Source organism: Phyllobates terribilis, unplaced genomic scaffold (assembly GCF_046119375.1).
Source record: "Phyllobates terribilis strain yellow unplaced genomic scaffold, ASM4611937v1 Scaffold_2__4_contigs__length_985480577, whole genome shotgun sequence".
NCBI lineage: Eukaryota > Metazoa > Chordata > Amphibia > Anura > Dendrobatidae > Phyllobates > Phyllobates terribilis.
In genome coordinates this window covers 793,704,058-793,848,236 of record NW_027362762.1, presented here as the reverse complement: position 1 = coordinate 793,848,236, position 144,179 = coordinate 793,704,058, and the positions used below count along the sequence as shown (strand labels likewise).

Here is a 144,179-nt window from a genome sequence, read left to right as displayed (position 1 = left end):
CCCTGAGACAACACAGCCCCAACCCCCACCTCTGACGCATCAACTTCCACAATAAAGGATTGGTAAATATCGGGTTAGCTGAGTATAGGTGCAGTGGCAAAACAGCTGTTTAGGGAGGAAAAAGACTGAATGGTGACATCCGACCATTTAGAAAGATCAGACCCCTTCCTTGTCATGTCAGTGAGTGGTTTCACAATTAGCGAATAATTTTGGATACATTTCCGGTAAAAAATAGTAAAGTCCAGAAAACGCTGTAGAGCCTTCAGTTTCTCGAGACGGTCCCAATCAAGGACAGCACGGATCTTCTCCAGATCCATCTGAAAACCCGAATATGACAACATGTACCCCAAAAACTGCACCTCCTGGATGGCGAAGACACACTTTTCTAGTTTGGCATATAGTTTGTTATCCCTGAATATCTGAAGCACCCGTTTAACATGCCCACGAGTAAACCAAAATATCATCCAGATAGACCACCACAAACCTGCTCACCAAATGATGGAAAATATCACTAATGAAATGTTGGAACACAACAGGTGCATTGGTCAAACAAAAAGGCATAACCAGACTCTCAAAATGCCCTTCAGGGGTATTGAACGCTGTTTTCCATTCATCTCCCTCTCTGATTCTCAACAGATTGTAGGCTCCCCTTAAATCCAACTTAGCTCCCACAACCTGGCTGAACAAATCTGGAATCAGAGGAAGAGGGTATGGATCTCGGATGGTAATTTAATTCCTGGAAATCTAAACAGGGATGTAGACCGCCATCTTTTTTCTTCACAAAAAAGAAGCCAGCCACCACGGGCGAAGATGATGGTCTGATATTTCCCTTCTCCAGACTTTCCGGAATGAAATCCTTCATGGCTTGTCTCTCAGGGCCAGAAAGATTATACAGTCTGGACTTTGATAGTTTAGTTCCAGGGGTCAGGTTAATAGGAGAGTCATATGCACGATGAGGAGGCAAATCCTGACACCCCCGCTCAAAAAAAATGTCCTCAAAACCAGACAAACACAGGTAAGGTCTCTGTAGAGACTATAGGAAAAGGGAAATGTTTAAGCAGTTCTCATGGCAGTAATCTCCCCACTCAATGATCTCTCTGGATTGCCAATCCACCAACGGATTATGTTTCACCAACCAGAGTAGACCCAGTACAATTGGAGTGGGAAGACCATCCAGGACATAGCAAGGAATAATCTCACAATGAACCAACCCCACCCTCAGTCTTACACTATGCACAATCTGAGTTAGAGCTTTCTGTGCAAGTGGCGCTGAGTCGATGGCGAAGATGCTGACTCCACCTCCACTGTCAACAAACACAGAAATTTTCTCAGTCTTGCTCTCTAACTCCACCTCTGCTGTCAGGACAAACCGAGAACTGTAGGTTGATGATAAACGCACCCCTTGATTATCCAACTCCAGACTACCAAGGGTTAATCGAGTCTCCTTTTGCTTAGGAATTGAGGACCCCAATAAAATGTCCCTTTTTTCCACAAAAAAAAACACACGCCCTTTTTTTTGCGGATCTCAGGGGAAACGTACGATGCAGAGGCACCCCCTAACTGCATGGGATTTTCCACCTCCCCCAGTACTGGTTCACCCCCAGACCGCTCCCCTGGCAAAGGGGCATTACCCCGAAAAGAGGGCTTCAGAGAAGGTGGTCTCACCCACCTATCCCGAAGGCATCTATCAACATGTATGGCCAAAGACATGGCAGCCTCCATGGACTCTGGGGTTTCATACACTGCCAAAGCATTTTTCAACCTTTCAGTAAGGCCCTGACAAAATTGTTTTCTGAGAGCCAGGTCATTCCATTTTGTATCAGTTGCCCATCTACGGAATTCGGAGCTATACGTCTCTACTGACTGATTTCTCTGCTAAAGGCGACGCAGCCTGCACTCAGCCAAGGAGATTCAGTCAGGGTCATCATAGATGAGGGCTAGAGCACCGAAAAACCCCTCCACAGACTGGAGACAAACCGAACCTTGCGGCAAAGAGAAAGTCCAGGATTGAGGATCTGACTCGCCCCCTGGGCCGTGGGGCACTCGGACCCGGGCAATCGGGAAACGATGGGGGTAGTAGTGGCAACCCGGTTCCGTGGCTCAGGGTGGTCAGACCATTGGTAGTCTGCGACGCTCTGTTGATGTGTCCGACTACGCCACCCGTGGATTGCGGTCAGTGCGGACCGCCGCTGCCAGGTAGACCGCTGGGGCTGATGATGTATGCAGCTGAGATAGTGTGACTCCCCACGGGAAGAGTGCGGCCCCAGGGCAGTATAATGGAAGATGGGGGTGATGGTGCAGGACGTCCCAGTACCATTAGTGCTGGAGGAGCAAGAAGCACACAGACAACAGGTTGCAGTCCAGGGTCTTTACTAGAACAGGTGAACTGACCCACAAACAGGCCCGGCTAGGAGGGGGCCTGGACATCTGAGAGCAAACGGGAAATTGGCCCTGGTCAAGGTGAGGGTGTAGGCCTACCATGCTCTCTGCGCTCCTTCTGGCTATCTCCTCCTGGTAGGGTAACAGCCCACAGTCCCGAGCTCACCGTGTCCTCTCGCCCGTATGGTTTGCAACGTGGGTTCCTTTCTACTCCCGGCCTGGTAAGGCTCTGCTGGTCCCTTCTGCTGTGGCGGAGCCTCCGGGCTTCTTAGGCCAAGGAACGTACAGTCCCCTGCGGACTGGTTATCTGCTGTAGGACGTGGAATCCTCACAGCCTCAGACACCAAAGTCTGGTAGAGTAGTCTCTTTGTCTGCCAGGACAGGTGTACTTCACCTCTTGTCCCTGGCTTGTGGCTCTCCTACTGCCACACGTCCTCTTAGGGTGCAATACAACTGTCCCTCACTGCTCTGGGACACTTCTCTATCCAGAGACAGGTTGTCCAGTTCTCCCTAACCCTGCCCCCAGTTCCAGCTTTTATAGGGGCAGCCTGCTCCCCCTACTGGCCTGAGACAGGAGGTACTGCATGCTAATGTTCCCCTGACCAGAGAACCTCCCCCTTGCTCTCAGACACAGCTTTAGTATATTTGTGGCATCCAGGCCAGGGTGACACATTTCCCCCTAGTAAAATTTAGTACTCCGGGACTAAACAGTAAACAAAGATAATATACATGACTATAAAACATTAGTAGACAAATGACGCACAGATTGAGTTCTTAAGGTCACAGTGTGGTCTGTGACCGGGTGTCCATATCACCAATACAACGAGGAGCCTTAACCAGATGGGGGTCTGTCCTACCCCAAGTCCTTCACAGTCTTAGTTCATTCCTTGGTTAGGCTCCGAACGCAGTCCATACAAAGTCCCGGTTATTAAAAGTCCATAACCTTTGAGTCCGTACGGTGACTGCAAGAAACTGAAATACACTATTAATAATAATGCAGGTAATTTGGCAAACATTTCAACATTTGGCAACATGGTTATTTACAATTTTAGTGCACCCTATATGCTCCAGCGAGCGGGTATCTGCCCCTTTGTGCTCCTGGTTGACCTCCTTAACCCACTGTCTGGTGGTGGACCGACCTGGCTTTCCCCACTAGCGTTAGGGGTACAGCTACCAGCTGGGTGTACAGGTAGGGCAGGCAGCTGTCTGCGGGTCCTTTGGCTCACCGCAGGCATGGCAGGCTCACTGAAAGCAGAGGGTTGACTCTCCTGGGCTGCTGGTACAGGCTCTTCTGCCTCTGGAGCTGCTTGCTCTTCTTCACCTTCTGGCTCTGGTGTAGGTTGTTGCTGAGCCGGTTGCAGGAAATGCAGGACGGGTACCACTATGGCATCGTTTATTCGAGTCCAGGACTGAGGGAACTCTCCGAGAACGGTGCTAATCATTTCTTCCTTGTCCTCTGCGGGTTCAAGGTCACTTTGATTCTCTTCTGCACTACGGAGTTGCTCGGGGCACCTTTTTAGGTGGTCTCTGGAGACGGTACTAGTGGTTTCTCCTCCATCCTTGGTGATCACGCACACCTTCGGGTTGTCGTGATCAGACTGCAGTACGGTGTAGGGTTCCCTTTCCCACTGGTCATACAACTTGTGAAGCCTTCTCTTTCGCTTCAGGACCTGCTCACCAGGTTCTAGGGGACCAGCAGGCGCGTGTTGGTTGAAGAGTTTTTCTTGCCTCTCTCTCACCTGGGACAGGCTCTTCTCCACACTCTCCTGTACCTTCTTGTACTGCAGTTGCCTTTCCGTATCCCAGTCCGCATCCGGGGAGGTGTCCTCAGGTGTTAGGACTCCCATCTCCAGGTCTACGGGGAGCTTACCTGGTCTAGCTCGCATCAGGTAAGCCGGGGTGCAGTTTGTAGCATTCACCGGGATATGGTTGTATAAGTCGATTAGATCCGGCAGTTTTTCTGGCCACAGGCTGCGTTCCTCCAGGGGCAACGTCTTCAGGAGATCAATGACTATATTGTTCATTTTCTCACACATCCCGTTGGTTTGTGGGTGGTAAGGCGTTGTCCGAATCTTCTTACAGCCATAGAGGTTGCAGAACTCTTGGAAGATTTCAGCCTATTGCTGGAAGGCTCTGGCCGCCGTTTGGGCTGTCAAGTCTTTTACCGGGACCACCACTAGAAAATGGGAATAGTGGTCCACGATTGTCAGGGCATAGATGTATCCTGACCGGCTTTGAGCCAGTTTGACGTGGTCCAGAGCTACCAGCTCAAGAGGCTGCTGGGTGACGATGGGCTTCAAGGGCGCCTTCTGGCTGTTGCGGTCTTTTCTCCTTAAGTTACAAGGGCCACAGTCCCGGCACCACTTCTCTACAGCCCCTCTCATGCCGACCCAAAAGAACCGTCCTCTTAGCAGGAACTCCAGTTTCTTCCAACCGAAATGCCCCGCTCTGTCATGGTAAGCCCCCAGGACCATAGCTGCATCCCGCCTTGGGACCACGACTTGCCAGACCAGCTCGTGCGTCCGGTGGTTGACAAGCCTTCTGCACAGCTTGCCTTCATAGAGGAACAGCTTGCTCTTCTCTTTCCATAGCTGCTTGGCTTCCTCTGGGGCATCCGGATCTAAGCGGGCGTCAGCAGATCTTTCACCAGGCGGATGGCAGGGTCACTATCTTGGGTCTCGGCCCAGCTGTGGTGAGGTAGGGGATTGATCATAACGGTTGTTAGATCTTCCTCCTTCACGCGGTGGGAGTATTGAGCGGCTCCATACCGGTGAAACGCGGGGAGTTCTACCTCCTCCAGCTCTTCTGGGTCTTCGTCACCTTCAAGTAAGTGAGGCATTCTCGATAGGGCGTCAGCGTTGGCATTGGTTTTGCCTGCCCGGTACTTGGTCAAGAAGTGATAATTGGAGAGACGGGCCATCCACCGCTGTTCCAGGGCACCAAGTCTTGCACTGTCTAGGTGTGTTAAAGGGTTGTTATCCGTGTACACAGTGAACTTTGCGGAGGCCAGGTAATGCTTGAAGCGTTCTGTTACGGCCCACACCACCGCCAAGAATTCTAGCTTGAAGGAGCTGTAATTCTCCGGGTTCCTCTCGGTGGGCCTCAGCTTCCGGCTGGCGTACGCGATCACCCTTTCTCTGCCCTGTTGGTTTTGTGACAGTACGGCTCCCAGTCCCACATTACTGGCGTCTGTGTGGAGAATAAAAGGCTGGCCATAATCAGGGTAGGCCAGGATCTCATCCCCTGTGAGGGCCATCTTCAACTGGCGGAAGGACTCCTCTTCCGGTTTATCCCACTTGAAGGGTGGCTTTTGGCTTCTGGACTTAGACTGTCCTATCAGGAGGTCCTGCATAGCAGCTGCCATCTTAGATGAACCTTCGGTAGTTGCCTACCAACCCAAGGAATTGCCTCACTTCCTTGATGTTCGAAGGGCTTGGCCAGCTCTTGATTGCCGTGACCTTGTCAGGGTCGGGGGCTACTCCTTCCGCACTTACCACGTGCCCTAGGTACTGGACCTTCGGTTTCAATAGGTGACACTTTGATGGTTTCACCTTCAGGCCATAGCCTGCCAGGGCTTCAAACACCTCGGCCAGGTGCTTTAGATGGTCCTCGTAGGTCTTCGAATAGACGATCACGTCGTCCAGGTAAAGGAGGACCGTCTCAAAGATTCGGTGCCCTAGACAGCATTCCATCAGCCTCTGGAAGGTCCCTGGTGCGTTGCAGAGCCTGAAGGGCATACAGTTGAACTCGCTCAGTCCCATCGGGGTGGTGAAGGCGGTCTTCTCCTTGTCAGCCTCTGCCACAGGAACCTGCCAGTACCCGCTAGTAAGGTCCAAAGTAGAAAAGAAGTTAGCTGATTTTAGTGCGGCTAAAGACTCTTCTATTCTAGGCAGCGGATATGCGTCTTTGTGGGTGATACGGTTGATTTGTCTATAGTCCACGCACATTCTCATGGTGCCGTCTTTCTTTTTTACCAGAACCAGGGGGGCTGCCCAGGGGCTACAGCTATCTCTAATGACCCCAGCGTCTTTCATTTCTCTTAGCATCCCCTTTGCGTTCTGATAATGTGCAGGGGATACAGGTCTGTGTCTCTCTTTTATTGGTGGGTGGCTCCCTGTGGGGATGTGGTGTTCTATCCCTTTTACTCTGCCGAAGTCTAGCGGGTGCTTACTAAAGACTCTCTCGTACTCCTGTACCACCCGGTAGACTCCTTGTTTTTGGTGCAGGGGAGTGGAGTCAGCACTCACATGGAGTTTCTGGCACCAGTACTCCTTTTGTTTCTGGGAGCCATTACCCTCCGCCTGTGGAGATGGAGGCAAAGGCTCCACGGCCCTGATAGCTTTGTGTTCGACAACAAACAGTTTGGCAAGTGTAGTGTACCTGGGTAAGTGTACCTCTCTCTCCCCAATGTTGAGAATGCGAGCGGGCACCCTCCCATGATGGACATCAACCACCCCCCGAGCTGTCAAAATGGTGGGCCTGCTGTCCGAGTTCACGGGTTCTACCATGGTTGGTAGTCTCTACCTCTCAACCCGATTGCAGTCTGACACCAGATCATCATTTCACTTTTGGGAGGCATGGAAATGGGGATTGGGTCACTCAGTCTTACGCTACCGATCTCACCACCAGACAGTTCTCATCAGGGCTTTTATCTCCTTGTTGAGGACTCTCTGCTGGCTGGAACTAGCATTCACCGCCACCTGTTGTAGAATTACAATTACCTCTGAAAGACAATTTTCCATCACGTTAGTACCCACAGTTATTTTAGGGTGACTCTCACGACGGTCAATGTCCACAATAATTACTCCCTGTGCCGGTAGTTCAACTTTACCAATTTTAATGGTCATCTCCTTGAACCCCATCTGTGGCACGGGTAAGCCATTACTGGCGATGATGCTCAAGTTACTGCCTGGATACCGTGTGATATCAGCATCAGTCCAATACTGCTTAAAAAGTACATAAGGGAAAGTGGTCACTTGCGACCCAGTATCCAGCAAGGCGCTCATGGGGATACCGTCCAGCACCACGGGTAAAACCGGGCCTCCCTCGGAACGACGGGATCCTCCTCTGTCGACGCCACGGGACATCCTCCGGACTTGAAGCCAGCTCGATGGGTCTTGACGGGTCCACTTGTAACGCCTGGACGGTCCTGGTCAACGCCGCGACACTCCTGGTCAGCTCCTGGACTTGGTGATGCAGATCTTTCGACGGGGCTTGGTTCAGGGCCTGTGCATCCGCCCCCACAGAGTCCATAGAGGAGGGCGCCGCCTCCTGATGGTAGGTGAGAGCAGGGCGCCGGGGGTTTATAGCGCCACTTGTTGCGGGTTTACGGAGCACCCTTATGGCCCTGTCTTTAAATTGGGCAAAGGTCAGATCAGAGTTCTGAAAGAACATGAGGCGCAGTTGGGCCCTGTGGGCGCTAGACAGCAGACCGTCTATGAATTGTTCTGTTAGCAGCTTATCCGTTTCCTGCACGCTGCCAGGGTCAGTTTGTTTGATGGCCCTCAAGGCTTCCTGCAAATTTAGGGCATAGTGTCTGATGCTGTCCTGTGCCCGCTGCTTACATCCATAGAACCGCATTTTAATTTCAGCGGAGGTACGTGTGTCAAAGGTACCCCGCAGCCAGGCCAGAATACCCTTCACAGTTCTTTTTTCCTCAGCAGGCCATGACTTTACCTCCCGCTGTGCTGCGCCAGTTAACTGCCTTGTCAGTATGCTAACCTTCTGTTCCTCTGTCAAGGGGTAAACTTGGAACAAACTGTACAGCCTTTCCTTAAAGTCAGTTAGGGCATGGGGCTCCCCCGAATACTTAGGCAGCCAGGCCGCTCCAGGGATGTAGGGCAGGGAAAATGGCATCACCGCTGCTGCAGCTGCGCTGGTGGTAGTGGGCGCCTCCGTGTCCGACATCTTCCTCCCCCCTAGTTAAGCGTGGCCTACCTTCCGACGATCCTCTTCTGTAGGCCGCGGCTCCGCTGGTGCTGCTCTGGACGAGGACCTTGCGTCGCGTCCTGGTGACTTCAGCGTCGCTCTCTCTCCCTTCCAGGACCTTGCGCAGCGTCGGTGCGTGGGACGGAGCTTCGGGTCTCGCACGGTTTGGGCGTCCACGCCCCTCTTCTTCCCGCGCGGCGTCCTGAAGATGGCGTCCGATGGCGGGAAAACGGCTGAAGATGGCGGGAACCGACAGAAGATGGCGGGAGATGGCTGAAAATGGCGGAAACGGCTCCGGATGGCGGGAAACCTCTTCTTCAGGTACGTGCACAGTCTTTTTCAGGCACGCAATACCCGTTTGTGGCGGGTTGGTTACAATCCTGCCGACTACGCCAAAGCTGACTCGCCCCCTGGGCCGTGGGGCACACGGAGCCGGGCAATCGGGAAACGATGGGGGGAGTAGTGGCAACCCGGTTCCGTGGCTCAGGGTGGTCAGACCATTGGTAGTCTGCGACGCTCTGTTGATGTGTCCGACTACGCCACCCGTGGATTGCGGTCAGTGCGGACTGCCGCTGCCAGGTAGACCGCTGGGGCTGATGATGTATGCAGCTGGGATAGTGTTACTCCCCACGGGAAGAGTGCGGCCCCAGGGCAGTATAATGAAAGATGGGGGTGATGGTGCAGGACGTCCCAGTACCGTTAGTGCTGGAGGAGCAAGAAGCACACAGACAACAGGTTGCAGTCCAGGGTCTTTACTAGAACAGGTGAACTGACCCACAAACAGGCCCGGCTAGGAGGGGGCCTGGACGTCTGAGAGCAAACGGGAAATTGGCCCTGGTCATGGTGAGGGTGTAGGCCTACCGTGCTCTTTGCGCTCCTTCTGGCTATCTCCTCCTGGTAGGGTAACAGCCCACAGTCCCGAGCTCACCGTGTCCTCTCGCCCGTAAGGTTTGCAACGTGGGTTCCTTTCTACTCCCGGCCTGGTACGGCTCTGCTGGTCCCTTCTGCTGTGGCAGAGCCTCCGGGCTTCTTAGCCCTGCGGAGCGGACTGGTTATCTGCTGTAGGACGTGGAATCCTCACAGCCTCAGACACCAAAGTCTGGTAGAGTAGTCTCTTTGTCTGCCAGGACAGGTGTACTTCACCTCTTGTCCCTGGCTTGTGGCTCTCCTACTGCCACACGTCCTCTTAGGGTGCAATACAACTGTCCCTCACTGCTCTGGGACACTTCTCTATCCAGAGACAGGTTGTTCAGTTCTCCCTAACCCTGCCCCCAGTTCCAGCTTTTATAGGGGCAGCCTGCTCCCCCTACTGGCCTGAGACAGGAGGTATTGCATGCTAATGTTCCCCTGACCAGAGAACCTCCCCCTTGCTCTCAGACACAGCTTTATTATATTTGTGGCATCCAGGCCAGCGTGACACGGATCTCCTTGCAGTAAAGAGATCACAATCCCCACTCGCTGCTCCTCATCTCCAGAGGAGTAAGGACGGAGTTTAAAATACAGTTTGCATGCTTCCTTGAACACAAAAAACTTGTCCCTACCTCCTGAAAACCTATCCGGGAGGGCAACCTTTGGTTCAAGCTGGACCTGCCTACCCGCAGAGACCCCAACATTAGGGACCTGCAGCCGCTGTTGAACCTCATAGTGGAAGTCAGTCACCTCCAGAGACAGCCTGCGCTGCTCTGCCAGCTCTGCAACAGGATCCATGAACCAAGGGAGAAAAAAAAAAAAACACACCCGAAAAAAAAAAACACACACAAATAAAACCACGTTGTCAGTTTTTTTTTTTCTATTTATGCACAGCCGGTGATAATGTCACGCAAGGTGTGGGAAAGACTAAGTGCAACTGGAAGGGAAGAGAGGGAGGAAGCTCAAACACTTGGGAAAGTGGAGACCCCTAGGCAGATCTAATATCACACTGCCTACCTTACCGTCCCTATATAGGTTCCACACCTATCACCGAGCAGGAACCTAAGACCTGGATGTCCCTAGAGCTTGGCCCTGGAGCTTTGGAGAGGGGTGAACACTGCTCAGGCCCCATTTAAAACTAAAGACAACAAGGTAGACAAACAAAGGGGATAAACTTAGCTTGAGCAGACACCAGAGGAGTAATGCCAACTGTCCTTCAAGGGCACCAGAGAAGAAGCTAGTCGACTGCTAGTGCTCCAAGCCCGCACAAAGGTACATATAAGTATCACCAGCGATTCCCTGAAGCAAACTGAGTGTTTTTAACTCCCAGGCAAGGGTTTGTCAATTAGCAGCAGGAGGAAGGTCACTGCTGGGTCCAAAAGGAAGGATTAAAAAGGCGTCTGTAATGCCAAGCGAAGTGACCTTCTACAGCCAGATCCAGTGCGACTGTCTATTACACCTGACACCCCCCTGACAGATGGTTAATCAAATTTAATTGGAAAAAGTTAATAAAGTGACAGTGCAAGGTGGACTTGAACAATATTGCCACTTAAAGTGACCATCACTTTAAGTAATTGGCGCAGCACTTGTCACTTTCTTGGCAATACCATTCACATTCACTTTGCACTACTAATAAAAACTTGGGTGGGTTGTACCTTAACCCCTAGATGGCAGTAATATGTATATTATTTTTATGCACTGTCACTATAAGTATATTTGCTCAGCACTTGTCACTTTCATGGCAATATTGTACTCGTACTCATGGGGGGGCAGCAAGATTCAGCAGGCACCTTAATGCGATCAGGTGTCACATTAAAGATATAACATATCCATATGTCCAGAGTCGGTAAGTAGCTATCAACCTGGACGTGTGGAGACATCCAAGGTCGGGAAGGGGTTAATTAGACTGTGGTAGAGGCTCACAAAGCAGGAGAAGGCTATAAGAAGGTAGTAAAGTGTTTTCAATTTGCCCTTTCTTCAATTCGAAATGTAATTAAGAAATGGCAGTTAACAGGAACAGTGGAGGTCAAGAGAAGGTCTGGAAGACCAAGCAAAATTTCAGTGACAGCTTCTCGCAGGATTGCTAGAGAGGCAAATCAGAACCACCGCTTGACTGCAAAAGACCTAGAGAAAGATTTAGCAGACTCTGAAGTTGTGGTACATTGTTCTACTATTCAGAGTTGCCTGCACAAATGTGGCCTTAATGGAAGAGTCATCAGAAAAAAATATCTCCTGCGTCCTTACCATACAATTTAGCGTCAGAAGTATGCAAAATAATATCTAAACAAGCCTGATGCATTTTAGAAACAAGTCCTGTGGACCAGAGAGGTTAAAATAGAACTCTTTGGTCACAATGACCAAAGGTATGTGTGGAAAAAAAAGGGCACAGAATTTCAAGAAAAGAATACCTCGACAATCTTCAAGTATGGGGGTGGATCAATCATGCTTTGGGGTTGTGTTGCAGCCAATGACACGGGGATCATTTCACGGGTAGAGGGAAGAATGGATTCAATGAAATTTCAACAAATTCTTGATGCAAACATAACACCATCTGTAAAAAAGCTGAATTTGAAAAGAGGATGGCTTCTACAAATGGATAATGATCCTAAACACACGTCAAAATCCACAATAATCTACCTCAAAAGGCGCAAGCTGAAGGTTTTACAATGGCCCTCACAGTCCCTTGATCTGAACATCATTGAAAATCTGTGGCTATACCTCAAAATAGCAGTGTATACAAGACGACCCAGGAATCTCATAGAACTGGAAGAATTTTCCGAGGAAGAATGGATGAAAATCCCTCAAACAAGAATTGAAAGACTCTTGGCTGGTGTGACAGTGTCACTGGTTTTATATGTGAGGGGAGGTATGTGTCACTCAGGATGCTCTCCTGTGTGAACTAAGACCTACTTTATTTCTGCCAGCATGTTATATGCTGGTGGGTTTACTCTGTTAAAGGGTGTGCGGTTTTATGGGAATGGCAAAGAGGGCGGGACGCCATTCCCCCTACCTCCCCTCAGGGTGTGGCTGAGCAATGTGTAAAAGCTCAGTCCCTTTTGTTCTCTTTGGAGTGTGGTCTGGAGAGTGAAGTCTCCAGATAGTGTGGTGGAAGCTGCAGAGCTTTTCACAAGGACTTTGCCTGTGCAGTTTGTGCTACCGAGAGCGGGCGGAACCCGCTCACCTATGGACTGAAGCTATATTTTGTTTTGTTTTCCCGTTTAACCCAAAGGGGGTCTTGTTTATTTTTCCTGTGGAACCCTGCATGAGTTTATGCCATAAAAAAACAGCAGAAAGGTAACCTGAGAACGTGTGTCCAGAGTCTGCCTCCGGGAGAGCCGAGCGGGTCGTCTTGCCACACTGGCTACAAAAAGCATTTATAAGCTGTGATACATTCAAAGGGGGGTGCTACTAGGTACTAACCATGCAGGGTGCCCAAACTTTTGCATCGGCTCAGCTTCCCTTTTGTAATTTTTAAAAGCTGAAAAATTTATATATATATATATATATATATATATATATATATATATATATATATATATATATATATATTTTGTAATGCAGTGGCTTGCTTGACATTACTGTAATAGTCCAGGGTGTGTTCTGGGCCGACCATGTACCTCCCCCTCAGGTGACTGGTCACATGACTGTGACATAGCAAAGGTCCTGTGGGTGTGTAATACAGGATATAAACCCTGGTAGTCTTGACACAGGGTGTGTGTGTAAGGTGTGAGGCCTGTTCCCATGTGGGACACCGCTGGAGTGTGAGGCCTATTGAAGCCTGGAGAGTCCTGGAGGGCAAAAGGCTGGATCCTTGTGGGTGAGGGATGCCAGCAGCCTTGGACGACAAAAGGGCTGGAGACCACGCTTGGTAAGCCTTAGAGCCACAGTGGTGGCAGAACAAAGCGGACTGATGCAGCTACGACCCGGCAAAGGTAAAAACACTGCATTGAAGTGACTTTGCTGAGGGATGTAACTGGAGCCAAGAGGGCCTGTCTGCCATTTGAAAGGCTCCCGAATGTTATGTGTGTAATATGCCGGTGAGCCACTAAAATGGACTGTGTGATCAGCAGTTTATGAAGTATAATAAACTGCTGGAGTGTGAAAACTAGAAAAACGTGGCTGGTGTGCTTTAATTGACCCGGTGCAGCGAGTATCCCCCAGTATGATGACTAGTGCTGCCTTACAATATATAGCCTACAATATAAAGGAAATGTGTGATCTTTAACTTTAGGCCTTTCAGCCAGGGGTGCCCAAACTTTTGCATGCCACTGTATATGCAGCAGAGCCCCAATGTGTTCAAACATTTACTATCTTCCCTTATCAGCACAGATCAAGTGGGAATCGTTCAAGGTCGAGAGGCAAGAGATAATACCGTTAACACAATACTTATTATTTCTAAGCCTAATTCCAAATCTCTGCCCCCTGGCCTTTGAACTATTGATGCTGAGAAGGCTTTTGATAGGGTTCATTGGGGGTTCATGAAGGAGGCTTTATGTCAAATTGGTATTGGCCCACGATTTTAACAGATAATTTTTTCACTATGCACTGGCCCCACAGCTCGTGTTAGAGTCAATGGAACATTGTCCTCTCCCTTCGCGATCTGAAATGGAACTAGACAGGGATGCCCACTCTCTCCCCTATTATTTGTCATAGTGATGGAACATCTGGCAGATGCCATCAGGAACAAGATTAACATACATGGTATTAAAATATATTCTGTTAATTACAAAACAGCATTATATGCAGACGTTCTGCTGTGATATATCTCCCAACCTCAAATTTCTAGAACTTCCTTAATGAAGGAGTTCGATAGATTCAGTTTCATGAGTATTTTTAAAGTGAATTACCGTATTTTTCGGACTATAAGACGCACTTTTTTCCTCCAAAATTTTGGAGGAAAATGGGGGGGGTGACTTATAGTCCGAATTTTAGGGGGGGTGTATATATGTGTGGGGTGTGGGGGGAGCGGTAGAGGTGGAGGAGCGGGGCACAGGAGGCAGCAGCCGTCCACGGCAGCCTACGCTATCCCCGCTGCTAAAGAAAATGAATATTCACTGCTCCCCACGCCCACGCCAGAGGATTTGGGAATGTTTAGCTTGCAAAAGAGAAAACTGAAAGGATACTTAATCGCTGTCTACAAATATTTCAAGGGCTGACACACTGTAGAGGGATCATCTTTATTCTCATTTGCACAAAGAAAGACTAGAAGCAATGGAATGAAACTGAATGGGAGAAGATACAGATTAGATAGTAAAAAAAAGTTTTTGACAGTGAAGCAGATTAACGAGTGGAACACGCTGCCACGAGAGGTGGTGAGGTCTCCTTCAATGAAAGTCTTCAAACATTGAGCAGGGGGTTGGACCAGATGACCCTGGAGGTCCTTTCCAACTCTATCTTTCTATGTTTCTTTTCAAACCGGATACCTTTGTGAGACTTTTGTCAGCTGGAGAGCTATGGTGGACACCTGTTTTTCAATGGCAGTAAGTTACCCTCCTTTAATTCTCTTCAGGCTCAGTTCCCTTCCAAGAAATTCTTATGGATTGAATATTTAGAATTGCATTCCTTTGTTTTCTCTTAGAGAGTGGATTGCTCATTTCAGTCCACTCCCACCTTTTTTGAAAACTTGTTCTTGCAGGAATCTCTGCCTAGTCATGCAATCTCTCTACAACTGTTTGATCAGAGATGGCAATTTTAAAAAGCCTGGTTATGAACAGGCATGGGAACTGGGTGTGTTAATTTATTCTTCAGATTGGGAAAACAAGATTCTTATTCACTCATAAACTCTTGCTTACAGTGCTCAGGAAAAAAATTACAAAATTCTCACAAGATGGTATCATTACCTGTCAAAGTTACATGCCATTTTCCCTCAGTCCCTGACACATGCTGGCGCTGTGAACAAGGAAAAGGCACTATGCTCCACATCTGGTGGGGTTGCCGTAAAATTAAACCTTTTTGGGAAAAAGTTTTTTCAGCCTATCATTGGGTTACTGGGAGTAGAGGTGTAAACAGTCCTCAGATAGCTCGTTTCAATTTTACCCTCTTCAATAAGCTCCCAAAGGAAAAAATATACTTAGCTTTTGTTTAACAGCAGCCCGCTCAGTGATTCCAAGACTTTGGAGGTTGACCCAAATACCTACCATAACCGAATGGTACACAGAAATGGTTAATATTTGTAATTTGAAAGAGCTTACTGTCGGTAGCTCTGGGCACTCAGATAAATTTCAGAGAGTCTGGACTATTTGGATTTTGTTCCATGACTCTTCAGATTTTCAAAATATATCCCTCAAACAAGAATTGAAAGACTCTTGGCTGGCTACAAAAAAACGGTTACAAGCTGTGATATTTTCAAAAAGGGGTGCTACTAGGGACTAACCATGCAGAGAGCCAAACTTTTGCATTGGCTCATTTTCCAAATGACACACACATATATATATATGGCCCTTTTGCCTTCACTCTGCGGTCCAGCTCACCCCAAACTATCTCGATTGGGTTCAGGTCTTGTGACTGTGGAAGCCAGGTCATCTGGCGTAGCACCCCATCACTCTCCTTCTTGGTCAAATAGCCCTTACACAGCCTGGAGGTGTGTTTGGGGTCATTGTTCTGTTGAAAAATAAATGATGGTCCAACTAAACGCAAACCGGATGGAATAACATGCCGCTGCAAGACTCTTGGTCTTCCTTTCCTGGGTCGGTCCTCATGTGAGCCAGTTTCTTTGTAGCGCTTGATGGTTTTTGCAACTGCACTTGGGGACACTTTCAAAGTTTGCCCAATTTTTCGCTCTGACTGACCTTCATTTCTTAAAGTAATGATGGCCACTCGTTTTTCTTTACTTAGCAGCTTTTTTCTTGCCATAATGCAAATTCTAACAGTCTATTCAGTAGGACTATAAGCTGTGTATCCACCAGACTTCTGCACACCACAACTGATGGTCCCAACCCCATTTATAAGGCAAGAAATCACACTTACTAAACCTGACAGGGCACACCTGTGAAGTGAAAACCATTTCCGGTGACTACCTCTTGAAGCTCATCAAGAGAATGCCAAGAGTGTGGAAAGCAATCATCAAAGCAAAAGGTGGCTACTTTGAAGAACCTAGAATATAGGACATATTTTCAGTTGTCTCACACTTTTTGTTAAGTATATAATTCCACATGTGTTAAATTCATAGTTTTGATGCCTTCAGTGTGAATGTACAATTTTCATAGTCATGAAAATTCGGAAAAATCATTAAATGAGGTGTGTCCATACTTTTGGTCTGTACTGTGTGTGTATATATATACATATATATATATATATATATATATATATTGTATATATTTTTTTTATTTTTTTCATCTTTTAAAAATTACAAAAAGGAAGCTGAGCCGACGCTTGACTGAATCCATGAAAATAATTAACGCAAACTTTCTTTTTATTACATGGTTCATAAATTTCAGAAACCTTCACCTAGTACGATGGGAACCTTTCCAGAGAGTTACATGAGGGGTGACACATTAGATTCAGGACCCAACAAGAAATGAGGTCTTCATCTTCATCGGTTATACACTGCTCAAAAAAATAAAGGGAACACTGAAATAACACATCCTAGATCTGAATGAATGAAATATTCTCATTGAATACTTTATTCTGTACAAAGTTGAATGTGCTGACAACAAAATCACACAAAAATCATCAATGGAAATCAAATTTATTAACCAATGGAGGCCTGGATTTGGAGTCACCCCCAAAATTAAAATGGAAAAACACACTACAGGCTGATCCAACTTTGATGTAATGTCCTTAAAACAAGTCAAAATGAGACTCAGTATTGTGTGTGGCCTCCACGTGCCTGTATGACCTCCCTACAACGACTGGGCATGCTCCTGATGAGGTTGCGGATGGTCTCCTGTGGGATATCCTCCCAGACCAGGACTAAAGCATCTGCCAACTCCTGGACAGTCTGTGGTACAACGTGACGTTGGTGGATGGAGCGAGACATGATGTCCCAGATGTACTCAATTGGACTCAGGTCTGGAGAACGGGCGGGCCAGTCCATAGCTTCAATGCCTTCATCTTGCAGGAACTGCTGACACACTCCAGCCACATGAGGTCTGGCATTGTCCTGCATTAGGAGGAACCCAGGGCCAACCGCACCAGCATATGGTCTCACAAGGGGTCTGAGGATCTAATTTTGGTACCTAATGGCAGTCAGGCTACCTCTGGCGAGCACATGGAGGGCTGTGGGGCCCTCCAAAGAAATGCCACCTCACACCATTACTGACCCACTGCCAAACCGACGACTTTGCCAATCCTGGAGTTCTGTGGCAAATGCCAAGCGTCCTGCACAGTGTTGGGCTGTGAGCACAACCCCCATCTGTGGACGTCGGGCCCTCATACCACCCTCATGGAGTCGGTTTCTAACCGTTTGTGCAGAACCATGCACATTTGTGGCCTGCTGGAGGTCATTTTGCAGGGCTCTGGCAGTGCGGAGGTGTCGGTCCTGCTGCTGGGTTGTTGCACTCCTACGGCCCGCTCTACATCTCCTGGTGTACTGGCCTGTCTCCTGGTAGCGCCTCCAGCCTCTGGACACTATGCTGACAGACACAGCAAACCTTCTTGCCACAGCTCGCATTGATGTGCCATCCTGGATGAGCTGCACTACCTGAGCAACTTCTGTGGGTTGTAGAGTCCGTTTCATGCTACCACGAGTGTGAAAGCACAACCAACATTCAAAAGTGACCAAAACATCAGTCAGAAAGCATTGGTACTGAGATGTGGTCTGTGGTCCTCACCTGCAGAACAACTCCTCCTTTATTGAGTGTGTCTTGATAATTGCCAATAATTTCTGTCTATTGTCTATTCCATTTGCACAACAGCATGTGAAATTGATTGTCAATCAGTGTTGCTTCCTAAGTGGACAGTTTGATTTCACAGAAGTTTGATTTACTTGGAGTTATATTCTGTTGTTTAAGTGTTCCCTTTATTTTTTTGAGCAGTGTCTATCCTATCTATCTATCTATCTATCTATCTATCTATCTATCTATCTATCTATCTATCTATCTATCTATCTATCTATCTATCTGTCTATATACAGTATTACCTAAAATACAAATGAAATGTGTCATCTTTAACTTTAGGCCTTTTAGAGATCATTTAATCTTCAACTTGCTTAACTGTTCACAATAGCAGTAATTTTGACCAGGGGTGCCCAAACTTTTACATGCCACTGTATATGGTAAAATGAATGGTGTTATTCAAAACAACTCATATAGCAAGCCTCATATGACTGTGTACTTAAAAAAAAAAAATTATAGATCCTAGAAAAAGGGTAGGAAAAAGTGGCAGCACAAAATGTAAAGGGTTAATTATCAGCTGCTGGAGGAAAGATGTAGAATTAACAAGACAGCCGTTCAAATGAATAACAGTATACATGGAAACATAGGGTCCACCAGAGCGGGAACCCCCTTCTAGCATACCAATATGCCCAAATCAGACATACTTACAGGGATAGTCATAGAGAGACTGACCCTTTCAAACAGAGGGGGGGATTTTAAAAAATAACTATGGAAATAAAACCCTTGCTGTTTCTGATATCGGCCAATCACACTACAGCTTTTTGTAATAGGTGGGGGGGGGGGTGAAACAGCAACATGGTTTCTATGTGCAATCTCCATTGTCCTTAATTATAGTTCTTATGTATGAACATAAGCAATGTACAATATCTTATCACTTATTTTTTCTCATTTTCTGCTTTTACACTCAGATGTGATTATGATAATCATTTTGGAGACACTTTAGAATAAGGTCTTACCTTCTATGCAGTGTCCCAGTTTTAACCTTCGCTCCACAGTTTATCTTCTGTCTTCCTCATTTTTCACACATTCACCTTTCCCAGATTTACCAGCTGCTTGTGCTGAGCACGTCACTTTAAAATTAAAGTACGGTAAGTGCTGACGTTCACTGATAATTCAGCAGAATCACTATGTTCAACACACATTGATTAGAAATAATTATAGGGGTATTCTTATTTTATGAAATTGGTATAATTAGTTAGACACTATAAAAATAAGCAAGTTTGCAATTGACTTGCTTCTTGTAACTGCTGCCATCCTCTTGCTGTGAGAACTTTTATCTTACATAGTCTACAGCCTGTTTTCAAGGAGCCAGACAGTAAAAGCCTGGCCTGGTCTATACGTTATTTAAGGGTCCTTTAATGTGAGACAACATGGTGCAGAGGCGGAACAAACGCTACTTTTTAGGGTGGTAACATCTGCTGTGTTTGGAAGGATTACTAGAGAATTCTGTCTGCTGCTTATATTATGTAGCACACCGCATTCACTCCGCAGTGGAATGCATAGATCCTATGGTGGAACTGCATTAGCCGCGTCACTTCCTGTCATGTGACCCACCAGTACGCCGCAGGACCTGGCGAAGTCACCGTGATGTCATTTCCGGTCACGCAGATCCTGTGCGACGCCACCTCTTGGCACACACTTTCCACTGCCACCAATCACCGGTCTCCCCTATACTTCTGGGTCCCGCCCACATTCTAAAAATCTTTTCCTATACTCATTCTCCTGGCGCTCCCTGGAACAAGCGGTGGACACCGCGTTCCCACTGCCAGGAAACCTATTTCTCTAACTCCTTTACTTAGGTACGTACTTCAACACCCTCTGTCCTTTTGATGGTCCACTGGCACTTCAACCACGTTCTCACACTTTGTTATTGCCAACAGCTACCGCACCAATCGGGCACCTGCCTCATATGCCCTCAGGCAACCATACTGGTATGTTGCATTTTTCCTTTCCTCTTCTTTCCTCTCCTCTTACCCCCTTATCCTCCCTCATTTTTCCTTGTTGTTGTTGTTACGGATCCGGGTGGTGGAACCTCTGTGCTGCGGTGCAAGGAGGGACCAGAGGGGCGTAACTAGGTATCAACTCGAACTGACCAAGGTCGCACGGCGGCTCAATCGACTCAGTGAACTAGGGACGGACCAAGCAGAGGGACCAGGTGCTACTCTGGGCCTGTCCTTGTATGAGAGCAGGTGACTCCCACGGGTAACTGGCAGGAGCCTCCGGGTAGGCACGGCAGGTAACTGACAGGAGCCTCCAGGTAGGCTGACTGATAGGCACTGACTGGACTGGTAGTCAGGCTGGTGGACTGGACTGGTAGTCAGGCTGGTGGACTGGACTGGTAGTCAGGCTGGCGGACTGGACTGGTAGTCAGGCTGACAGCGGGACCTGAGGGCTGAAGCAGAATTTAGGACACAAAGCTACAACCTTGCACGGGCACCTACATCTTGGAGGAGGTGCCTTCTATATGAGAGGTCCTCCGGCCTTTAAGAGGGAGGGAGTGCGCGCGCGCCCTAAGCACAGTGCCAGGGAAGCTGTGCGAGCCAGCAGCAGAAAAAGCAGGAGAGCCGGAAGACGCCGGGCCGGGAGCACGGCGTACGAGGGTCGGCGTCTCTGCCTGTCAGGGGGCAGAGACGCTGATACTACAGTTGTTTTTGTTGTTTACCCAACCTTATATACAATACATGATTATTCTGTATAACTTGCACTATTGTGTATAATTACACGTACAGTGAAGGAAATAATTATTTGATCCCTTGCTGTTTTTGTAAGTTTGCCCACTGACAAAGACATGAACAGTCTATAATTTTAAGGGTAGGTTAATTTTAACATTGAGAGATAGAATATCCCAAAAAAATCAAGAAAATCACATTGTATAAATTAGATAATTTTTTTTTCATTTTGCAGTGAGAAATAAGTATTTGATCCCCTACAAACCATTATGAGTTCTGGCTCCTACAGACCAGTTAGACGCTCCTAATCAACTCGTTACCTGCATTAAAGACAGCTGTCTTACATAGTCACCTGAATAAAAGACTCCTGTCCACAGACTCAATTAATCAGTCAGACTCTAACCTCTACAACATGGGCAAGACCAAAGAGCTTTCTAAGGATGTTAGGGACAAGATCATAGACCTGCACAAAGCTGGAATGGGCTACAAAACCATAAGTAAGACACTGGGTGAGAAGGAGACAACTGCTGGTGCAATAGTAAGAAAATGGAAGAAATACAAAATGCCTGCAATCGACATCGATCTGGGGCACCATGCAAAATCTCACCTCGTGGGGTATCCTTGATCATGAGGAAGGTGAGAGATCAGCCTAAAACTACACAGGGTGAACTTGTTAATGATCTCAAGGCAGCTGGGACCACAGTCACCAACAAAACCATTGGTAACAAATTATGCCTTAAAGGTTTAAAATCCTGCAGTGCCCGCAAGGTCACCCTGCTCAAGAAGGCACATGAGCAGGCCTGTCTGAAGTTTGCCAATGAACACCTGGATGATTCTGTGAGTTATTGGGAGAAGGTGCTGTGGTCAGATGAGACAAAAATTGAGCTCTTTGGCATTAACTCAACTCACCGTGTTTGGAGGAAGAAGGATGAGTACAACCCTAAGAACATTGTCCCAACCTTGAAGCATGGTGGGGAAAACATTATACTTTGGGGGTGCTTTTCTGAAAAGGGGACATGACGACTGCACCGTACTGAAGAGAAGATGGGGTCATGTATCGCGAGATTTTGGCCAACAACCTCCTTCCCTCAGTAAGAGCATTGAAGATGGGTCGTGGCTGGGTATTACAGCAAGAAAATGACCCAAAACATACAGCCAAGGCAACAAAGGAGTGTCTCAAAAATAAGCACAGTAAGGTCATGAAGTGGCCTAGCCAGTCTCCAGACCATAATTCCATATCAAACTTATGGAGGGAGTTGAAGCTCCGAGTTGCCAAGTGACAGCCTCAAAATCTTAATGAGTTAGAGATATTCTGCAAAGAGGAGTGGACCAAAATTCCTCCTTACATGTGCGCAAACTTCGTCATCAACTACAAACAACGTTTGACAGCTGTGCTTGTCAACAAGGGTTTTGCCACCAAGTATCAAGTGTTGCCAGAGGTGTTACATGCACGCCGCTAGGTTCAGATAAGGCGAGACGGGTTTCATGAATTCTTTGGAATCCTGGGGAACAGTTACTCAGGGCGACCATAGGCTGCAGCTTCTCTCAGGCACAAGATAGGTTCAGTTGCTGACCAGACACATCTGACAAGAGTCTTTTTCAACAGTTTAACAGTGGAATTTAATCTGAAGCACGGCCAGTGCAATTCAGGGATATTACACCAACAATCTTCATTACAGTACAGTCTGAGTTTCTTGAGCAACCGACTCCAGTAACAATACAGTCGTTTCTTCACAAAGCACAGTATTGCAGTCTCTTCAGTAGCATAATTCAGCATAGATTAAATCTCTTAGCAGCACACTCCTATGCATACACAACCACAAGGACACAATAGTACACAGCATTCTTTATCCTACATGGAGATGGAGGGGGGGAGGGTTTGATGAGGGAGAAGATCCCTGTGACACAATTCCTTCCAGTCCTTATCTTCCTGCCCGATAATACTCTGCACTGTTAGTTCGGGGAGTTTATCTGACCTGTGTTTAGTTTCTCTCCTGATCTGAATCCTGTTCAGTTGCCTTATGTCAGATCCAGATAACACAGGCTTCAGTCAGACTACAAAAACAAGTTCCCTACACTTCCCTACATTCCCCCTGGGGCTCCGGTAAAACACTCCCTGTCTCCTGTGACTGTGTTAACCCCTCTAGTTGCTGGATGCTTCTGAAGCACAACACTTCCGGTCTCCTGTGCTTCTGTTATTTGTAACAGTTGCTGGATGCTTTTGAAGCAACAGCACTACTTCTGCATGTCACAGAGGGATCAAATACTTTCTTATCTTATCTCCTTACTTATCTAATTTATACTATGTGATTTTCTTGATTTTTTTTGGATATTCTATCTCTCAATGTTAAAATTAACAAACCCTTAAAATTATAGACTGTTCATGTCTTTGTCAGTGGGCAAACTTACAAAAACAGCAAGGGATCAAATACTTATTTCCCCCACTGTATGATATTTAATTTTGTTATTATCTTTGTAGTACACCGATGAAGGTCCGCAGTGACGGAAACGTCTGTTTTTGTACTTCATTATTTTTCCCATTAAATATATAAAAATATATATCTTCTGAGTCACTTGAGGGCCAAGTTTTTATATCTATAGCTACAGCTTTGAACCTTGCTTGAGCACCTATACACCCCAGGAGTGCGGTAGTTTTTTTCATACTAACTGGAAATTAATTAGGCTGTCTGAGGTAGTGCATTCCAGAGAACTGATGCAGCATAAGGCTGGTTTCACACGTTCAGATATTTCCGGTACCGGAAAAAACAGTAACGGAGATATATGTGTCCGTGTGCACCTGTGTGGCACACGTGTGCCGCATCAGGAGCACATGTACCGGCATTTCGGAATCAGCAGTACAGTTAGCGCTGTTCCCAAGCGCCGAGTGCTGAACGCTGCCCTCATCATAGTCCCCTGCCAGCGCTGCGATCAGCATCAGCAGGGGATAATGATGAGAGTCGTAGTCTGCTCCCCGTATATCCACCTGTAAAAGTAATAAAATACAAAAATCCATATACTCACCTGTCCTAAGTGTCCCCTGCTGTAATCCATGCGACCGCTCAGCAGAGGAGCCGGGGAGAATGACTCCTGCAGCAAGCGGCTCTGGAGCTGTGCTCAGCGAGCGGTGTCCTGGCACTCACTGAGCGCAGCGGAGCTCCGGGGCACGACTACAGGTTTTTGTTTTTTTTTCAGCACTGGAGAGGCACTTTAAATACAGTATAAACCGCCTGCCCCCGGTCATATACTCACCCTCTGGCATCTTCACTGTTTTTTGGTACCGCTCTGGTCCCGCGGCGCCATTTTGTGAGAATAGCTTCTGACTGGCCTGAAATCAGAAGCTCATCAGAAGCTCTCAATGTAAGTCTATGAGAGCCAGAACGAGGCCAGAACATGGCTCTCATAGACTTACATTGATTAGTGACGCTCCATGAAACACTTGAGCTGCCGAAAGGTCACTTTTTGCCAGAGACCGCCGGGAGCCGTGGCGAAAACATATGAAAATGCCAGTAAGTGAATATCAGACAGGGGGCAGAAGAATTACATTTAAAGCACCACTCCAGTGGTGCAATAAAAAAACAAAACTCTGGAGTGGTGCTTTAACCGCTTCCCGACCGCCCACTGTACATAAACGTCCGCGCTGCCTGGGCTCTGTGCAGCGCGGACGTTTAAAAACGGTGGGTGGTCTCGCAGCGCTCAGGACCCCCAGGGTCCTGCAAGTGCTGCGAGAGCGGTGCCGAGCGATAGCTCTGACAGGGAACATCATCGGGACCTGATTGGATCAGGTCTCAGTGATGTTAACCCTTTGCTGTCTTCTATATGCCGCGATCTATAGTGATCGCGGCATATAGAAGACAGCAGGAGGAGAGGGGGTGGTATACTTACCTCTCCGAAGACCCCTGATACCTTCAAGGACCTTGGATTGCTATGGCAGTTGGAGGTCACATGACCACCTCCAGCTCTGCCATATATGGTGTCCTGCCAGCGTCAGCCTGCAGCTGAAGCCTGGCGGGACACACTGACTGTGTGAAGATCTCATGTAATGTAATATATGTCTATTACATTACATGAGATCAGCGATCAGAAAAATAAAAATTATTGTCCCATACAGGGACTAAGTAAAAATGTAAAAAAAAGTAAAAAAAAATGTTTTCAAACTGTTAAAAAAAACAAAAAACAAAATAAATTAAAATAAATAAATAAAATATTAAACCAATAAATCCGTATATATTTATGCAAAAATAAAAAAGGAACACATATTTGGTATCGCTGCGTCCGAAACAACCTGAGCTATAAAACTGTCACACTAATTAACTCCTTCTGTGCACACCGTAATAAAAATAAATAAAAAACGGAGCAAAAAACTGCTTTTTCCTCATATCGCCAAACAAAAAGTGGAAAAAAATGCGATCAAAACGCAAAATGGAAATAAAAATGTTACCGCTGAAAACGTCATCTTGTTCCGCAAAAAAAAAAGCTGCCATACAGCTCCATCAGCCGAAAAATAAAAAAGTTATAGCGCTCAGAATAAAGCAATGCAAAAAAAATATTTTTTTCTATAAAATTGTTTTATTGTGTAAAAGCACCAAAACATAAAAAAATACCGTAAGTGTAGTATCGCTGTAAACGTACTGACCCGAAGAATAACGCTGCCTGATCACTTTTACCACACGCAGAACAGCATTAAAAAAAACCCTCAAAAAACAATTCCTGAATTGTTTGTTTTTGTTAATTTTACCTCCCAAAAAACGGAATAGAAAGCGATCAAAAAGTGTAACGTACCCAAAAATGGTACCAATAAAAAGGTCAACTCGTCCCGCAAAAAACAAGCCATCACATGACTCTGTCGACCGAAATATGGAAAAATTATAGCTCTCAAAATATGGCGATGCAAAAACTAGATTTTGCAAAAAAAGAGTCTTTTAGTGTGTGACAGCTGTCAGTCATAAAAACCCGATATAAATCTGGTATCTCTGTAATCGCACCGACCCGAAGAATAAAGTAATCTAATCAGTTATATCACACTAGGAACGGCGTAAAAAAATAAATAAAACCAATTCTTCACCTGCTACTGATTTGTTTATTATGTCTCCCAAAGATCGCAGTATGGCTCGGCACACATTTATCCTGCGCTCTGCGCTGAGCACTTACGCCAGAGTTTCCGTGTAAATCTCTGAAATACGTGATTCAGACGGAACCCATGACGGAAGAATCCCTGTAATGAGGCAGATATAGGCCACTGTGAATGCCGTCTGGCCTGGGATCCCACGGTGTCAGTTTTTTTAGGCGTGCATAAAAGTGCGGTTGGCCACAGTTTTGTGCACTTCTGAAAAAAAGGACACCACTAAACAGAGGCCAGACGGAGTCCAGAGTAACTCTGCTGCCTCATTACAGTGAATGGATCCCGCAGGGGTTTCATCTGAATTACATCACTTGGAAATTTAGATGGAAACCCCGATGTAAGTGCTCAGCCTAGAGCGCCGGATAAATGTTACGTAAAATGTTCCCAATAAAAGCTTCAACTCAGTCCTCAAAAAAAGCTAGTCCCCACTCAGGTCCGTCATCTGTTAAAAATATAAGGGACTTCCAAGTTACTGGTAGCAGAAAGGCTCTGGAAAAGCGAAATGGCCCTTGCCCACCAAAAGAAATTCAGAAAATTTTGTGCTCCCAAATCCAAATGCCTATTCTACAATAATTTGTTCTCCAATTGTCAAATAGCGCTCTGTCCCCCCCAGATCTCGCCGTATGGCTAAGCAGTACGATACAGCCACATATGGGGTATTGACACTTTTAGAAGAAATTGTGTGACACATTTCGGCACCATTTTTACCCATTGCCCTGTGTGAAAATGTAAAATCTGAGGGTAAAACATTTTTTTGTGGTAAAAATATAATTATGCTTTTTTCACTGCCCAATGGTATAAATTTAAAAATTAAAAAATACTCACTACTTCCCTAGATGAATTCCTTGAGAGGTGTAGTTTACAAAATGGGGTCACTTGTGGGGGTTTCTGCTGTTTCGGCATGTCAGCGACTCTTCAAATGTGACATGGTGTCTGCAACCTATCCCAGCCAACATAGCGCTCCTTTCTCTTCTGAACCCTGCCGTACACCAAAGCAGTGGTTTTCCCCCACATATGGGGTATCGGCGTACTCAGGAGAAATTGCACAACAAATTTCATGGTGCAATTTATCCTGTTATCCTTATGATAATGCAAAATTAGGAAATGAAAAACATTTTTTGTGGGAAAAATGTGAAAATTGTATTTTTATGGCTCAATATTATAAACTTCTGTGAAGCACCTGGGGGTGCAAGGTGCTCACCACACATCTAGATAAGTTCCCAAAGGGGTCTAGTTTCCAAAATGGTGTCACTTGTGGGGGGTTTCCACTGTTTAGGCACATTAGGGGCCCCCCAAATGCAACATGGCGTCCGCTAATTATTCAAACAAATTTTACATTCAAAAAGTCAAATGGCGCTCCTTCCCTTCCGGACCCTGCCGTGCGCCCAAACAGTGGTTTGCCTCCACATATGGGGTATCAGCGTGTTCAGGAGAAATTGCACAACAAACTTCATGGTGCAATTTATCCTATTACCCTTATGATAATGCAAAATTAAGGGATGAAAAACGTTTTTGTGGGAAAAATGTGAAAATTTTATTTTTACAGCTCAATATTATAAACTTCTGTGAAGCACCTTGGGGTTCAAGGTGCTCACCACACATCTAGATAAGTTCCCTAAGGGGTCTAGTTTCCAAAATGGTGTCACTTGTGGGGGGTTTCCACTGTTTAGGCACATTAGGGGCCCCCCAAATGCAACATGGCGTCCGCTAATTATTCAAACATTTTACATTCAAAAAGTCAAATGGCGCTCCTTCCCTTCCGAACCCTGCCGTGCGCCCAAACAGTGGTTTTCCCTCACGTATGGGGTATCAGCGCGCTCAAGAGAAATTGCATAAAAAATTTTGGGGTCTATTTTTTCCTGTTACCCCTGTGAAAATAAAAAAAATTGGGTCTAAAGTAACATTTTTGTGAAAAAAGTTAAATGTTAATTTTTTTCTTCCACATTCGAAAAATTCCTGTGAAGCACCTGAAGGGTTAATAAAGTTCTTGAATGTGTTTTTGAGCACCTTGAGGGGTGCAGTTTTTAGAATGGTGTCACTTTTGGGTAATTTCTGTCATAAAGACCCGTCAAAGTGACTTCAAATATGATGTGGTCCCTAAAAAAATGTTTTTGTAAATTTTGTTGGAAAAATGGGAAATCGCTGGTCAACTTTTAACCCTTATAGCTCCCTAACAAAAAAAAATTTGGGTTCCAAAATTGTGCTGATGTAAAGTAGACATGTGGGAAATGTTATTTATTAACTATTTTGTGTGACATATCTCTCTGATTTAAGGGCATGAAAATTCAAAATTTGAAAATTGCAAAATTTTCAAAATTTTCACCAAATTTCCGATTTTTTCACAAATAAACGCAAGTGATATCGAAGAAATTTTACCACTATCATGAAGTACAATATGTCACGAAAAAACAGTCTCAGAATCAGGGGAATCCGTTGAAGCGTTCCAGAGTAATTACTTCATAAAGTGACAGTGGTCAGAATTGAAAAAATTGGCCCGGTCACGAAGGCAAAGACAGGCTCTGGTGCGAAGTGGTTAATTAATGAATTCAACTCATCTTACTCCCTCATTAAGACGGATGTACAAAGCACCAGTCTTAAAAGGGTGTTCCCAAGTTTTTAAATTGCTTTAATTAGTTAGACAGCATGAAAATAAGCAAGCTTACAATTGACTTGCTTTTTCTATTTGCTGTCATTCTCGGGCAATGAGAGCTATTATATACATAGTATACATAGTTAGTAAAGCCGAATAAAGACTTGCGTCTATCAAGTTCGACCTGTTAGTTCTGTAATTGCTAAAGTTGATCCAGAGGAGGGCAAAAACCCCAAATGATTTAGCCAATCTTCACCTGAGGAAAAATTGAAACCAGCAGTCAGAATAAATCCCTGTATCAACCTACTATTTTATTTTATTTTTAAGTATATGCAGAAATCTGCCTGGTATCTAGAAATGCATCCAGTCCCCGCGTGAACTGGTTTAGTGAATCCGACATTACCGTCTCCTCACTCAGTGAATTCCATATTCTCACTGCTCTTACCGTAAAGAACCCCTTCCTATGCTGGTGCTGAAACCTTTTCTCTTCCAGTCTTAGTGAGTGCCCTCTTGTTACCGTAATATCCCTCCTTTTGAACAAATCCCGGCCAAGGTCTCTATACTGTCCCCTAACATATTTGTACACATTTATTATGTCCCCCCTCAACCTTCTCTTTTCCAGGCTGAATAGTCCTAGTTTTGCCAACCTCTCTGGGTATTGCAGTCCCTCCATTCCCTTTATTAATTTTGTTGCCCTCCTTTGTACCTTTTCAAGCTCATTTATATCCTTTCTATATAGTGGGGCCCATAACTGAGCACAGTATTCCAAGTGTGGTCTGACCAGTGCTTTGTACAGTGGAAGAACAATGTTCTCATCCTTTGCAGCTATACCTCTTCTGATACATCCCATTACCCTGTTTGCCTTTACAGCAGCCGCCTGACTTTGGGCACTCCAATTTAGTTTGCTATCAATCAAGATGCCCAAGTCCTTCTCCATCTCTGAATTCCCCAATGATTTCCCATTCAGTGAGTACTGGTGACTTCCATTTTTCCTTCCCATATGTATGACCTTACATTTCTCCTCGTTAAACCTCATTTGCCATTTAATGCTCCACCTACCCAGCTTATCCAAATCCCTCTGTAGGTCTGCACTGTCCTCTTTTGTATTAATTGTTTTACATAACTTTGTGTCATCTGCAAATATTGATATTTTACTATTTATCCCGTTGACTATGTCGTTAATAAAGATATTAAATAACATTGGGCCTAGTACAGACCCCTGTGGTACCCCACTAGTGACGCTTACCCAATCTGAGTATATTCCATTTATAACCACCCTCTGCCTTCTATCCTTTAGCCAGTTAGCTACCCACTTGCAGACATTTTCCCCCAGCCCCATCATTCTCATTTTGTATACCAACCTATTATGTGGCACGCTATCGAACGCTTTTGAGAAGTCGAGATACACGACATCCACTGGTTCCCCCTGATCTACTCAAGAGCTAACCTCCTCGTAGAAGTCAATCAGGTTTGTTTGGCAGGAGCGATTCCTCATGAATCCATGTTGGTTCGGGATTAAAAGATTATTAGCATCAAGATGCTCCGTAATTGCCTCTTTAATGAAGCTTTCAAAAATTTTGCCCACAACGGACGTCAGACTCACCGGCCGATAGTTTCCGGCGTCACTTTTCGCTCCCTTTTTGAATATTGGCACTACATTCGCCTGTCGCCAATCAAGAGGCACAGACCCAGTCTCAACAGAGTCCTTAAATATAAGATATAACGGTCTGTCTATCACATTACTTAGTTCCCTTAGTACCCGTGGGTGTATGCCATCAGGTCCTGGTGATTTGTTTATTTTAATGTTACTGAGGCGTTTCTGTACCCCAGCTTGGGTTAGATTTGTCATACTTAGCGGAGGATTAAGTTTGTCACTTCTCATTTCTCCTGTTAGTTCTTTTTCCTTTGTGAAAGTTGACGAAAAAAATTTATTTAATAGATTAGCTTTATCCTCATCTTTCTCTATGATTTTGCCTTCATCACTTTTTATCGGTCCAATATTATTCGATTTAATCCTTTTACTATTTATATACGTAAAGAACAGTTTGGGATTTGATCTACTTTCCCTAGCAATACGTCTCTCTGTTTCCTCCTTTGCTATATTTATTTGTTTTTTGCAGGTTCTCGTTTTTTCCTTGTAACACATTAGTGCCTCCTTGCTGTTTCCCTGTTTTAATCTCTTGAATGCCTCTTTTTTGCTATTTAACGGCCCTTTTACGTTCTTGTTCAACCATATTGGTTTCCTCTTATTTCTGGCCCTTTTATTCCCATACGGTATATACCTCTCGCACTGAGTATTCAGAATTCTTTTGAAGGTTTCCCATTTACTATTCGTATTTCCTTGATTAAGAACTTTGTCCCAGTCTATAAGTTGAAGGTTTTCTTTCAGCTGATCAAACTTCGCCCTCCTAAAGTTTAATGTTTTAGTTGTTCCCTTATTGATAACCCTACTGAAGGGCATTTTGAAATTGATAATATTATGATCGCTATTACCTAGGTGCCCCCCTATCTGTACCTCAGTTATTCTATCAGGCCTATTAGTCAATATTAAGTCCAACACGGCCTTCCCTCTCGTTGGTTCCTGCACTAGTTGGGAGAGATAATTATCCTTGATATTTGTCAAGAACCTTTTTCCTTTCTGCGATCTACAGGTTTCTGTTTCCCAGTCAATATCCGGGTAGTTGAAGTCCCCCATTACAATCACCTCATTATGTTTTGCTACTTTGTCTATTTGTCCTAATAGCAGTTTCTCATTCTCCTCTGTTATATTGGGTGGCTTATAGCAGACCCCCAGTAATATTTTATTATTTTTTGCCCCCTCTATCTCTACCCACATGGACTCGACCCCCTCTTCTCCCTCTCCTATATCTTCCCTTAGTCTGGGCTTTAGACGTGACTTTACATATAAGCAGACTCCTCCGCCCTTCCCCTGTTTCCGGTCCCTTCTAAATAAACTATAATCTGTTAAATTTACCGCCCAGTCGTAGCTATCGTCTAGCCAAGTCTCTGTTATACCTACGATGTCATACCTCTCCTCCGATATAAGCGCCTGCAGCTCATCCACCTTATTGGTCAGGCTTCTTGCGTTGGTCAGCATGCAAGATAAAACTTTGGGGTTATTTAGCATCCTATTCTTCTCTAACGATCTAACTGTACTATCCCCACCCCCCTCTCCACCCTCATTATATTCACTTCTCCCCTTCCCCCTTGCTTGCCTCACATCCCACCTATTTCCTTGGTTTCCCCCCCCCCGTCTCTAGTTTAAAAACTCCTCCAACCTATTAGCCATCTTCTTCCCCAGCATCGCTGCACCCTCCCCATTGAGGTGCAGCCCGTCCCTACGGTAGAGCCTGTAGCCGACAGCGAAGTCGGCCCAGTTCTCCATGAATCCAAACCCTTCTGCCTTGCACCAACTCTTTAGCCACTTATTCACCTCCCTAACCTCCCGTTGGCGCTCCTGTGTGGCTCGCGGGATTGGTAGTATTTCTGAGAAAACTACCTTGGAGGTCCTTGCCCTAAGCTTCCTACCTAGATCCCTGAAATCATTTTTAAGGACCCTCCATCTACCACTCACTTTGTCATTGGTGCCAATGTGGACCATGACCGCTGGGTCTTCGCCAGCCCCACCCAGTAACCTGTCAACCCGATCCGCGATGTGCCGGACTCGAGCGCCAGGGAGGCAGCACACCGTTCGGCGATCCCGGTCTTTGTGACAGATTGCCCTGTCTGTCCCCCTAATAATAGAGTCACCCACTACCAGGACCTGTCTAGCCTGCCCTACACTTCCCCCCTCCCCCTCATTACTGGAGAATACACTCCCCCGGCGGTCAGAGGATCTGTCGTGCTCCAATAATGCCGGTTCTGAACCAGCCTTCCTATACTTCTTCCCTCTATCCCTTCTAACTGTTACCCAGCTCCCTGCCTGTTCAGCCTGCGCTTCCCCACTAAGCTCCACCCCCAGTGTTTACCCATTGAGTGTCTGCTCGGTGAGCAGCAAACTCCGTTCCATGTTGTCGATGCTCCTCAGTACCGCTATCTGGGCACTTAGATCCAGGATTTGGGCTTCCAAGTGCACGATATGCTCACATCTCTCGCAGCAGTATGGATCCCTGAGCGGTAGCTCAGGGAATGCATACATTGCGCAAGATGTACACTGCACGGCTCCGGCCAACATGGACGTCATTCTAAATATGGGGATACAGTCAGTATATATGTACAAGTACAAAACACAATTATTTATATATAGGTGTATGGACGGGGATCAATTAGGGATGTGCAAGTGTATCGATTAGATATCGGCGCGGGATCAGTTAAGTATGGACGGAGGATCAATTAAGTATCAATTAAGTATGGACGGGGGATCAGCTGAGTGGGTCAGGTGGATTAATTAAGTATGGACGGTGTGTCAATTAACTATGGACTGGGATCAATAAGTATGAACTGGGGAAATAATTAATTGTGGACTAGGGAATCAATCAATTAATTATGGACAGGGGGTTTAATTAAATAGGATGGGGGGTAAAGCAAATAAATAGGTATGGACGGTGGGTCAATTAACTAAGGACTGGGGATCAATAAGTATCAATAATATCAATAAATATGGACTGGGGAAATAATTAATTGTGGTCTGGGGAATCAATCAATTAATTATGGACAGGGGTTAATTAAATATGGTGGGGGATAAGGCAAATAGATAGGGACTGGGGATGAGTAAAAGTGGACAAGGGGAATCTATTAAATAGGACAAGGGGGATCACTCAATTATGGGCTGGGGGGGTCAATCATTTAAATGTGGTCAGGGGGATCACTTTAATATGGACGGGGGGTGGTCGGGGATCAATTAAATGAGGACGGGGGGTCAATTTAATGTGGTCAGAGGGATCAGTTAAATATGGACGGGGGTGTTCAGGGGAATCAATTTAAATATGGACGGGGTGATCAATTAAATATGGACGGGGGGGTAATCAATTAAATATGGACTAGGGAATACAATACAATTACAATACAGATACAAATACAATACAGTACAGTACACACTTGGGTTCAGTAGGGCCGCTTATCGCGGCCTCCTGCCCCTCACTCACCTCCTCTAGGGACGCTGCACGCTATCACAGCGCGCTTGTCCCTCTGGTCGCCTCTTACCGGTCCTCCTGATCACCTCCTGGTCACCACCACCTGGCACCCTCCGCTGGCCGGCACTGCACACTGCCACAGCGCTCTCTTGCGCTCGTCCCTCCGGTCGCCTCCTACTGGTCCTCCCGGTCCGCTCGGTCACCTCCGCCTGGCTCTCCTCCCTTCGTGCTTCTATGTGTTTTTGTTTGCCTGACAGCCGCGGTAAGGCGTTTCTTGATGTCAGGACCTATCAATGTGATAGGTCCTGTATCTTTTGTACAGCTCATTTCCATGGAGCCCAACCTCTACAGTAGTGTCTGTCCAAGAGTGCACAGTAGTTATATTCCAGGAGAGGGGTTAACTCCTAACATCCCAGCCTCCTATCTCCCGCCCATTGGTTTCTATACAGCAGTTACCTGCTCATCTCCCTCCCCACACTTCCTTTCATCTTCTGAAGAGATACAGTTATAAATCACCAGTCTGCAAATTTCACAGCAGGTCTCCTAATCTTGTCTCTTTGTACTTGCTGACCAGACTTGTGTGCCCTGGTATCTCTATGTGTAGATACAATGATAATGGTGTAGACCCCAGAACAAACCACTGATGGCTGAATGTGTTATAACAGAACTTGTGCTGAGCTTTATAGTTCCACTATAGCCACGTTTACACGTTCAGTATATGGTCAGTATTTTACCTCAGTATCCTGGTTTTGGCTTACAAATACTGATGTAAAATACTGAATGTGTGAACGTGGCCTAAGGCTAAGTGCCCATGATGCAGAAATGCTGCTGATTTTTTCTGCATCTCCCTGGAAGGAAAAACGCATGCGGATTTTACATGCGTTCTTCCTGCCAATGTAGAAGCGTTTTTGCATGCATTTTCACGTGCGGGTTATCAAGCTCTTTTCCAAGCGATTTTAGCATCACTTGGAAAAGTGCTTGACAACTTGGTCACACTACACTGTGTTCCAAATTATTATGCAAATAATATTTTCTCAGATTTTCCCAAATTACCTATATGAATTGCATTCATTGTAATTTTCCAGTCAAATAACTATTAGAGTACAATTGAAAGGTTTTTGTACAAACTGCCTATGATAACAGTATATTTTTAAAAAAATAAAAAACTCAAACTGCACTCAAAATGCATGTTCCAAATTATTATGCACAGCAGAGTTTTCAACCTTTTCATTTTAATAAAGAACAAAAAATGGTCATTTTTGAAATTATAAGCATTAGCAGGTTATTACAAACTGAAATCCAACAGTTTTCAACTCAAAACTTTATTCTAGGTGATGTTACATTTGCACATAGGACCCCTTGTTCGAAAGGAGCTTCTGAACTCTCTCGTCCATTGAATTTGTCAGGTTTTGGATGGTTTCTTATTTTTTATTTTAAATTCTGCTGCGGATTTTTCTGCAATGATAATCTGCACCGGAAATCTCTGCAGCATGTGCACAGCACATGCGGATTATCATTGGGGACCATGGGGCACGTATTACCAAGCGTTTTCGCTGCGGAAATTCTGCGGAAAAAACGCTTGAAAAATGCATAGTGGGCACGCAGCCTAATACTACAGCTCTACTATTTATCAGAACTGTCTCTCAAAGGACACCACTAAACAGAGGCCAGACGGAGTCCAGAGTAACTCTGCTGCCTCATTACAGTGAATGGATCCCGCAGGGGTTTCATCTGAATTACATCACTTGGAAATTTAGATGGAAACCCCGATGTAAGTGCTCAGCCTAGAGCGCCGGATAAATGTTACGTAAAATGTTCCCAATAAAAGCTTCAACTCAGTCCTCAAAAAAAGCTAGTCCCCACTCAGGTCCGTCATCTGTTAAAAATATAAGGGACTTCCAAGTTACTGGTAGCAGAAAGGCTCTGGAAAAGCGAAATGGCCCTTGCCCCCCAAAAGAAATTCAGAAAATTTTGTGCTCCCAAATCCAAATGCCTATTCTACAATAATTTGTTCTCCAATTGTCAAATAGCGCTCTGTCCCCCCCAGATCTCGCCGTATGGCTAAGTGGTACGATACAGCCACATATGGGGTATTGACACTTTTAGAAGAAATTGTGTGACACATTTCGGCACCATTTTTACCCATTGCCCTGTGTGAAAATGTAAAATCTGAGGGTAAAACATTTTTTTGTGGTAAAAATATAATTATGCTTTTTTCACTGCCCAATGGTATAAATTTAAAAATTAAAAAATACTCACTACTTCCCTAGATGAATTCCTTGAGAGGTGTAGTTTACAAAATGGGGTCACTTGTGGGGGTTTCTGCTGTTTCGGCATGTCAGCAACTCTTCAAATGTGACATGGTGTCTGCTGCCTATCCCAGCCAACATAGCGCTCCTTTCTCTTCTGAACCCTGCCGTACACCAAAGCAGTGGTTTTCCCCCACATATGGGGTATCGGCGTACTCAGGAGAAATTGCACAACAAATTTCATGGTGCAATTTATCCTGTTATCCTTATGATAATGCAAAATTAGGAAATGAAAAACATTTTTTGTGGGAAAAATGTGAAAATTGTATTTTTATGGCTCAATATTATAAACTTCTGTGAAGCACCTGGGGGTGCAAGGTGCTCACCACACATCTAGATAAGTTCCCTAAGGGGTCTAGTTTCCAAAATGGTGTCACTTGTGGGGGGTTTCCACTGTTTAGGCACATTAGGGGCCCCCCAAATGCAACATGGCGTCCGCTAATTATTCAAACAAATTTTACATTCAAAAAGTCAAATGGCGCTCCTTCCCTTCCGGACCCTGCCGTGTGCCCAAACAGTGGTTTGCCTCCACATATGGGGTATCAGCGTGTTCAGGAGAAATTGCACAACAAACTTCATGGTGCAATTTATCCTATTACCCTTATGATAATGCAAAATTAAGGGATGAAAAACGTTTTTGTGGGAAAAATGTGAAAATTTGTGACCTGTCACATGACTAAATGACGTCATGGAAGGTCCTTTTACAGCACTGCGAGCCACCGGGGAGCCAGGACGCACCGGAGAGAAGACCGCGGGCCATCAGAAGGTGAGTATAATGTATATTTTTTATTTTAAATTCTGCTGCGGATTTTTCTGCAATGATAATCTGCACCGGAAATCTCTGCAGCATGTGCACAGCACATGCGGATTATCATTGGGGACCATGGGGCACGTATTACCAAGCGTTTTCGCTGCGGAAATTCTGCGGAAAAAACGCTTGAAAAATGCATAGTGGGCACGCAGCCTTATACTACAGCTCTACTATTTATCAGAACTGTCTCTCAAGGAGGAGAGCCCACCCAGCCAGAGACCAGGAAGTAAGGAGACTTTAACCCCTTAATAACATCTGACGTACTAATACGCGTCTGTGCCCTGGGACTTAAGAGCCAGACCTGTATTAGTACGTCATATCTTTAATGCGGCACCGCGACTTAAGTCGCGGTGACAGCATTAAAGTTACGGTGCCATCTTACCTCCTGGTAGATGGCGTCATCATCCCGGGGGCTGTCGCCGCCCCCCCGCACCAGCGATCGCTGTGATTGGCTGTTCAAATCTGAACAGCCAATCACAGCATTTCTCACTGCTTCCGGCAATGTGATTGCCGGAAACAGTGATCTGCAGCCTAGGATCGGTGCTCCTATGAGCACCGATCCTAGACTGTTGCTAGGACACCCCAGCCCTGGCCCCGGACTGCTATGATCGGTGCGATCGCCGATCACATCGATCGCACCGATCGTAGCGCGACCGCGCGGTGACAGGGCGGTCATGGGGCGGTGACCGGCTTGTGACCTGCCTGTCACCGCCCCATGACCCCCTGTAATGTGATTCAAGCCCCCAGATTGCTCTGATTGGAGTGATCGATGATGACATCGATCGCTCCAATCAGAGTACCTGAATACAGGTGACCAGGCGGTCACAGGGAGGTGTCACCCCTCTGTGACCCCCTGTGGTGCGTGCTCTGCTCCAGCCATGTCTGATTGGTGCAATCAGTGTCACCAATCAGATGGCAACATGCACCACAGGGGGTCACAGAGGGGTGACACCTCCCTGTGACCGCCTGGTCACCTGTATTCAGGTACTCTGATTGGAGCGATCAATGTCATCAATGATTGCTCCAATCAGATTACCTCCACTTGTCACCACCCCATCATCACCCTGTGACCGCCCTGCAGACCCTCACATTTGGTGAGGATTTCTACAGAGCGATCACATCTGATGTGTCTGTGCTGGGCCTTGTAGTGCCACAGAATATTCTGTGACACCACAAGACCATCTTCTCACTGTTCCAGTCGCTGCTGCTGCCGCTGCTCCTGGATCTTCTGTTCCAGCGTCCTGGATCTTCTGCTCCAGCTCCTGGATCTTCTGCTCCTGACCTGCTGTGGTTCCTGCTCCAGAGCCTGCTGCTGATCCTGCAGAGAAGACTTTGGTAAGTCTGTTCTCCCCTCATCCACCCCAATCCCCCCTCCCCCCTCTTTTTACCCCCCCTTACCTTTTTTTTCTGCGTCCTGCAGCGGTCTCCAGCTCTGGTCCGAGTCTCCAGCTCCACTCCCGGTCACCAGCGCCGGGCTCCTGGTCACCAGCGCCGGGCTCCCGGTCTCCTGCTCTGGGTCTTCTGTTCCAGTCCTGCTGACCCTTTGGTAAGTCCATCTCTGATCTCCCCTCATTCACCCCAATCCCCCTCTTCCCACTCCCCTGTCTTTTTACCCCTCTTCCCACTCCCCTGTCTTTTAACCCCCCTTCCCACCCCAGTGTCCCTGTTAATTCTTTTGCTTCTGATCTCCAGCTCCAGTACCGGTCTCCTGCTCCGGGCTCCTGGTCTCCTGCACCGGGCTCCTGGTCTCCTGCACCGGGCTCCTGGTCTCCGGCACCGGGCTCCTGGTCTCCTGCACCGGGCTCCTGGTCTCCTGCACCGGGCTCCTGGTCTCCTGCTCCGGGCTCCTGGTCTCCTGCTCCGGGTTCCTGGTCTCCTGCTCTGGGTCTTCTGTTCCAGTCCTGCTGACCCTTTGGTAAGTCCATCTCTGATCTCCCCTCATCCACCCCAATCCCCCTCTTCCCCCTCTTCCCACTCCCCTGTCTTTTTACCCCTCTTCCCACTCCCCTGTCTTTTAACCCCCCTTCCCACCCCAGTGTCCCTGTTAATTCTTTTGCTTCTGATCTCCAGCTCCAGTACCGGTCTCCTGCTCCGGGCTCCTGGTCTCCTGCTCCGGGCTCCTGGTCTACTGCTCCCGGGCTCCTGCGCCGGGCTCCCGGTCACCAGCTTCGAGCTCCCGGTCAACAGCGCCGGGCTCCTGGTCTCCTGCACCGGGCTCCTGGTCTCCTGCAACGGGCTCCTGGTCTCCTGCTCCGGGTTCCTGGTCTCCTGCTCCGGGCTCCCGGTCTCCTGCTCTGGGTCTTCTGTTCCAGTCCTGCTGACCCTTTGGTAAGTCCATCTCTGATCTCCCCTCATCCACCCCAATCCCCCTCTTCCCACTCTCCTGTCTTTTTACCCCTCTTCCCACTCCCCTGTCTTTTTACCCCCCTTCCCATCCCAATCCGCCTCACCCCAGTGTCCCTGTTAATTCTTTTGCTTCTGATCTCCAGCTCCAGTACCAGTCTCCTGCTCCGTGCTCCTGGTCTCCTGCTCCGGGCTCCCGTCTTCCTGCTCCGAGCTCCCGGTCTCCTGCTCCGGGCTCCCGTCTTCCTGCTCCGGGCTCCCGGTCTCCTGCTCCGGGCTCCCGGTCTCCTGCTCCGGGCTCCCGGTCTCCTGCTCCGGGCTCCCGTCTTCCTGCTCCGGGCTCCCGGTCTCCTGCTCCGGGCTCCCGTCTTCCTGCTCCGGGCTCCCGGTCTCCTGCTCCGGGCTCCCGGTCTCCTGCTCCAGGCTCTCGTCTTCCTGCTCCGGGCTCCCGGTCTCCTGCTCCGGGCTCCCGGTCTCCTGCTCCGGGCCCCCGGTCTCCTGCTCCGGGCCCCCGGTCTCCTGCTCCAGGCTCCCGGTCTCCTGCTCCGGGCTCCCGGTCTCCTGCTCCGGGCCCCCGGTCTCCTGCTCCGGGCTCCCGGTCTCCTGCTCCGGGCTCCCGGTCACCAGCGCCGGGCTCCCGGTCACCAGCGCCGGGCTCCTGCTACGGGCTCCCGGTCCTGAAAGAACAGAGAGGACTTTGGTAAGTAATCTGATCTCCCCTCATCCAACCCAATTCCCCTCTTCCCACTCCCCACACATTTGTGCGCACATCCAGCAGCCGCCGAGTATTGATCGGTGGCATAGTTCACCAATCCACACTCGTGCTCGCTGTTTGCACCACATACAGTATTTCCTTTTTCCACACACTCTAAATAAAGTACTGACACACACACACTCTCAAAGAATTGACACACACGCACCACATACATAACAAACAATGTCCTGCTCATCCCAAACTCATTATTCAGCGGAGGAGGCTTGCGCTATTCTTGCCTCCGACACTGACAGTGAGGGTGAGGATCCCACATTTCTTTGTTTTTCCGACTCCTCGTCGTTTTCCTCCTTCTCTTCTTCCTCCTCTTCCTCAGGTTCTGCTGGCCCGCCCCGCCGTCGTCGCAGGAGAGATGTTCCAGCGCCCCCCACTACTGAGCCTATATGGACTTCGCCCCCCGAAAATTATGAGCCGCTGATTCCTGATTTCGTAGCGGAATCAGGAATCAAGTTTGACACCACCGGCCTCACAGAAATAGACTTTTTCAAAGTCTTTTTCTCTGAGGATTTTATAAACCTCATGGTGGGCCAAACTAATTTATACGCTCATCAATTTTTAGAACAAAACCCCTCTTCATCATTTTCTAACTGGTCTCCTGTAGACGCAGTAGAAATGATGAAGTTTTGGGGCCTGGTCCTTCTTATGGGGATCTTGAAGAAGCCCGAGCTTCGGCAATACTGGAGTGTTGACGTTTTGTATAACACTCCAGTGTTCCGAATGGTCATGCCCCGGACACGTTTTCAGGCCATCTACAAGTTCTTGCATTACCAAGATAATGCAAGGTGTCCTGCACGCGATGACCCGAACTTTGATCGTCTTTTCAAAGTTCGGCCGGTCATCGAACACTTCAACAACAAATTTGGTGAAGTGTACGTGCCCCAAAGGGACATTTGTGTGGATGAGTCCTTAATTTCTTTTAAGGGGCGGCTTGGATTCCGGCAGTACCTGCCCAGTAAGAGGGCAAGGTATGGGATCAAGCTGTATAAACTTTGTGAGAGTACCTCAGGATACACTCACAAGTTTAGCGTTTATGAAGGGAAGGACTCCCGGATTGAACCCCCTGAATGCCCCCCTGTTCTGGGAGTGAGTGGGAAAATTGTGTGGGACTTGGTGCACCCACTGCTTGATAAAGGTTATCACCTCTACGTGGATAACTTTTATACAAGTATCCCGCTCTTCCAGTCCCTCTCTGCGCGACGTACCGCAGCCTGCGGTACTGTCCGCAAAATTCAGAAAGGCCTCCCAAAGACGCTAATTGGGCAGCTGCTCAAAAGGGGTGAGAGCAGAGCCCAATGTAGCGACCACCTGTTGATGGTCAAGTACAAGGACAAAAGGGATGTCCTTTTCTTGAAAACCATACATGGTGATGGCAGCACACTCAGCACTGTACGAGGTTCCACTACACAGGTCGTCAAACCAGACTGTGTAGTGGGGTACAACAAGTACATGGGGGGAGTTGATCTCTCTGATCAAGTCCTCCAGCCATACAGTGCTTTGAGAAAGTCCAGAGTGTGGTACAAGAAGCTGGCCATGCACATTGTACAGATGGCAATGCACAATGCTTTTCTTCTGTCACAATGTGCAGGCCAGACTTCTGCGTCGTACCTTCAGTTTCAGGAAACAGTTATCAAGGCCCTGATATTTGGCAGCGGTGACAGAGAGGGCCCCAGTACTTCTGGAATTGAAGGACCAAGAATTGTACCAGGCCAGCATTTCCCAGGGCAGATCCCTCACAGCGGAAAAAAAGGAAAGTCACAAAAGAGGTGCCGAGTGTGTTATAAAAGTGGAATACGCAAGGACACCATTTATCAATGTGACACCTGCCCTGACAAACCTGGCCTGTGTATGAAAGACTGCTTCAAAAGGTACCATACTTCGATGGACTATTGAATTAATTTCTGAAGTATGACAACCTGACGAACACTGCACAGCTGACGTAGTGTTCGTCAGGTTGTCATACATCAGTTGTGTAGTGTTCGTCAGATTGTCCTACACAACTGATGTATAACACTACATTACAAAATTCAAAAATCAACTAACAGTACCAAAAAGGGGGCACTTGTTAGGCATTTCACTGTTTAGGCACATCAAGGGCTCTGAGAACATGACATGACGCCCGCAGACCATTCCATCAAAGTCTGCGTTCAAAAGCGTCACTCCTTCCCTTCTGAGCCCTTACATGCGCCCAAACAGTAGTTTTTTTCCAACACATGGGGTATATGAGTACTCAGGAGAAATTGCACAACAACTTATGGGGTGCAATTTCTCCTAGTACCCTTGTGAAAATATTTTTTTTTGCACTTTTGTGGAAAAAATTTTGTTTTTTTTATTTTCACAAGTCAACATTATTATTTTCTGAGAGGCACCTGGGGGTTCAATGGGCTCACCACACATCTATATAAGTTCCCTGGGGGTCTAGTTTCCAAAATGGGGTCACTTGTGGGGGAGCTCCAATGTTTAGACACACAGGGGCTCTCGAAACGCAACATGGTGTCCGCTAAATTGGAACCATGTCGCGTTTGGAGAGATCCTGTGTGTCTAAACATTGGAGCTCCCCCACAAGTGACCCCATTTTGGAAACTAGACCCCCCAATGCACCTATCTAGATGCATAGTGAGCACTTGGAACCCCCAGGTGCTTCACAAATTGATCCATAAAAATGAAAAAGTGTTTTTTTTTCACTTATTCAATTTTACGAATCAATTTGTGAAGCACCTGGGGGTTCCAAGTGCTCATTATGCATCTAGATAGGTGCCTTGGGGGGTCTAGTTTCCAAAAGGGGGTCACTTGTGGGGGAGCTCCAATGTTTGGGCACACAGGGACTCTTCAAATGCAACATGGTATCCGCTAACAAATTGTCGGCTCAAATTGTTAGCGGATACCATGTTGCATTTGAAGAGTCCCTGTGTGCCCAAACATTGGAGCTCCCCCACAAGTGACCCCATTTTGGAAACTAGACCCCCCAAGGCACCTATCTAGATGCATAATGAGCACTTGGAACCCCCAGGTGCTTCACAAATTGATTCGTAAAATAGAATAAGTGAAAACAAACCACTTTTTCATTTTTATGGATCAATTTGTGAAGCACCTGGGGGTTCCAAGTGCTCACTATGCATCTCAATAGGTGCCTTGGGGGGTCTAGTTTCCAAAATGGGGTCACTTGTGGGGGAGCTCCAATATTTGGGCACACAGCGGCTCTCCAAATGCAACATGGTGTCCGCTAACAAATTTAACGGAAAATCGGCTCAAATTGTTAGCGACACCATGTTGCGTTTGGAGAGCCGCTGTGTGCCCAAACATTGGAGCTCCCCCACAAGTGACCCCATTTTGGAAACTAGACCCCACAAGGCACCTATCTAGATGCATAGAGAGCACTTGGAACCCCCAGGTACTTCACAAATTGATTCGTAACAATGAAAAAGTGAAAAAAAAAACACTTTTTCATTTTTATGAATCAATTTGTGAAGCACCTGAGGGTTCCAAGTGCTCACATTGCATCTAGATAGGTGCCTTGGGTGGTCTATTTTCTAAAATGGGGTCACTTGTGGGGGAGCTCCAATATTTGGGCACACAGCGTCTCTCCAAATGCAACATGGTGTCCGCTAACAAATTTAACGGAAAATCGGCTCAAATTGTTAGCGACACCATGTTGCGTTTGGAGAGCCGCTGTGTGCCCAAACATTGGAGCTCCCCCACAAGTGACCCCATTTTGGAAACTAGACCCCCCAAGGCACCTATCGAGATGCATAGTGAGCACTTGGAACCCCCAGGTGCTTCACAAATTGATTCGTAACAATGAAAAAGTGAAAAAAAAAACACTTTTTCATTTTTATGAATCAATTTGTGAAGCACCTGAGGGTTCCAAGTGCTCACTATGCATCTAGATAGGTGCCTTGGATGGTCTAGTTTCCAAAATGGGGTCACTTGTTGGGGAGCTCCAATGTTTGGGCACACAGCGGCTCTCCAAACGCAACATGGTGTCGCTAACAATTTGAGCCGATTTTGCGTTAAATTTGTTAGCGGACACCATGTTGCATTTAGAGAGCCGCTGTGTGCCCAAATATTGGAGCTCCCCCACAAGTGACCCCATTTTGGAAACTAGACCACCCAAGGCACCTATCTAGATGCATAGTGAGCACTTGGAACCCTCAGGTGCTTCACAAATTGATTCATAAAAATGAAAAAGTTTTTTTTTTTCACTTTTTCATTGTTACGAATCAATTTGTGAAGCACCTGGGGGTTCCAAGTGCTCACTATGCATCTAGATAGGTGCCTTGTGGGGTCTAGTTTCCAAAATGGGGTCACTTGTGGGGGAGCTCCAATATTTGGGCACACAGCGGCTCTCCAAATGCAACATGGTGTCCTCTAACAAATTTAACGGAAAATCGGCTCAAATTGTTAGCGACACCATGTTGCGTTTGGAGAGCCGCTGTGTGCCCAAACATTGGAGCTCCCCCACAAGTGACCCCATTTTGGAAACTAGACCCCACAAGGCACCTATCTAGATGCATAGTGAGCACTTGGAACCCTCAGGTGCTTCACAAATTGATTCGTAACAATGAAAAAGTGAAAAAAAAAACACTTTTTCATTTTTATGAATCAATTGTGAGCACTTGGAACCCTCAGGTGCTTCACAAATTGATTCATAAAAATGAAAAAGTGTTTTTTTTTTCACTTTTTCATTGTTACGAATCAATTTGTGAAGCACCTGGGGGTTCCAAGTGCTCACTATGCATCTAGATAGGTGCCTTGGGGGGTCTAGTTTCCAAGATGGGTCACTTGTGGGGGAGCTCCAATGTTTGGGCACACAGCGGCTCTCCAAACGCAACATGGTGTCGCTAACAATTTGAGCCAATTTTGCGTTAAATTTGTTAGCGGACACCATGTTGCATTTAGAGAGCCGCTGTGTGCCCAAATATTGGAGCTCCCCCACAAGTGACCCCATTTTGGAAACTAGACCACCCAAGGCACCTATCTAGATGCATAGTGAGCACTTGGAACCCTCAGGTGCTTCACAAATTGATTCATAAAAATGAAAAAGTGTTTTTTTTTTCACTTTTTCATTGTTACGAATCAATTTGTGAAGCACCTGGGGGTTCCAAGTGCTCACTATGCATCTAGATAGGTGCCTTGGGGGGTCTAGTTTCCAAAATGGGGTCACTTGTGGGGGAGCTCCAATGTTTGGGCACACAGGGACTCTCTAAATGCAACATGGTGTCCTCTAACAAATTTAACGGAAAATCGGCTCAAATTGTTAGCGACACCATGTTGCGTTTGGAGAGCCGCTGTGTGCCCAAACATTGGAGCTCCCCCACAAGTGACCCCATTTTGGAAACTAGACCCCCCAAGGCACCTATCTAGATGCATAGTGAGCACTTGGAACCCCCAGGTGCTTCACAAATTGATTCATAAAAATGAAAAAGTGTTTTTTTTTTCACTTTTTCATTGTTACGAATCAATTTGTGAAGCACCTGGGGGTTCCAAGTGCTCACTATGCATCTAGAAAGGTGCCTTGGGGGGTCTAGTTTCCAAAATGGGGTCACTTGTGGGGGAGCTCCAAAGTTTGGGCACACAGGGGCTCTCCAAACACAACATGGCGTCCGCTAATTATTCAAGCAAATTTTACAATCAAAATGTCAAATGGCGCTCCTTCCCTTCCGAGCCCTGCCGTGCGCCCAAACAGTGTTTTTTCCCCAAATATTGGGTATCTGCGTGCCCAGGGTAAATTGCACAACAAATTTTGGGGTCCATTTTTTCTTGTTACCCCTGTGAAAATAAAAAAAATTGGGTCTAAAGTAACATTTTTGTGAAAAAAGTTAAATGTTCATTTTTTTCTTCCACATTCAAAAAATTCCTGTGAAGCACCTGAAGGGTTAATAAAGTTCTTGAATATGGTTTTGAGCACCTTGAGGGGTGCAGTTTTTAGAATGGTGTCACTTTTGGGTATTTTCTGTCATAAAGACCTCTCAAAGTGACTTCAAATGTGATGTGGTCCCTAAAAAAATGGTTTTGTAAATTTTGCTGGAAAAATGAGAAATCGCTGGTCAACTTTTAACCCTTATAGCTCCCTAACAAAAAAAAATTTTGGTTCCAAAATTGTGCTGATGTAAAGTAGACATGTGGGAAATGTTATTTATTAACTCTTTTGTGTGACATATCGCTCTGATTTCAGGGCTTAAAAATTCAAATTTTGAAAATTGCAAAATTTTCAAAATTTTCGCCAAATTTCCGTTTTTTTCACAAATAAACGCAAGTGATATCGAAGAAATTTTTCCACAATCATGAAGTACAATATGTCACGAAAAAACAATCTCAGAATCAGGGGGATCCGTTGAAGCGTTCCAGAGTAATTACCTCATAAAATGACAGTGGTCAGAATTGTAAAAATTGGCCCGGTCATTAACGTGCAAACCACCCGCGGGGCTTAAGGGGTTAAGGAGACTGCATTGCTCTGAACTGCTCAAGAAGCGACATTTAATGAATTGTTCAATTTTATTCCAATTCATCGATCCAACTTTGCAACGCAATTCAGTGAGTCAATGAAAAAAGGATAATACATGTGTGTTGTCCGTCTTTTACTGTGTAAGGCTATGTTCACACAAATGTATTTTTGGTCTGTGTGCTGTGAATATGGAGAACAGACAGCACATGGACCCGATGTTAGCCTATGGGCTCAGCCTTATCTAGCGGGGTCACATTTATGGACCACACAAGACATGTGAGTCGCCATCTTTTTGATCAGTAAACAATCCGTCAGCCTTAAAAAAAAAAAATCCTGATTTTGCTGTGGATCCGCCAGTTTTGTGCTGGTGCTGTGGGATCAGTGGACCAAAGTCATTTAACCCTCTAAAACTAGCAGTTACTTATTCAACTCTGGGAAAAGTTGCTATTTGCCCACTTTCATGCCCGTTCTGATGGTCCAGGCTGGCGTGACCTGAAGTTGATGTGTGGCATCACTGTGTAATGGTGGTGAGATCAGTGGCCCAAAGTCATTTAACCCTATCAATAACGCCCTCCGTTGCCCACTTTGATGCCCATTTTTGTGCCACTTTTATAATTTTTGTAGCAGCTTTTAAGTATATTCTCATCAGGGCAGCTCGCTGCATTGTATTTTATTAATGTGATTTCTTATTTTTGTTGGTAAACCTGTAAAAACAGAAAAAAGAAATTGCTGAAGAAGAAACCAACTTTAGCCCCAAATAAGAAGCCCCCTGCAGCATCATGACGTCAGCAGCTCCCTTCCCAGAGCCTTCCTCACTCGCACGTCCGAAGGTGACGTCAGAGCTCCCCGCCCACTGTTTACCTGCACAACCTTCCTGAATGAGAAAGGTGGCTTTCACACCTGTTCACCACCAATCAGAAACCAGGCAGCATTGGAGAGGCGGGGCCAGACTTGGTGACACGCCCCCTTCCTGCCGGCCGTGGCCGCGCTTTGTCTCCTGATGCAGGGATGCCGCTGAGAGCGTGCTGTGTGCGGGCACGCGCGGTCACGGGGGCGTGTCCGAGGCCTCTGCCGCTGGGGTGGGCGGGCTCCAGAGATCCCCGGCCTCGGGCTTCTTCTTAGTGGCCGGCATTGTGCACCGGAGCGCAGTCAGCGCAGTCAGTCCTGCGCTGGTGACTATGTGACAGCTGGCGGCGCCCTCATCACTGCCTGCGGTCCGCACCTCCGGAGCAGCATCATGCGGCTGTGTGTGAACCTGCTGAAGAGCACCATCCCCAACCAGATCGAGTACTACTCCAAGTTCTCCCCCTCCCCGCTCTCCATCAAGCAGTTCCTGGATTTCGGTGAGTGGGTGTATGTATGATGTCATGGGGCTCGGAGATGGCATGGGTGATGACGTCATAACGAGCAGCTCCCAAATCCTCCAGTGCAGGGAAGGTGGAGCTGCCCATAGCGACCAGAAGGATAACCCCCATTATCCACCCCACAAGATGTAGTGAATGTGCCTGTATTTGCTGGCAGTGGTGTTGTACATGGGGTACTGAATATTGGGGTCAGATGCCGCCATGTTACCGTGTGCAGCGGCCACAGATCCCATCCTGTCGGTGGTCCGTGCTCATCAGTCCGTCCAGTCCTGGAGAACACAGACGACTATACTTTTATGATAAAGGTCGGACCATGAAAAACTGCATAAAGTCCCCCCCAAACAAATCTATTGTAAGGCCCTGTCCCCCCCCCCCCCCCCCCCAATGAACGTCTGCCTCTATTACGTATATTAGGTCACCTGCGGGGTTTTTACTGTGTTTTAATCCCATTTTTGACTCTGATTTTTTAATGTTTTTTGGTTAATTAGAATGTCATGTTCTGAGTAAAGCGGCTTTGTGCTTTGTTTTTGAACCTTCCTGGTACTTGGCTTTATAATCCAGTCATCTGTGGATTTTCCATATATCATTCAAGTGTAAAATATGTGAATAAAACATATATACTGACCGCAAGAAATTCAGTGGATTTCAAACGCACCGCGGGTCAGTGTACAAAAAGAAAAACCGGAACTGTAAGGCTCCGTTCACACTCAGTATCAGTATTTGGTCAGTATTTTACCTCAGTATTTGTAAGCCAAAACCAGGAGTGGGTGATAAATACAGAAATGGTGACGTGTTTCTATGATACATTTCCTCTGATTGTTCCTCTCCTGGTTTTCTTACAAATACTGAACGTGTGAACGTGGCTTTAGACACTGCGTTTTTTCTGCATGAAAATTCAGTGTGAAATTCTCACCAATACCGTAAGGTGGAAACTTAGCCTAGAAGACCCCAGTTAGGAGCATAACCTTGTCCAGGTGGCTGGAGCCGGAAGGACTGATGCTCGGTGTCTGCCCTCGCCACTACCATCGCCTGCACAGTGAAGAATAGCTGTTAGGGTATGTGCACACCATCAGGATTTGCTTGCAGAAATTTCTGCAGCGTTTCTGTAAGGTTCTGCACCTGATGGCATCAAAAATGCTGTGGAAATTCCACGCGTTTTTTGCATGTGGATTTGCCATGCGTTTTTTCCAATGCATTGTATAGAAAAAACGCACAAAGAATGGACATGCTGTTTCTTTTTACGCACTTGAAATTCTGTAAGGAAAATTCCTGATCTTGTGCACAGATTTTGCAAAATCTCATAGGAAATACTGGGATAAGGTTTGCAATGCCTTTTTGGGGCCAATTCCGCGCAGATTTGCCTCATCAAAAACGCATAAAAAAAAAACGCACTGTGTGCACATAGCCTAAGGCCTAAGGCTATGTGCCCACGTTGCGGAAATGAAGCAGAAAATTTCTGCTTCATTTCTGCATGTCCTCTCCCGGATAAACGCATGCGGAATTGCCTTGCGTTTTTTATTGCATTGCAAAGGCAATTCCGCTTGCGGAAACGAAAAATTAATTGACATGCTGCGGATTTTTGCCCGCAGCATGGGCATAGAACTTGTGGAATCCCCTTGGGGACTATGGGGGGCGGATTACATAACGTTTCACAAGCGTTTACGCTGCGGAAATTCCGCAGCATATACGCTTGTAAAACGCTACGTGGGCTCATACCCTTATACCCACAGTAGTGACACATTTTACCACTGCCCTGCTCTTAGTAGTGGCACATGGATGTGCCCCAAACCCTCTCACTGTGGCTGTTCTAGACCCGGAGAGAAGAGGCTGTGTCCGGAGCCGGCGGTGACACCAGTAAAAGGAGATGACACACAGTCGGCTGATGGTAAATCAGACATCCATAAGCCTAATTAATAACAATTTAAAATGCGTGTAGGGTGGTCATAGAATAACAGCCCCAAACCCCGGACCCCCCAGATGCTAAGTCGCCATTCTGCTGCTCCTTGTTGGTGATTCAATGAAGCAATAATAAATAATGGTGGGCAGGTTTGTACGGAGCCCAGGCACAACGTATCCGATACCGGCGCTAGAGGTCACCCTCCGTTACTTATTTTATTATATTACTCCAGCACCATGACTCCTGTGTGCGGGGGCTGGTGCCTCTTAGGTTTGGGGTATTATATGCCTCCTATGGCTCTTTCCTGGATAATTCTGCTCATTTTGTGTCTGATCTACATATCATTAAACATTGTATTTGTTTTGTAACCTCGCTCTCCATTTGTGCCTGTTGTTACTATCCCCTCCATACACAATCTAATTTCTTCTCTTTTTCTAGCTGCTTTTTGCTTGTGCTGCAGTAGATTTCTTTTTTTTTTTTTGTGTCTTGAGGTTTTCATTGTGGCTCACACCACAGAACTATGGGGCAGCGGCGGCCGAGAACATTATTAGATAAGGGTTCCGGCAGGTGAGTCACATAGGTGTCAGTTTCAGGGAAAGGTACGAGACACCCTGCAAGTAAGTTCTACACCAAGAGATGGCATCTTCTATAAAACTTTTTTTTTTTTTTTTTTTTTAATGATATCATTTTTATTGAAAAACTCCAAATTCACTAGAGTTCTAGTCGACTTCCTCTCTGAAGAGACGGTTTCTAAATTCTATAAAACTTTTACCAACATTTTGGACTCTGAATGATTTCCATAATCTCCCATACATATTGGGTGGCTGATATGATCAGACTAGGCTGATGTTAGTCTAATGTGTATGGCGGCTGACAACTCTCCCCTGACATGATGCCGGGGAGCTAAAGATCAGGCAGGTTCGATTTTGGACAGCCAATCCTTATCTCAGTGACATTTGACGCCACCAGAGGAGTTGGGAAGCACTTCTCTCCTAGAGAACACAGGAGTGCTCGGCAGAGAATGCGTTCCTGTGTAAAGAGGAGTGGGGAGAGATAGATGCTGGACGAACCCTCTTTTTGGGGCTGCTTTCTGTCCCGCTGTGAGTGTACACTTTCTTCAGACATACAATGCTAGCATGCAGCATGTCACAAAATAGAAATTCTCTTTTGGGCTTCTTTTAGACGGCCATACTGCAGGCACACACTAGCTTCTGTATTACAGTCCGTAGCAGTATCATCGGATCAGTAGATTCGCTATCGTCCCGGGATTAGTCGCCATAATACAGATGCACTCAGACCCCCTATATGGGACAGATCCTGTGTTATCTTCTGTATATAGAGGTGTTACCTTCCATTGTGATATTGAGAAAACTACTGAAAAGTGATCCCTGCAGCACAGGAAGTGTCACCTTAGGGGGCTTACCCATTCCGTTCAGACACACGTTCGGAAGTCCCATCGGGGCTTATGTCCAAACCCTCTGCAAAAAGGAATTGACATTTTCGCCGATGGGGCCATAGACTATAATGGTGCGAACATGCGCTCTGCTGTGCATCATTTTCAGACATATACGCCTACTGGTGGTGGAGACCCAGATGTAGTAGACATGTCTGAGTGCCTGCCTCCAGTAGGCATACATGCTTGAAAATTCTGCACGGCAGAGCGCACGTTCACTCTGTCAGCACCATTTTAGTCTATGGCATACGTCCAAACCCCCCGCAAAATGGGATTCGGATGGGGCCACTGAACAGGTGCCAAAGTGCAATGTAAAAGCACCCTGGGAAACTCATTGGCCAGAATTATTTTTTTTACATAGTTTATTCCACACCACAACCTATGAAAAAAATCCTAAAATATGTCTAAAAGGGTTTTTAAGTGAATGTGTGGACAGAGAAGGGGGCTTATGTGTTGAAATGAGCGTTGAGCCAGCCCACTTTACTCCCAGCTCTGGTCTCTCTGGCACAAGGTAATACAAGAAGAAACAATATGGACGACCCATTTATGGGACAGGGGGCTTTTATTTTGTTAAATACTATATCAACAATTCAGTCGTTTTTAATTTCCCACTGTTCTATGTTTGCAAGAAGTAGGGGAAGGATGGGAGGATGACTGCAGGATCTGACAACGGAGCTTGTTTGTAGTCTGTAACCATGGAGATAAATATGAAAGGGGGGTCAATGTGACGCGCCCCTGGGCCTGCTGTGTCGCGCAGCGTCTCGCGCACGGGGGCTTACCCGGAACCGGATCAGATGAGGGTTGTAGTCTCCGAGTGGCGGGGACCCGGTCCGTGCCCAGGGAGTCAACTCAGTGTGTGGCAGTCTTGATAGATGTTATTTGAGTGTCGACTACGCCACCCGTTGATTTGCAGCTATGGAGCTGCCGCTGCAGGGCAGACCGCTGAGGCCGGTGTAGAATTGTGCAGCGTGATAGTATAACCCCCAACGGGAGGGGTATGGCCTCAGGGCAGCCGACGTGGAAGATGGGGGTAGCAGGAACCACTCAGAGACGGTGCGGTGTAATTCAGGGTCTTTACTGGTAACAACGATAGACCCTCCCGGAGTACTTGCTAGCGAACGGGGCCTGGTCAGTCCTTGAGCAGATGGGATCTCCCCTGGCCAGGCGGAGTTGTAGGCCTCCCAAACTGACTGTACTCTTCTGGCTACCTTGCTAGAAGCGGATATAAGTAGCCCACGTCCCTGAGTGTACCGTGTGGTGCTCACCCGTATGGCCGGTGACTCGGGGCCTTCTAATGGCTTCCGCTGCACGATGGCGGCGCTGGTCCCACGCGTGTGACCGTGCCTTCGGGTTTCTGGGCCTGAGGACCTGAAATCCCCTGCCGGTCGGCTTCTGCTGCTGGGTAAGAGTTAGTCCCCACAGCCTCGGACGCCGGGTCCGGTAAGAAAGCTTCTCAGTCAGGGCGAGCTCTGCAGCTGCCAGCCCCTGACTTGTAGTAGTATTGCTCCCACTGAGCTTCTGCTGTTTCTTCCTGTGACTGTTTCTTGTCTCTACTCTCCTTGACTGACTAACCCTGCTTCAGCCCCGGGTTTATATAGGGGAAGGTCTTCCCCTCCCAAGACTGGGCAGGAGGTGTGGCATGCACAGGATCCCTGACCAAAGGACCTCCCACCTGCTCTCAGACATAACATTACATTACTGTGGGAAACCAGACCCCTGGGGTGCCACAAATGCACCAACAGGTCTCATTCTCAATGTTTCATTTTGAAGCACAAAAGCACATGTACAGCAATGTTATGTGCATTTGTACTCCAGAAAAGAGAAATGAAAGCTTTATCTGGTGGAGCTTTGGATTATTTCTGCATATTAGACTTTTCGGCTGCGTTCACGTGTTGTAGACGTGTGTTTTGTTTTGTTTTTTTATCTTGCTTCAAGTGATGCATTTTTACCAAGGTTTTCTAGAATTGTTTAAAAGTGTTGCAGTTCTACCGTGATTGTGGGAAAAAACCCCACATAGTCGTAACGTCTGAATGCAGCCTAATGGTGGATCAACCTGGAGGCCACTCCAGAGTCTGCACGCCTTCACCTCACCGGGGGCACACCTTATTGGATACACCTCTAACCATGAAGACCAATAAGTTTGCGTAAGAGCAGATGACATCATTTATTGTAAATGCATTGAATCAGAAAAAGATAAATAAATTAGTTTCCATTCCAAGCAATATAGTGCAAATAGCCCTATCCGATGTCTTCAGTAATAGCAATCATCATTACGGATGGGAAGTTTCCTGTTTGGTCTGCTTCTCAGTATTGCAAAGTATGCTTTAGTATAACAGAAAGATTTACGTAGCTTTTACTAGGGCTGTGGAGTCTGTAAGCCGAGATCCTTAGATCAGGAACAGAACAGACATTTCATAACTTTCCCAAATTCTTATGAAAAAATATTCCCCACAAACTACGTTGTACTACTGAACCAATTTATTATATATTTATAAATAGGAGTCGGTCCATTTTATACCAACTTCACCATAATGGACACCTACTCCACCGCCCTGGTTTTAACACATCTTTCCTTGGGTCTAACAGTAGCTACTGTTTCTCCTTGTGGAGACCACCATCTGGCATAAGGAGTCTTATAAACCAGGCAATACTCTCTGGAAAAAAATGGGTGTCAATTGGCCTCCATTTTGGCCTTAAATGGGTTGTCAGTTATTGGATAGACCGTCATTAATTTGCTTAAGGAGGTGAAGTAAAATTGATCCTAAAAGTCAGGACTGGTTCTGCTCCCCCATATTCAGGGCTGCATCCCCCATTAGTCTCCTTGGATCAGCTTTATGCTGGGGGTAATGAGAAATGCTCAGTCCAAGCAAAAGAAACTCTTCCACCAGTAAAGAAAAAGCCTTTCAGTAGAAATCTGTCACCAGGGTTTTGCTACTTTATCTGAGAGCAGCATGATATAGGAACAAAGGCACTGACTCCAGCCATTTGTCACTTACTGGGCTACTTGCTGCAGTAAAATCCCTGTTTTCTCTGTGAAAATGGCTGTCCTAGAGCCTGCACCGTACCTATGAAATCTTCTCATATATTCCCATAGTAAAGGAGATGACAAGGCCTTATTCCTCATAGACCTGAATGTTTGGCTGAACATTCATGTGTTTTCAAAGGGTATAGAGGAGAACGGCTCTGGCAGTGGCCAACCTCCTGAATAAGAAAAGGATTGGGCATTGAAATTCAAAGTGTCTAACTATTTCTCCCCCTGACATCATCTGTCGGGGGAGATTCGGGAGGCCCCCATACGTGCCGGACTGTTGGCTGATTGTGCTGATATCAGAGAGTTTGGATGAGTTTAGTCTAATGTGTAAGGAGGCCTTTATGCTTTAAGTAAAGTGGCAGACGAGTATCAAGGTGACATTCCCGTGATGAGATTTTGGTGAGCTTTTGATGATACAGATTTTCTGCACCATTTCCGCACTTATTAGGTAAAAAAGGTTACTTGCCTTTTTTTCAAAAATACACAACATAATAAACCAACCAAAATCTCATTGTGGGAATGTAGCCCAAGGGCAGAGACAGACTGCCGTATTTCTGGTGCAAGGATTGCATCATAAACCTCGTACTGACCGGCACCTCTGCTGACCTGAGCTTGACGGCTGCATAGGAATCCATCACACTGTCATGTTCAGGTCAGGAGAGGTGCCGGTCAGTACAAGGTTTATGATGCCATCCTCGCACGAGTTATATGGCAGTCTGTCTCTGCCCTAAAAGTGACAGTGAGACTATATTCACTCGTGTTGGATTTGTAATCTGTGGTAGTAGTGAAAATGCTGTGGCTTTTCAAACCTGCAGTACGTTCATTATTTTCCATGTTTTTCAGCAGTATGTCAGTGAGTTATAAAATATATTCGTTTGCATTAAATGCAACATTTTAGATGATTCTGACAAAAACCTGAACATATGAATAAACACATTGAATCGTATCCCTTTCATTTATTTATTGATGCATTTCTCAGGTGGGAATACCCTTTAAAGATTTATTGCAGCCTTACAATCTGACTATATGAGCTTTAGAAATATTTTCACCCCCAGGTTTAAATGAACTGCGTTTCCAAAAGACACTGCAAACGTTTTTGTCATGACTGATCTAAACCTAGTGTAGGCCTCGTTTCTCATAAACTCCTGGCGCTCCACTGTACTGGGAGAAGTAATCCGCCATTAAATATTGGAACACGCAGTTCTCTTTTATAACCTTTGAGATCTTCCTGCAGAGGATGATGTGACGTAAATCATGGAAACTCTGCCGTCCCTCCGTAAATCCTTCACGCTTGACTGAATCCATGAAAATAATTAACACAAACTTTCTTTTTAACATGGTTCATAAATTACAGAAACCTTCACCTAGTACGATGGGAACCATTCCAGAGAGTTACATGAGGGGTGACACATTAGATTCAGGACCCAACAAGAAATGAGGTCTTCATCTTCATCGGTTATACACTGCTCAAAAAAATAAAGGGAACACTGAAATAACACATCCTAGATCTGAATGAATGAAATATTCTCATTGAATACTTTATTCTGTACAAAGTTGAATGTGCTGATAACAAAATCACACAAAAATCATCAATGGAAATCAAATTTATTAACCAATGGAGGCCTGGATTTGGAGTCACCCCCAAAATTAAAGTGGAAAAACACACTACAGGCTGATCCAACTTTGATGTAATGTCCTTAAAACAAGTCAAAATGAGGCTCAGTATTGTGTGTGGCCTCCACTTGCCTGTATGACCTCCCTACAATGCCTGGGCTTGCTCCCGATGAGGTTGCGGATGGTCTCCTGTGGGAACTGCTCCCAGACCTGGACTAAAGCATCCGCTAACTCCTGGACAGTCTGTTGTGCAACGTGACGTTGGTGGATGGAGCAAGACATGATGTCCCAGATGTGCTCAATCGGATTCAGGTCTGGGGAACGGGCAAGCCAGTCCATAGCTTCAATGCCTTCATCTTGCAGGAACTGCTGACACACTCCAGCCACATGAGGTCTGGCATTGTCCTGCATTAGGAGGAACCCAGGGCCAACCGCACCAGCATATGGTCTCACAATGGGTCTGAGGATCTCATCTCGGTACCTAATGGCAGTCAGGCTACCTCTGGCGAGCACATGGAGGGCTGTGCGGCCCTCCAAAGAAATGCCACCCCACACTGCCAAACCGGTCATGCTGAAGGATGTTGCAGGCAGCAGATCGCTCTCCAAGGCGTCTCCAGACTCTGTCACATGTGCTCAGTGTGAACCTGCTTTCATCTGTGAAGGGCACAGGGCGCCAGTGGCGACTTTGCCAATCCTGGTGTTCTGTGGAAAATGCCAAACGTCCTGCACGGTGTTGGGCTGTGAGCACAACCCCCATCTGTGGACGTCGGGCCCTCATACCACCCTGCAGCAGGTAGGGCACCATATACCCCGTACTGTATTGAGGGTTTAAGATAATAATAATGGATTACCAACGTGCTGGTCCACTGGGATCAGGAAATAAGAAGAATATGGGTACACTTAAACATATTTATTGATAACTTTATAATTAAATTTTAATATATTTATGAATTTAAAAGGATAATGTGCATTGTGCTGTGGCTGCTTCACTTTGTTGATGTATAAAAGGGTCAGTCTGAGATGAGGCTTCTACGGGGTCCAGAGCCTATGGGAACCTGGAGTAGAGGTAGATATAGATTAATCTAGATCTACCTCTACTTCAGGTTCTGGAGTAGACCCTTTTATACATCAACAAAGTGAACCAGCCACAGCACAGTGCACATTATCATTTTAAATTCATAACTTTATAATTCAATATTAATACATTTATCAATAAATATGTTTTTTAAGTACTCTCCTTATTTCCTGATCCCAGTGGACCAGCGTGGTGGTAATCCATTATTATTATCTTAAACCCTCAATACAGTACGGGGTATAGGGTGCCCCCTACTACCTGCTGCAGGCACACTGTGTGACTTATCAGTGCCACTAACTTGTTTTTTTTTTTAAATCCCTGTTCTGTTTGCTGCTGTTCTCTGAATGCTGAGCCCTGTATAACCCCGCCCACACCACTGATTGGCAGATTTCTATGTACACTGTGCTTAGGCAGAAAGCTGCCAATCAGTGGTGGGGGTGTGGTTGTACTACATGGCAGCAGGTTTATTAGCTCTCTAGTGATAATCTCCTGCTGATAAAATACTACAGCAAGCAGCCCAATAAGTGACGCATAACTAGAATTAAGGTCTCTGTCTCTACATTATACTGCTCTAGGATTAAGTGGAGCAAACTTGGTGACAGATTCCCTTTAAGTATATAAATTAATAATTGCTCTGTTCTAGAAGCATGGTATCCATGCCACTAGTAATAATTACCTATTCACTAGGGTTCCTGAGGTCACCAGACACAATCCCTCATATTAGCCATCTATTTGGTCTGGATCAGCAGTTACATCTGCTTGTGCACACGGATAATGCAGTCACATGACACTGCAGGGACGTGATGCCTCCAGAACAATTGGGCCTTGTCTAGCAAACCTGTCACTGTTGCTCATAGCAACTAAAGTACCGCTTCCATTTTTTAAACAGGTCTGGTAAAATGAAAGCTGCTTTGTGATTGGTTGTAATAAGCAACAAAGATTAGAAGTTTCTAATAATATATCTTCCCCTCCCCCATTGCGTTCACAGTTCGTAAGTCCTATGTAAAAGGTCAAACAAAATTAGATCAAAACCTCAGAGCCTGTGGTGTGGAGCCGTGTGCCCTCTACGGACAGTGTCTGGCGGGTACTGAAATATTCTCCTCTAGTACTGATGGCTTCTAGAGGAGAATACCGCAGTACATTGGGCATAGGATATAGCATGTATTCTATATACACCTCCCAGCTCCAGGGCATCTGAACTAGAGTCCTACTATGACGCCATACTAATATCGTGGGCATGAGGCCTCACACTTTACTATAGTCATCCAGACAGTGTTGGTAAAGTGAGGCTCTGCCTGAAATATGTTGAAAAGCATGACCTGAGATGAGCGAACTCGAACTTAAAAGTCCGTCGTTCATACCGGACAGTCACTGTCCAATGCTAAATGCCGAACACTGACTTTCCGAGAGAGAATATTTTCCTGGTCCCCAATGTTTTCAATGGAGTTTTGGTTCAAGTTTGGGTACAGTTCTGGTACACGACCCGAACTTTGAAATAAAGGTCGGGTACTAGAGCCCGAACTTCCACGCAGGGCTGTGGAGTCGGTAAGCCAAACCTCTGACTCCAACTCCTCAATTTCCCTGACTTTTACTGCGACTCCGACTCCACAGCCCTGCCTCACTACTGAGCGTGTACATAAAGTGCAGCAGATTCATCTCAACTAAAAGCCGAGATTCTTACATCAGGAACAGAACAGACATTTATAGGACATTTCATAACTTTCCCAAATTCCTAGGAAAACATTTACAGCAAATCCTGCAATGTCCTACTATACCCAATGTATTATATATTGTCAGAGTTGGTCCATTTTATACCGACTCCACCAAAATGGACACCGACTCCACAGCCCGGCTTCCACGGGTGTGCACATCCCTGCACCATTTGTGAGGCTTCGCTAGTATTAGGACAACTAAATAATTATATAACTACAATAAGAAACCAGCGTGCTGTCGCACCAATTTCAAGAGCAGGAAGATACAAAAATAATAAAACATAATTTTTAAAAATCAATATTTTTATTTCAGAATAATTTAAAATATATTTAAAATAAAATTGAGGTACTTTCAAATTACATCCACCACCAGCCACAGGCTGATCAAATTTATAATTTTTTTTATATATTTATTTATATTTCATCAGTTGTTGTTCTAATATTTTATTGCACCTATCCCCATATCAAATAGTACAAGTAGGCTACAAAGTGCAAATGCCAAATTTTCTAGTGCAAATATGCTACAAAGTGCAAGTGCAGAGTTTTTAAATACCTCTTTTATGCCCCTATAAACAAATGACCATTAATTAATAGTTCCATATGTGAATAAAAGTGCTAAATCTAAATTCCTTCTCAACCATAAAGGATTAATTAATGATCCTATAGTCACACTGGGGTCTTTCCTTTGTATTTCCTACATTTATATCAATATGGGTATGAATATAAAGGTGTACTTACAAGTATATAATATCAGAGTGTGGCTGGGTGGTGGATGTAATTTGAAAGTACCTGAATTTTATTTTAAATATATTTTACATTTTTAAAAATGAATATTTTTATTTCACGCTGGTTTCTTATTGTAGTTACCGTATATTCCGGCGTATAAGACGACCTGGTGTATAAGACGACCCCCCTACTTTCCTGTTAAAATATAGAGTTTAGGATATATTCACCGTATAAGACTACCCCTTTTCCAACGCATACCAAACACCGGTAAAAATTAAAAAAAAAACAGATTTGAATTTAACATGGTCCTTTTTTAATTTAAATTCTTATGACATGCAGGTATATAGCAGGAAAACTGTCACTCATAAACATATTAAAATAGGGGGGACCCCACGTCATTTTTTGGGGGGGTCCCCCATTCTAATAGCTAGTAAAGGCTAGGTATTCAGCTGGGGGCTGATATTAGTAGCCTGGGAAGCTCCGTGGGTATTACCCCCTTCCCAGACTTCAAACATCTGCCCCAGCCGTCTGCTTAACCTCCGCTAGAGACTATAATGATGGTGGATCCCACGCCAATTTTCTTTTTAAAAAATCCTTTATTTTAACACTAAATGACAATTGAGGGGGTTAATAAAGATGCAGTCCCTAAATTATTATTAATTTTGTAATTAATTTTTCCCAAAAATGTTGACGTGGGCTTCGCCATATTTTTGTGTCCAGCCAGGTACAGCAGGCAGGAACGGGCTGCCCCCAACCACCAGCTGCCTATTTGTACCTGGCCGGACACAACAATATAGGGAAGCCCTTTTTTTTTTAATTATTTCATGAAATAATTAAAAAAAAAAAGACGTGGGGCTTCGCCCTATTTTTTGTGTCCAGCCAGGTACAACTAGGCAGCTGGGGGCTGGAATCTGCAGCGCAGGGAGACCCAAGCTTTCTGGGCCCCCCCCGCTGCAAATTGCAGTCCGCAGCCACCCCGGAAAATGGCGCGTTCATAGAAGCGCCATCTTCTGGCGCTGTACCCAACTCATCCAGGGCCCTGGTGCGGTGGCTCACTGGGTAATAAAGGGGTTAAGGCCAGCTTGGCATTATCAGCTGGCCCTAAGCCCGAAATTCATGGGGTCACGCCAATATTAGACATGACCACCATGAATTTCTAGTAAAGTAATTAAAAAAAACACAACACCCAGAATAAAGTCCTTTAATTGAAATAAAGACACAATTTTTTAATGTTCTAAATTAAACCATACTTACCATCACGCCCATTCCAGCTGAAGCCAACGATCTCCTGCAATAAAAGTAAAATAATAAAGCAACCTCATCCTTACCTCTCCATGGTTCCCAGGACCGGTCCAGCTCTGCTACATTCACATGACAGGCTGCACCGCAGCAGAACGCTGCCGTTCAGCTTGCCATGCGGCAGACACTGAGAAGCGCAGGCATGCTTGTGCTCCTCAGTGTCTGACTGTGACGGCATCCAGATGAGCCGAGATCATGTCCAATGAACTCGGCTCACCTCATGCACGTCACTGACAGCGTGGGAAAATTCTCCTGCTCCCCGCATGCGCAGTAGAAGTTTCCCACGCTGTCAGTGACGGACGTCCAGGAGGTGAGCTGAGTTCATTGTCGGCTCATCTGGATGCCGTCACAGCGAGACACTGAGGAGCGCAAGCATGCCTGCGCTTCTCAGTGTCTGCGGGATGACAGGCTGGATGGCGGCGTTCTGCTGCGGTCCAGCCTGTCATCTCGATGTAGCAGAGCTGAAGCTGTCCTGGGAACCATGGAGAGGTAAGGATGAGGTTGGTTTATTATTTTTCTTTTATTGCAGGAGATCGTTGGCTTCAGCTGGAATGGGCGTGATGGTAAGTATGGTTTAATTTAGAACAATAAAGAATTGTGTCTTTATTTCAATTAAAGGACTTTATTCTGGGTGTTTGTGTTTTTTTTAACTTTGACTATGGGGTTAGTAATGGGGGTGTCTTATAGACGCCTCTCCATTACTAACCTGGGCTTGATGTCAGCTGGCATTATAAGCTGACATCAACCCCAACCCTATTACCCCCTGCCACCGCACCAGGGCAGCGTGGAAGAGCGAGGCTAAGTGCCAGAATTGGCGCATCCTATGGATGCGCCATTTCTGGGGCGGCTGACGGCTGGTGTTTCTAGCCTGGGAGGGGGTCAATATTCATGGCTCCCTTCCTGGGCTATTAATATCAGCCCCCAGCTGTCTGCCTAGCCTTTGCTAGCTATTAAATTAGGGGGGACCCCACGTCATTTTTTTGGGGGGGGTCCCCCATTTTAATAGCTAGTAAAGGCTAGGTATTCAGCTGGGGGCTGATATTAGTAGCCTGGGAAGCTCCGTGGGTATTACCCCCTTCCCAGGCTTCAAACATCTGCCCCAGCTGTCTGCTTAACCTCCGCTAGAGCCTAAAATTAAGGGGAACCCCACGCCAATTTTTTTTTAAATAAATCCTTTATTTTAACACTAAATGACAAGTACAGTAACCAACACTATCACTGTACTTCATATATATGTGACTGACATGTTTCTATCTATCTAATCTATGTGTGAAGCTCTATTCTGTCTGTTATAAATTGTCGGGTACCGCTGCTGAATTGCCGGCCGGCTTTTTTAAAGAGACAGTGCATGAAAACACTATTATTTGTTTTAATAAATCCTTTACACTAAATGACAAGTACAGTAAGCAATACTGTCACTGTACTTCATATATATGTGACTGACATGTTTCTATCTATCTAATCTATGTGTGAAGCTCTATTCTTTCTATTCTAAATTGTCGGGTGCCGGCTTATGCCGCTGCTGAATTGCCGGCTTTTCATACATTGTCACAGAAGCGATGCGAACTTCCCAGCTCCGGACACAGCGCAGCGCTTCTGTGACAAGTGAAAGCTGTCGGCACAGAAGCCCTGCGCTGTGTCCGGAGCTGGGAATACGCAGCGATGTGTCAGTTTCAGCACAGAAGCGCTGACTGTCTGGACCTACCGCCGCCGTATTTTAACTCCCTCCACCTTATATTAACTCCGACATGGCAGGGATACGGCCACGGCAGCTTATTAACACCCCCAGAGTATCCCCGCATGTCAATTTCTGAAAGTTCAAAAGCATTACCGGCGTATAAGACGACCCCAGACTAGACAGAAGATTTTTCAGTCTTCAAAAGTCGTCTTATACGCCGGAATATACGGTATATGTTGATTGGGAAGCAATAATTTTGGAGCGCATTGGAATGCAACTAAATAATTAGTCTGTTCAGTTGTGTCAGCACTGCAAACTGGGCAACCAGAAAATGACCTGTCCATAGGAATTATAAAGGAAGAAGTACTGTAAGGCCTGCATGACCGTCATAGACATATTAAGTCGTCAGCGTCTCGCTCCTGGTTCTCCAAGGTCATTGGGTTACTTACATCTTCCTGCAATTCTGCATGTGGAGCTGATCAGACTCCATCGATAATGACACGTGAGGCATCACTGCACGATGCACATTTTATGGAGTATTTTTTTGACTCCTCGGGATGACTCAGCAAGCACACTTCCTCTTCTCTTCGCCTTCCAAAGACGCAGCGTGACTGTACCATCGCTCATAAAATCATGAGCTAGACATTATTATAATTTATGAGGCTTTGCTGAAGCAGCAGAATATTTTAGGTCTGAACAAATTAATTGAATCACTCCAGAATTAGAGGAAAAGTTCATTAAGTTTTACCATTTTACACCGCTGGTTTTCTAAGTACTAGTAACTTTAACACCTTTATCCACTAAAACCATCAAAAGAAGAATGCCATCGGATCAAAAATAAAGATAACATAGAAACTTACAATAGGAGATTATAGCTTTTTGCACAACTAAAAGAGACTGGTTTTGGGTGGTAAGGGTTACAGCACATTTGATCATGAAGTTGGCAATGTCAGAGCATGCTCCTTTTTTGCTGTATCAAAGTGAATCTTCGCAAAAAGATTATTTTTTTTTATATTTTACTTAAACAGCTCTCACCCCTCACAACACACCTGGGAACATCAACCCTTGGCTTCACACCGATCACTAAATCGGGCACTCCACCTTCCACCCAGGAGGACTTTGAATGAAATGGTGCTCAGGAGTGTTTGCAGCATATTGGCTCAACTGGTGGGACACATGCTAGACCTCTCTGCTGGGGTCTTATGGCAGAGGACAAGGTGACTGCAGCTTTGTATTCCATGTACAATCATGACCAGCACCTTGGGCCTTTAAAGTTGATCCTCATAAGCAGCATTGTTGGTCCGGTCGTCCAGCCTTCCCTGCCGGCAATTGTGCTATGCCGAGGCTGAATTCAGACAACGTCCAGCTTCTCACAATCTCATTATGTACAAGAGCGCAATAAAGGAAATAAATGAATCACAAATTAATAAAACTTTTTGTATTGCTGATAAAATTGTACCTTATTTTGTATATTTTATGTAGGAGTATCTTTTTTTTTTTTTTTTTTTCAAAAGGAGAACTCCCAATTTGAATTTGTAGGTTCTGCTATATTAGCATTTTTAGTGTTCTCCTCGCTTTCTCGCTTCCCTAAAGGCCCCCATACATATTAGATAGCTGCCGGCTAATTCTCCTGATTCCCTCATACAACACAGGAACGCTCAGCTGGCTGAACTCCTCTGTGAGAGTCCTGCCAGACCGGGGCAGCGGAGGAGAGCAAAAGAATCAGCTGAGGTTCTGACAACTTTAGTATATTCTGTATGGGGACCTTAAATGTAATTTTCTCAAAGTCTTTTCTTAATGGTTAGGGCTGGGGGGGGTCTCTCTTTTGCCTTTCTCCGCAGTTGTCCTCCAACCAGGGCTGTGGAGTCGGTAAGCCAGACCTCCGACTCCTCAATTTCCATAACTCCGACTCCAACTCCACGAATCCGACTCCGACTCCCTCATACATGACTCATGTTTAAGTGATAAATTTACTGTAGCACAGATTCATCTCAGCTAAAAGTCTAGACCCTTAGATCAGGAATAGGACAGACATTTATAGGACATTTCATAACTTTCCCAAATTCTTATGAAAAAATATTCCCCACAAACTGCATAGAACTACTGTACCCAATTTTATTATATATTTTAGGAGTCCTGTCCACGTGACACATCAAACTTATTGAGAGTTTCATGAGCAAAACAATGCTGTGCTTGGTTTTGACGTAACTTTATTCTTTCATGAGTTATTTACAAGTTTATGACCACTTATAAAATGTGGTCAAAGTGCTGCCCATTGTGTTGGATTGTCAATGCAACCCTCTTCTCCCACTCTTGACACACTGATAGCAACACTGCAGAAGAAATACTAGCACAGGCTTCCAGTATCCGTTGTTTCAGATGCTGCACATCTCTTATGTTCACAGCACAGACAATTGCCTTCAGATGACCCCAAAGATAAAAGTCTAAGGGAGTCAGATCGGGAGACCTTGGTGGCCATTCAACTAGCCCACGACAACCAATCCACTTTCCAGGAAACTGTTCATGTAGGAATGCTCTGACATGACACCCATAATGTGGTGGTGCACCATCTTGTTGGAAAAACTCAGGTAACGTGCCATCTTCAGGGCAACACATCATCGTGTAGCAATTTCAGATATCCAGTGACATTGAGGTTTCCATTGATGAAGAATGGCCCCACTATCTTTGTACCCCACACCATACCATCAAGGTACGAGATGTGCAGCATCTGAAACAACGGATACTGGAAGCCTGTGCTAGCATTTCTTCTGCGGTGTTGCTATCAGTGTGTCAAGAGTGGGAGAAGAGGGTTGCATTGACAATCCAACACAATAGGCAGCACTTTGAACACATTTTATAAGTGGTCATAAACTTGTAAAAAACTCATGAAAGAATAAAGTTGCGTTAAAACCAAGCACATCATTGTTTTTCTTATGAAATTCTCAATAAGTTTGATGTGTCACGTGACCCTCTTCCCATTGAAAAATATAAAGTTGGATCCAAAATGGCCGACTTCAAAATGGCCGCCATGGTCACCACACATCTGGAAAAGTTTTCCCCCTCCCATATACTAATGTACCATGAACAGGAAGTTGATATCATCAACCATTCCCCTTCAATTTAGGTATATCCATATAAATGACACACCCTGTAGTAATACAGCTGTGATCTCCTGGTCTATAACCTCCTGCATGATTAGAAAGTGTTGGGAGTAGAGCACAGATGACTGACACGTTTCAGATAAGGTCCCTGTAGGGGGTAGGGGAAGCTCAGCTGAGTTTCTGTGTCACACTACAAACCCTTTTATCAGCCCTCCTCCTTTCATAGCACAGTCACCTCTATTGTACAGCACCTCCATCCACACTATCTGTTGTCTGTAGATGAGAGCTCAAAGGTGTCGCTATAACATTTCCATATTTTTGCAGAGAGCGCAGAGCAGGCTACTCCTGTATGAGACATATAATGACAGCCTTCTCTGCTCCTATAATGTCACAGGTGTGTCAGAGGTGACAGTCGCCCTGCAGTTAGTTGCAGGAGATCTCTAGTTTGTCATTACAGACATCTTAGAGGCTGGCTGTCTATAGGACCCAGCGGCTACCTCCCTCTGGCTAATAAGCTCCCTGGCTTGGGTGTATAAATACCTGGTGTGTCTGAGAGGGAGGTGCCAGTGATATTCATTACTACTTGTGAGGCTTTAGCAAGAGCAGTACTTCGTCTTCTCTGGAGCTTGAGGCCGTGTGCATTTGTCTTGAGTCGTCTAAACCTGTTTGTCTACCCTTGTTGTCTATAGAGTTTAGTGGAGATTGACTGACTAGTGCTCATCTCCTCTCTTCCCTAGCCTTAGCCATAAGCCAGGGAAAGTCAGGGCGAGGCACGCGTGCAGCGATTGGTGAAGAACCAGTATAGGCACGGTAATTGAGACAGGGTGACACTAGACTAGATTAGTAGGTCTCCATTCCCCCCCCCCCCCTTTCCCTAGTGTCTGAGCTCCTTTTCCCTCTTCCCCCTGTGTTGCACTAAGTCTTTCCCACATTTTGCATGACCTATAATCACCTTATCTGAAAGGTGTTAGTCACATGTGCTCTACTCCCAGCACTTTCTAATAATGCAGGAAGTTAGACCAGGATATCAGGGCTGTATCATTACATCTTACACAATGAAAAACCTGCTCTAAGCTGTTATGGGGGAGTGATATTTTTCTGCTGTATGTTGTTGCCTGCTTATGATTGGTCAGCATTATACTAGGAGAAGTACACACCTCCAGCCACAATAAAAAAGAAAAGATACATTTTATTCCACTATTGCATTGTGTGTCCAGTTCAACATGAAAATTTTTGTGAAAGGTCATATTTAACCCCTTCATGACCTTTTGACATACCTATACGTCATGGTCGGGTTGGGGTTCCCGACCTTTGACATATAAGTATGTCATGGCATTTGTGCTCGGAACAGGAGCATTCTTTAACAAATCTTTTTATATATTGGACATGTGTGTGTTTTATGGAGGCAAGGATAGTGAAGATAGTAGTAGCATTTTGTTCTTATTCTTTATTTTACACTTAAATCTTCTCAAAAGACTTAAAAGGTTCCCATCTTCTCCATGCACTGTGGTGGTTTACTCATTATTACAGTGCATAACTATTGTTTTTTTTTTTGTTTGTTTTGAGTTATATTTTGTCTATAATTATGACATAAATAACAATCAGACCACATTTTATTAGTGATCTATGCTATGTAGAAATCAAGGTCATTCTTAAGTGTTACCATACTTTTTCATACTGTAAAATGTCCTTGATGAATCATGTTTTCCACTTTTTATGACTAGCATGATTTCTTCAAAGATAATGGCACCTACAGTCTCTTCTTTCTTCCTAGTAGCTTCCATGAAACCTTCAGTCAGCTTGTTCAGAACAGCTGGTCACTGATTTAGGAAAGGATGATTGTAAAGTTACTGTACAGAGCTCGAAACCTTGATGTGAAACTGAAAACAGATTTAGGCCATGTTCACACTAGGTTTTTTTTTTTTATGCAAATTTTCAGTTGCGTTTTACAGTACCAGCAAAGTACTGAGATTTCAGAAATCTCATGCATACAACTTGGTTTTTGTTTGATCAGTATTTTGTGCCTCGCATTTTTTTGCACAATAGAGCAGGTCACTTCTCTCTGCGTTTCTTTTTTTTTTTTCTTCAGCGTTTTTCACCCATTGAGAGTAATGGGTGGTGAAAAAAGGTCTAGTGTAAACATGGCTATCAGGTTTTAGTTAAAAAAAGCAAGTACAGCAGTATTTGAAACTAATTTATTTTTGTGATTGTTACCATCTTGTCTTGGTCACCTGAGGTGGCAGTTTGGATTAGGACATTTTAATTTAATTAGTGATGTGTGATGTGAAGTTCTTATGTTCAGGCTACTTATAATAAAATCAGGCTTTTGTATTCTTGATTCATCTGTTTTTGGATGTCTTGTTCATTGTGCTTTTTCATTATTTTTCTCTATTGAAATATGGCTCATGTTCCCGGTATTTGTGATTGTGCCTGTGTTCATAGAAAAAAAAAAGGGCAGACATTGTCACCTTTGTTTAATCAGTGAGTATAAATTACCTGCAAAACACGATCATTCTAACTCATTAGTCAGTTTACTTTGATAAATGTGCTAATACAGCACCGTTCCATAGAGAACAGCTCCTATTATGTGTTTGGTCTGCTTACTGGACAAGAACTAATATGGGCTGAGTGCACTGACTTGTGTTTGTATAACTGTTTCATTGCTTTTGCTACATTTAGCGAGTGGTTCTCATTTTCTTTTCTCATGTTGTGTAAATGTTTAGTTAGCTACACGATTAGCTCCTGTTCCATGGTACAACAGCCCAGGGCAACTGAACCTATCCAACTTTACATTAATTAGTACTTGCGTGTAAGAAATCTGAAAGATCGTGGTAGACTACACTAAAAATGGCCACACACATCAGAGAGAAGTACTGTATTTTTGGGACTATAAGACGCACCTAGGTTTTAGAGGAGGGGAAAAAAAAAATTTAAGCAAAAAATGTGTTCATGATGCACTTTTAAGGGGGAGGGGGTATTCTGCTGACACTGGTATAGGGGTAATGTCCCCCAATTCTGACAATATCCCCCATCCTGGTATATATGCCCCCCCTTCCTTTTATACGTGGTCCGCATCCCCTCATCCCTGTTCTGGTATGCATGGCACCCCTCATCCCTGTTCTGGTATGCATGGCACCCCTCATCCCTGTTCTGGTATGCATGGCACTCCTCATCCCTGTTCTGGTATGCATGGCACTCCTCATCCCTGTTCTGGTATGCATGGCACTCCTCATCCCTGTCCTGGTATGCATGGCACCCCCTCATCCCTGTCCTGGTATGCATGGCACCCCCTCATCTTTATCCTGGTATGTATGCCCCCCCCCATCCTTACCCTGGTATGCATGGTCCCCCTAATCCCCATCATGCTGCACATAAAAAAAAAATAAATAAACACTCCTACTCACCTTTCTGATCTCCTCCAGCGCTGCATCCTGCCTGCCCACACTGATCTCTCCATGTGAGCCGCGCATGGTGTCACTGCCATGCGCGGCTCACAAGAAGAGATCAGCTGCCGGAAGTCACTGCTCCCCACGCCGGGACTGTGTGCGCGGGAAGCAGTGACTTAATGCTCCTTAATAGCCGGCACACAGCGTAGCCTGCTGCTGCTGGGCTATCGCGTGTGCCCGCTTATTAAAGGGCATGAATATTCACCCCCATGGGCGTGGAGAGAGGTTGAATATTGTGCCCTTTCACAGCGGGCACAGGCGTTTACGGCAGCAGCAGTTGCCGCGCTGCGGCTACGCTGTGTGCTGCTATTAAGGAGCATGAATATTCAGTGCTCCCCACACCCCATGGGCGTGGGGAGCAGTGAATATTCATTTTCTTTAGCAGCAGGGACAGTGTAGGCTGCTGCCTCCTGTGCCCCGCTCCTCCACCGCTACCGCTCCCCCTATATATATATATATATATATATATATATATATATATATATATATATATATATATATATATATATATATATATATATATATATACATATACATATACACACCCAACATTCAGACAATAAGACGCACCCCCCATTTTCCTCTAAAATTTTGGAGGGAAAAAGTGCGTCTTATAGTCCGAAAGGTAGATTGGTGGTTGAACAATTGTTGGATGAACGATCATTTCACCAAGGCAGCCATAAACAATTTAATCCATATTCACTGGTACAGTTGCTCATACTGGACATATATGCTTAAAGTAGCAAGCCAGTGGTGGTCCTTGGCGCTTGGACTAATCTTCTGATAATTATTTTCACTCCTCTGTCTGATATCTTGCAGGAAGTGTCTGGTTGTGGCGGTTTATGGTGAAATTATGTTCATTCCACTTCCAGACTATGGCCCCAAAAGTGCTCACTGGAGCCTTCAGCAGTTTTGAAATTCTTCGGTAACCAATGCCATCAGTATGTGTTGAAACAATAAGGTTATGAAGGTTTTGAGAAAGCTCACTGGTTTTACCCATCATGAGATGTTTCTTGTGTGGCACCTTGGTAATGAGACGCTACATTATTTTCTGCTAAACAGCAGGATTGCTTTCCAATTGCTGATAGATTTCAGCTGGTGTCATGACGTTCCATGGCTTTTTGCATCTCTCTTTCTTCATGTGTTCAATACTTTTACACATAACTTTAATTTATGGATATCTATGGTTTGATTTTCTTGCCTGTGTGGATTGGATGGGTTGTTACTGACATCTGGTGAGAATTTCATCTCAATAGCACCTTTAGAAATATGTTCAGTTAGAAAATTGTTGATGTGTTCAATACTTATTTTACACGCTGTATATAAACCAGCCAGTATAAGGCCTCGTTCAGATGTCAGTTTTTGTTTTAGGTTTTAAGGCCCCGTCACACTTAGCGACGCTGCAACGATCCCGTCAACGATACGACCTGTCAGGGATCGTTGCTGTGTCGCTATGTGGTCGCTGGTGAGCTGTAACAGGCAGGCTCACCAACGATCAGGGGAGCAGCGACATCGTGGAAAGAATCTTTCTACGATGTCCTGCTCCTGGTTACCAACCTGCTGAAGCAGGAGCAGGCTGGTAACCATGATAAACATCGGGTTACTAGGGGCACACGCGCACCTAGTAACCCGTTGTTTATCATGGTTACCACTCTGCTACGGTGAGCGGGAGGTTACCGCTCACTTTAGCAGGCTCGTAACCATGATAAACAACGGGTTACTAGGTGCGTGTGTGCCCCTAGTAACCTGATGTTTATAATGGTTACCAGCCTGATCGCTGCTCCCGCTGGTCACACACAGCGATGTGTGCTGACCAACGGGAGGGCAACGACCAAAAAATGGTCCAGGACACTTTGCAGCGATCAGGCCCCTGTTGTGAGGTCGCTGATCGCTGCAAAGTGTCACACATAGCGACATCGCTGGTGAGGTCGCTGTTGTGTCACCAAAACCGTGACACAGCAGCGATCTCGCTATGCGAGACGGGGGCTTTACACTCTGTACCATTACCTGGCAGTCTACATTTTACTATAGAAATTTGCCTTTTGTAGAGTTGATCATAATAGATTGGTGGGTGATTATACTATTGTCTTGATAAGTAGGTCTGACATTGGACATTGAAATCCTGCAATCTATTGTTTATCCCCCACCACCCAAATAAGAATTGGTAATAGTATCTTTCACTTTGCATGTGCAAGGTCAGACATTATCATGAGAGGACCCCCCCTGTGGTGCCTGTGTGCTGGGTGTGCATCAGTGCTCCTAGAGGAAAACACTTTGTTAAATACCATGTCCAATAAATCATGTCACAATTTTCCGCCCTTGTGCACATGTTGAGTATTTGCAGCAGACATTTCTGCACCTAAAACGCTGCAGTTTTCAGCAACAGCAAAATTAATGAGATTTCTGAAATCTCCTGCACACGTTGCTGATTTTTATTCCTTGCGGATTTGAAGCGGTTTCACATTAGCAGAAGGTAGATTCCTTTAGCGTTTTTCACTGAATGGAGAAAAACATTAGCTCACAAACGGATAACAACTTTCTTGCAGGAAATTTCTCCAAAGAAAGAGGTGAGTAAATTTGATCTTAAAAATTAACTTTTATTAAACAAAGTCATGATAAAAAACATGACGTGGCAAATATCGCTTCCATTGTTATATTTTGGCAGGATTTGGCTCTGTGAGATCTAAGTCAGCTATTATATTAACCATATACAGTATATATATTGCACATTGTGTGCATATTTTACTCTTGGTTCAATATCGCCTCTTTTTCTCAGTCTACATATCCTTCCCAAGCATTATTGACTCACTTATTATCATTTTCCTTATGGTGCCTGTGATCCGTGCATGTATTGGCGATACCCGCCATTTTTATGACGCTACTGTTTTTTTATCATGACTTTGTTTAATAAAAGTTACTTTTTAAGATCTAATTTACTCGCCTCTTTCTTTGGAGTAATTTCCTGCAAGAACGTTGTTGTTACTTATATAGAGAAAAACATGTAAAAAAAAAGTGTATATTTTATGCAGCGTTTTTCCTACCAAGAGGACACATTTTTAGTGCAGAAATTTCTGTTGCAAATGCTCAACGCGTGCATATACTCTTAAGTCTACATTCACACATCTGTGCGAGTGTTACCATATGAGAGAACCAGACTGATTTGACCCCTTCTCCCCCAACCTGCCTTCACCCACCACCACTATACCCCACTCAGATGTCATCCTAGTTGTATTAGTTTTTTGTTTTGTTATTTCTCATCTGTTTTTTTTTTCATACTGAAGTAAGTAAATTGTTTGAACTTGTTTTTTTTATCCATTGACTCTTAGCAATGGATCAGTTAAAATAGCTGAAACTAGAATGGAACGCTGAAGTACAAAGTCTGTCCTCCATTTTCCATCTGTTTTATGTGGATCCCCAAAGACTTTAATGGCCAGGTCTGATCCGCCAAACGTATGAGAGCAGAACTAGCTTTGAGTCTCATGGACCAGAGACACGGACCTGATGTAAATGTGTAACGCTGGTGGGTGTGGATCCACAGAGCCACGGGCCGGGCTTTCCCTGGAGGGGCGTGACTAAGTGTCTACTGGGTCTTCACTAGAGCCTCTGATGGTGAGGATAGACTGGGCTGCCTGTAGACACCAGGTAACACTCCAGGGTAGTCCCCGGGTCTGCAACAGCTGAGTAGAGGTTCAGACGCACAGGTACATGCTGTGAAGATGAACACGTGGTCAGACAATCTGAGGTCAAGGCAGGCAGCACAGGTTCGATACACGTAGCCGAGGTCAGACAGGACAGGTAAAGAAGCCGGGTCGATAACAGGAGACAGAATATGGGGGAATGCAAACACCAGGTGCTAGGAACCAACGTTCGGGTGAGGAATGGAGGTTGGAGTCTTCTGAGATATCACCTGCTAGCAGATGATAGGCTGGGGAAGCAAATCTCTGCAGGACAGGGTGAATACAAATTCCTGCAGAGTTTGCCCGTGCCCCTATGACTCACAACGAGGAACAAACCAACTCAGAGAGATGGTCAGGCACTGGGTGGAGCAGAGCGATACACACAATGAGTAGGACGGAGTTTAGAAGGCATACGAGTGGCCGGTGTAACAGTGTGTGTGTGGCTCAATGAAAGTCTATGTGACTGTGTGCTGTTCAAGAAAAAAATGGACATGGCAAACGGATGTGTGAATGCAGCCTAAAATATGACTTTTTATATGGGTTTTCTCCATATAAAATCAGGATCATAAGGGAATACAGTAAATAACTCGGAGGTTGTATGAGCAGTATTGGGGCCATGTGCTTATATTGACACACACTTTTTCTCTTTCATTTTAGCTTCATTAAACTTTTTTGAGTTGGTTAAAGCAAATTTAAATACTCCTGTCTCAGCGCATCTGTGACAAGAGTTAAAGGTAGTGGAATAAACACTCATATTGCATAAACGGGGCAATAAAACCTGTTCTTGACATTGTTATTTTGCGATATTCCTAGGTAAAGCTGATATTCCAGGATAAACTACATGGAGCACTTAATGTAAGTCAATTGAAATGCATTTGAAAATGTTAGTGTAGTAAATAAATAATCTCCCCAGGGCGCCATAGAGAATACATGCTTTAATCATAAAATGTATCCATGTATTTCTAGATGTGTGACAATTGCTATCCTAGCCAGCCTAATTGATTCTTATCTGCAGTCAAATTGTGTTCCTGCTTCTGTGCCCGTACAAATTGGTAGTCGTGGTGTGAGGTGGCCGCCGCTCATTGCTAGTCCAGATAAGCTGACAGCATGAGAAGTGTGGATTGTATATGGCGTGACCTCTGCAGAAGGGCGTTCTACATCCTAATCGCAGGCCACACGGGCATGGGGGCAAATGAATAGTAATCAGGTAAATAGTCTCTGCTTCTATTGAACATGTGATTGGTTAGATCAAATATATATTTTTCAGATACTTAAAAGTGGCCACATAATAAGCTGAAATAATTGTGCTGCGCCGCAAGAATATTAGAAATAGAAAGTCATAACAGCAGCTATTTATCTGTAAATTAAATCCGCCACACAGTCAAATGGTGCTTTCCTATAATCACCATATTATCCTCCACTCAGACACAACTATGTTTATTCTTATATGTTTTCTTATCAATATAACGCCTACGTAAATCACATTTTAATCCCTTTTGTATGGTTGTAATTAAAGAGCCTCTTTAATGTGTGCTGGGTTTGTATAATCTTTACATTTTTTTTTGACTTCTGAAAGTCAGATCTCGGCCTGTGGTCAGGTAAGGGGCTCAGCGGTTATGGGGGTTTTAAATTCAAGAGTTAATGGGGGTTATATGTGCAATGTATTGCCATTGTATATCAACTAGTCTCACTATGCATTAAGTGAATATCTTGAATAAAGTGTGGTCTTACTTAGAAAATCAGCGCAGAGAAGAAAGCAGCAAATTTGTCTGATTTGCAAATGCCTGAATTTCTCGTTTTCAACAATGCAGCTATTCGTCAGCCATATAAAACCAATACAGACTTTAAGATGGATCTTGGAAAGGAAGCCATCATCAGAACAGACATTGTTTACAGCAGTTTTCTTGTTACATGTGTTTAGATTTATATCTTTCATATCCCAATCATCTGCAATATTAAAAAAACAAAAATTGTAAAACAAATTTTTGTGTATGTGTATGTGTATATATATATATATATATATATATATATATATATATATATATATATATATATATATAATATATTTATATACACACACACACAGTGGTCCAAAAGTAGGTTGACAGAAAGTGTAATAAGGTTATGAAGGGGGAGATTTATCAAACATGGTGTAAAGTGAAACTGGCTCAGTTGCCATTAGCAACCAATCAGATTCCACTTTTCATTCCTCACTGACGCTTTGGAAAATGAAAGGTGCAATCTGATTGGTTGCTAAGGGCAACTGAGCCAGTTTCACAGATAGATCTCCTCCAAATCTGTTTTCTTTTCAGATAATTCAGATAACACATAATGGCAAATAATTTAAATACAGATCAAAGAAAATGGATTTTAACAGAGTATTAGAAATCTCAAAATGCTGAAACCGTTAGAGCAAATTGGGTTGAAACATTTGGCACTCAAGCCCCAAAGAGACAAACCATTTACAGCATTCGTGACAAATTCAATGCCACTGGCTCAATCCTTAATGCTCCAAAAACTGGTCGACCCAAAACAGTCTGTACAGAAGATAATAAACAACTTGTTGCTGAAACATTATTTGTTCAGAGTCCAAAAAAGTCCACCAGAAGAGCCTCTTTGGAACTGGGAATTTCACGAGCTTCTATTACGCGAATCCTGAAATCTATTGGGTGGAAAGCTTATCGTCCACGTCTGATTCATGGCGGCTGCAATTTAGTGTTTGATAAATCTCCCCCTTCATAACCTTATTACACTTTCTGTCCACCTACTTTTGGACCACCCTGTATATACACTGCTCAAAAAAATAAAGGGAACAGTCAAATAACACATCTTAGATCTGAATGAATGAAATATTCTCATTGAATACTTTGTTCTGTACAAAGTTGAATGTGCTGACAACAAAATCACACAAAAATCCTCAATGGAAATCAAATTTATTAACCAATGGAGGCCTGGATTAAAATCATAGAGGGCGATGAGGGTAAAGCAAACCTACTCAATAGCTTCTTCTCCACTGGTTTCACAAAAGAAAACAATTTATCGGAGGAAATGCAGAGTGATAAAGTAAACCCTCCGCTAAATATCACCCACCTAACCCAGGAGGAAGTTCAGAAACGCCTAAATAATATCAAAATAGACAAGTCACCAGGCCCAGATGACATACACCCCCGGGTACTAAAAGAATTAAGTAATGTGATAGACAGGCCGCTGTATCTTATATTCAAGCACTCTTTATGGACAGGGACTGTCCCACTAGACTGGCGCCAAGCAAATGTGGTACCAATATTCAAAAAGGGGTCTAAAAGTGACCCTGGGATCTATAGACCAGTCAGCTTAACGTCTGTTGTGGGTAAATTGTTTGAAGGATTTCTTAGAGATGCTATTGTAGAATATCTTAATGATAATAACTGTCTAACTCCATATCAACATGGATTCATGAGGGATCGCTCCTGCCAAACAAACCTGATCGCCTTCTACGAGGAGGTGAGCTCACAGCTGGACCGGGGAGAGTCAGTGGATGTTGTATACCTTGACTTCTCCAAAGCGTTTGATACCGTGCCACACAAAAGGTTGGTTTATAAAATGAGAATGCTTGGTCTGGGGGATAATGTGTGCAAGTGGGTAAATAGCTGGCTGAGTGATAGAAAGCAGAGGGTGGTTATCAATGGAGTAAGCTCAGGGTGTGTCAGGGTTACTAGCGGGGTGCCTCAAGGGTCTGTCTTGGGCCCTATATTATTTAATATATTTATTAATGATCTAGTGGAAGGGTTGCATAGTAAAATAGCAATATTTGCAGATGATACTAAACTTTGTAAAGTAGTTAATACAGATGAGGACAGGGCACAGCTACAGGAGGATTTAGATAAATTGGGGAGTTGGGCCAAAAAATGGCAAATGGGGTTCAATGCCGATAAATGTAAGGTCATGCACATGGGAAAGAAAAACAGCAGTCACCCATACATATTAAATGGGAAACCGTTGGGGAAATCTGACATGGAGAAGGACCTGGGCGTCTTGGTTAATAGCAAATTAAATTGGAGTGCCCAGTGTCAGGCAGCAGCTGCGAAGGCAAATAGAGTCATGGCATGCATCAGAAGAGGAATAGGGGCATATGATGAGAACATTGTTCTTCCTCTGTATAAAGATCTGGTAAGGCCGCACTTAGAATATTGTGCACAGTTCTGGGCTCCGGTGCTCAGGAAAGACATATTGGAGCTAGAGAGGGTACAAAGGAGGGCGACTAAGGTAATAAAGGGAATGGAGGGACTAGAATACCCAGAGAGGTTGTCAAAATTAGGCCTATTTACATTGGAAAAGAGAAGGCTTAGGGGAGACCTCATAAACATGTATAAATACATCAGGGGGCAGTACAGAGATCTCTCCCATGACCTGTTTATACCAAGGATGGTGACAAAGACGAGGGGGCACACTATGCGTCTGGAGGAAAGGAGGTTCCTGCACCAGCATAGAAGGGGATTCTTTACGGTCAGAGCCGTGAGACTCTGGAACTCTCTGGGAGAGGAAGTGGTGATGTCCAACTCACTTAATGAGTTCAAGAGAGGCCTGGACGCCTTTCTTGAGAACAATAAAATTACATCTTATGCTTAGTTAATTAATCCAGGGATTTAATTTTACTGCCAGATTGGTGTCGGGAAGTGAATTTTTCCTCAATGATGTAAATTGGCCTATACCGCATGTTTTTTTGTTGCCTTCCCCTGGATCAACGCTGCGGAATAGCTGCAGTGCACAAGAAATAGGCTGAACTGGATGGACCTTGTCTTTTTTCGGCCTTATAAACTATGTAACTATGTAACTATGGATTTGGAGTCACCTCCAAAATTAAAGTGGAAAAACACACTACAGGCTGATCCAACTTTGATGTAATGTCCTTAAAACAAGCCAAAAGGAGGCTCAGTATTGTGTGTGGCCTCCACGTGCCTGTATGACCTCCCTACAATGCCTGGGCATGCTCCTGATGAGGTTGCGGATGGTCTCCTCTGGGATCTCCTCCCAGACCTGGACTAAAGCATCCACCAACTCCTGGACAGTCTGTGGTCCAACGTGATATTTGTGGATGGTGCGAGACATGATGTCCCAGATGTGCTCAATCGGATTCAGGTCTGGGGAACGGGTGGGCCAGTCCATAGCTTCAATGCCTTCATCTTGCAGGAACTGCTGACACACTCCAGCCACATGAGGTCTGGCATTGTCCTGCATTAGGAGGAACCCAGTGCCAACCGCACCAGCATATGGTCTCACAAGGGGTCTGAGGATCTCATCTCGGTACCTAATGGTAGTCAGGCTACCTTTGGCGAGCACATGGAGGGCTGTGCGGCCCTCCAAAGAAATGCCACCCCACACCATTACTGACCCACTGCCAAACCGGTCATGCTGAAGGATGTTGCAGGCAGCAGATCGCTCTCCACGGCGTCTCCAGACTCTGTCACGTCTGTCACGTGCTCAGTGTGAACCTGCTTTCATCTGTGAAGAGCACAGAGCGCCAGTGGCGACTTTGCCAATCCTGGTGTTCTGTGGAAAATGCCAAGTGTCCTGCACGGTATTGGGCTGTGAGCACAACACCCATCTGTGGACGTCGGGCCCTCATACCACCCTCATGGAGTTGGTTTCTAACCGTTTGTGCAGACACATGCACATTTGTGACCTGCTAGAGATCATTTCGCAGGGCTCTGGCAGTGCTCCTCCTGTTCCTCTTTGCACAAAGGCGAAGGTAGCGGTCCTGCTGCTGGGTTGTTGCCCTCCTACGGCCCCCTCCACGTCTCCTGGTGTACTGGCCTGTCTTCTGGTCACGCCTCCAGCCTCTGGACACTACGCTGACAGACACGGCAAACTTTCTTGCCAAAGCTCACATTGATGTGCCATCCTGGATGAGCTGCACTACCTGAGCAACTTCTGTGGGTTGTAGAGTCCATCTCATGCTACCATGAGTGTGAAAGCACAACCAACATTCAAAAGTAACCAAAACATCAGCCAGAAAGCATTGGTACTGAGATGTGGTCTGTGGTCCCCACCTGCAGAACCACTCCTTTATTGAGGCTGTCTTGATAATTACCAATAATTTCCATCTATTGTCTATTCCATTCACACAACAGCCTGTGAAATTGATTGTCAATCAGTGTTGCTTCCTAAGTGGACAGTTTGATTTCACAGATGATTGATTTACTTGGAGTTATATTCTGTTTAAGTGTTCCCTTTATTTTTTTGAGCAGTGTATATACAGGGTGGGCCATTTATATGGATACACCTAAATTAAATGGGAATGGTTGGAGATATCAACTTCCTGTTTGTGGCACATTAGTATATGGGAGGGGGAAAACTTTTCCAGATGGGTGGTGACCATGGCGGCCGTTTTGAAGTCGGCCGTTTTGGATCCAACTTTATTTTTTTCAATGGGAAGAGGGTCACGTGACACATCAAACTTATTGAGAGTTTCATGAGAAAAACAATGCTGTGCTTGGTTTTGACGTAACTTTATTCTTTCATGAGTTATTTACAAGTTTATGACCACTTACAAAATGTGGTCAAAGTGCTGCCCATTGTGTTGGATTATCAACGCAACCCTCTTCTCCCACTCTTGACACACTGATAGCGGTGCAGTTGCAAAAACCATCAAGTGCTACAAAGAAACTGGCTCACATGAAGACCACCCCAGGAAAGGAAGACCAAGAGTCACCTCTGCTTCTGAGAATAAGTTTATCCGAGTCACCACTGTTCATCCAATTTTAATGTGGATACCCTCAAATGAAAGCTGAAAGTCTGAACTTCAACTGCATCTGAATTGTTTTGTTTAAAATTCATTGTGGTAATGTCTAGAACCAAAATTAGAAAAATGTTGTCTCTGTCCAAATATATAAGTGGACCTAACTGTATATTAAGGTTCTTAGACAATGACCCCAAACACACCTCTAGGCTGTGTAAGGGCTATTTGACCAAGAAGGTGAGTGATGGGGTGCTACGCCAGATGACCTGGCCTCCACAGTCACCAGACCTGAACCCAATCAAGATTGTTTGGGGTGAGCTGGACCGCAGAGTGAAGGCAAAAGGGCCAACAAGTGCTAAACATCTCTGGGAACTCCTTCAAGATTGTTGGAAGACCATTTCCGGTGACTACCTCTTGAAGCTCATCAAGAGAATGCCAAGAGTGTGCAAAGCAGTCATCAAAGCAGAAGGTGGCTACTTTGAAGAACCTAGAATATAAGACATATTTTCAGTTGTTTCACACTTTTTTGTTAAGTATATAATTCCACATGTGTTAATTCATAGTTTTGATGCCTTCAGTGAGAATATACAATTTTCATAGTCATGAAAATACAGAAAAATCTTTAAATGAGAAGGTGTGTCCAAACGTTTGGTCTGTACTGTATGTTCCTTCCATGTCTAAGATGACCAATAAATCTGTTATACCTCTCCATATTTTTGGACCAATAAGTTTTATGTTGATTCTTTTTTTTTCTTTTTGTCATTCTTTTTAGTACATCTCATAATATGAGCCTTGCAATTTTTACACTGGGTTATCTTTATACTCATACGTTCTATCCTTTTAGGAAGACTTTTCAGCCAGCCTCCTCTCATTATGTAGATGCTTTAATGCAGAAGATGGGGCCTCCGTCTGATCATTATGGTTTGGTCCATGTGTTGTTTCCTGAAACTGGAAATATGAGTCTATAAAAGCCCCAGAGGCAGTTGTGAAAATTGCAAGGTTAATAGTTTAGTTTGTTTTGTTTTTTTGTTAAAGATCGTAATATGAACAAAATAAATTGCTAAACTTTTTTTTTGAAGTGTAACAAAAAAACCCTGATTAAATAATGGGTCTTTTGCCGTTGATGGCCTTACTCCTTAATATTGCCCAACAGTGCATTGCTCTTCATGAGTGGACCATCTGATGAGTGGTGTGGCCCTCCATGCACTGTGCAAAAAATCTCCCTATAGTCAGCTTGTGGAGTGCGCTTTCTGGTGTAGGGAACCCCACAGCTCGTCATGAATTAGACAGGCAGTGGCGTCACGCAACCACTGAGCTGGGAGAAGCCAAAAATCGCAAAATTTAGGCACAACTCCAAGTGACGCCTACATTTTGCGACTTTTTAAAGTTTTTACTCTTGAATTCTGCCTGAAAGGTTTGATGAACCGGACTTTTAATCTTGAAAGGAAACTGCTATTTCATCTGCAAAACCATGGAGCCATTAGAATGATAGATGACACAGACATTTCCCTGTAAGAAAACATGATGGTGCAGGGAAATAGTAGAAAGACCCCAGCAGCACAGGGCAATTGGGGGCTTCTCTGTGACCACTGCATGTGAACACGGCCGCAAGGTTCCAGGTTGTCCATTAAAATCATCATCTACCACTTAATGTCAATGTTGATTCTCTTCAATGCATCATTACTGCAGGGAAGACGGCCATTCATTGCTGCTGTATTTAGGATCAGTCCATTCTGCATGGGTCACATTGCGAATGGCATCGGTGGGGTCACAGCGCTACCATTGGTAAAAACCTACTGATTTTTTTTTTTTGTACCTAACTTTACTTCTATAGACTTCAATACAAATCGCTTACAATTTTCCAGAAATTTAGCTTTTTTACAGCCAAATTGAAGCTTTAAAATAGTCACTTGACAACGGGTCTCAGTAGTGATGCAGCAAGTCACAGCTTGAGCATAGGAAATCATTAGATGCAATCATTAGGGGCAGACATATCATTGGTGCAACTTGTACAGCCGCATAAGCCCATGGGATGAGGGGGCCCATTTCTACCCCCAAAACAGCAGGAATTGTGTATTATGATGAAATAATGGAATAATGGAATGCAAAGGGCTCATATATTGTTCTTGCACAGGGGCCTCTTCTGTCTGGGTCCCCCAGTGACGAGATTGTAATGCGAGATCGCAATCCCAATGTCACGTGACTACCCTACATGATGGGTCTAGAGCAATAAGACTTCATGTTCAGCTCCTTGTTGTGGGATGGCTTGCAAAGCTGGTATAGGTCAGTATATGGGCAGCACGGTGGCTCAGTGGTTAGCATTGCAGCCTTGCAACGCTGGGGTCCTAGATTCAAATCCCACCAAGGACAACATCTGCAAGGAGTTTGTATGTTCTCTGTGTGTTTGCATGGGTTTCCTCCGGGTTCTCCGGTTTCCTCCTACGCTCCAAAGACATACTAATAGGAAATGTAGATTGTGAGCACCGATGGGGACAGTGCCGATTATGTCTGTAAAGTGCTGTGGAATGAATGGCGCTATATAAGTGAGTAAAATAAATAAAGTATAACTGTTATTTTCCTATACACCAGTGAGTAACATGCAGCGTTAATAACAGTAATTTGGATAAGCCGGATTAAAGTCCATTTAATTATATTACCATTCATTCATACATGGTCGTGTTGATGACCATCCACGTCTTGTTGGATTTTCTTCTTCCTAGTTGTGAAACATTCATCCTTTGGATTTTGTTCCACAACAAGCAATTAGTGAACGAGAGCTGATTGTGGATTAATGATTGGCTTAAGTTCATATCAGGTCATTTACTTTGGCAGAGAATTGGGACGCCTGCATCGCTTCCGGACATGGTTGTGCTCCCCTGGCAGTAGACTATCACACAGCTCACCAAGCAGCCAGTAACTAATGACATCATGATGGGTAATATACTCACATAATGTAGAATACTACGCACACCTTCAGAAAGAGATGACCCACCTTTGGTGAAGATTTACAGCAGGTTGCTAAAATTATAACTTGGCCCTGGACTTTAGAACAACTTGATCTCATTTGCTATACAGGCAGTTCCCAGGTTATGAACTAGGTAGGTTCTGTAGGTTTGTTCGTAACCTGAAGTTGTACATCAGTTGGAACAGATCTGGCAAACAAAATCCCAAAATGTAATGCTCCTGTAGAATGTAAGCCCGCTAGGGCAGGGTCCTCTTCCCTCTGTACCAGTCTATCATTGTTAGTTTGTTTACTGTAAGTGATATCTGAATTTGGTATGTAACCTCTCCTCATGTACAGCACCATGGAATCAATGGCGCTATATAAATTAATAATAATAATACTCCGCTCATTGCTGACCTTTTCAGCTACCTGTTGTAGGGTCCTCTTTCCGCCATCGCATGCCACATCTTCAGCCTCTTCACTATAGGCCAAGACTTCTGGCCGAGTCCAGGCATGATGTCGTGACATTTTAACACAGTGACCTCTGAGGCCTGGACGTGACCAGATGTCTTGGCCTATAGTGAAGAAGCCAGAAATGCTTTGTGGAAGGAAGAGGATGGTACGGCGGGCAGAAGGGCGGCTGGAGAGGTGAGCGGTTTGGTGAATTAAAAAAATATCTTGCATTCTTAACTAGGAGATGTTTGTTAGGCTGTGTGCCCACAATGCATTTTTTAAACGTTTCCGTGGCAGCAATTCTGCCGCAGAAACGCTTAAACACTTGGTAGAAGGCCTGCCATGTTCCCCAATGATAATCCGCATGTGCTGTGCACATGCTGCGGAAACTTCCATTGCGGATTATCATTGCTGAAAAATCCGCAGCACTACCAATTATTTTGCGGAATCGCAGCGTTTTCGCCGCCATTGAATCGCATAATATCCGCATGACTACATGTGCACATGCAGATATTAAGCATTTCAATGTGCGGATGGTACCCAGGTTTGGAGAAGAGGAGACTCTCATCCAGACCCGGGTACCATAATACCTGTAAAAAAAAAAAAAAAAATTATTTAAAATAAAAAAAAATACATTATACTCGCCTTCCGATGGCCCCCGTTCTCCATAGCGAAGCGTCCTGGCTTCTTGGCTGTTTGTGATGGTCTAAAAGGACCTGCGGTGATGTCATTTAGTCATGTGACGGGTAGCGTGACCTGTCACATGACTAAATGACGTCATGCTAGGTCCTTTTAGACCACCGAGAGCCGCCCAACACACAAGACGCATCGGAGGAGACCGGGGGCCATCGGAAGGTGAGTATAATGTTTATTTATTCGGTCGTCCATGACAGCACCACGTGAGAGAGAGGATCCGCCCATCAAGGACAGGAAACCTACAGGTTAAAAAGGGCGGCCCTCTCTTTCCGCCTCAGTTTAGGTTTCCTGTCCATGATGGAGGACCTTGCAGGCTTACCTGCAGAAGATGGACTCCTGTCCCAGAGAGGGCCACAGCAGGTGGTTGGAGCCGGTCCGTCCCGGTCCTCTGGAGACGCCACGGCAGAGCTCATGAGCGTTGCGGCAGGCGCGACATCGCCTCACGGGAGGTAGATGTCCGCCAGGTGTGGGGCCGCTAGCGGGCTCCCCCCCCCCCCCACCTCGCTACCGCTTGCAGGAGATCCAGGTCGCGCCGGCGGCGCACGTGACGGGCGCGACCTTCTGATGCGACTTCCGGTGCGCCGGGCAGGAAGCCCTGTGACGTCACCGAAAGGGGCGGGGCTCGTTTGAATTTTTTGGCGCGAGCAGCTGAACGCCGGGGGATTGAGGACCTGGCGGAGAGTAGAGACCAAGGAGCAGGTAACGCCCTCCTGGGTAAAAAAAAAAAAAAAAAAAAAGGAAACACACACCCACACATGGTACCGGTATGGCCAGTATATAAAGGGTCTGGTAACATACAGAGGTGCTTCCCAGCCCATTCTTACATTGTAAGCTATGGAAGATTCACAGGAGCTGTCACCTAGGCAACAACATCTGCTGCAGGAGCAGCCCTCTGGGGAGCCCTCACAGCTAGTGGCGCAGCGTCATTCCCGGCTAGGGTCGGGTCGTACAACTAGAAGAGCTACCACTAAGAGCAGGAAGGACGGTCCGGTGCGGCGTGATTCCTCGCCATGCATGCTGGATTCTTCTGCTTCTACGGTACCGAAGGTTCTGTGGGGTGAGTGGAATCTTCGTGAAAGTTCTACTAATGTTTCCTCCTTCTTTCTATCTATGACTTTCTTTTAGAGCAAGAAATGTTCCTCGAAGTCCAAGCACAGAGAGTGTGCCTTATGCGGCTGTCCACTCCCTGATTCTTATAGCAAAAGGTTGTGTCAGCTTTGTATCAGCAAAATGATATCGGAGGAGACCCCAGATTTTTCCCTAGGCCTAAGAACTTTAATAAGGGAAGAAATAGGCAAAGCATTGCAAGGTTCAGAGTCTGGGCATATTCCTCAAGAAACCCAGCCGGGTTCAGACTCTGAGCTATCGGTTGCTTCCTCCTCCGCCTTCTCTTCCTCTGATAGTGAGCCAGACAGACAGTGCTTCCCCCTGAAGGAGGTCGATGCCCTAGTAAAAGCCGTCCGATCTACAATGGGGATAGTGGACTCGAGGGTAGAGAAGTCAGCTGAGGATGTTATGTTTGGTGGTCTGGGGCTAAAAAAGAGAAGGGTCTTTCCAGTAAATTCAAGGGTGAAAGACCTCATTGATAAGGAGTGGAGAAAGCCTGACAAGAAGGGTAGTGTTCCTCCATCCTTTAAAAGGAAATATCCGTTTGAGGATGCTATGTGTTCCTCCTGGTTAAAAGCACCCAAGCTGGATGTTGCTGTTACTAAAGCAGCGAAAAGAACTTCCCTCCCGTTCGATGATATGGGTGCATTGAGAGACCCCCTAGACAGACAGGCTGATACTTTCCTGAAAGGGGCATGGGAGAAAGCTGCGGGAGCACTGAGACCAACAGTAGCAGCTACCTGTACGTCCAGAGCCCTGATGGTGTGGCTTGAACAGCTAGACAGTCAGTTGAAGGATGGGACTTCTAGGAAAGACATTATTTCTTCCCTTCCACTGGTTCAGGGGGCGGCAGCTTTTCTTGCTGATGCATCTGTGGACTCGGTGAGGTTGGCAGCAAAGTCAGCAGCACTGTCAAATGCGGCTCGGCGAGCCTTGTGGATTAAAAGCTGGCCAGGGGATTTACAGACTAAGTCCAGACTGTGTACAATCCCATGTGAAGTGGAATACCTCTTTGGTCAGACCATGGACGACTTATTGGAGAAAGCGGGGGACCCTAAGAAGGGGTTTCCATCAGTTCCTCTACCCTCCTTTAAGAGATCGTTCCGGAAGAGGAAATTTTTCCGGAAGAGATATTTCAGGGAGCAAGACAAGTCTGATGAAAGAGGTCGAAAAGGTAGAGGTCTACTCTTTGGTCCGTCTCCAAAAAATGAGCAGAAGACAGGGGATACACAATCAGCCCAGGTGGGAGGGAGATTGTCATTTTTTTTGTCCCAGCTTGGGAACAGATTTCTCATAGTAATTGGATTTTGAGCCTGATTAAGTATGGTCTTAAGTTTCAATTTAAAGCATTGCCTCACAAAAGGTTCATGGTTGTTCCCTCCAGTTCTTCCCCAGAACGCCAGGCTGCCCTCGTTTCGGAAGTACAAACCCTAATAAGAAAGCACGTCCTGATTGAGGTTCCGGAAGCTGAAAAGGGTCTTGGTTTCTACTCCCCGCTCTTCTTGATTCCGAAACCGGATGGAAGTTTCAGGACAATTATAAATCTGAAATCCCTGAATAATTTCCTTAAAATACACACCTTTAAAATGGAGTCTTTAAAATCCGTAATAAAGTTACTTTTTCCCCACTGCTATATTGTAGTGCTCGATCTCAAAGATGCATATTACCATATCCCAATTCATAGTGATTACCAGAAATACTTGAGGCTGGCCATTGAAATAGACGGGGTGGTTAAACAATTCCAATACACTGCACTCCCCTTCGGTTTAGCTATAGCCCCACGGGTTTTTACTAAAGTAATGGCGGAAGTTATGGCCCATATAAGAGAAAGGGACATTCTAATTATCCCTTACCTGGATGATCTCCTGATAGTGGGGAATTCTTTGGTTCAATGCGAGACCCACCTGCAGGAGACCATGTCGGTCTTAAAGAGTTTGGGGTGGTTTCTAAATTTAGAAAAATCTAGACTATCTCCACTCAAGGTACAACAATATCTGGGGGTCATATTAGATTCCAGGAAACAGCTATGTTGTCTTCCAGAAGAGAAAATTGATTAGAATCCGGGAGTTGGTAGAACAATGTATACGTAAACCTTCTATGTCACTCCGTAAGGCCATGTCACTATTGGGAACCTTCACCTCCACTTTTCCGGCGGTTCGTTGGTCACAATTGCATTCAAGAGCCTTTCAGTGGGATGTGTTGTACAATAACGCAGCTTTAGAGGGGCATCTAGACCGTAAGTTTACGCTAGGTCCTCGTGCCATATGGTCCCTTCGTTGGTGGTTACGACAAGACAATCTTGCTAAAGGGGTTCCCTGGGAATGTAGTCCAACTGCAGTCTTGTCCACTGATGCAAGTGCTACTGGTTGGGGAGCTCACTTTGAAGGGAAATTAGTGCAGGGAACCTGGTCAAGCAGTGAGCGACAGTTGTCATCAAATGTTAAGGAGCTTCTGGCGGTGCAGCATGCGTTCAACGAGTTCCTTATATATTTTCAGGACCAGCATGTCCGTGTACTCTCGGACAATCAAGTCACGGTAGCTTACATAAACCACCAAGGGGGAACCCGCTCAAGAAACTTGATAAGGGTAGCGAACGCACTTCTGCTGAAAGCCGAAGATCACTGTCTCTCTCTTTCGGCTACTCATCTAAAAGGCAAGGAAAACATCCTCAGCCGTACTTCTGTAAAAGAAGGAGAGTGGTCCCTAAATACACAAATATTCTCCAGAATCGTAGAAATGTGGGGCCTTCCGTCTGTGGACTTATTCGCAACAAGAGCCAATCGGAAAGTGGAAAATTTTTGTTCCTTAGACCCCAGAGAAGGACTCCTGGCAGTGGACGCCTTTATGGTTCCCTGGAGGTTTCCTCTGGCATATGCCTTCCCTCCCATGATCCTGCTCCCAGCAGTGATAAAAAAGATCAGGGCAGACCGGGCCAGAGTGATACTCGTATGTCCCTTTTGGCCCAAAAGACCGTGGTTCCCTTGTCTCCGGAAGATGTCCATATCAGATCCCTGGGTTCTTCCGGAGATTCCGGACCTCCTCACTCAAGGGCCACTTTCCCATCCTCCAACCCCGTGTCTACATTTGACGGCGTGGAATTTGAGAGGGTGTTATTGACCAACAAAGGATTCCCCGCAAATGTAGTGAATACTCTCCTGGCTAGCAGAAAACCTGTTACCACCCGTATTTATGCCAGGACCTGGAGGAAGTTTCTGTCGTTTGCAGAAGTTAAGGTGGAGGAGGGGCCCCCTATTGGGAAAATTCTGGAATTTCTGCAGCGAGGCTTAGAATTAGGTCTCACTACCAGTACCTTGAAAGTACAGGTGTCGGCGTTGGGAGCTTTATTTTCTTCCAATATTGCAGATAACTATTGGATAGGCCGTTTTATAAAAGCTTCCTTTAGGTGTAGACCCATTACCAAAGCAAAGATGTCTCCCTGGGATTTGAATTATGTCTTAGATGCCTTGACCAGTCCTCCTTTTGAGCCACTAGATTTAGTCTCCCCCAAAATTATTTTCCTAAAGACGGTCCTGTTAGTAGCCCTAACTTCAGCCAGGAGAGTCGGTGACCTACAGGCCCTTTCAATATGCCCTCCATTCACGCAAATTCTGGACGATAGGATTATATTAAAACCTGATCCAGCCTTTCTTCCTAAAGTGGCCACTCGATTCCATAGAACCCAGGAAATAGTTCTCCCAACTTTTTGCTTTCCGCCCAAAAATCAAAAAGAGGAGAGACTTCACACTTTAGACGTTAGGAGGTGCGTACTAAGGTACTTAGAAGTATCACATGGCTTTAGAAATGATAAGTCCCTATTTATTTGCTATCAGGGGCTAGGAAGGGTTGTAAGGCCTCAAAGGCTACAATTGCTAGATGGATCAAGGAGGCCATTTCCCTCGCATACTCCTCAGGGGATAAAGAGATACCGGAGGGATTGAGGGCGCATTCTACCAGAGCGGTGTCAACCTCCTGGGCGGAGAAGACAGGGCTTTCCATTGAGGAGATTTGTAAGGCGGCCACTTGGTCTTCTCCCTCTACTTTCTATAGGCACTATAGATTGGATCTGGGTGGCTCTGCAGATCTCACTTTCGGGAGAAGGGTGCTTCAAGCTGTGGTCCCTCCCTAATTTCCTTCGTCTCTGTAATTCTCTCACGTGGTGCTGTCATGGACGAGCGAATAAAGCCTTAGTTACTTACCGGTAACGGGATTTTTCGGAGCCCATGACAGCACCCGTATATTCCCTCCCTTCACTGGTGTTGTGCACTCCTGTAGATTTGATTTCTTTTTGTGCACCCTTGTGGGAAATTGATGAAAAGTAATGTACTTAATGTGATTATGTTTTGTTATAACTAACCTTGGCGGTACTCTCATGCTCTGTTAACTAAACTGAGGCGGGAAGAGAGGGCCGCCCTTTTTAACCTGTAGGTTTCCTGTCCTTGATGGGCGGATCCTCTCTCTCACGTGGTGCTGTCATGGGCTCCGAAAAATACCGTTACCGGTAAGTAACTAAGGCTTTTTTACCATTCTTTTATGGTCACACTATATAAATCCATGCCGGCTGCATGGATTTATATAGTGTGACCAAGTTGTCAAGCACTTTTCCAAGTGATGCTAAAATCGCCTGGAAAGCACTTGTCAACCCGCATGGGGAAATGCATGTGAAGAACGCTTCACATCCACATGTCCCTGGCAGGAAAAACGCATGTACAATCCGCATGTACAATCCGCATGTACAATCCGCATGTACAATCCGCATGTACAATCCGCATGCGTTTTTTATGCCAGGGAGATGCAGAAACGCTCAGGAAAAAATCCAGAGCATTTCTGTACCGTGGGGACTGCCTGTTTGGTGATAAATAGACAATCTGCGTATAACTTTATTTAAAAAAAAAAAAAAAAATGTTATCTTACCCATAAAAATCAGTGTACAGTGCCAACCAAGGTATCTCCTCGTCTAACTTACTGTCCTCTGCCTGTTGTCATCCGTCACTGGCTGCAGAGATGCTGTGACAGATTATAGGAAGTGTGGAGATGGGTCTTTGTCGTTCTGCCCTTGATCTCCTGGCTGTCAAATTGCATACAAGTGCAACAGAGAGATGAACTTTTAGTTCAGACAGGCCATTGGACAATGGCACATGCAGTGCATGCTGGGAAGTAAAGGAAAGGAAGTTCCTGCACCTATAGTGTTGTTAGAATGCTGAAGAAGAGGAGCTAGTTGTGCAAAAAAACAGGTGGCAAGTTTCAAAGCAAGAGAATTGGGACAGTTACTGGACATGTTAGACTGGAATGTGACACAAAAGCAGTTTTATCTTGTTGTGAGGGTGAGGGCAGCAAGTCCATGTGTTTATTCTGGTTTCTGATGTAAATCTAATGTACGATAACTGATTATTTATACCTGGAACAAATATTCTAAGAAATCCACTGCCTGTTTCTGCATAGATGAACCCCTGTCACTTCCATGCTGTCTGCCCTACGTATGACATAGGAAAGAGATATTTAACCCTTTCTCCTGCAGATCAGGAGATCTAGACCCTGGGAAGCCGGCAGCTAATACGTATGTGCTGTGATGGATGCCCTTCAGTATGAGCAGCGCTTTCTGCTGCGTAATGTCCCAAGTGTATTTACAGCAGGCAACCAAGGAAATTGTGCCTGCAAGCCAACTCCTTAACATTTCAGTGGCTATGAATAGATTAAAGATTCCACCGACACGGCGGAAAGTGTTAAATCAAATGACAGAAAGTTTTGTGAGGCCGTAAAGCAGCAGAGCATTCATGATGCCGGTGCTGGTACTTGTGTCTTGCATCAAATGTAGCTGCTATTTTTCCTTGCAAGATGGGTTTTGTCGTCTTTTATAATGTCATTTTCGCACAATACGAAAGGTGGTCACTGTATACTAAGGGGGTCTTCTTATCTGCTGGTTTCTTTCCTGCCTTCCTTCTGTCCTGGGAGCAGAAAAGGTCAAATCATGGTAATGCAGAAACGCACACAAGACGGGCACAAGTAGATGGAAGGCGTTGTGGCCCCATTTATCATTTCCAATTTATTGAAGTCCCTTTTTCTTTCTTTTTTTGGCTTCAGATATTCTGTTTTTATCTTATGACAAATTCTTGAAAATATTGCACGCTGTTCATGAATTTGACACAAAAAGAATAATGCAGTTTTATTTCTTTTAACTGTTTTTTGCATCTTTTCAGCAACAAAAGTTGCAAATCCTTTAAGAAGTGGCAAAAAATGCACCAATTTGAAAACCTCTCCAGAAATCTTACTCTAGGCGAGGACTGGAGTGAGACACCAAAAATACGACATTTGGTACCAGTCACAGTTCATGAATTTGTTTTAAGCCACATTCACACTATCAGTATTTGGTCAGTTTTTCACATCAGTATTTGTAAGCCAAAACCAGGAGTGGGTGATAAATACAGAAGTGGTGACGTGTTTCTATTATACTTTTCTTCTGATTGATCCACTCTTGGTTTTGGCTTACAAATACTGATGTAAAAAACTGACCAAATACTGATAGTGTGAACGAGGCCTAAAACCTCTGGATAAGAAAAGTTGTCAAGGAAAAAAAAAAAAAAAGACAACTTCAAAAGTGGCACAAAATGTTAAAAGAATAAGGTACAAATACTAAAGTCAGTAAAAAGGAGCAAATTATTCCAGAATTGAGGAGAAACAGCAATGATGAATCAGAGCCAATGACTGCCAGATCTGACCAGCACCTCCTAACAGACTGAAGCGTGTGTGAACATGTACAAGCTGTATTGACTGCAGTATATAAATGTCAGTGTAGCAGCCGCACACTGTGTGCACCAGATATCTGCAAATATTGTATGTATGAGTTTTAAACTGCATTACTGCCACGTAGACTGTACCTAGAGAATTGAGGTACTTGGTGGCCAAATCGTGTGTGCCCACCTTTCACAACAAGGCGACCTCTTTGGTTTTTTGGGATTCCACCGTTACCAGACTTTGGCTGTGGCCTACAAGTTTACAGGGCAGGGTTTATCCAGCCGTCCATGTTGCATGTATGTGTCTGTCAATGTTTTTATGGATACAACACACATCCATTATAGTCTGTGTTTTCATGGATCGTGCGTCCGTCCAAAACGTAGACATTTACATTTTTTATTGGCAGCACAGATAAAAAGTGCCAATACAAGTCTCTGGGTCCATGAAAAACACAACCAAAATACATACCAAAGAGTGCAGCCGCAGCACACTGTGTGCCATGATATATATACATCAGACACATATCAATTGCATTACTGCTATATACAGTAGACTATGCTTTTACAATTGATGTACATGGCTCATGTCTGATTTTATTTATTTTTTTTCGGGGGGTGGGGAGAGATTTTAAATTTTTTTTTTCCCCCTCAGGCAGAGCCGGTTCTGAGAAAAAAATCGCAGCATGCCAGAGTTTGATCCAATATTCGGCTGTGCAAGTTAATAAATTTGTGGAAAACATCGGACTGCACTCGGATGACATTTGAGTGCAGTCCAATTTCCACAGACTGGCACAATTGAGTAGTTGGAGAATTTTTTTTTTTTCTTCTCCTCATCCAGGAGAATTGGGGCACACTAAGCTGACACTTGGATTAAACTTTGATCAGAGTGACATTTGCATAATTGCCACGATTCTCTCTAATAAGAGAATCCACTGCCGCCTGCCCCTCCCCTTAGACTGATGGGAATCTGGCAGTCTGTAGTCTGTTACCATAGTGATGCATAGGTCTGCAATGAAGCTGCAGACTCAAAACAATATACAATTGTCTATTTGAATACATTTTTATTTCTCCCATTTAAGTAAAAATGTTTCAAAGATGGACATGGCCTTTATGTTTTTGCCCAAGTCATTAAATATTCTCCACATGGATATTGACACTGTCAGCACCTGCATGGGGTCCGACATGACCCCATGACCAAGGAGGAAGGTGATGAACCCTTTGTATTTGGTAGGACCCTAATAGTTCATGTCCGAGGAGAGAATGTATGCTCTGTTACCTCCAAACCTGATGTACCTGTCACAGTCCTACATTACGTAATACATTGTGGTAGAACTGAAGACATGGCATTTTTTGTCTTGTTGGGATCAAGTTGCTGAGGGTTGGCAATTCATTTATAAATGGCTCCTGATAAGTGTTCTGCTTCATAAACCTGTCGGACATTACATTGTGGTTCTTTGAAGGGTAAACATTTGATGAAACCTTTTGTAAAAGGTTTGTAGCCACGTTATAAGAATAACCTTTTCCGGCATAGTGAAAAAATGGACAGAAAATAGAAGAGCACGCATTGATTGATTAGAGAGGTTTATAAAATGATTGTAATGGTGCTTTCTCAGCAGCCATGTTAATTAACTGCCCATTGTAGATAGCAATTTTTGTTGGGGGGTGAGGTACGGAAAAGTCTGTACTCACAATTCAATGAAAAAAATTGTAAAAGCTTTTAAGAAATTGCAGGTCATAAAGAACTGTGCTTACATCTACTGCTGTAGAGCATCTTCTAATATCAGGTGGTATTACCAATATAATAGAAGAGACGTGGTAGTCATGGTCCTCATAGGAAGGTGCTAGCACACTGATGCTGAAGGACTGGTCACCGCAATCGGATGACCCGCAGATGCGTTCCAGGATGTAGCTTGCAATGTGATGGGTATAGTGCGAAAAAATGTATGAAGAGTACAGACAGATAGTCCTGAGCATCCATGTGTGTTCATTAGTGGGACAGAGCAGCTCCTCTCCAGCCATAACAAAGCTTTGAGCATGTTGACATCCAGCAAACTGGTAATTCTTTACCCGGACATCTGCCTTCAGGAAAAAGTCTGGACAGTTGGCTGGTCCAGTTGAAATGGGCAAATCCGACTGACCTTAATTTATGTGTGGGCACTAGTGGTGAGCGAGTGTTCTCGTTTAACCCTTTTAACCGAACATGCTCGGGTGCTTACCGAGTATCTTCGGCATGCTCGTATATTAAGTTCGAGTCTCTGTCTGTCTGCATGATTTTATGGCTGTTAGTCAGCCTCAACACATGTGAGGATTCCCTAACAAATAGGCAATCCCTGCATGTGTTCAGGCTCTCTTACAGCTGCAAATCATGCAGATGCAGGGACTCGAACATAATACACGAGCACGCCGAAGATACTCGGTAAGCACCTGAGCATGCTCGATTAACCACTTCACAGCCTGGGACGTCTTAGTACGCACCGGGCTGTAACCCCCGGTTCAGTGATGGCTCCGGCAGTGAGCCCGCACTGAACTGGGCACATGTCAGCTGATTATTACAGCTGACATGTGCCCGCAACAGCCGCGGGTGGAATCGCGATCCACCCGCGGCTGTTAACGTGTTAAATGCCTCTGTCAATCTCTGACAGCGGCATTTAACATCGCCGCGCCGGAAGCGCGTCATTTACCCCGTCCATCGGTGACCCCGTCACGTGATCGCGGGTCACTGATGGGTGGGCATGACTACCCTGGGTCTGCAGCAGACTCCAGTGGTTGTCATGAGCTGATTGCTATGAGCGCCACCCAGTGGTCGGCGCTCATAGCACAGGAGCATTTCTACTACATAGAGGTGATCAGCTGATCACCTATATGTAGCAGAGGCGATCACATAAGTGCTGCTTCTAGTCTCCTATGGAGACTATAGAAGCAAGCAAAAAGTGAAAAAAAAAATGGTTTTAAAAAAATATAAAAGTTTACCGTAAATCACCCCCCTTTCGCCCCATTCAAAATAAAATAATTAAAAAAAAACACATACACTTATTTGGTATTGCCGCGTTCAGAATCACCCTATCTATCAATATAAAAAAAGAATTAATCCGATCGGTAAGCGGCGTAACGAGAAAAAAATTCTAAACGCCAGAATTACGTTTTTTGGTCGCCGCAAAATTGCAATAAAGTGCAATAACTGGCGATCAAAAAATCGAATCTACCCCAAAATGCTATCAATAAAAACTTCAGCTCGGCGCGCAAAAAGAAAACCCTCACCCGGCCCCAGAAATAAACACTTGAAATAGATCACTATGTTTGTAATGACTCTATATAATATGAGTTTCACTTTTTGTATTGAAGAACTGAAATAAATTAACTTTTTGATGATATTCTAATTTTGTGAGATGCACCTGTATATTATAGAGTCCTAACAAACAGTGATCTATTTCAAGTGTTTATTTCTGTTAATGTTGATGATTATGGCTGACAGTCAATGAAAACACAAAAGTCATTATCTCCGTAAATTAGAATAATTAACAAAAAACACCTGCAAAGGCTTCCAATGCGTTTTAAAAGGTCCCTTAGTCTGTTTCAGTAGGCTTCACAATCATGAGGAAGACTGCTGACTTGACAGATGTCCAGAAGGCACTAATTGACACACTCCACAAGGAGGGTAAGCCACAAAAGGTCATTGCTAAAGAAGCTGGCTGTTCACAATTCCCAAAACATGGATGCCCATAGTGAACATCAGGAGATACTGTAGATAAAATGTTTGTCCTTTTAAAGCCTAAAATCTATAAAGCAGCAGAAGTGAATAATTTATTCTTAAAATTTGCAGACCTCATTCCTGCTGCGAGCAACTAAAATATTTTATATATTTATGAGAAATATTAAAAAAAAAACTGTAAAAAGCAAAAATATGAGATCTGCCCCTTAGCTTGGCCTCCTGAATGTGTTCTATTCTGCGCTGAGTATTCTTAGCATGTTGTAAAATAAACCCCGGATTATGATTTTTCCAACCTAGAGGAAATCCAGCCAGAAAAAGACTTGTTTAGTAAATACTTAACCTGAGAGATTTCATTGAATAGCCCACCGTAATGTCAGGTAATTAGTCTAATGTTGTAAGCAGTGGGCAGTCAATAATGGAAATGAATGTGGGGGAGTCAGTGTTTATATTCCGGACAGGGCAGCTATTAAGAGGACTCATTGTGTAAGAACAGTTACATAAGGAAGGTAAATTCAGGTTATTTCTATTATTAACGGGAAGTGTTTTTCTTGCGTTTTCCTTGAAACCATTTTTTTTTCCCCAAAAATACTATCTTTTCATTAAAATTTAATGCACATCAAGTTAAGTTATTTTTACGTTGCTCTTTCTGGGTTTGATTAAAATCCAATTTGACGTAAAAAAAAATACCAATTTGTAGATTGTTGTCAAACTTTGTTTTCTCTGGGTCATGAGATTTAATATCATAGAGAATTATTACCTGGTGTTTCCTGTACATGCATTATAATCCAGCTTGGAAATGCTGTGCCTTCTATGGGCTGCGTGGTATAGAGTACAAGAAGCTCAGTAGGTTGATGTATAGGTTTGTAGGAAAGGATTCAGCATAAACTGTGATTTATTTCTCTAAATTCCTGACCTTTTATGACCTTAGGAGTCCATTGGGTGTCACTGATAAGCAACTGATGGATCTATGTAGTTAACCTCATACAGGGAAGGTTGTCTTACAATGTATTACCCTAAGACTTAAGGAAATGTGTATAATTTTTGTTCCGAATGTTGATCAGCACTCAGGATCAGGAGGAAAAATTGCTCTTTTTTAGAGCAAATTGGTTAATGCATTATAGTTTTACCTATACCGCTCCCTTTGATTCAATATCCTCACCCATCCCTCAGTTGAACTTGATGGTTGTAGGCCTCTTTTTCAACCAAACTATGTGTAAGGGAAAATTATAACATCAGCCAAATAACATTGGTTTAACCTTTTCACCTTACTGACCAAGCCAATTTTTTTTAATTTTGACCATTGTCACTTTATGTGGTAATAACTCTGGAGAGCTTCAACATATCGCAGTTATTCTGAGATTTTTATTTTGTTACACATTGTACTTCATGTTACTAGTAAATTTTGGTCTATATAATTTGCATTTATTTATGACTATCGAAAATTTGACAAAATTGAAAATTTTGTAGTTTTCAAACTTTGAATTTTTATGCCTTTTTAAATCAGATACAGGTGCTTCTCACTAAATTAGAATATCATCAAAAAGTTAATTTATTTCAGTTCTTCAATACAAAAAGTGAAACTCGTATAATATATATAGTCATTACAAACAGTGATCTATTTCAAGTGTTTTTCTATTAATGTTGATGATTATGGCTTACGGTCAATGAAAACACAAAAGTCATTATCACAGTAAATTAGAATAATTAACAAAAAACACCTGCAAAGGCTTCCGATGCGCTTAAAAAGGCCCCTTAGTCTGTTTCAGTAGGCTCCACAATCATGGGGAAGACTGCTGACTTGACGGATGTCCAGAAGGCAGTCATTGACACATTCCACAAGGAGGGTAAGCCACAAAAGGTCATTGCTAAAGAAGCTGGCTGTTCAGAGTGCTGTATCCAAGCATATTAATGGAAAGTTGAGTGGAAGGAAAAGGTGTGGTAGAAAAAGGTGCACAAGCAACCGGGATAACCACAGCCTTGAAAGGATTAAGAAAAGGTCATTCAAAAATTTTGGGGCAGATTCACAGGGAGTAGACTGCTGCTGGAGTCATTGCTTCAAGAGCCACCATGCACAGACGTATCCAGGACATGGGCTACAAGTGTCGCATTCCTTGTGTCAAGCCACTCATGACCAATAGACAACGACATTAGCGTCTTACCTGGGCCAAGGAGAAAAAGACCTGGACTGTTGCTCAGTGGTCCAAGGTGTTGTTTTCAGTTGAAAGTAAGTTTTGCATTTCATTTGGAAATCAAGGTCCCAGAGTCTGGAGGAAGAGTGGAGAGGCCACAATCCAAGCTGCTTGAGGTCTAGTGTGAAGTTTCCACAATCAGTGATGGTTTGGGGAGCCATGTCATCTGCTGGTGTAGGTCCACTGTGTTTTATCAAGACTTTGAGGGGTCTGTATGACATAAAATACCCAAAGGTGACACAATTTTAAAACTGCACCCTTCAAAGTGTTGAAAACCAAATTTAATAAGTTTATTAACCCTTCACATACTTCACCGGGATTAAAGCAATGTTGAAGAAAGAAATGAACATTTACTTTTTCCCACAAAAATGTTTCTTTAGCCCCAAATTTTGAATTTTCAAAAGGCTAACAGGAGAAAATGGACTGTACAATTTGTTGTGCAATTTTTCATGAGTACACCAATGCCCTACATGTATCGGGAACTACTTTTCAGGTACAGTGAAAGCTCCGAAGGGAAGGAGCACCATAGGAGCCAGAACAGCCAACCCCGCACCCTCCCCCATAAGTGACCCCATTTTACAAACTACACCTCTCAATGAATTAATCTAAGGTGCATTGATCACATTGACACCAAGAGTGTGTCACAGAATTTTATCCTATTGGACAGCGAAGAAAAAATAATTAAGTTTTTGCCACAAAAAAATAGTTTTAGCCCCAGATTTTACATTTTCACATGGGAAATGGGTAAAAATGACAACAAAATGTGTCACACACTTTCTCCTGAATGTGGCAATACCCCATATGTTGCTGTACTGTACTGCTTAGCCACACAGCGAGACTCAGCAGGGACAGAGCGCTATTTGCCTCCTGGAGCACAGATTTTCTAGAATAGTTTGCAGACTCCATATACAGAGCCCCTAAGTACTAGAAGAGCAGAATCCCCCCTTAAGTGACCCCGCTTTGGAAACTATACCCCTTTAGTAATTTATCTACAGGTGTAGTGACGATTTTGACTCCATGGGTGTTTTCCAGAAAGAAGCAGCAGCTGATGTTGCTGATTGAAAATTGCAAATTTGCCATATAGTGACCAGTACGTTGTAATACCTGTACTTTGTGCCCAGCTCGTGCTTCTGGAGACATAACCACGTAAATTAGGAGGGCTCTCATCGCTACAGAAATGCCAAACGTGGACACTAAATGTGGTTTAGGCATACTGTGGCGCTCAGAAGGGAGGGGAGCATTTTGATTTGGCAGCACAGAATTTTCTGAATTTCTTTTGGGGGGCAAGGAGCCATAGCTCTTTTCCAGAGCCTTTGAACTACCAGTAACGTGGAAGCCCCTATATTTCCACAGTGTCTCCATCTGCCTCATTATAGGGAATCTTCCTCCGTGGGTTCCGTCTGAATAACATAGTTCAGAGATTTACACGGAAACCCCGGTGTAAGCGCTCAGCGTAGAGCACAGGATAAATGTGAGAGCCTTACTGTGATCTTTGGGAGGCAGAATAAACAAATCAACAGCAGTGAAGAATTGGTTATATTTATTTTTTTGCCCAGTTACTTTTGCGGTATAAGTCGTAAGACTACTTTATTCTTCGGGTCAGTGCAATTACAGCGATGCCAAATTTATATCTTTTTTTATGTTTGGCTGCTGTCACACACTAAAAAATCCTTTTTTTTTTTTTTTTTCTTCGCAAAGAGTTTTTGCATCACCATATTTTGAGAGCTATAATTTTTCCAGATTTCGGGTTTGTTTTTTGCAGGATGAGTTGATGTTTTTATTGGTTCCATTTTCGGGCACATAATATTTTATAATCGCTCTCTATTCCAATTTTTGGGCGACATGAATGAATGAATGAATGAACAAAATCCTGCAATTCAGAAATTGTGTGTTTTTTTTTCTTTATGCCGTTACGCATTTATTAAAAGTGATAAAGCAACTTTATTTTTTAAGACCGCATGATTACAGCGATACCACATTTATTTATATAGGGTTTTTTTTGTATGTTTTGCCGCTTTTAGGCCACGTGCACATGTTCAGTATTTGGTCAGTTTTTTACCTCCGCATCTGTAAACCAAAACCAGGAGTAGAAGAACCAGAGAAAAGTATAATGGAAACACGTCACCATTTCTGTATTTATCACCCACTCCTGGTTTTGACTTACAAATACTGATGTAAAATACTGATCAAATACTGAATATGTGAATGAGGCCGTACAAAATAAAAAACTATTTTATAGAAAAAAAGAATTGTTGTTTCATCGCTTTATTCTCTGAGCTATAGCTTTTTTTTTTTTTTTAAGTTTCTCCGCTGACTGTGCTGTGTAGCGGCTTGTTTATTTGCAGGACAAGATGACTTTTTCACCTTTACCATTTTTATTTACCTTTGACTTTATGAACACTTTTTACTCCACTTTTTTTTTTCATTTTTTTTTTTTGCAGTTTGATAAAAAAACATAGGTTTTGTTTTTTTTTTGTTGCTTGTTTTTTACGGTGTGCACTGATGGGGTTAACTTGCATGACAGTTTTATAGATCAGGTCATTCCAGACTCCTAAGCCCAGAATGAGTAAGGATTTGAATCAATAGAAGACAAGTTATACAGAATTTTTCCCCACCAATCTACAAATCATTCCGCTCAGCTTTCCCTGCTCTATAACATGCTGCCTGAAGATCACACCTCATGTCCAATGTGACAGTTTCCCTTTATATAAGTTGTGGCAGCATTCCCTGCTAGAGTATCCCCTCCCCCAATATTGTAAAAAAAAAAAACACAATCTAAATGTGACCTAATCTGCATACACCAGAATTTACCACGAGTAATGCTCTTGATTTCTTTGCAGGGCGCAACAATGCCTGTGAGAAGACGTCATACCTCTTTTTGCGGAAAGAACTACCAGTTCGGCTTGCAAACACACTTAAGGAAGTTAACTTACTGCCTGAAAACTTGCTCCAGAGGCCATCGGTGAAATTAGTACGGTCCTGGTAAGTTACCCTTGATATTACTATTAAATTAATTTAAATGGGGGTTTCTTGGAGTGCATGGTCAGTGTGGATCTAACCGCGGCACAACTGTGGTCAGCAGAGGAGTCTGGGGGGGTTATAGCCCTGTCATTGTACTAATCAACATTCGAGTGCAGCTCCATCTTGGTCTAGTGAGGTGGGCCGCTCCTGAAACAGGCCACAACTCTCCACACTCATTGATCTCTTCGTAATGTTTTCTTGGTGGCCTATACACATTATATGAATTAGATCTGCTAGCAGCAAGTAAGTATCCTCTGACTGCTCCCCACGCTCGGGCGTGTTGGATATCAACATGGCCAAGAATCCTGCTGAAGTTTCAATTTGCTCTTTATCTGGATCATACATCATATTACAAATAATACATCAAAGAAATCATTATTGGATCATTCATCAAATAAAAAATCAGAAGATGAGTAAAGCAGTGTATTTATCAAGATATTCAGCATTTGACCTATATTTGAAACTTTGTAACTATATCACACACAAGTGGAGTTTTCCTTTAAATCGTGGTATCTGGATGTCCACCTGAACCACAGCTGTGTCTATAACTCTCTATTAGACTTGTTAAAGAGCATGTACATAGATGGTGGTTCCATATAAGATGGCAGTCGGCACACAGGTGGCCAACTCAAGACGGGTACATTGATTTACATAGCAAAGTTAGATTTGTGAGATGGAAGAAGCTTGACAGGCGGAGAGTGCGGAACGTTCCCAGAGACGTATTGAGTTGCCTAACCTAAGGTGTGGAGTCTAGATTATTCTCTTGTTCTTGACAGCAGGTTGTGGACTTTACCGGTTGAACACTCGGGGTGCAGTACTCATGATAGTCCTCAATAGATGGACAGGTTGCAGGTGGAGGATGATTAGGAGGGTCAGTAACGAGCAGAGCATATAAAGTCCAGGAATCTAATCCTGTACACCACCAGTCAGATCACAGCAGGGTAAGGTAAGCTCGTTCAGGCATAGGAAGTAATTAGGAAAAAGCAAGTAATTACTGGAGCATTTCCCCCTTAATGGTCCCTGTACCTGACATAACACACCGCTGTCTCAATCTGGCGACTGTACTTTGCACGTGGTAGGATGCGATGGTGTCACATTGGTGACCTGATACCACAGATCTGGGTCAGCATGCCAGCCAACAGGTCAGATGGAGCACCACTGAAGCTCATGGTGACCTGCAGTGACTGACGGCGTCAACTTTGCTCATGTCTGATAGACAATATTCAAACGCCCTTTTAAAATGTATATTCTTTAATCCAATATTCATGTTATTTTTTTGCTTTCTAATTAAAATATAACCTATTGAAGCAAATAACGTAGTATAACTGCACAAGGTTAGGCTGTTGATTTCAAGTACAGAGAAAGTATAGTGAAATGATTGTTTCTGCTTCCCTTTTAGGTATATGCAGAGTTTTCTTGAACTTTTAGAGTATGAGAATAAGAGTCCTGATGACCCTGATGTCCTGTATGAGTAAGTAACTTGTGCCCTGTTAATAAGCACTTGGTGCCATACAAGCAGTCCATACAATTTCTGTTAAAGCGCCACTCCAGCATTTTTTTTTTTTTTTTAAATTTCAGTGCTGGAGTGGTGCCACTAGTGTAAGTTTCCTGCCCCTAGTATGATACTTACCAGCCATCGTCTTTATCTGTTATCGGCGACCACTCTGCTAACGCTTGGTCTTCTGCTAGTTGTGACCAGTCAGATCGCTCCAGTGTTTGCTGGGCGAACCGGAAGTCAAAACTCAATGTAAGTCTATAGGAGCCAGAATGAGGCCAGAACAAGACTCTCATATACTTAAATTGAGAGCTTGTGACTGTCAGAAGTTGCGGTCACAAGATGGTGGCGCGGGACCAGAGCGGTGCTGGGAACAGCTGAAGACAGCAGCTGGTAAGTATAAGACTAAGGTCTGGGAACTTAGATTAGTAGCATCACTCCAGAGCTGCAAAAAAAAAAACCCACTGGACTGGAGCTTAAATAAGAGCGGACAGCACTAATTAACATGGAAGTTATCCTAAGAATTATGTCTGATTTCCTTTAAAGTTGATCTGTTACCAGATTTCGTAATAAACTGCATATTCTTAGACAGAGGAGACCTGATAAGGCTATGGCAAAAAGTTTTGAGACTGAAAACCAAAATTTGTCTCAATGTTTATTACATCTTTCCGTCAGATGTTTCTACAGATACTGAAGTACAATTATCTGCATTTCATAAGGTTTTAACCCTTTATTGACAAATGCATCACGTTTATGCGAAGACTCAATATTTACAGTGTTGACCCTCCTTTTTCAAGACTTCTGCAGTTCTTCCTGGCAGTTGAATATCGTTTTCTGGGCCAAATCATGACTGATGGCAGCCCATTCTTGTCTAATAAATGCTTGGAGTTTATTACAATTTCTATGGTTTTGTTTGTCGTCCTGCTTTTAGAGGATTGACAGGTTCTCAATGGGATTGAGATCTGAGAGTTTCCTGGCCTTAGACTAAAAATTTTAATTTTTTTTTTAGTTCACCATTCCACTTAGTTATCACTTTTGACCTGGTTCTCAATCATGCTGGAAAAAGCATTGTTCATCACCAAATAGCTCCTGGATCGTTGGGAGAAGTTTTTCTTGGAGGATGTTTAGATCCCCTTCTTTATTTATGGCAGTGTTCTTTGTGAAAATAGGGAATGAGCCCACTCCCCTATATGAAAAGCAACTCCACACATGTATGTATGGTCTTAGGATGCTTTGTTGTTCACCTGGCACAGGACTCACGGTATCTCCTACCTTCTCTTCTCTGGACAATCATTCTTCCAGATGTTCCAAAAGTCTGTAGGAGAATACATCAGAGAAAATAACCCCAGTCTTCTGCAGGAAGTACAGGGATTGGACTGCAAAGTTATTTTCTCTAACGTAGCCCCCTTCAGACTGTTAGCCTCATTCTTCCAGAAATTACAATGTACCCACGTAGCAGATTTGATGCAGAGCGTTTTTGCCTCTCTGGCAGAAAAAAACGCATGCAGATTTACATGCGTTTTTTCTGCCAGAGAGAAGCGTTTTTACATGCGTTTTCGCATGCGGTTTTTCAAGCAGTTTTCTAAGCGATTTTGAGCATCACTTGGAAAAGTGCTTGACAAGTTGGTCACACAATATAAATCCATGCAACCGGCATGGATTTATAATGTGTGAACAACTGATGCTTTAAATGCAGCATTTATAGCAAAAAAAAGAGAATTAAAACGTTAAAAATAAAAAAACCTGTATACTCACCTCTCCGGTCTCCTCCAGTCTGCTCCCTGTGGCGTCCACTCTCCTCGGCGTCCCGCAGTGTACTGTCAGGTCCTGCGGTGACGTCATTTAGTCAGCTGATGGTCACGCGACCATCACCTGACCGCTGACGTCAGCGGTCGCGTGGCCATCACATGACTAAATGACGTCACCGCAGGTCCTGACAGTACACCGCGGGACGCCAAGGAGAGAGGACGTGGCCGGGAGCTGACCGGGGGCCGCCGGAGAGGTGAATATACAGGTTTTGTTTCTTTTTAACTTTTTTATTTCTTTTTTTTCACCGCGTGGTAGCCGGGATGAAGAGGGGTTGTAGTCTCCTCTTCATCCAGGGTACCACACGCGCCGCGACTACACTGCAAATTCGCGGCCATTGAATTTAATTGAAACGCAGCAAATCCACATATACCTGCAGGTTTGCTGCGTTTCAATGTTCCTCAATGGCCGCGAATTTGCAGCGTAATCGCGGTTTAAATGGTCGCAAATTAGCGCATCATGTGCACAGCACAACCGAATTCACATTGCTTTGCATGGCAAACTGTTTTACAAGCGTTTTCGCAGCCGCAAAAACGCTACGTGGGCACATGGCATGATTGTCTGGAGAAGAGAAGGTGAGGGCTATCATGAGTATAAGCATCCTTAGACCATACATGTGTCAAGTTTCTTTTCAGTCAAGGGAGTCGGCTCACACACAACTTAGCCTGAGAACTTCCAGGAATAATGATTGGTATCTAAACATCCCCCAACTTCTCCCAACGGTCTATGAGTAATTTGGTGATTAACAATGCTTTTACCAGCAGAATGAAGACCATGCCAGAAGGCAAAAGTGATAAGCAAGTGGATCAGTGAGCAAACTATTGACCTTTTGGGTCCATGGCCAGGAAACTCTTCTTATCTCAAACCCATTGAGATCATGTGGTCAATCCTCAAAAAGTGGGAGGACAAACAAACTCCAAAACTTGTGTTTTTTATCTCAATTCTATTAGAGAAGAATGGGTGTTCATCAGTCAGGATATGGCTCAGAAGCTGATATCCAGCTGCCAGAGAAAACTGCAGAAGTCTTGAAAAATAATGGTTAAAGCCCCCGTCTCGCATAGCGAGATCGCTGCTGAGTCACGGTTTTGGTGACGCAACAGTGACCTCACCAGCGATGTCGCTATGTGTGACACTTTGCAGCGATCAGGCCCCTGCTGTGAGGTCGCTGATCGCTGCAAAGTGTCCTGGACCATTTTTTGGTCGTTGCCCTCCCGCTGTGTGTGACCAGCGGGAGCAGCGATCAGGCTGGTAACCATGATAAACATCGGGTTACTAGGGGCACACCCGCACTTAGTAACCCACCGTTTATCATGGTTACGAGCCTGCTAAAGTGAGCGGTAACCTCCCGCTCACCGTAGCAGAGTGGTAACCATGATAAACAACGGGTTACTAGGTGCGCGTGTGCCCCTAGTAACCCGATGTTTATTATGGTTACCAGCCTGCTCCTACTTCAGCAGGCTGGTAACCAGGAGCAGGACATCGTGGAAAGATTCTTTCCACGATGTCGCTGCTCCCCTGATCGTTGGTGAGCCTGCCTGTTACAGCTCACCAGCGACCACATAGCGACGCAGCAACGATCCCTGACAGGTCGTATCGTTGTCGGGATCGTTACAACGTCGCGAAGTGTGACGGGGCCTTAACACTTTAAATATTGAGCCTGTGTATAAACTTGATATATTTTGTCAATAAAAGCTTAAAAACGTTTGAAATGCTGCTAATTGTACTTCAGTAACCGTATAAACATGAGCTAGAAGTCGAAAAGCCTTAAACGGAAAACTTTGTGAAAACCAAAATTTGTTTCTGTCTCAAAACTTTTGGCCATCATTGTAGCATGTAACTACTAGTTAAGAGCTTGGACTGTGATGTCATTTGATAGCTGCAGACAGGATGACATCATATGGAGCAGAAGATTGGTTCCACCAATAGATCCAGAACATCTGCAATGGGTTTATTTCTAAGTTTCCATAGATCTTCTGTGGAGAATTTGTACAGTGCAAACATTATGATTTTCAGCTATTACTTCTAGCTTTCTATGTATAAAGCTTGCAGCTGTGCTACATTGTGCTGGGAAATGCTGCTCTATTAGTACAATTAAAGACGTTTTTTCCTTTCTCCACCTTTTTTAGCTTTTTAAATATCCTCATTCAAGTGCGAAATAGACACAATGATGTGGTCCCCACCATGGCCCAAGGTGTGATTGAATACAAAGAGAAATATGGATTTGACCCTTTTGTCAGCAGTAATATCCAGTATTTCCTGGACAGGTTCTACACAAATAGAATCTCCTTCCGTATGCTCATTAATCAACACAGTAAGTATCTTGTGAAATTTAAAGCAGCTTGTTGAAAATATAAGTGTGCGGTATTTTGACTGCAAATATTTCCTGGAGGAAATTGTACATGTACCACGGTGGTCATGTTACAAAAGAAAGAAGAACAAGAAAATTACACTAATTTATTATATTTCTGAGCATATTATGTAGAACAAGTCACAGACGTAGCTTAAAAAGGTTTCTCACAAACAAAGTACATTTTAATCAATAGATCTTGGAATCATAATAAGTTCCACAATTAGATGTGTTAATAAGAAATGCTCCTGTGCCGAGATAATCTTATAAATGTGCCCCTGCTGTGTACTGTGTAATGGCTGTGTCTGACCGTACAGGAACATGGTCTGATCATACCACAGCTCCTGGCCCGGGGAGGAAGCAAAAGACAACACAGACATTACAGCAGGGGGTCACAGCTGATAAAACATTTGCTGCTTGTTTTTAAACAGAGAGGGAAATGTTTTACCTCCCAGAAGCATATGATGTCCTGTCTGTATACTGTTTTGTTTCCTCCTCTGCCCGGGAGCTGTGGTATGATCTTTATTAAGTGAAGAAACTGACAAGTGACTTGTTGCTTTCTTCGCTTGATAAAGATGCCAGTACAGCATTTAAACGCATAGTGAACAATAAAGAACTTTCAAATATTACCGCGGCAACTTATTTTGTTCCAGCAGTGCAGCCAACTTTAAAACAATTTTTCTGATCCTATGTGTGAAAACTACAATGATGGCCAAAAGTTTTGAGACAGAAACAAATTTTGGTTTTCACAAAGTTTTCCGTTTAAGGCTTTTCGACTTCTAGCTCATGTTTATACGGTTACTGAAGTACAATTAGCAGCATTTCAAACGTTTTTAAGCTTTTATTGACAAAATATATCAAGTTTATACACAGGCTCAATATTTAAAGTGTTAAGGCCCCGTCACACTTAGCGACGTTGCAACGATCCCGACAACGATACGACCTGTCAGGGATCGTTGCTGCGTCGCTATGTGGTCGCTGGTGAGCTGTAACAGGCAGGCTCACCAACGATCAGGGGAGCAGCGACATCGTGGAAAGAATCTTTCCACGATGTCCTGCTCCTGGTTACCAGCCTGCTGAAGTAGGAGCAGGCTGGTAACCATAATAAACATCGGGTTACTAGGGGCACACGCCTACATTTGGTAAATGTATCTGGCGGATTCCTCCTCCAGCCACGGGGCAGCGGCAGCTCGCTGCCTGAAACCTCTACAGTGGTTGTATCTCACATAACCACTCCAGGTGGGCACCTCTGATTAAAAAAAAATATCACCTTCTATGTTTGGATTTTACCCTATGTGTGCTCTTTTCCCTCTATAGTTATCCTTTCCTCAGTTTGAAAATATTGACGGATATAAACTCTGTACTTTTGTTGAGAAAAAAATGACATTTTAACAGTCATTGCAAACCAAAATGATCAACCAGCTAAGGGCTGGATTCCAAATCTCTCTGAAAATCAAAGATCAAATTTCATCACAGCAACTCGAAATGCGACTCACTAGTCCCATAGCCTTTCTGGGCGTACTCCTGATTAGACAGCAGATGATTTCCTATGGCATCTCATTCCAGATCTAGATGAGGGCATCAGTGTTCTCCTGGATAGTCTCTGCCGCTACTTGGTGACATCGGCTGCACTGATAATGTTTCTGAGGTTTTCAATTGGATTTAGGTCTGAGGAGCATGCGGACCAGTCATGACATGGATGCCTTCATCATCCAGGATCTACCTAAATACTCTGGCCACATGAGTCTGGGAATTATCCTACACTGGGAGGAATCCAGGGCCCTGTGCATCAGTGTAAGGTCTGACAATGACTTGAGGATTTCCTCTTTGTAACTAACCGCAGTCTGGGTGCGACAATCACAGGGGTTTGTACAACCCTTCAAGGATTGTTCCTCCCCAGACCATTACTAACCCATTGTGAAACTGGCTGTGCTGGAAGATGTTGCAAGCTGTGTAAAGTTAACTGCTGCATTTCCAGACTTTCACGTCTGACACATGCTTACTGTTCTCATCTATGAAAGGAAGCGGGCACCAATGACAGGCCTACCAATTTTGGTATTCTCTTACGGATGCCAATCGAGATGCATGGTGCTGGGTTGTGATCACAGGCCCCACTGTAGGACATCAGGTCCTCATGCTGCCCTCAAAAAGTCTGTTCTTTATCGTTTGTTCAGGGACATGCACACCAGTAGCCCGCTGGAGGCCATTTTGTAGGGCTCTGGCAGCTCTTCTCCTGTTCCTCTTTTCACAAAGGAACAGATACGAGTTCTGCTGCAGGGTTGATGCTCTTCTATGGCCATGTCCCACTGTCCTCGTGTAACAGCCCATAACCTGCTGTCTGCTCCATGCTTTTGATACTGTGCAAGGAGGAGACACAAGAAACCTTGCAAAAGCACCTATAGATGTGTCATCTTGGAGAAGCTAGGTTACCTGTGTAACCTGGGTGGACTGCAGGTTCATGTTACTAGTAGCAAAACTGGAGAAGTCAGTCTGGAAGGATAAGGGGAGAGGGATTCTGTGGCCACCACCATTCCATTCTTGGTTGTCTTGCTGTTGCCTCTCCGGTGCTCTTGTAGTCACTTTCGTTAGCAGGTGAAATCAATTCACAATCACTAATACTTTTTTGTCAGATTGATATCCCTTGAGTTTAACTGACTTGGGGTCATAATGTGATGCGCTGTTTAATTTTTTAGAGCAGTGAATATAGCAATTTTGTTGTGTTTTTTCACTTATTCTCCTTTCCTTTGTGCATCATTTTGGACCATCAGTAATCTGCAGTTAATTAGTCTGCAATTCACATTGTGTAATTTATGGTCACTCAGGAGCCAGGATACTAAAATGTGCTTACCCAGCCATGTCGACTCTTAAACCCCCATAGTCATTAGATTAGTCTGCCCATCTCAACATGACCAGCTAATAGAGATGGGAGAATCGATTCCAGTCCTTCTGTCAGTAATCTTTGACCTCTGGATGGGAGCCCCTGGAATCCCCTTAAGTCCCAGCATTCCCAGCTCTTCTTTTGATTGGTTAGGTTGGCATGACATCATAATTTCAGTATGGGTTACAAACGATATCATGCCAGCATGGCTTATCAAAGATATGCCAGGAATGCCAAGAGGTTAGGAGATTCAAGGGGCATCCGTCCAGCCATGACAGATTACTAGCCGGTACGATGGATCAGAGTCCTGCGAATCCATTCTCCCATCTCTGCTGGCCAGTAATCTAGTGTGTATTGGGTTCTCTGGACTAAAATAAGAATTGAGCAAACTATTCATGTGTATAAACTTCGCCACTGAGAACACATGAACGCTCTGTCTCGAATTCACGAGGTAGTCAGGAGAGATCACCTTTAGTTTCCTCCTGCATATGACAGCCACCTTTGCTTGCAGTCAGACAGCCTCAGTCTTATAATAGATGGGGTCTAACCATCATAGCCTAAAATGGAAAAAGCCTTTCAAGAACTTTTTACTTCCAATAGGTGGCGCTATAGAGTACAAGTCCTCTTTTTCTCTGAAGAGGCAATTTGCATATTAAAAACTTTTTTAGAAATCTTGCACGAGTGATCTTCTACTAATACATCACATGCAGGGTTTTCACAAGCAACAAGCCCTTATTTTGGGGAATGTAATTGTGTCCTTTAATTATATCATGCTGACCTCCCTATGTATAATGCAATGTAATTTCTATATACGTATATCGTTTCCTTATTGACTCCCCCATCCACAGAGGTGACTTCTCTTATCTATTTGCTTTTAAGCTCTTCTGTTTGGAGGGGACATAAATCCTGCACATCCAAAACATATTGGCAGCATTGATCCCTCCTGCAATGTTCCAGAAGTGGTGAAAGGTAGGTTTTCTACAGTCTTTATGAACTCAAAAATGTGTATCAAAAGGTGTTCAGTTTGAAGGTCGTAGTTTACAGTTCTGTATAGTCAACATAGAAAACTAATTAAGTAACTTTGCAAATGCATAGCTATTTCCTATGGCAGCTTATGGTGTATTTTCTCCAGAGCTGCATTCACAGTTCTGCTGGTTTCTATAAGGCTGTGTGCCCACGATGCGTTTTTTTAAGCATTTCCGCAGCTGAAAAAACACTGCAGAAACGCTTAAAAAATGCATGGTAGAAGGCCTGCCATGTTCCCCAATGATAACCCACAGCGGAAATTTCCGCAGCATTTGCACAGGCGGATTATCATTGCGTAAAAAAACGCAGCACTACCAATTATTTTGTGGAAGCGCTGCGTTTTCGCCGCCATTGACTTGCATCGAATTGCTTGGATTCCGCATCACTGGATCTATACATGCGGAATCCAAGCGTTTCAATGTGCAGATGGTACCCGGGTGTGGAGACAGGAGACTCTCCTCTGGACCCGGGTACCATAGAACCTGTAAAAAAAAGAATAAAATAAAAAATAAATATTATACTTACCTTCTGATGGCCCCCGCTGCGCTTGTCCTCCCTTGCTGGCAGATCGCGGTGGACTGAAGGACCTGCGCTGACGTCATAGTCATGTAACGGCAGGTCCTTCAGTGTAGTGTTCGCGAGCTGCCGGCAAAGGAGGACGGGGCGAAGCAAGAATCCGGGGGCCATCAGAAGGTAAGTATAGATTTATTTTTTTATTTTTAAACATTCTTTTACGGTCACACTATATAAATCCATGCCGGTTGCATGGATTTATATAGTGTGACCAAGTTGTGAAGCACTTTCCAAGTGATGCTAAAATCGCTTGGAAAGCGCTTGACAACCCGCATGCGGAAATGCATGTGAAGAACGCTTCACATCCGCTTGTCCCTGGCAGGAAAACGCATGTACAATCCGCATGTACAATCCGCATGCGTTTTTTCTGCCAGGGAGATGCAGAAACGCTCAGGAAAAATCCGGAGCATTTCTGCATCATGGGCACATAGCCTTAGAGATAGTTGATACGCTTGTCAGCTTACCCATCTGACAGCATAGCTAAGCTCATGGTTTCGAGACATTTGCATGAATGTATATCCCCGGGGCAAGCTTTAACACTCAGCAAGTAATGGATGCTAGGACATTTGAGCTTACTTCTAAAGAGGTTGTCCAGGACTTGCTAACTTCCTGCCTGTTCTGCCCGCCGCCGGCTCAGAGCGGTCAGTGATCCAGCTGCTCCACGTCAGCAGAACAGCTCGTCCTCTTCCAAGCTGCTCTGTCAATGGGGCGTGACTGCTGACGTCATGCTGATTGACAGCCAGCTTTCTGCAGTTAGTCAGCAGGGAGCCAGCTGTCAATAAGCATGATGTTGGCGGTCACGCCCGTCAGCAGAGTGGAAGAGAAGGATCTGCTGCGTTGACGTGACGTCAGCGGAAGCCATAGGATCTTTGGCTGGCGCTTTGTCCCAGCAGAGATTGGTGCAGGGCACAACAGGCAGGTAGTTAGCAACTTTGCCATTTACCTCCTATGAAAAATCCTCTCTGCTCTCAATAATGGAGGGATTGTTAACCTTATAGAGTAAAGCTCGTTACCTAGGTTACCGGCCACCTCTGCAGTCTGAGCCGCGCTTTTAGCAAGCCCCAGTCCCTCTGCCCTTCTCCCATGCTGCAGAGGTAAAGCTGCCAGCACCCATGCTACCGATCTGAACTGTCAAGTTTTAGGAGCGCGCCACATCCGGCAAAGCTGGAAGTTGGGTACCGGGAGCGGGGCGCCACTGAAGATAGATCAGTAGAAAAACCCTGTAACAGCGCATCTAGAAAGTAGTTGTCCACATGGGATAAACCAGTGATCATCCGTATTCGGTAGTCACTTGTAGTGATGTCTGATAGGGTTTTTGTTTTTTTAACCATTTACTTGCATTTTGAGGTTGGTTAAACCTGCTATACATTACTACATGTTCTTTTTGACAGATGCCTATGAAACTGCAAAAATGCTGTGTGAGCAATACTACTTGGCTGCACCGGAGCTTAAAATTGAAGAATTTAATGGTAAAGTATCCTGTGCCATACATATAATAAAGTTATCTGGTGCTTGAGGCCAGCTTTAGTCTAGTATCTGATGGTCCAGAAATACGACATATAAGAAAATAGTATCCTGCCAGATTACCAGGAGTTTACCTAACAAGCCCTTTATGTCCACGATGACCGTTCCACTGGATCCTGATGTAAAGATTGATGCGTGTGCGTGTCGTCTCTAAAGCTATGTTCACACTTCAAGCTTTTACTGCGTTTTGCGTATATATTTTTTCATTTTTACTTTTGCGTTTTTGTTATTTTAATGTCCCAGCAAAGTGAATGACCTTTCTGAAGTCTCATGCACACGTTGCTTATTTTTTCCTTGCACATTTGAAGCAGTTTCAGATCTGCAGCATGTCATTTCTTTCAGCGTTTTTGCATAAGTTTTCACCCATTTTAAATGATTGGGGGAAAAAAAGTGTCAAAAAAGTGTTTGTTTTTTTACGCTGAGTTTTTCCTGCCAAGAGACCCATTTTTGATGCAGAAACGTCTGCAGTAAATACTTACCGTGTGCACATTCCCTATTACAGGTCACGGCCATCCATCCTCCAAATATTATTTTTCGTTCTCTTTTTCACATGTATTATATTTCACATACTTCTGTTATGCTTATTAGCTTTTGTGTTTATTTCTTTGGCAGCTAAAGCTCCCGGTAGACCGCTGCAGGTGGTGTATGTGCCCTCTCACCTGTTTCATATGTTGTTTGAATTATTTAAGGTAGGTTCACAGCGAGGCACTTTTTTAACATTTTGTGTATGTATGTATATACAGTAGTGTTCAAAATAATAGCAGTGTGTTCAAAAACATGAGTTAAGCACAAAATCTTTATACTAGTTTTTATTTCCATTGGGAACATTGCACATTGTTTTCTAATTCAAAACATGAAGAGAAATGTATATAATTGTTAACTACTTTACAGAAAATGGCAAAAAATTAACATTGGGCTTTTCAAAAAAACTGCAGTGTCTGCATTTGTCTTTGCAAACTCACAATATGTACTCTTTTTTGTGAGGATTTAGCATTCCTGTGAATCAATAACCTAATATTTAGTTGTCCCCACAGTTTTCTTTAGAACTGCTTCACATCTATGTTGCATAGAGTCAACCAACTTCTGGCACCTGTCAACTGTTGTTCCAGCTCAGGATGCTTTGATTACATCCCATATTTTTTTGGCATTTGTTGGCTTTGTCTCAGGAACGGCATTTTTGATGTCATCCCACATGTGTTCTATCTGATTAAGGTCCGGGGATTGGGCTGGCCACTCCATAACCTTAATTTTGTTGGACTGGAACCAAGATTTTGCTCGTTTACTGGTGTGTTTAGGGTCGTTATATATTCGAATGGTTGTCTTCCTTTTTCTCCCACTTCTCTCTGGTTTTGCTTTCCATTTTAAAGCATTGGAGATCATTTTAGCTGAACAGCCTTTCATTGGCTACACTTCTTTATAAGTTTTATCCTCTCCAACCAACTTTTTAATCAAAGTACGCTGTTCTTCTGAACAATATCTCGAACGACCAATATTTCTCAGGCTTTCAAGGAGAAATGCATGTACACATGTGCTGGCTTCACCCTTAAATAAGGGCCACCTGATTCACACCTGTTTCTTCACAGAATGTTTGACCTCACTAATTGAACTCCACACTGCTATTATTTTGAACACCCCCTTTCAATTAATTCTATAAATACACAGACTCAAAAACATGCAGCTCATGAATGCTGAGTCTGTTGGTTTTCTTTGAATCTATTGCACCAACTGGTAAATTGTTTGACATGTGGTAATATAATTTATACCAAAAACAGTGATTCATCTGGTTAGTCATATTGGGCTGCTATTATTTTGAACACTACTGTATATAATATATGTGTGTGTGTATGATATAGATATATATGTGTATATTTTATGTATAACGTATGTATGTTATCTGTTTGATACCTGCCTATTAAAAATGATTTCATTTTATTCTGGCTATGTAGCAAGCATAGAGGCGATTCTTCTGCATAAAGTTATATATATATTGGGCATAATTCATATACCTGATGTATGTACCCTATGTATGGACAGGCAGAACCAGTATGAACAGAAGATGCTCACAGACGTTATCCGCTGTTTTGTCACTGGGTTTGGTTTTTCTACACTTAATTAGGGCAGCTGCTGACAATTTGCCTTAGGAAAAACAGTAATCCTAAAAGAGGCTGCAGACAGCAGTTGCCGCTCTGCAGGGGTCGGCTCAGCGTGACCATGTATTTTATAGGTGGCTCATGCCACAGGAGACATACACAGGCACCTTCAGCTGCTTTCATGGATAGCTGCTGATAAAATTCAAGTGTATGGGTGTGTGGAAATCGTCGGACTGCACTCTGATGTAATCCGAGTGCAATCCAATTACCGCGAATGCAGAGACTGGAGAAATCTTGTTCTCCATCTTTTCCTCATCTGTGATACAATTATCTCATCTGAGAGACTCTGATCACACTAAGGTAACGCTCTGCTCAATCTCTGACAGAGTTTTATCCGAGTGTCATTAGCATAATCGATCAGATTCTTTTTGCATGAGAGAATAAACACTCTTGTGCACCCGCAGCATTTCTGCAGAAGGGCCACTTAATACAGAGCGTGGCTGCTAAAAATACAGAGGAAGAGGAGGAAGCACCATGTGTTAGCGGGGGTCAGTGTGGAGCCGGCCGCTGACATGTAAAAAGCATGCTGGCACTCTGCTGTGACACTGAGGGGCAACACATACAGTTGAAACCAGAAGTTTCCATACACTATATAAAAACACACATACATGTTTTTCTCAATATCTGACATGAAATCAGAATAAACCTTTCCCGTTTTAGGTCAATTAGGATTACCGTAATTTTTAATATTTGCCAAATGGCAGAATAATGAGAGAGAGAGAATGTTTTAAGGCATTTTTATTACTTACTGTAAAGTCAAAAGTTTACATACATTTCATTAGTATTTGGTACCATTGCCCTTAAACTGAATAACTTCAGGCAAATGTTTGGGATATCCTTCCACATGCTTCTCACAATAGTTGGTCAGAATTTGGGCCCATTCCTCCTGACAAAACTGGTGTAACTGATCCAGGTTTGTAGGTCTCCTTGCTCGCACCTGTCTTTTCAGCTTTGCCCATAAATTTTCCATAGGATTGACATCCGGGCCTTCTGATGGCCACTCCAAAACATTGACTTTATCTTTAAGCCACTTTGTTACCATTTTGGCAGTATGTTTCGGGTCATTGTCCATTTGGAAGACCCATTTCTGCCCAAGATTTAACTTTCTGGCTGATGTCTTGAGATGTTGCTTCAGTATTGCCGCATAATCTTCTTTTCTCATGATGCCACCTATTTTGTGAAGTGCACCAGTCCCTCCTGCAGGAAAACAACCCCACAACATGATGCTGCCACCCCCGTGTTTCACAGTTTGGATGGTGTTCTTAGGCTTCCAAACTTCTCCCTTTTTCCTCCAAACATAGCGATGGTCATTATGCCCAAAAAGTTCAATTTTTTTTCATTTCATCAGACCACAGGACATGTTTCTAAAAATTAAATTCTTTGTTCCGGTGTGCATTTTCAGACATTAATCTGGCTTTTTCTATGTTTCTTTTGGAGTAATGGCCTCTTCCTGGCTGAGTGGCCTTTCAGTCTGTTGATACAGTACTCGTTTCACTGTGGATATCTTACCAGCTTCCACCATCTTCACAGGGTCTTTTGCTTTTGTCCTTTGGTTGATATGCACATGTCGGTCTAAAGCTCTTTCATCTCTGGGACACAGAACCCATCTCCTTCCTGAGCGGTATGATGACTGGATATTCCCATCTTGTTTGTATTTGCGTATAATTGTTTGTACAGATGAATGAGGCACCTTCAGGTATCTTGAAATTGTACCCAAGGATGATCCAGACTTGTGCAAGTCCTCAATTCTCTTCCTGATATCTTGGCTGATTTCTTGAGACTTTCCCATGATGCTACACAAAGAATCAGTGTGTTTCAGGTGTGCATTAAAATACATCCACAGATGTGTCGCTAATTAACTCAGATGTGTCCAAAAAACAGAAGCTTTCAAACACATGACATCATCATATGGGCTGTCCAGAATTGTTTAAAGGCACAGTAATCTTAGTGTATGTAAACCTTTGACTTTGCAGTAAGTAATAAAAAATGCCTTAAAACATTCTCTCTCTCTCTCTCTCTCTCTCTCTCTCTCTCTCTCTCTCTCTCTATATCTCTCATTATTCTGGCATTTGGCAAATATTAAAAATTATGGCAATCCTAATTGACCTAAAACGGGAAAGGTTTATTCTGATTTCATGTCGGATATTGAGAGAAACATGCATATATGTCTTTTTATATAGCGTATGTAAACTTCTGGTTTCAACTGGAGGAATGTGGACATTAGATTTGGAGCATCTAGGGGAGCGGTAAGATACTGTAGAGGTGTCAGAAAAAGACCATAGTGAGGGGAGCTCCAGAAGAAAGAAACAGGACCCTGAGCGACTGTTACTAGACATCATCTCACACTCCTATGTCAATAATAAATCCCACACTGGAACTGCAGAGTAGACGGAGTGCACCTCGGGCCGTATGAGCTGATCATTTATCGCTGTACCCTTCTCCTTCTTAAAGGGAATCTTTCAGTACAAAATGACTGTACAAACCAGTCACCGCACCTTGTAGGGGATAATGCCCTAATAAAAATCCTACTTTTAGTGTCCAAATCTATTGCAGTGTTTGCTACTTGTTTTCCATCTATCTCTGCCCACCTCTCCTTAAAAGGGGTATTCAGTTTGAAAGTAAGTTTTCCCCTATCTGTAGGATAAGGAATACGTTTCAAATCTCTTGGGGTGTTACCACTGGGACCCCCAGCAATCATGAGAACCACGGTTCTGCACACTGCAATGAATGGAGTGCCAATGGTACTGCTGGAGATAGCCGAGTGCTGCCCTTAGCTGGTCTTCAGCACTCCCATACTAATAAATGGAGCATTGGTGAGCATGATAGGCCATTGCTGCAGTCACACGTGGCTCTTCAGAGCCAGCGTTCTAGGGATTAGTGGGGTCCCAGCGATCAGGAAGTTATTCCCTATTCCATAGATAGGGGATAACTTCCAAAACGTGAGAATATCCCTTTGACATGGCTTTATCTGTGCCAAAGGAGCAAGCTGATAGATGTTAAACTAGGTGGTGGAAAAGTGCACTGAGCTGCCCGGCCATGCCATGGGTGCACTGAGCTTGCCCGGCCATGCCATGGGTGCACTGAGCTTGCCCGGCCATGCCATGGGTGCACTGAGCTTGCCCGGCCATGCCATGGGTGCACTGAGCTTGCCCGGCCATGCCATGGGTGCGTCGAGCACCTCTATGCTGCATTTGCCAAAAATCATTTTTTATTCAAGAATTCCAAAGCATTTGGACACTAAAGGTGTGATAATTGTTAGGGCAGTGTTTCCTACAAGGTGGTGTGCTTGTTTTGAACAGTCACTCCGCAACTGAAGCGTAAGTATCTAAACAGCCTGTCCCATAACCAACATTAATTACCTAATCCCAGGATATATGATAAATGTTTGACCACTGGGGGGTCCAGCTGAAATAAGTGGTGGGGTGGGGAAGCGGGCGTAGATTTATTGCTGAGTTGTCTGAACTCTCATTATTACTTGAGGAAGACGTAAAATGGAAGCTAAGGCAGGCAGGATGCCTGAACGTGTTTGAGGGGGTTCACCCTGGTGTAAGCTTGGGGTGGTTAAATAATTTAATTTAATATTTCAGATAATTCAAACAATTTAAATATTCAAGAAAATAATGTGTAAGCCCACATGACAGGTTGTTTGCATGCTGTGGGTGTTGGAAGTGGAAGGGGGGCACCTTTTACCTTATCTGCACCGAAATACCTTGTTTTCACTCCAGTTTTTCCCCATTGAGATTAGAATGGCTTGGTATCAGAAAATGCTGCGGCAGTTTTCTAGCCATAGCATGCATTTTTCCTGCAGAAAAAAAATGCATCAAAAAAGTTACATGTGAACATTCTCTTTTTTTATACAGGGTTTTTTTTTTTTGCTGTAACTTGCAAATGACAAGGTAATTGAACGAGTCTCTGAATTCTCTGCTTGCCAGATGGATGCAGGATTAGTGTTATGACTCTTAAACCTTGCTTCAGCATTATTTACATCCTTTGTATTCTAAATGATTTGGGTCATGAGAGGACAGTGCCGTCGCCCCTTATCCCGTCTTCCTAATGTTCATTTTCTACGTATGATTTCCATAATACAATCCACCACAAAACTGGACGCAATTGAGTGATTGTGCTTTGTCCGCTGCGGATGGCCGTCTATAGTCGTATTGTTGCTAATATGGCGTTATAGATGTTTGGTATTGGGCTTTACAAAGAATCTTTCCACCTGAAATTAAAAAGAAATGTAATTCACAAGTTTTTAAATGTTCACCTGCATTCACACATTGCAGACTTGGTAAAGAATTTTTGCTGTAATTGTGGTAAAACGGCATAATTCGTGCTGCAATTTTTGAAAATCACAAAAACTGCACCGTGGCTACAGCGTGTGAACTTGGCCAAACAAGCACAAATAATAAAGCGCTCATTTAGAGTTCCATTCACACAGCAGATGCAAACTCCATCAGGACAAATGGTGATTAATACAGTTTATTTGTTGTCTGCAGCGTCCCATGCTTACACAAACGTGCTGCCGACAACAAACTTCTTTTAAGGTCTCATTCAGACTTCCGTTTTTCACCTATATGTTCTGTCGGTGACGTTCACAGTTAAAACACGTGCACCGACAGCACATGAATGGCATCAGTGTACAATGCACATGCTATCCATGATTTATATTGTAATGGATGGGATAAGCTTAGCAATGTAATTATTTTTTCATACCTGAAATTGACACATTGATAAAAACTGATGCTGGCCAAACACTGATGGAACTCTGATCCAACAACGATGACACTCGTACTGGTTGTTACATACTTGTAAAATCACTGTCGTATGAACGAGACCTTAGCCTCATAAATGATGTGATCAGCTGATGAAAATGATAATCACTTGCTGGTAATTTGATTTTCTGGAAACCAATGACAGCACCCGAGAGAGAGGAAGCCAAGACCACAAAATAAAAAGGCAATTCCCACTACCTCCTTCAATGTGGTTTCCAAGAAGTCAAGCAGGAGTCATGAATAATAATGGCAAGGCGTTTTATCCTTAACTGGATTCCAGTACACTCTGTTATTACTTTGTTTCCATAAAAATTAAATGACAAATTCAAGGGAAACTCGTTTTGCTGACCCTTAATACTAAGGCCTTTGGAAGTTAGATTGTGAAAATTTTAGATAACAGTCAATCAAGCTAATGTCTATCAATTTGCAGCTCCAACCAAAAAGCGCCAACAGGGGTAAAAAAAAGGAATTCTTTTACTGGTTACCACAACTTTTTTTTTTCTTCCCCAGAAAGGGACTAGGGTCAGGTAACTTAGATTAGTAGCAGCACTGCAATTAAAAAAACAAATGCTGAAGCCCTGCTATGTGTAGCACAAGTGATCAGAAGATCGCAGCTTCAAGTCTCCTATGAAGTCTATTGAAGCAAGTAAAAAAAAAAATATATATATATAAAAATTCAAATCACCCCCCCCCCTTTCACCCCATTCAAAATATAACAAAAAAAAAATCAAAAATACACATACTCTGAATCGCTCGATCTATCAATATAAAAAAATAATTAATCCGATCTGTAAACGGCGTAATGAGAAAACAAATCAAAACGCCAGAATTCTGTTTTTTTGCTTACAACATTTCAATAAAATTCAATAACAGGCGATCAAAAGATGGCATCTACACCTAAATGGTATCAATAAAAACGTCAGCCTGGCGCGCAAAAAATAAGCCCTCACTCAGCTCCAGAGCTCGAATATTGGAGACGCTACGGGTCTCGGAAAATGGCGCCATTTTTTTTTTTTTTTTACAAACTTTTGTATTTTGTTTTTCACCACTTAAATAAAAAGGAACCTATACATGTTTGGTATCTGTAAATTCTTAATATCCTGGAGAATTATAATGGCAGGTCAGTTGTAGCATTTGGTGAACATGGTAAAAAATAAAAAGAAATTGTGGAATTGCACTTTTTTTTGCAATTTCACCGCACTTGGAATTTTTTTCCCATTTTTCCAGTACATTATATGGTAAAATTAATGGTGGCGTTCAAAAGTATAACTTGTCCTGCATAAAACAAGCCCTCACATGGCCATATTGACGGAAAAATAAAAAAGTTATCGCTCTGGGAAGAAGGGGAGCAAAAAATAAAAGCGCGAAAACGGAAAATTTCCTGGGGGTGAAGGGGTTAATTTGGGCTTGCACGCTTAGCTCACTCTTTCCTCGCACTTGATGGCTGATTTAATCATAGTGGAAAGGGATTAAAGCAGAATCTGGCATATATTTCAGGTTGTGGAGCACAGGCTGCCCACCATGCACCAGATCCATTATGATCTCTTTACCACATTTTCACCAGCCCCCCATACTGTTGCATTAAATGTTCCCTTTTGTCTCTGGAGTAATCGCCCTGTGTATCCCAACAGCTGTCTCTAGAATATCTGCCAACGTTATGTGGCTTTATTCCTGCGCACTTGGGTCCCTTCCCAGACATGGGAAGAAAGGTAATAAAAACCTAAGCCCAAACTCCTGAGAAAACATGGTCATTGGAAAGTGTCTCTATTTATGCCAAATTTATATAATAATCTCACTTCTCGGAGGAGCAGCAAAGCATTATGGGTCAGCAAAACGCGTTTCCCTCGAATTTTTTCACATAATTCTTCCGGAAACAAAGTAATAACAGAGTGTATTGGAATCCAGTTAAGGATAAAACGCATTGCCATAATTATTCAGAATTAGAGGTATCACTATCCGGATCTTGGCTCCAGTTCAACCTGGTTACAGGAGTAATTTACTGCTATAATAAGGGATAACACGACTTGGGTGGTGTGAAGCAGCAAGCATTTCATTTCATAAGAAAAGATTGGCAGTTTCCACAATGATATATTGTGGCGCCTTGTTCCACGCAGCCCTTGAGCAACAATTTTATTAATAATTGGGCATTTAAATAGCTACTTTATTCCGATGTTAAGCCTATTACCTTGTTATTTTACTTTTATAATTAGTAATCATAGGAGCAGAAAGTAGTAATTTCAACTCAAAGAAGACTTGAGTTCAGTCGTCTTGTTGCTCAGAGTTTTAATTATGTTGGTGCCAAAAAAAAAGCACATAGCAACAGTATTCCCCTACTGATACGGGCAGGCAATGCCTCACACGGCCGATACCTATACCATAATCAGATGGTTGGTTCCTCTCCAATATTTCGGAATAAAACAAGAGAGCTGCTCCCCATTCCGCAGTCACGTTCTACCTTGGGTCTGTCCTTACTTGGTCTACTCGTACACATGTTGTACTCTAATCATCATGAGTTACTAGTTATTCCTTTATTCCATCCCTGACAATTGCCTTATTGCATAATATATATCCAGGACTCAGAGATTTGTGGGTCTGATCACTAAAACAATGTGGACCATGGGGTCTTTATTTGTGATTTAGTAGTGTTTAGGGGGTCACTTAGGATGGATTTTCTTTGGTTATTGGAATAATCCAGAATGTCCATTTGTATGAGTTGTGATTGTGCATAAATTATCACTTCTGGTGGATTCCTCAGATCTGATGATTAGTAATAGTGATGAAACCAGAAAGTCCATCATAGTAGGGATTTATTTACAGATTTCCCAAAGGTCTGAACCCCACCAAACAGTGCTAACATATCCTGGGCCATCAGCAATTAAAGAGATTTTATCAGATTTCACAGTGCAATCTGCATTTATTATTTATTTCACTCACTTATATAGTCCCACAGCACTTTACAGTCATCACTGTCCCCATTGGGGCTCACAACCCCCCAAAGTGCTGATCCAGCAGCGAGAAATATTGTATTGGGGTGTAACTACGCACTTCTAGCTCTTCAGCCTAAGGGCTCGTGCAGACGACCGTATAAATCGGACGAGGGCTATTTGTCGTTTTAATGGATGGCGCTCGTGTACCTGTGTTATATGGGGCTGTGCACATGTCCAATTTTACCTCTGTGATTCGGATGGCACTCGTCCATTCAAGTCTTTGGGTCCATGAAAAAAATCAGACATCAAAGTGCCTTCAGATTTTCACGGACTAATATAATCGTGAAGAAGAAGGTCAAGAAACTTGTTTTTGTTTTTTTTTTACTCTCCACTTCTGAGAAAAACAGATCCCATCCTGACCAAACTCTGATTAGCATAATCGGACCTATTTTCGGATGGAGAGAATACGGGTCGTGTGATCCTACCCTCCTGCTGTATCTCCTATCTAAGAGTGCCCTCCCTTGGCTGACACCCGCAGCACTCTGGTGTCATAAAGGAATAAACTAGCTTTTTTTTAAAGGGCTATTTAGTCATATAATGATGTGGCAGGGAGTGGGTTTAAAGTTTGATAGGTTCCCTTTTAAATAGCTCTCTTAGATCTGATTAAGCTGTTGTACTTACTTTGAAATCACATGTCAGAATGACTGTATAATAAGGATTGAGTCTAGTAAAATGTTCATTTTTATATCAGGGGAAAATATTCAAAGGGATTTTCAAAGTGAGTACACCCAGATCAACAGATCTGAAAGATCTATTTAATAATGCATTGACAAATCTGGCGACAGAAGGGAATCGACAGGCAATATTGTGAAGCCGTAAAAACCATCCAGGTCATCACCCAATTATAGTCAGAGATAGCAATTTAAGACTCCTCGGGTCTTCTGATGTGATGCCCAGTGGCACGGTAGTAACAGAACAGTCCAGTATTTAAGAGAATGTAATGCACAGCACTCATACACATAAATAGCCCCCTCTGATTTTCAGCTCTGTCTATGCACAGCGTAGACTGAACTGTCTTCAGTGGTCCTGGTGGGGTCATACAGAGCTCATCACAGAGAACTAAAGCCGATAGAACAATGATATTTTCAATAATACAACAAGAAACTGAAAGTGACACCTCACTGAAATTAGGGTCTCTATCCCTGTTTTATGCATCCTTCAGATTGGGTGGCATAGACCTGCATAAATATAAGGTCCAGTTATCCAACAAAATCTCATATTGCCAATTCTGTCGTACCCTTCTCCCTCAGAATTCAATGAGAGCCACTGTGGAGCAGCACGAAGGCCGTGCAGAGGCCCTGCCACCTGTAAAGACACTGGTCACACTTGGAAAAGAAGACCTATCTATAAAGGTATGTTCATACTATACATTGTTGCCCATCCTGGTTCCAACTGTTAAACACCTTAGAAGCCATGGTGAATAGCAGCCACCATATCTAAGTGTTTAACAGAGGGAGAGGGCTCCCTCTGTCAAATGGCGCCTCACAAAGTCCTCACAGGGCGCCAATGAGTTACCATGACGGCCAGTAGTGTAACAAAGGCATAAGAGAAACTTTTTGGCATCATAATTTTCACACCAACCCATGGAATAATGTCAACTTATTATTTCTGCGGCATAGTTGACAGCAATGTAATGCAAAAAAACAATAGTGGTGTTGACTGTTTTAGTCCCAGGAAACGTTAAAGGGGTTTTCCACACTCCAAACCTGTATCTGAACACTTGTATACTTCCATACAACAAACACAGATGTTGCTCACCATCCTTGGGTTCAGCGCTGCCTTTCTGACGCTTATTTGGTCTTTATTTGCTGGCTGCAATGGTGACATTATAACTACAGTGCACATCATTGTTGCAGCCAATTACTGAGCGGCTCTGCTGAGGAGGATGATATGAGCTGCTGAGCTCAGTGATTGGCTGCAGCGGTGATGTGCATTGTAGCGATGACATCATCACGGCAGCCTGTAAACAAATACCGGACCTGTAGTATTTGTATGATACAGGCATTTGGGTATATATCAAAGTGGTGCCATTCAAAACTTTTTCCACAAAAAAAACAAGTCCACACACAACTATATCAACAGCAAAATAAAAAGTTATTATTCTAGAAATGCAACAATCTCTTTAAATCAACCTTAGGAATGAAAGCGAAGATGAGTAATTTAGATTGAGTGCATGTCCGCTCCTAAATGAGACGTCTAACCCTCTCCCCTTCCCTAGATCAGCGACCAAGGTGGAGGAGTGCCACTGAGGAAGATAGATCGCCTTTTCAACTACATGTACTCCACAGCCCCCAGACCCAGCCTGGAGCCCAGCAGGGCAGTGCCATTGGTAGGCCCGAAACCTCTGCAATGTCTTATTGTCAACTTTTATAAAACAGAGGAAATTAAAGGGCAGGTTGGGTATAATGGGCAGAATGAAGCTGACTTTAAGGCAGTTGTTATGAAATGTTCCATTACTTATCGTAACATAAATAGAAACCTATTGGGGCTGTCTCTCCAGAGAAAACCCTTTTTTTAATTTAAAGGGAACCTGACAAATGTTTAACTCCCCCCCCCCCCCCCCCCCCCCTCCCTCCTACCTCTAAGTAATTAATGTGATTATTAGAAAACTTTTGATCTATTTGTAATAGAGACATGAAGATTTGATCAGTGGAGATTCCGAGATTCCCCCTCACCTTTCCCCACAATCCCGGCTCGTGTAGACATCAGTTTTTCACATACGAGTTCTATCCATTGTTTTGACTGATAGGACTCCTACCTATTATAGTCTGTGGGACCCTTCATAAATCCATGGGTTTTTACTTACTGAGTGGTCGTCGCCAAAACGCAGATATATGTCTGATTTTGATCTGAATCACTAATCAATGAAAGTCTATGGATGTGGGAAAAAATCAGGTAGCACTCGGATACCATTTCTGTGTGGTCAGAACTTCATGTTTGATAGGAGCAGCTTAGGAAAATTCTCGTATGCAAAGCATAAATTGATGAAACTCTGGTGGTAAAAATTGACGCGTGAATTCTGAAAATTGGTCTATTTTTTTGCATAAGTGAAAAATCACTGATGTCTGATTGAGCCCGAACTAAAACAAAGGAGTGTTAGTAGAGAAGTTACAAGGCTCCACCATTGCTGACCTGTCTACAGGTGCTCGGCTGATTATCCATTACAGGGGTGGACATTGGTGCAAACCAGTGCCCACTACTACCTCTCAGGTGGAACTGTGCATTAGGAGGATCTATTGGACTGCAAAGGTCCCATGTGGTGTTCTTGCACAGGGGCCTCTTCTGTCGGTGTCCGCCAGTGGTCCATTAGGTAGTCGCTCTTCTGCCTACAGACAATAGGCCAGTTTCAGTTCATTTCAAAGGGATGTCCAGACAAAACTAGACATTATACACTATAATGATGGAGCGAAATACTATTTCTAGTTTCTCCTCTTCTCTATTGAAAACACTAAAGGTGTCCTTATTGTCATTCTCTTTACTTTTAGGCTGGTTTTGGGTATGGATTGCCCATCTCTCGTCTCTATGCTCGCTATTTCCAAGGAGACCTTAAACTCTATTCCATGGAAGGTGTTGGCACAGATGCAGTTATCTACCTTAAGGTATTACTTCCAAAGCTCCTGCAAAGATTTATGCCTCGTATAATGGTATCTTTAATATATTTAATAAAGGGGTTGTCCAGCATATATAAATAACTCTTATAGGGAACTTGACAGCAGATACATGCTGCCTGAACCACTGGCTGTATTATCAGACTATGGCTGTATGAATTCAGCCATGTATGCTTGACTGCAGCCTTTCCCAGAAAAACATGTTTTAAAAGCCATCGGGGACTGAGCCATGCGGGAGACTAGTCGGATAGGTGGCTTCTCCCTGCCCACTGCCAGTGACTGACAGGTCTCTCCCTATATACACATGCAGATAGAGACCTGTCACTCAAAGGAAGCAGGCAGGGAGAAAGCGCTGGGGACTTAAGCACACGGGAGACTAAGGCTTTTAAAGTATGTGATGTTTTGCTCAAGCACTAATCTAGCTGAAATCATGTACCAGTGTCTGATTCATGCTGCCCATGGATATATCCGCTGTTGGGTTCCTTTTAAGTGGCTCAGACTAATTAAAAACAAAAAACCTACTTGAATATAAACACCCTCATCAATCACCCACAGCTCTTGATCCAAAGCTCCGTTCCATCTGGTCTCCGCTTACTGGTCCCTCTTGACACATCGGAAATGGCAGTAAATGCAGCTCATCATATCACTGGCCACAGCTTTGAATTGCCTCAGCCAGCGATTGATTGAGTGGTACCAGGTGGACTGATTAAGTGTCAAAACTGGAGTTGTGGCGGATGCATGAGAGTAAGGGTGCTTTCACATTGCGTTCTGGCACCCGTTTAGTGGCCCCCACAGGGCCTACTCCTGAACCCCTCATAAAACGGGATTCGTACATATGCGCCAACGGGGCCATAGACTATAATAGTGCACACAGAGCAAATGTACACTCTGCTGTGCATAATTTTCGAACATTTATACCTACTGGAGGCTTACACCCAAACGTAGTAGACTGCATCTGAGAGTCCATCTCCAGTAGGTGTACACACCCGAAAATGATGCATGGCAGAGCACACATTTGCTCTGTCTGCACCATTATAGTTTTATGGCCCCGTTGGCGTATACGTACAAATCCCGTTTTACGGGGGGTTTAGGTGTAGTCCCCGACGGGTCCAACGAATGGGTGCCAGAACACAATATGAAAGCATCCGAATCCTGTTTTTCATTTTTTTTCATACTATTCTGAACCCTTTAGAAATATTTTTTTATCTCTGGGCGAGCCTTTTTAATAAATTTTATATATTTTTTAAATAATACTATTTACTTTCTTTTTTTTTACATTTAGGCCGTTTCTGGCGAGTCTTTCGAGAGACTGCCGGTGTTTAACAAGTCAGCCTGGCGGCACTACAAGAATGCCGCAGAAGCTGACGACTGGAGCAACCCAAGCAGAGAACCGCGGGACGCTTCAAAGTACAAGGCTAATAAATGAGCCGCCATAAGGATTGGCATGTATAGCGCCCTCATATTTGGGCAGAGTTTGCAGTTACACAACCACTGTAATATTAACGGAAAATACTCTTAAAAGAAGGCCAGTTCTCTGCCATTCACATTGTACCTTCTGTGACGTGTAAATGATGATTGACGCTTGGTTCCCTGTAACCAGATGTGAGGGTCTGCACTGCTGTTTGTGGATCTATGTAGTCACTGATGTTATTATTTTAATTTTTTTTTCACAGTTGATTTGTGAAATTAACTTTCTATTTGGTCTTGGTGGTCACCAAGGATTGACGTCGAAAAGTGGGAGAATATTTAAAGCTTTTGTTCTTCTAATATACCATTGCCTATGCAATAAAAGTTCACCAAGCAGTGCAGGTATCAAAACACAGTAGTGAATATAATAAGAGATATTGCTATATGGGTGTAAGATATTGGTCATATTTTGGGCTTGTATATAGTAGTTGTTGGGGTATTGCCCCATATGGAGTGGTCCTTTGATCACTGCCTTTAGCATTAGTATAAGATATGCCACTTTAGGGGACAGTGCTGCAATCTTCCTATTTTATATTGCATGTAAGAAAAATTATGTTTGCAAAATGGCTGTTTTACCCAGTGTGAACCTGCGGTAACCAACATTTTTTAAAGAACGACCTTGCTATGTAATAAGAGAGTTATAACCTTTATTTTATGGCTTTTGTGTATACTTCAATGCTGATTCTGTAGCGATATGGGGCAATACGTAATGGAGTATTTAACGGGTATTTATTACTTTGCAGCTATATTTGCCTATTGGCTGATTCCTATTGTTAATTACTGCAAATGGTCTTATTGTTTGGGGGGGGGGTGAGAGTCTGCCAATCAACTCAAAGGCAATTCTTCTGTATTTATTTATGTTCTAAAATACTTCAGACCAAAGAAAAAACAAATCAGCATAGGCTCAATTACAGATTCCGTACGTTTTCAAGATATAATAGTGTAATCATGTCCACAGTCAATGGAAGAGGATGCCTTTTACTGCCTCACTTGTTATCTACACAGCCGCAGCTCTCACTTCCTCCGGATGTCTGTTATGTCCTAGAAGGGGGAGAATGAAGCCAGTGTTGATTGGCTGCAGGGATCGCATGACATAACAATGTCACGCAAACCCCTGGTGAGTCTGCAACAGAGGTGAGTATAGGTGTTATTTTACTGGAGGGAAACATGGGTATTGAGAAGGAATTGTCCGAATAGTGGAGAACTCCTTTAAATCATGCTATTGATGTTAGCCAGTTTTCAAACATTTTCTGTCTTGTAGTTTTCCCAATGACCACTAAGTTCTTTCAGTAAGCTGACACTTCCCGCACTTTAGAGATCATTTCTCAGCAGACATTTATGATTACAGGCAGGATGATGATAACACAAGATGACACAATAGGTGATTGTCACAGCTTACCCCTGCCCCGCACAGTGACCTCTGCACGAGTTGTTATATACTTGTGCCTGCTGTAAAGTTTATCTCTGAATGCTATCAGCAACATCTCAGACAAAATGGCATATAGAAGCATGCACAGGAAATGGAGAACAAATATACGGGAAATGAAACAAATTAGAAAAAAAAAGTTTCATCATCTGATTTCAATTGTTAAAAGAAAAATTAGATGAAACATTTCCTTAAAAAGAACATGCCTCTAAAATCCTAAATCAAAACTTTAGAGTAGTTTCTTAGTTATATCTCAGAAACCTAGTGACTACTAGTGTAACCACTGTTCGCAGAAAGGTTTTCTCCCGAGTTTCTTTATAGAACCATTAACATTTTCTGGTGAATCTAACGTTGTGGTGTGGACACTGTTACACTCTGTTGGGAAAGTTGCTGATGTAAGAATTCAATGTTCAGGTCATCTTGTCCAGGTAATTTAGTATTTGAGCTAGCCCTTAGATGGTTGGCTTAACTACTACACCAAATACATACAGCAGCTACTCCCCATGCCAGGCGTCAGGCATGTTTATGGAAAAGTTGTGGCGATCGGCTGTCTGCTGATATATTGTAAATTTTTTCCAAATGTATACCAGATTTTGAGATGTAGAGCAGTTTTTGTGTGTATTTTTTTAAAGGGGTTCTGTGAGTAGAATCAACCCTCCTAAGCCATCTACGTGGACACACAGGTCATAAAAAGCTGCATAAAATGAACCCTTGATATCTGTGATACGATGTTGTCATTCAGAAAAATCCACATTTTTCTTAATATGTAAAGTGAGCTGTTAAGATCTTTGGGATCAAAATGAGAATCTGCCTCTAAATAAAAGGGGGCATTACCAGTGTGAACCAAGTAATGACTCACACCTTGCTCTCATAATCACACACCACTCTGCAGTGAAATTAAAACGAACAAACACAGTACAGCAGAACTGAACCTGGTCTCATTACTAACACATTTGCAGTTGCAGTTGTCCTCTCTTTAGTCCTCCAGCTTCCATCTCGCTGGTAGCCAGTGTGGAGGAAAAGGCAGTACAGCAGGGCTGACACCATTGTGAGCAGAGAGCTGCAGCTGCAAATGTGTTTGTAATGAGACAAAGTTCACTACTGCTGTATTGTGTTAGCCCTGATCTCACTGCAGAACTGTGTGATTATGAGAGAAAAGTGTCAGTCGTACCTCACACTGGTATCACCTCCTTTCATTTAAAATAAGCTCTGGAGGCAGATTCTCGGAGATCCGTGTCCGGCCCATAGATCTTAACAGCTCTTTTACATATTAATTCATGGATTTCTCTGGAAATCTGATAAGGATCTCAGATATCAAGATATTATTTTATTTATCTTTCTGTGACTTTTGACAGCTTAGGAGGGATGATCCTATTGACAAGATTCCCTTTAAATCTAACCTCAGAAGGGGCACAGGGAAAACCCTTAGCCATAAAGCCTTAGACTATTGGTGCATGTCACTGATATCAGGGATTGCTAAAATGTTTGGAGTACACAGAAATCGACTTTGTGCTATTGATGATTCCTTGGTAACATTAAGTGTACAAATATAGTCACCCCTTTTGATGTAGTTTTTTTTTTTTTTTCTTATTTAGTAAAATCTCATGGAATGAATTATGTCAGCTCTGAATCAAACCTGTATTTGTGAATCAAGCCTTAAGCCAATATCACACATATTGTTCTATTATATTGTATATTTTCTTCTGAAAAAAAAAACATCAAAAACTCTTATTCTGTGTGACCCTGGCCCACTCCTATCACTGTGTGGTGTAAAGAAAGCATTTTAAGTTTTGTTTTTATGTTGCATCAGTTTTTAGTCCATAAAAGTACAGAACTGCATTATGGAATTTGGCGCGACAATAATGGTAGAATTTTTAAAAGAAATGATTCATCAGTGAAATGATCTATTGTTTAAATCAGGCTTCTATGTTAAATGTATTTAAAAAATAAAATAAAATTCAGGTCATTATTAATATTGAAAAGAAAAAATAAAAACTTGAATTTCCCACACTGATCACTAGGCCTAATATTAAGGTTAGACCTTCTCGTACCTGTCTTGTTTAGCCGCTACATGGACATTGGCAGCAATAAACTGACTCAGACCCGATTTGATTATATAAAAGTATTTTCTATGCATGCTGTCAATGCGACGAAAGGGAAGGGGGGACATAACCTGTCATATCTGCTTGATAAAGAGGTTATCTTTCATTGCAATCTTGCCTGTGGTGATAATGAGGCTAATGAAAAGGTATCTGTACAAGAAATAAAGTATGACTCTAATTTAAAGCCTAGTGGCCACTGTGAAAGTTGCAAGATTTCAATTTTATAATATTGTGATATAGAAAATTAAAAAAAAATACATTTAACATAAATACCAAAGATTAAAAAAAAACAAATGTTCATTTTCTGATGACATCTTCCATTTCACTTTGTAGTCTTTACAATGAGTTTTGCTAAAACAAACTTTTTGTTCTTCCTTTTGCCATTTATGTTATAAATTTTGTATCTGATTTTGTATTGTGGTTCTCCAGCATTATGTATTATTTATATTGTTGAGTTTTTCAATGAACTGGCTGCTTTTTACTCTTTTGGATTATTTGGATTATTTTATGTTTCCCTAATGGATTTGTATATCATGTTTAAAAAATTGTTTCTGGGAAAAATAAACCTATTTTTTTTTTATTATAAAATGCCACCTTCTCACTTTCTACAGAACTTTGTCTCTTATTAATTAAAGGTATAAAGACTTCTGTTACATTCCGTTAATCATAGATCAATAAAAAAAAAAGTCAGAAACTGAAGCCTCAGTGCAAGTGTGAACAGAACCTGAAACAGTTTTTCCTTTAATGATGCAGTAAGATCCTACTTTCTGAAAAGATTGGCAACAGAGACAGTATTATTATTATTATCATTATTATTATTAATTTATATATCGCCATTGATGCAGCCAACGGGGCTGGAGGGAAGGAAACAAAGCGCGCTCCATGGGAGCGGCTCTTAGCGCATGCGCGGGAGGGGAGGCAGAGCAGGGCATGTCACAGGGCCCTATGACGTGCAGGGGAGGGGGGAATATGGTAATTTACCACAGAGGCGACGATTTAGGGGGAATAGTAAGCAGACAGGAGGGGACGCCAAGCCTCTGGAAAACAGACTTTATAAAACCAGATTTCTCTGCAATCAGACCTTTACTATGGCCATACAGGCAGGTATAGATTTACTTTTCTATAACCTGTATGCCCATAGTAGAGGTCTGATATCGCCCGGGGGGGGGGGGGGGGGGGGTGACACATTCCCTTTAAAGTATGCTGTGGTTGAATGATCGTATAATGAACTATCATAATGCCAACGCTGGCATTTAAAGATGGCCTTTCACAAGTTTTACCATGTTAAACTGCCCACTTCATGGAATTGTGGCTGCAGAGCTGAATAAAATGTGAATTTTATTTTTGATATTTCTCATCTCCGTTGCAGAGATATTAGCTTGTAAAGTTTAGATTCTAGCTTGCTTTTCAACTGAGGCAGAGATTAGTCTTTGGGGGCTTGTACTTGTTCCCCTGCATGAGATTGACCAATCATAAGCAGGAGTCGTCATGCAGATTAAAAAAGAAAATTCTCCCAGAGAAGGTCAGTACAGACTTCCTCTGTTTTGATATCGAAAGATGTAATGACACATTCAGGTGAGTGGTGGGGGACATTGAGAGCACAGTTGTATGTCATTATATGTCTCCATAACACAGAGAGAGCCTGTACTGGCCTTCTCTGGAAGCTCATTCTTTTTGTCACCACCCGCTTATTATTCTTTATCCTCGTGCAGGGGAAAATGTCCCCCATACACAAATCTCTGCTAACTCCCCCTTGGTTGATGATGAAATTAGCATATCAACTTTAATAGCTAATGAGAAATTAAAAAAATAAAATCTACATTTTATTGAGCTCTGCAGCCACTATTCCATGATGTGGCCAGTTTAACCTGATGGTGGAAGGTCTTCTTTAAGTGCATATTGCCCTTAGTCGTTCAACAAAATTCTAGATGTTCACTGCCAGCAGGCAACAGACGAACCATCGTTCTGAAAATATTCTTTCGACAAAAGATGTTTATCCCCTTCACCCTGAAACCTGTTTTCACCTTCATGATCAGGCCAAACTTGGGTCACTTTATGAGGTAATAACTCTGGAACGCTTCAACATATCCCAATGATTCTGAGGTTGTTTTTTTCGTGACGTTGTACTTTGTTAGTGGTAAATTTTGGCTGAGATTTTTGGCTTTTATTTGTGAAAATATCAGAATTTTGACTATAGTTTTGAAAATTTCACAATTTTCAAATTTGTTATTTTTATGCCCTTAAACCAGAGAGTTATATCACACAAAATAGTTAATAAATAACATTTCCCACATGTCTACTTTTACATCAGCATCATTTTTAAAACATCGTTTTTTTTGTTCAAGTCAGAAGGTTTAAAAGTTGATCAGTAACTTTCGGTTTTCCATCAAAATTTACAAAACCATTTTTTGTTTACTGACTACATTACGTTTGAAGTGACTTTGAGGGGCCTGTGTGACAGAAAATACCCTAAAGTGACACCATTTTAAAATATGCACCTCTCAAAGTGCTCAAAACCACATTTAAGATGTTTATTAACCCTTTAGGTGCTTCACAGGAATTAAAGCAATGTAGAAGAAAAAAATGAAAATTTTAATTTTTTCCAAAAATGTTTCTTTAGCCCCAAATTTTAAATTTTCACACAGATAACAGGAGAAAATGGACAGTGCAATTTGTTGTGCAGTTTCTCCTGTGTACGCCGATACCCCATTTGTGGTGGGAAACTACTGTTTGGGCGCACAGCAGGGCTCAGAGGGGAAGGAGCACCAGTTGAATTCTGGAGTGCAATTTTGGCTGGAATAGTTTGCGGATGCCATGTCACATTTAAAGAGCCCCTGATAAGCCAAAACAACAGAAACCCCCACAAGTGACCCCATTTTGGAAACTACACCTCTAGAGGAATTCATCTTGGGGTGTGGTGAACATTTTTAACACTCAGGCAATTCACAGAATTGTATAACATTGGACTGAATTGATGGAAAATTATAATTTTTTTCCACTAAAATGTTGCTTTGACCCCAAGTTTTCAATTTCAAAAGGGATAATAGGAGAAAATGAATGATACAATTTAAGAAAAAGAATGGATAGGCCCATTAATTTATTAAACATTCTTTAAGCTTTATTAAAGATAATAAAGCTGAAAGAATTTTTAATAATTGGATGTGCCTATCCATTCTTTTTCTTTGGATGGACATTTCTGGTTGGTCAGCTGTATCTGAATGGCACTCCTGAAGATAGGTGTTTTCTAAATGTTAGTACAATGGGAATTTTTTCTTCCTTTTCATGGAGAACGATACAGTTTGTTGTGCAATTCTCCTGAGTACTCCAATATCCCATATGTGGTCGAAAACTATTTTTGAGGCAGAGTGCACAGCTCAGAAGGTAAGCAGCGCCATATTAGGGTTCAGATTTTTGCTGGAAGGTTTGAGTGTGCAATGTCATATTGGTGGACCCCCTTAGGTGCCAGAAAAGCAGAAACCTCCAGTAAATGACTCAATACAAACTACACCCCACAATTCATTTAGGGGTGCAGTGATCACGCTGACACCACTTGTGCCTTAAAGAATTTTATACCATTGGTCAGCAAATAAATAATCATTACATTTTTACCCCTAAAATGTTTTAGCCCCAAGTTTTTAATTTTTATAAGGACTAAGGCTGCGTGCCCACTATGCATTTTTCAAGCGTTTTTGCTGCGGAATTTCTGCAGCAAAAACGCTTAAAAAACGCTTGGTAATACGTGCCTCATGGTCCCCAATGATGATCCGCATTATCATTGCGAAAAAATCTGCAGCATGTCTATTCATTTTGCGGACACACAGCGTAATTGCCGCCATTGCCTTGCATTGAATCGCTTAATATCCGCATGACTACATGTGCACATACGGATATTAAGCGATTCAATGTGCGGATGGTACCCGGGTCTGGAGAAGAGGAGACTCTCATCCAGACTCGGGTACCATGGTACCTGTAAAAAAAAAAAAAAAGAATTAAAATAAAAAATGTACACTATACTTAGCTTCTGATGACCCCCAGTATCCATAGCGATCTGTTCTGGCTTCCCGGCAGCTCGCGATGGTCTAAAAGGACCTGCCATGATGTCATTTAGTCACGTCACATGTCCCCCGGTCTCCTCTGTAGAGAAAAGAGGAAAATAAATAGGGATTATCGGATTTTCCACATAAAGATATTCAGAAAGTTTGGTGTCTATTGCTCCTAAATATATACCTTCTCTTAATAATTTACTCAATTCTTGTTGGAAGGCTGAAGTAGGATCCCCACTAAGTTTGATATAAGTATTATCATCATTAAGAACATTTTATGTTCTTGGAGATATAAGGAGGTATTAAGGACAACTATCCCACCAGAACACGGTTATATTACATTCTCCACACAATATAGCACTGAATTCCATAAAATTATTTTGATTATTAAAAGATTCCTTCCTATGCTGAATCATGATATTAAACTGGCACAAATTTTGCAGAACACGGATATAAGATTTGTAGCTAAAAAAGCCTGTACTTTGGGTAATATTCTTTCATCTAGCTATTATATGGATAAATCATTACCTGCCAACAATACAGGCACATGGCTATCTACAAAAGCCTTTTTTAGATGTGGCCATAATATTTGTAAATCCTGCAATTATGCTAATGTTTCCCCAACCTTTTGTATTTTCAACCAATGGACGTGAATATTCTATTAACCCCTTTACCCCCGAGGGTTGTTTGCACGTTAATGATCAGGCCAATTTTTACAATTCTGACCACTGTCACTTTATGAGGTAATTACTCTGGAACTCTTCAACATATTCCCCTGATTCTGAGATTGTTTTTTCGTGACATATTGTACTTCATGATTGTGGTAAAATTTCTTCGATATCACTTGCGTTTATTTGTTAAAAAAATGGAAATTTGGCGAAAATGTTGAAAATTTTGCAATTTTTCATGCCCTTAAATGAGAGAGATATGTCACACAAAATAGTTAATAAATAACATTTCCCACATGTCTACTTTACATCAGCACAATTTTGGAACCAAAATTTTTTCTTATTAGGGAGCTATAAGGGTTAAAAGTTGACCAGCGATTTCTCATTTTTCCAACAAAATTTACAAAACCATTTTTTTAGGGACCACATCATATTTGAAGTCACATTGAGGGGTCTTTATGACAGAAAATACCCAAAAGTGACACCATTCTAAAAACTACACCCCTCAAAGTGCTCAAAACCACATTCAAGAACTTTATTAACCCTTCAGGTGCTTCACAGGAATTTTTGGAATGTGGAAGAAAACAATGAACATTTAACTTTTTTCACAAAAATGTTACTTTAGACCCATTTTTTTTTGATTTTCGCAGGGGTAACAGGAAAAAATGGACCCCAAAATTTGTTGTGCAATTTCCCCTGGGCACGCAGATACCCCATATGTGGGGAAAAACCACTGTTTGGGCGCACGGCAGGGTTCGGAAGGGAAGGAGCGCCATTTGACTTTTTGATTGTAAAATTTGCTTGAATAATTAGCGGACGCCATGTTGTGTTTGGAGAGCCCCTGATGTGCCTAAACAGTGGAACCCCCCCCACAAGTGACACCATTTTGGAAACTAGACCCCTCAGGAAACTTATCTAGATGTGTGGTGAGTACCCTGAACCCGCAAGTCCTTTGCAGAAGTTTATAACATGGAGCCGTGAAAATAAAAAAATCTAACTTTTTCCACAAATTATGTTTTAGCCCCAATTTCTTTATTTTCACAAGGGTAAGAGAAGAAAATGGACCCCAAAAACTTTTTTGCAATTTCTCCTGAGTACGCCAATACCCCATATGTGAGGAAAATACAGTGTTTGGGCGCACTGCAGAGTTCAGAAGGGAAGGAGCACTGTGTGACTCTTTGAACGCAAAATCAGCTTGAATCGAGAGCGGACACCATGTCGCGTTTGGAGAGCCCCTGATGTGCCTAAACAGTGAAGCTCCCCCACAAGTGACCTCATTTTGGAAACTACACCCCTCAAGGATTTTATCAAGGGGTATAGTAAACATTTGGAACCCAGAGGTACGACACAGAATTTGATAACATTAGGTCATCATATTGAATAAGTTGTCATTAGTTTTGAACGCATGTGCTCGCTGCTTGAGTTTGCGTCGGGTACTCAGGTATGCACCATGTATCAAGGGTGCTCGAGTGACGTGCTCGAGTCCCAGCCCGCATGTTTCACGGTTATTAGACACCCAAAGAAAACCATGTGGGGATCGCTCGTGCATGGCAGGCAATCCCCGCAAGGTTTTTTTGGCCGTGAAGCATATGGGGCGGAGACTCGAGCATGTCACTCGAGCACCCACGATACTCAATGCATACCCGAGCACCCGATACAAGTAGCGAGCACTTGCGCTCAACACTAGTCGCTATATCATCATCTTTTTTTTTTTTTTTTTTTTTTTTTTTTTACTTTTGAAAAAAATCCTAGCCTAACCTCACCCTAGCCCAACCCTAGCACAACCCTAACCCGAGAGGTTTTTTTTACCCCTTTCCTCATGTGGTATAAGTGATTAGACAACTTTATTCTTCGGGTCGGTGCGATTACAGCGATACCAGAATCATATCGGGTTTTTATGATTGACAGCTGTCACACACTAAAAGACGCATTTTTTTGTAAAATCTAGTTTTTGCATATTTTGAGAGCTATAATTTTTCCATATTTTGGCCGACAGAGTCATGTGACTGCTTGTTTTTTGTGGGATGAGTTGACGTTCTTATTGGTGCCATTTTCAGGCACGTGACCTTTTTTGATCGCTTTCGATTCCGATTTTTGGGAGGCAGAATAAACAAAAAACAACAATTCAAGAATTGGTTTTTTTTAAAAAAAATTTATTCTGCTCCGCGTGTCGTAAAATTGTTGAGGTAGCTTTATTCTTTGGGTCAGTACGTTTACAGTGTTACCACATTTATATCGTTTTTCTAGGTTTTGGCGCTTTTACATAATAAAAGCAATTTTATAGAGAAAAATTTTTAGCATCGCTTTATTCTGAGAGCTATAACTTTTTTATTTTTCGTCTGATGGAGCTGTATGGCAGCTTGTTTTTTGCGGGACAAAATGACGTTTTCAGTGGTACCATTTTTATTTATATTCGTCTTTTTGATCGCGTGTTATTCCATTTTTTGTTTGGCAGTATGATAAAGCATTGTTTTTTGCTTCGTTTTTTATTTATTTATTTTTTACCATATTCACTGAAGGGGTTAACTAGTGGGACAATTTTATAGGTCAGGTCGTTCCGAATGCGGCGATACCAAATATGTGTACTTTTATTGTTTGTTTGTTTTTTCATAATAATTATTGATGGGTACATTATATTTTTATTTTTGGTGGATTATTTTTTTTATATATTTTTACAAAAAAAATTTAATTTTTTTTTTTTTTTTTTTACTTTCTGACCGTTTTTTTATTTTTATTCTTTGTCCCACCATGGGACTTTCACTTTTTTTATTCTGATCGCCTGCATAGCACAGGGATGGAGCACCATCCCTGTGCTATGCAGGCAGTCAGCTCTGCACAGTGAGAAGATTGTTTGGTCATGCACTGCGCATGACCAAAAAAATCTTCCTGCTGTCTGGTGACCCGGATGTTCTCATGACGACATCGGGTCGTCATGGCAACATCCGGGAAGCCGCGGCAGACAGCGCTGGAGGCCGGAAGTGGAGGTGAGTATTGCGATCACCTCCTCTTAGCCACCGCAATGCTGCGATCGACTTTGATCGCAACATTGCGGGGTTAATGTGCCGGGAGCGGTGCGGGACCGCTCCCTGCACATAGCATCGGGTGTCAGCTGTAACAATCAGCTGTAACAATCAGCTGACAGCCGGCGGCGATCGCGCCCGCACAGCCTGTGTGCATGAGCGACCGCAATGACGTATTAATACGGGTCAGGCTTTTAAAGCCCAGGGCGCAGATACGTATCAATACAGTTATATGAAAAAGTTTGGGCACCCCTATTAATCTTCAGCTTAATGTTTTATAAAAATTGGTGTTTTTGCAACAGCTATTTCAGTTTGATATATGTAATAACTGTTGGACACAGTAGTGTTTCTGCCTTGAAATGAGGTTTATTGTACTAACAGAAAATGTGCAATCTGCATTCAAACAAAATTTGACAGGTGCATAAGTATGGGCACCTCACCAGAAAAGTGACATTAATATTTAGTAGATCCTCCTTTTGCAAAAATAACAGCCTCTAGTCGCTTCCTGTAGCTTTTAATGAGTTCCTGGATCCTGGATGAAGATATTTTTGACCATTCCTCTTTACAAAACAATTCCAGTTCAGTTAAGTTTGATGGTCGCCGACCATGGATAGCCCTCTTCAAATGATCCCACAGATGTTCAATGATATTCAGGTCTGGGGACTGGGATGGCCATTCCAGAACATTCTAATTGTTCCTCTGCATGAATGCCTGAGTAGATTTGGAGCGGTGTTTTGGATCATTGTCTTGCTGAAAGATCCATCCCCTGCGTAACTTCAACTTTATCACTGATTCTTGAACATTATTGTCAAGAATCTGCTGATACTGAGTGGAATCCATGCGTCGCTCAACTTTAACAAGATTCCCAGTGCCGGCATTGGCCACACAGCCCCAAAGCATGATGGAACCTCCACCAAATTTTACTGTGGGTAGCAAGTGTTTTTCTTGGAATGCTGCGTTTTTTTGCCGCCATGCATAACGCCTATTTGTATGACCAAACAACTCAATCTTGGTTTCATCAATCCACAGGACCTTCTTCCAAAAAGAAATTGGCTTCTCCAAATGTGCTTTTGCATACCTCAGCCGACTCTGTTTGTGGGGTGCTTTCAGAAACGACTTCTTTCGCATCACTCTCCCATTCAGCTTCTTGTGCAAAGTGCGTTGTATAGTTGACCGATGCACAGTGACACCATCTGCAGCAAGTTGATGCTGCAGCTCTCTGGAGGTGGTCTTAAGATTGTCCTTGACTGATCTCACCATTCTTCTTCTCTGCCTTTCTGATGTTTTTCTTGGCCTGCCATTTCTGGCCTTAACAAGACCTGTCCCTGTGTTCTTCCATTTCCTTACTATGTTCCTCACAGTGGAAACTGACAGGTTAAATCTCTGCGACAGCTTTTTGTATCCTTCCCCTGAACAACTATGTTGAATAATCTTTGATTTCAGATCATTTGACAGTTGTTTTGAGGAGCCCATGATGCCACTCTTCAGAGGAGATTCAAACAGGAGAACAACTTGCAAGTGGCCACTTTAAGTAGCTTTTCTCATGATTGCATACACCTGGCTATGAAGTTCAAAGCTCAATGAGGTTACAAAACCAAAAAAAGTGCTTTAGTAAGTCAGTAAAAAGTAGGTAGGAGTATTTAAAACAAGAAAATAAGGGTGCCCATACTTATGCACCTGTCAAATTTTGTTTGAATGCAGATTGCACATTTTCTGTTAGTACAATAAACCTTATTTCAAGGCAGAAACATTACTGTGTCCAACAGTTATTACATATATCAAACTGAAATAGCTGTTGCAAAAACACAAATTTTAGGAAAACATTAAGATTAATAAGGGTGCCCAAACTTTTTCATATAACTGTACGTCTAGGGCTTTAAAGGGGTTAAGAGTTTCATAAACTGCAATACGACTTCTGTGGTTTATTTAATAGAATGTGTGATATGTAAAATCCAGTATGTAGGATGTACTACAGGTCCTCTTAAAAAATGCATTCGTAGACATATTTCTGACACTACTAGCACCTCTGCGACTAATATCTCTGCGGTTTCAAAGCATTTTGCCGCTAAACACGGGAGTAGATACTCGATATTTAAAATACATGGATATAGAAAAATTTTTAAACCCGTCAGAGGTGGTGACCTCAGGAGAAAATTTCTGACTAGAGCAAGTTTTTAGATTTTTAAATTACAAACCCGTATCAGTTTTGGTTTAAGGCCCCGTCACACATAACGAGATCTCTAGCGAGATCGTGGATACGTCACGGTTTTTGTGACGCAATAACGATCTCGCTAGCGATCTCGTTATGTCTGACAGGTAGCAACGATCAGGCCCCTGCTGTGAGATTGCTGATCGTTACAAAGCTTCCTGGACCATTCCTGGGTCGTTGCGCCCCCGCTGGGCAGTGTGCATCGCTGTATTTGACACCTTATCAACGACCTCATTAGCGATTCAGAACTGAGACACATAGGCGTGCATAAATTGGACTTTTCCGCGCCCCTCGTCCCCGATTGGTGGTCGCTACTGCGTCCTTGTTTTTCGGATCCCACCAGCGTTCTCCGGCTGTGACTCCACTTTGAAGAAATCAGACATCTTTAGCGAGATAGGTATTGTTTGGGGTCTCAAATGAGTTTCCATTTTTAATTCATTTATAGGACATCTACCAATTATCTGCGATCATTGCTCTTCAGGGAGGGAGGGCTTGGCTTCTATCTGTATATATAGGCTTTTGCATGGGCAGATATTTTAGGGGTCTCGTGCACACACACCCACACAGCACATTTTCTGACACGCTGTCCTGGCCAACCGCTTCAGAGTTTTTCACACTCCAATTAACATGAAGCTTTAATCAATAGACTCTGTTGTTTTGGCCTGTTGCACGCTTCACAACTTTCTTCGTCGACGTGATGCAATTACGTACTGTCCGCCTGGCTTCGTGGACTCTGTGGACCTAGCCAATGGGGAAGTGGAGCTCGGTGAATGGCGTGCAAACGATCCTGCAATTGCAGGCCTTCAACCAGTGGGACATGGCAGAAACACCCATGATGCGAAGACCTGCCGCAACAACTACTGCCAGTATTTTAACGGTCCTGGTGCTGTTCCTTGGCAGCATCAGAACCTGTAGTGGGCAACTACTCATGTTTCTACACTACTGACATTTCTGTACTGATGTGTCTAATAAACTGTGTGTTCCACTATTCAAAAGCTTTGTTTCTCATTCTTTCAGTAGTAGCAGTAGTCACCGCAGTAAGCAGTCCATATATTTATATACATATGTATACACATGCGTATACAGATACATACATACATACATACACACATACAGACACGCATATACATTCGTGTACTCGTATGTAAACTGATTCATCCATGATTCATCCATGTACTCATACATATTTGTAAGTACATAAATATATACACACACACTCATATACACATACGTATACAGATAATTATATATACACATACATATTCTACAGTACAATTGATGTTAGTTAATTCATGAGTTGGTTTTCTGGGGATTGTTTTTATCAGTTTTCTTTTCTTATGGAGCTCACATTCCTCACATTGCCTGCTACCTGTGTTGCTGATTTTAACCCTTTTCCATCCGTTTAGACAGCTTGTTATTTCATTCACTAAAGAGTGCACCTGTTTCTGGATGGTGGCTTACTAACCCTATATATGTGAGTTGCCTCTTTTTGACTATAGATCATAAATAAGACTCGTCTGAGTTGAAACGCGTCGATTTGACTGATGTAATTCCTCACTGTAGCAGATTAATGTGATGCTTGTATTTCTCGGATGAACTCAAAGATTTTTTTATCTTGGACTCAATAAATTAATATGTTTTAACTTTATCCTATGCTGGAGATTTTCCTCTTTTCTCTTCATTGCACCAACCGAGCCAGGGCGACTCCCTACGAGGATCTCTGGACAGAGGATTTGCAGACTGCATTCTGGTGAGCTAACTCTCCCTTTATTTCCCTCCATGTTTCCATGCATTTACCCGGTCTCCTCTGTGGTGCATCCTGGCTCCCCGGTGGCTCGCGATGGTGTAAAAGGACCTTCCATGACGTAATTTAGTCATGCGACAGGTCACGTGGCCGCTGACGTCGGCGGTCGCGTGACCTGTTACATGACTAAATGACGTCATGGAAGGTCCTTTTACACCACCACAAGCCGTACGAGAGACCAGACTCACCGGAGAGAAGACCACGGGCCATTAAAAGGTGAGTATAATGGGTTTTTTTAATTTTTTTTTACCATTTTTATTTTTTTAACTATTAACTTGGTCACACTATATAAATCCATGCGGGTTGCATGGATTTATATAGTGTGACCATGTTGTGAAGCACTTTTCCAAGTGATGCTAAAAGCACTTGATAACCTGCATGCAGAAATGCATACAAAAATGCTTGACAAACTCTTCTACCTGGCAGGAAAAACGCATGTAAAATCCGCATGCGTTTTACCTGCCAGGGAGATGCAGAAAAAAATATGCAGCATTTCTGCATCATGGGCACTTAGCCTAAGAGGAAAAAATGGACTTCACAGTTTGTTGTGTAATTTCTCCTGAGTGCGCCAATACCCTGCATTTAATCGGGAAATACTTTTCAGGCACAGTGGAAAGCTCAGAAGGGAAGGAGCACCATATTATAGTGCAGATTTTGCGGTTATGGTTAGCGGGTGCCATGACCCACTGGAAGAGCCCCTGAGGTGTCAGAACAGCAGAACACCCCCATAACTGACTCCATTTTACATACTATACCTTTCAATGAATTAATTTAAGGGTTCAGTGATCATATTAACACTACGAGTGGGTCACATAATTTTATATCATAGAATCATAGAATGGTAGAGTTGGAAGGGACCTCCTGGGTCATCTGGTCCAACCCCCTGCTCAAAGCAGGATTCACTAGATCATCTCAGACAGATGTCTGTCCAGCCTCTGTTTGAAGACGTCCATTGAAGGGGAACTCACCACCTCTCGTGGCAGCCTGTTCCACTCATTAATCACCCTAACTGTCAAAAAGTTTTTTCTAATATCTAATCTGTGTCTCCTCCCATTTAGTTTCATCCCATTGCTTCTAGTCTTTCCTTGTGCAAATGAGAATAAAGATGATCCTTCTACAATGTGACAGCCCTTGACATATTTGTAGACAGCTATTAAGTCTCCTCTCAGTCTTCTTTTTTGCAAGCTAAACATTCCCAAATCCTGCAACCGTTCCTCATAGGACATGGTTTGCAGACCAGTCACCATTCTGGTCGCTCTTCTCTGAACTTGCTCCAGTTTGTCTATGTCTTTTTTAAAATGTGGTGCCCAAAACTGTACACAGTATTCCAGATGAGGTCTGACCAAAGAGGAGTAAAGACCGATAATGACTTCACGTGATCTAGACTGTATGCTTCTGTTAATACATCCCAGAATTGTATTTGCCTTTTTTGCTGCTGCATCACACTGTTGACTCATGTTCAGTCTATGATCTATTCGTATACCTAAGTCTTTTTCACATGTACTGTTGCTTAGCTCTATTCCTCCCATTCTTTATATGCTTTTTTCATTTTTATTGCCCAGATGTAGTACTTTGCATTTTTCCCTGTTAAAAACCATTCTGTTGGTTGCTGCCCACTGCTCCAGTTTATTTAGGTCTTTTTGAATCCTCTCTCTCTCTTCTCTAGTATTAGCTATCCCTCCTAGCTTTGTGTCATCAGCAAATTTAATCAGTTTACCCTCAATTCCTTCATCTAAATCATTGATAAAGATGTTGAACAATACAGGTCCCAGGACGGAGCCCTGTGGTACCCCACTTGAGACATTCATCCAGCTGGATGTGAAGCCATTTACAACCACCCTTTGAGTCCGATCACTAAGCCAGTTATGAATCCACCTAACAGTTGCCTGGTCCATTGCATACTTGGTCATTTTTTCAATAAGGATGGTGTGAGATACTTTGTCAAATGCTTTGCTGAAGTCAAGATATACTATATCTACAGCATTTCCCTGATCCACCCAGTCAGTGATTCTGTCATAGAAGGAAATTAAGTTAGTCTGACATGACTTGTTAGTTACAAACCCATGCTGACTCTGGTTAATCACTTCATTCTTATCCAGGTACTTACATACATGTTGTTTAATAATTTGTTCAAAGATCTTTCCTGGTATAGAAGTCAGACTCACCGGCCTATAGTTCCCTGGGTCCACCTTCTTCCCCTTTTTGAAGATAGGAACAACATTTGCTCTTCTCCAGTCTTCTGGGACTTCTCCTGTTCTCCAAGAATTTTCAAAGATTATGGAGAGTGGTTCTAAAATTTCTTCTACGATCTCCTTCAGTACTCTGGGGTGTAATTCATCTGGACCTGGAGACTTGAACTCATTTATGTTAGCTAAATATTCCCTCACAATCTTTCTGTTTACAGATAACTTGGATTCCTCTATTCCTTTAAAAGGACAGTGAAGATCAGTTGATGTTACATT

General features: G+C 43.6%; 1 protein-coding gene across 1 annotated transcript; it reads left to right on the top strand.

The window, feature by feature from the left end:
* Positions 1–47,121: 47,121 nt before the first annotated feature.
* PDK3 (pyruvate dehydrogenase kinase 3) lies at positions 47,122–130,586 on the top strand. The gene is made up of 11 exons (XM_073667411.1): positions 47,122–47,520; positions 99,635–99,776; positions 101,215–101,286; positions 105,243–105,427; positions 109,221–109,310; positions 111,332–111,409; positions 112,077–112,153; positions 122,621–122,722; positions 123,589–123,699; positions 124,856–124,969; positions 126,261–130,586. The coding sequence occupies exons 1-11, from the start codon at positions 47,415–47,417 to the stop codon at positions 126,402–126,404; spliced, it is 1,221 nt and encodes a 406-aa protein (XP_073523512.1). The 5' UTR covers positions 47,122–47,414; the 3' UTR covers positions 126,405–130,586.
* Positions 130,587–144,179: the final 13,593 nt, after the last annotated feature.

What these genes read in the sequence shown, in the direction of transcription:
- PDK3 (XM_073667411.1), top strand. Translation starts at nt 47,415, where the DNA reads ATGCGGCTGTGTGTGAACCTGCTGAAGAGCACCATCCCCAACCAGATC. An exon ending in CAAGCAGTTCCTGGATTTCG is followed by an intron (nt 47,521 to 99,634) that starts GTGAGTGGGTGT and finishes ATTTCTTTGCAG; the next exon opens with GGCGCAACAATGCCTGTGAG. An exon ending in GTGAAATTAGTACGGTCCTG is followed by an intron (nt 99,777 to 101,214) that starts GTAAGTTACCCT and finishes CTTCCCTTTTAG; the next exon opens with GTATATGCAGAGTTTTCTTG.